General features: G+C 53.2%; 33 protein-coding genes across 33 annotated transcripts in view; 15 read left to right on the top strand and 18 right to left on the bottom strand.

Moving 5' to 3' along the window:
- KRP23_4245 (cAMP-dependent protein kinase regulatory subunit) overlaps positions 1-1,974 on the bottom strand; it is a gene marked incomplete at both ends in the record, with an annotated part of 2,109 nt that extends 135 nt beyond the window's left edge. Inside the window, one exon of the mRNA XM_067889178.1 lies at positions 1-1,974. This exon is cut by the window's left edge and continues 135 nt beyond it. Within this exon, the coding sequence (XP_067748363.1) occupies positions 1-1,974 (1,974 nt within the window).
- Positions 1,975-2,476: 502 nt separating this feature from the next.
- On the bottom strand, positions 2,477-3,277 carry KRP23_4244 (uncharacterized protein; the record flags this gene model as incomplete). Its single annotated transcript, XM_067889177.1, has 1 exon — positions 2,477-3,277. The coding sequence occupies one exon, from the start codon at positions 3,275-3,277 to the stop codon at positions 2,477-2,479; it is 801 nt and encodes a 266-aa protein (XP_067748362.1).
- Positions 3,278-3,547: 270 nt separating this feature from the next.
- On the top strand, positions 3,548-5,239 carry KRP23_4243 (uncharacterized protein; the record flags this gene model as incomplete). Its single annotated transcript, XM_067889176.1, has 2 exons — positions 3,548-3,892; positions 4,892-5,239. 2 exons carry the CDS (start codon positions 3,548-3,550, stop codon positions 5,237-5,239), a joined length of 693 nt encoding a protein of 230 aa, XP_067748361.1.
- Positions 5,240-5,343: 104 nt separating this feature from the next.
- Positions 5,344-6,641, bottom strand: KRP23_4242 (uncharacterized protein; the record flags this gene model as incomplete). The annotated part of the gene is made up of 2 exons (XM_067889175.1): positions 5,344-6,237; positions 6,375-6,641. 2 exons carry the CDS (start codon positions 6,639-6,641, stop codon positions 5,344-5,346), a joined length of 1,161 nt encoding a protein of 386 aa, XP_067748360.1.
- A 779-nt stretch (positions 6,642-7,420) lies between these two features.
- KRP23_4241 (General transcriptional corepressor tupA) lies at positions 7,421-10,728 on the bottom strand (the record flags this gene model as incomplete). Its single annotated transcript, XM_067889173.1, has 5 exons — positions 7,421-7,613; positions 7,687-9,680; positions 9,748-9,812; positions 10,626-10,646; positions 10,713-10,728. 5 exons carry the CDS (start codon positions 10,726-10,728, stop codon positions 7,421-7,423), a joined length of 2,289 nt encoding a protein of 762 aa, XP_067748359.1.
- A 113-nt stretch (positions 10,729-10,841) lies between these two features.
- Positions 10,842-12,884, top strand: KRP23_4240 (FYVE, RhoGEF and PH domain-containing protein 4; the record flags this gene model as incomplete). Its single annotated transcript, XM_067889172.1, has 1 exon — positions 10,842-12,884. One exon carries the CDS (start codon positions 10,842-10,844, stop codon positions 12,882-12,884), a length of 2,043 nt encoding a protein of 680 aa, XP_067748358.1.
- Positions 12,885-16,978: 4,094 nt separating this feature from the next.
- KRP23_4239 (uncharacterized protein) lies at positions 16,979-18,580 on the bottom strand (the record flags this gene model as incomplete). The annotated part of the gene is made up of 1 exon (XM_067889171.1): positions 16,979-18,580. The coding sequence occupies one exon, from the start codon at positions 18,578-18,580 to the stop codon at positions 16,979-16,981; it is 1,602 nt and encodes a 533-aa protein (XP_067748357.1).
- Positions 18,581-19,704: 1,124 nt separating this feature from the next.
- Positions 19,705-22,109, bottom strand: KRP23_4238 (uncharacterized protein; the record flags this gene model as incomplete). Its single annotated transcript, XM_067889170.1, has 2 exons — positions 19,705-19,893; positions 20,868-22,109. 2 exons carry the CDS (start codon positions 22,107-22,109, stop codon positions 19,705-19,707), a joined length of 1,431 nt encoding a protein of 476 aa, XP_067748356.1.
- Positions 22,110-31,411: 9,302 nt separating this feature from the next.
- On the bottom strand, positions 31,412-32,905 carry KRP23_4237 (uncharacterized protein; the record flags this gene model as incomplete). Its single annotated transcript, XM_067889169.1, has 1 exon — positions 31,412-32,905. One exon carries the CDS (start codon positions 32,903-32,905, stop codon positions 31,412-31,414), a length of 1,494 nt encoding a protein of 497 aa, XP_067748355.1.
- A 935-nt stretch (positions 32,906-33,840) lies between these two features.
- Positions 33,841-37,576, top strand: KRP23_4236 (Leucine-rich repeat protein SHOC-2; the record flags this gene model as incomplete). Its single annotated transcript, XM_067889168.1, has 3 exons — positions 33,841-33,905; positions 33,974-36,203; positions 36,272-37,576. 3 exons carry the CDS (start codon positions 33,841-33,843, stop codon positions 37,574-37,576), a joined length of 3,600 nt encoding a protein of 1,199 aa, XP_067748354.1.
- A 157-nt stretch (positions 37,577-37,733) lies between these two features.
- KRP23_4235 (tri-snRNP-associated protein 3-like protein) lies at positions 37,734-38,377 on the bottom strand (the record flags this gene model as incomplete). Its single annotated transcript, XM_067889167.1, has 2 exons — positions 37,734-37,971; positions 38,067-38,377. 2 exons carry the CDS (start codon positions 38,375-38,377, stop codon positions 37,734-37,736), a joined length of 549 nt encoding a protein of 182 aa, XP_067748353.1.
- Positions 38,378-55,326: 16,949 nt separating this feature from the next.
- KRP23_4234 (uncharacterized protein) lies at positions 55,327-56,013 on the top strand (the record flags this gene model as incomplete). The annotated part of the gene is made up of 1 exon (XM_067889166.1): positions 55,327-56,013. The coding sequence occupies one exon, from the start codon at positions 55,327-55,329 to the stop codon at positions 56,011-56,013; it is 687 nt and encodes a 228-aa protein (XP_067748352.1).
- Positions 56,014-56,068: 55 nt separating this feature from the next.
- Positions 56,069-58,459, bottom strand: KRP23_4233 (uncharacterized protein; the record flags this gene model as incomplete). The annotated part of the gene is made up of 1 exon (XM_067889165.1): positions 56,069-58,459. The coding sequence occupies one exon, from the start codon at positions 58,457-58,459 to the stop codon at positions 56,069-56,071; it is 2,391 nt and encodes a 796-aa protein (XP_067748351.1).
- Positions 58,460-59,940: 1,481 nt separating this feature from the next.
- On the top strand, positions 59,941-60,370 carry KRP23_4232 (uncharacterized protein; the record flags this gene model as incomplete). Its single annotated transcript, XM_067889164.1, has 3 exons — positions 59,941-60,021; positions 60,086-60,271; positions 60,341-60,370. The coding sequence occupies 3 exons, from the start codon at positions 59,941-59,943 to the stop codon at positions 60,368-60,370; spliced, it is 297 nt and encodes a 98-aa protein (XP_067748350.1).
- Positions 60,371-60,692: 322 nt separating this feature from the next.
- Positions 60,693-62,822, bottom strand: KRP23_4231 (uncharacterized protein; the record flags this gene model as incomplete). Its single annotated transcript, XM_067889162.1, has 3 exons — positions 60,693-61,074; positions 61,143-62,482; positions 62,556-62,822. 3 exons carry the CDS (start codon positions 62,820-62,822, stop codon positions 60,693-60,695), a joined length of 1,989 nt encoding a protein of 662 aa, XP_067748349.1.
- A 680-nt stretch (positions 62,823-63,502) lies between these two features.
- Positions 63,503-64,535, top strand: KRP23_4230 (Glutathione S-transferase A; the record flags this gene model as incomplete). The annotated part of the gene is made up of 3 exons (XM_067889161.1): positions 63,503-63,641; positions 63,706-64,232; positions 64,299-64,535. 3 exons carry the CDS (start codon positions 63,503-63,505, stop codon positions 64,533-64,535), a joined length of 903 nt encoding a protein of 300 aa, XP_067748348.1.
- Positions 64,536-64,736: 201 nt separating this feature from the next.
- KRP23_4229 (uncharacterized protein) lies at positions 64,737-66,518 on the bottom strand (the record flags this gene model as incomplete). The annotated part of the gene is made up of 1 exon (XM_067889160.1): positions 64,737-66,518. The coding sequence occupies one exon, from the start codon at positions 66,516-66,518 to the stop codon at positions 64,737-64,739; it is 1,782 nt and encodes a 593-aa protein (XP_067748347.1).
- Positions 66,519-68,126: 1,608 nt separating this feature from the next.
- Positions 68,127-68,987, top strand: KRP23_4228 (uncharacterized protein; the record flags this gene model as incomplete). The annotated part of the gene is made up of 1 exon (XM_067889159.1): positions 68,127-68,987. The coding sequence occupies one exon, from the start codon at positions 68,127-68,129 to the stop codon at positions 68,985-68,987; it is 861 nt and encodes a 286-aa protein (XP_067748346.1).
- A 403-nt stretch (positions 68,988-69,390) lies between these two features.
- KRP23_4227 (POC1 centriolar protein-like protein A) lies at positions 69,391-70,887 on the bottom strand (the record flags this gene model as incomplete). The annotated part of the gene is made up of 1 exon (XM_067889158.1): positions 69,391-70,887. The coding sequence occupies one exon, from the start codon at positions 70,885-70,887 to the stop codon at positions 69,391-69,393; it is 1,497 nt and encodes a 498-aa protein (XP_067748345.1).
- An 8,080-nt stretch (positions 70,888-78,967) lies between these two features.
- KRP23_4226 (Lipase) lies at positions 78,968-80,500 on the top strand (the record flags this gene model as incomplete). The annotated part of the gene is made up of 1 exon (XM_067889157.1): positions 78,968-80,500. The coding sequence occupies one exon, from the start codon at positions 78,968-78,970 to the stop codon at positions 80,498-80,500; it is 1,533 nt and encodes a 510-aa protein (XP_067748344.1).
- A 300-nt stretch (positions 80,501-80,800) lies between these two features.
- KRP23_4225 (Lipase) lies at positions 80,801-82,486 on the bottom strand (the record flags this gene model as incomplete). The annotated part of the gene is made up of 1 exon (XM_067889156.1): positions 80,801-82,486. One exon carries the CDS (start codon positions 82,484-82,486, stop codon positions 80,801-80,803), a length of 1,686 nt encoding a protein of 561 aa, XP_067748343.1.
- An 880-nt stretch (positions 82,487-83,366) lies between these two features.
- KRP23_4224 (Lipase) lies at positions 83,367-84,806 on the bottom strand (the record flags this gene model as incomplete). Its single annotated transcript, XM_067889155.1, has 1 exon — positions 83,367-84,806. The coding sequence occupies one exon, from the start codon at positions 84,804-84,806 to the stop codon at positions 83,367-83,369; it is 1,440 nt and encodes a 479-aa protein (XP_067748342.1).
- Positions 84,807-85,678: 872 nt separating this feature from the next.
- KRP23_4223 (Lipase) lies at positions 85,679-88,856 on the top strand (the record flags this gene model as incomplete). Its single annotated transcript, XM_067889154.1, has 4 exons — positions 85,679-87,039; positions 87,281-87,590; positions 87,675-88,627; positions 88,769-88,856. The coding sequence occupies 4 exons, from the start codon at positions 85,679-85,681 to the stop codon at positions 88,854-88,856; spliced, it is 2,712 nt and encodes a 903-aa protein (XP_067748341.1).
- A 6,705-nt stretch (positions 88,857-95,561) lies between these two features.
- Positions 95,562-96,371, top strand: KRP23_4222 (uncharacterized protein; the record flags this gene model as incomplete). The annotated part of the gene is made up of 1 exon (XM_067889153.1): positions 95,562-96,371. One exon carries the CDS (start codon positions 95,562-95,564, stop codon positions 96,369-96,371), a length of 810 nt encoding a protein of 269 aa, XP_067748340.1.
- Positions 96,372-96,637: 266 nt separating this feature from the next.
- KRP23_4221 (DNA-directed RNA polymerase I subunit RPA49) lies at positions 96,638-98,070 on the bottom strand (the record flags this gene model as incomplete). Its single annotated transcript, XM_067889151.1, has 3 exons — positions 96,638-97,266; positions 97,344-97,937; positions 98,004-98,070. 3 exons carry the CDS (start codon positions 98,068-98,070, stop codon positions 96,638-96,640), a joined length of 1,290 nt encoding a protein of 429 aa, XP_067748339.1.
- Positions 98,071-98,254: 184 nt separating this feature from the next.
- KRP23_4220 (F-actin-capping protein subunit beta) lies at positions 98,255-99,109 on the top strand (the record flags this gene model as incomplete). Its single annotated transcript, XM_067889150.1, has 1 exon — positions 98,255-99,109. The coding sequence occupies one exon, from the start codon at positions 98,255-98,257 to the stop codon at positions 99,107-99,109; it is 855 nt and encodes a 284-aa protein (XP_067748338.1).
- Positions 99,110-100,248: 1,139 nt separating this feature from the next.
- Positions 100,249-101,176, top strand: KRP23_4219 (uncharacterized protein; the record flags this gene model as incomplete). Its single annotated transcript, XM_067889149.1, has 3 exons — positions 100,249-100,598; positions 100,678-100,791; positions 100,843-101,176. The coding sequence occupies 3 exons, from the start codon at positions 100,249-100,251 to the stop codon at positions 101,174-101,176; spliced, it is 798 nt and encodes a 265-aa protein (XP_067748337.1).
- Positions 101,177-107,084: 5,908 nt separating this feature from the next.
- On the bottom strand, positions 107,085-107,927 carry KRP23_4218 (uncharacterized protein; the record flags this gene model as incomplete). Its single annotated transcript, XM_067889148.1, has 1 exon — positions 107,085-107,927. The coding sequence occupies one exon, from the start codon at positions 107,925-107,927 to the stop codon at positions 107,085-107,087; it is 843 nt and encodes a 280-aa protein (XP_067748336.1).
- Positions 107,928-111,090: 3,163 nt separating this feature from the next.
- On the top strand, positions 111,091-113,313 carry KRP23_4217 (Eukaryotic translation initiation factor 4G; the record flags this gene model as incomplete). The annotated part of the gene is made up of 10 exons (XM_067889147.1): positions 111,091-111,131; positions 111,196-111,391; positions 111,469-111,525; positions 111,590-111,658; positions 111,718-111,774; positions 111,841-112,163; positions 112,238-112,375; positions 112,434-112,797; positions 112,867-112,992; positions 113,077-113,313. 10 exons carry the CDS (start codon positions 111,091-111,093, stop codon positions 113,311-113,313), a joined length of 1,608 nt encoding a protein of 535 aa, XP_067748335.1.
- A 179-nt stretch (positions 113,314-113,492) lies between these two features.
- On the bottom strand, positions 113,493-114,420 carry KRP23_4216 (uncharacterized protein; the record flags this gene model as incomplete). The annotated part of the gene is made up of 3 exons (XM_067889146.1): positions 113,493-113,826; positions 113,878-113,991; positions 114,071-114,420. The coding sequence occupies 3 exons, from the start codon at positions 114,418-114,420 to the stop codon at positions 113,493-113,495; spliced, it is 798 nt and encodes a 265-aa protein (XP_067748334.1).
- Positions 114,421-116,319: 1,899 nt separating this feature from the next.
- Positions 116,320-118,314, top strand: KRP23_4215 (uncharacterized protein; the record flags this gene model as incomplete). Its single annotated transcript, XM_067889145.1, has 2 exons — positions 116,320-116,347; positions 116,522-118,314. 2 exons carry the CDS (start codon positions 116,320-116,322, stop codon positions 118,312-118,314), a joined length of 1,821 nt encoding a protein of 606 aa, XP_067748333.1.
- A 157-nt stretch (positions 118,315-118,471) lies between these two features.
- KRP23_4214 (Malignant T-cell-amplified sequence 1-like protein) lies at positions 118,472-119,296 on the bottom strand (the record flags this gene model as incomplete). Its single annotated transcript, XM_067889144.1, has 5 exons — positions 118,472-118,553; positions 118,620-118,687; positions 118,752-118,888; positions 118,955-119,052; positions 119,133-119,296. 5 exons carry the CDS (start codon positions 119,294-119,296, stop codon positions 118,472-118,474), a joined length of 549 nt encoding a protein of 182 aa, XP_067748332.1.
- A 6,385-nt stretch (positions 119,297-125,681) lies between these two features.
- Positions 125,682-126,953, top strand: KRP23_4213 (uncharacterized protein; the record flags this gene model as incomplete). Its single annotated transcript, XM_067889143.1, has 1 exon — positions 125,682-126,953. One exon carries the CDS (start codon positions 125,682-125,684, stop codon positions 126,951-126,953), a length of 1,272 nt encoding a protein of 423 aa, XP_067748331.1.
- Between the last annotated feature and the right edge of the window lie 10,379 nt (positions 126,954-137,332).

Genomic DNA, 137,332 nt, shown 5'->3' with positions numbered 1-137,332 from the left:
CGAGCCCTCGAGGCCGTCTTCGTCAGGAGGGCGGTTCATGGACTCTTTCTGGTGTTGCTGTTCGACCGAGGCATACAGATGTTGTTCCTGAAGACCAATGATTCCGCTGAAGGGAAGGACTCGGCTCAAGTACTGAGCTTCGAGCTCTGCACAGGATGGAGATCTTGCTGGTTTTGGCTGCGAGACAGGACGTTGACGGGGTGAATTCTGTCGTGGACTTCTTCGTCGCTGCCGTAATTCTCGATCGTCTGTGGTCACGGGTCTTGCAAGTTCATCAAGACGAGATGCTGCTGGAATGCCTTGCACGTTTTCTTCTTTCACGAGGATATGTGGGAAGATGATACTTCTGTTTCTTGAATGCCTAGGGGGGATGTCGCCGAAGTCTATGGGGACGTCATCGAGATGAACGGAAGCATTCCTGGATGAACTCACTTGGTGAAGTGAAGAGTTATGGTCGTCGGGATAGAAGCGGTGGGTGAAGTCTCGAAGACGCTGATAGTGCTCCCCCATGAGAGCTCGCACTACGTCCTGAAGCGGGGAGAGGAAAGACGCGATGGTATCTTTTCGTAGACAAAGCAGCGAGCAAGTATCGAGAGCGACAATCTCCCAGGGAGCAGGGGACGTTGTCGTTGCAAGCGCTCCTTCTTGTCCGAAGACGGCAGGTGCTTGGACAACAGCGACGATAGGCTGTCCGCGCAGTGGCGGCTTGGAAACTTTGACGGAGCCTCGAACCAGCAGCACAAGCACGTTGATTTCTTCTCCCCGACAGATAATGTGTCGGCCTTCTCGTGCTGTGAGCGATCTGGCAGCGTACGCGAGGTGAGTGATAACGTGTGGCGGGAGTGCGTGCATCCGCGGGATCGATCCGATGGCTTGCTCAGTGGCACGCAGCACAACCTGCTTGTACGGCTTGATGGCTCGGCGGTAGAGATCTCCAGAGACGACGGCCAACTCAGCCCACGCTGTTGCGAAGGTGACGCAAGCGCTTGCAGTGCGCAGACCCTGTGGTTCGATCAGACTGATCTCACCGAAGCATGCTCCAGGAGTGAGAGTTCGGAAGAAACCTGTGCTGTAGGCTGCCAAGGACACGCAACCAGTGATGAGTACGTAGAAGCAGTCGCCCGTTTCGCCTTGGCGGAATACGAACGCTCCGGAGCTCACGCGCATGTAAGTGCTAGTACGCGCGAGCTCTTGAAAAACGGGGTCTGGAAGCCGAGCGTCGGCGAAATATTTGAGACTCGCAAGCCATTTCTTGAGATGGCGGATGTCTGCTGAAGAGCGATTAGCTGGAGGACGCTCGAGTCTTGGTTGAACGCCATGCGTATTGGCAAGAGCCAAGATGGATGCAACGCGCTCTGTGCTGTTCGTTTGCAAAACGTACGAGGCAGCTCGCTTCAGTTCGGAAGGCATTGTGACCTGCTCTTGCATCACGGAGCGACGTGGACGCCTGTAGCTGTAGTTCAGGCGACTTGGAGCTGGAGCCGATGGTGTTGGCGCTGTCGGTTCATCCCAAAACGTGACGTGCTGGCGCCAGACGCGACGATATGTTCGTTGCGCCTGCATCCGGTCCAGCATTGTCAGGTATGTGATGGCATGCACAATCCGCTGGAAAACTACGCGGAGAGGCGGCAGTCCTGCAGGCACCTCCACGATGTGGTAATCCTCCACGCGCGACGTCGGGCTCGAAAAGTGAATTGTACGAATCGTGGAGAAGACGTCGCCGATCCGGCGAAAGCGCGGTGACACCCGCATAACCACTACGCTTCTCTCTTGCAGACCGTAGTCGCACAATTCGTCGTCGCCTTCAAGTTCTTCACCGTGGAGATACAGTCGCTGCTGCTCGAAGGGGATGCCGAATTGGCGTTGAAGTGCCGCCTGCATGCATACCAGCGTCTGGGACCGATGGACAGATACCCGCTCCAGCTCCGAGCGTCCAGGTAGATGGAAATACACGTCGAAGCGGAAATCGCGCATGCGAATGCTGGAAGGTTGGTGCCAAAGCGACGTTGGCTTGGACCTTGTGGACATTTTCCTTCGTTGGGCAGCTCCAGCCATGGCAGCTACGGAAGCATGGTGAGCAAGGCGCGGATTGTGTGCGGACGCGGGTAGCATCAGCTGAGACACCGTCCGACGGCCTTGATACGTCATGTTGACTCCTTTTTTGGCAGTGACTGGCCTGGAACCAAGTTTGATGCGTTGAGCTTGCTGCCATTCTGTTGTGGAGCTGCAAACGTGGAGGGCGTATTTTTAGTGGTGATCTGGTCGAACGCAATGCAGGTGACGAGCGCGTCCCTTTTAGTAGTCGAAGAAGGATTTCCATTGTCATCAAGTCAAACATGAGTTTCAGGAAAACGTTGAGGTCGATGCATTTGGGGGATATTCAAAGTATTCTCACTTGTGCAAAAATAAAATAACTGCACGTGGTAGTGATTCACTATCAGGGAATGAGCAAAACGACGACGGGCCGCTCTCTTCTTCAGTTCACAGCTTCGTCCTCGCTTGGAGTAGCACCATCCGCGGCATCTTCAGCCTCACGAATCTTCTTGATCCTCTGCTTGAGCCACATGTCCCGCACTTGACCAGGCGCGATAACAAGAAACACTCGAGCCACGACGGGGTCGGCCATAATATCAAAGGCATCCACCATATCTTCCGCCCCCAGCTGCGTCGCGTAGCAGCTCTGCAGCACTTGAACTGCACGTTGCGATGGCGTCAACATGACTTCTTCCTCCTTCTCTTCTTGCACCTCTTGTTCCTGTTCACCGCTTTTCTCCTCTTCCTCACCCAAAAGTTCCTGCATCAAATTCTCCTCCAGCACCAAATTGGTGCCAGTTCCAGAAACTTGTGGATGTCTCTCTCTAAACCGTTGAAACCAATGAATCCCGCACTCTGCTTCCTCCGGGTCCCTCAACTCGTTGGCCTTGTTTAGCACGTCCCGACGTCGAATAGTGATCTCCACTTTTTGCATTTTTGCCATCACTTTCAGAATTTCCATCTCGTCCACTTCTGGAACTTGTAAAGCAGCAGGACGCGTTGTCGCTTTATGTCCGCCCTCAACGGGGACCAACAGCTCCGACATTTGCCTTTTCCTCGAAGTTGGCTCATAACCTTTTTTCTTCCAGCTGACGCGACCTAGCAAAGTGGTATACGGAATATTCGACTCCTTGCTCACGACGGTAGCGCTCTCTCCAGCCAACACTCGAGCCACACATTGAGCCAGTAGGTCCTCATCGTGGCGCTTGCGCTTGAAAGTCTCGTGGAGTTGCCTCAGCGCCATCGCCAGCAAGTCTGCAAGTGACTGGTCTGTTACGGAGGGGGTCTCAGCTTGGATTTTGTATCCACCTCAAGTTTACACCAAACAGAGAAACGTAGAGAGTCAGTCCCTTGCTGAACTGTAGCCATTTTCTCACTTCAAGTCGGACACGGCTACTTTTAGCGGGCGTTGCACTGGTGGCGTTGGTATTTATACGAGCTGAGACGCTGTCTGCTGCTCTCCAGCTCCATTTTTGCAGACGCGTTGCTCTTGTGCAGATTGCAATCGATTGTGATGGCCGAGAACTTAGGCGTCAGACTCAAGAGGAAGGTGCGCAGTGCCGAGACGAAACTTTTCGAGTGGCGGCCGTGCAGCTGTACAATCGTAGCACGCAACGGGAAGCTGTTGCTGCAATTGCAGACTCCTCCGCCGGACGAAGACGGCCAGGAAGAGCAGGACAGCGACACGGAGATTGTCATCATCGACTTGGCCACGCAACTTCTGAATGTCGTGCCCAAGAAGAACCGGGCGCGGTGTGACGTGGAGTACTACGCGCCGGTAGCTACGATGAGTGGAGACATCTTGAAAGAGGAGCTCATGGCGCCGTCGGCAGCTCATTGTCAGCAGTGGATCGCGCAGGTCCGACGGGTTCAGCAGCAAGCTCATCAGCAACGAAGACCGAGCTCCAGCACCTCCACGAGACCAACACCGTCGCCTGTTGCACCTCTACCCTCACCGCTTACAAGTTACGCTGAGCTGAACGGCAGTAGGAGTAACAGATCATCCACCACGAATGGTGTAGATGCAATAGCTTCCGCAGTTTCTGTGAGAGAACCGTCACCATTGAGGAGGCAGCACTCGAGCGCAATGTCGGAATCGGAGCTTGGACAGCCGGAAACAATCGCTTCTCCGAAGCGACAAAGTCCACCGAAGCAACGGCCCAGTTCCTCGTCGTTGTCATCCTCTGTGATCTCCTTCACTCTACCAGACAACCTGGCAGCAGTTGCGACCGCAGCCTCCTGCAGAGTTCATGAACCTTGTGATACCAACATCGACGACAGCGAGATGGAGTGCACCATAGATTCATCGAGTGGTTTGCCAGCCACAGCGTTCGAGCCGGCAGCTCGCTCAGACACACCTCCATCGCTTTTATCCTCAATCTCCTCCGCGTCGACAATGGTTCCGCCGACCTCTGCTTGGAGGAGAGGGAGCGCGGTCCGTGTGCCCAGTCCCCATTATTCTTCATCTTCCTCATCAGAGAGTGAAATGCTACATTCTTCACACCGCCGATCTCGTCGAAGCAGGCCTGCCTCACACGATAGAAGAGACTACGGTGTTAACGAAAACAATGGACACGGCAGCGATGACGAGCCCGAACCTACCCGATACCGAAGTCAAAGCTACCGACGAGGCTTTGATATTTCAGATGAAAGCCGCATAGCCACCTCACGGGCACCACCACAACTGGCTGCTGGTCTTAAACTCGGTACGTCGTCTTCACCGCACGGATCGCCTCTCTATCGGTCGTCAGCAAGAGCACGGCATTCTTCAGGCTTGTATTCGGCCTCACCTCGACATGGCAGCGACTCGTACGAGGAAGACGGTGAGTCCTCGCAAGCTGAATTACACATCCTGCAGCGAGTCGAGGCGGCCTTGCGTGCACTTGAGCTGGAAAATGCTCAGGCCAAAGCACGCGAGCGCGAGCTTGCTCAGGAGGTACACACGCTACGTGACGCAGCACGAGTGGCTGCTGCAGAGCGCAAACACATCGAGCATGAGTATCGCCATACACGACGCGAAGTCGACTCGTGGAGACGTGCTGCACAAGGAGCTGAGGCTGCGGCAGCACAACTGCAAGAGCAACTAGGTATCGCGCATGAAGAGAACCAACTTCTCGCTGGCGAGAAATTGCGACTCAAACGCCAGAACAGCGAACTGCTCACGCAAGTGCATCGACTTGACTCACTCGTCTATGGTCGATTCTAGTTCACAGGTCAGCATAATAGAGGCATTAGTCAGGGTTATCATAAGCCACCGGAGTACAGCGTCCAGTGATTGATTTGTTGAGAAGTCTTAAGCTAGCGAGGCAGTCAGATGAAGCCACTGCCAGAACCGCTCCAATGGCGGTCTTCAAACCGTTCAGCGAAATCTGCGTGTGATGACGCGGTCTTCGAGGTCGTATCATGAGGAGTGGACATCCGCTTTGTTTTCGTTCTTGTCGCCGACACTTTACCGACGCTTGAGTTCTGGGAAGTAGCTTGGGTATCGTGCGTATCAGCGCCTTTGCTTCTCGAATGCATCTTCCTAAGTGTTGATGTGCTCTTCAGCGCGTCATTTGTCTCGACAGAGGAAACCTTCGCACCGTCCTTCTTGTCAGCTTCCTCCTTCAGTTTTTGCCTCTCCTTGTCGAGTTCATTTTTCGCGGCTGTAGCAGCTACCATGGCCTTTGCAGCCTCCTGTGCTGGAGTCGTCGGCACACCCACCTTGGCCAACTCGTCAGGGTTCTCCCATATCCATGAGAGCCAACTGGGCGTCAGCGCGTACATGAACGTCCCCCAGATTGCCTGGCCACCTTGCGCCTGCACCGTTTGGTCACGCACCACGCCACTCACAAACTCCTTGGCGTGATTTTGAATGTCTCCACGACTCAACACGTCGTGCACAGAATCGCCCAGTGTTTTGCCCACATTCTGCTTCACCGCATCTTGCAAGAACGTGTGCGCCAGCAACTGCGTGAGGTTTGCTCGCGTCTTGTCGTCGCGCATAATCTGTTCCAACAGCAGCAGCAAGGCCTCCTTAGCCCGCGGGTCGACGACAGTAGACCGCAGCAAGTCCACAATCTGCCGCAGTGTCTTCGGGTCTTCCATCAGCGCCGCCAACGTGTGCTTCGTAAGATCCGCCACCTGCTCCCGAGTCATCGGGTCATTCAGTGTATGGATCACCAACGCCCGCAGCGCTTCCCGTGTCGAATCCATCACCACAAGCTGCACAAAATAGCCCAAAACCCATGTCAGCACCAAACCTATACATCTAAATGATTGCAATATTTGCTGATTTATCATCAAGCAACATACTGCAATCATGTCAGCACAAGCACCGTCAACTTCAAGCTGCTTCTCACCCTCTGCAGGAACCGGGAGGCTTGATCCAGCACCTTGGGATCGTTCAGCACCGTCTGAACTATCTGAGAGGCCAGCTCCCTTGAGTTATCGCGAAGTGTCTCGTTCTGCAGAGAGCGCGACGCCACCTCTGCTGTGTGTTTGCTCATGCCGAGCTTAAGCTCCGGACCGAAGGCCACGAGCCCCACGCCGCCCAGCACCAGCGAGCCCATCCACCACCACACGCGCTGGCTGCGCATGAGGCGTCGTACCATCTCCGGTTCGCTCATATTGGCGGCCTGAGGTGTCGCTTTGTGACCTGAGGGGGGACGCGCAGGCTCCGAGCTGTAGAGACGCCTACGCACGCTCAGCGTCCGCGAGTTCCATGTGGGAGGTAGTGCGCGACGTGGGGAAGCTGTCGAGCCCCTCAGAAGCGACGCCAGAGCTCTAGCTCGACCGTTAGACGCCATCACACGCATCATCCCCAGCCCAATTCCGCCCACTTGTGCTGTGTATGTGCGCACTTTAGAGGGTGTCCGGGTATTTTGAGGACAACGAGTGGAAAGTTGCCAGGGAATGTGTGGGATTGGCGACGGAATAGGACTCATGATGACGGACAAGGGACTAAAAATGTATCTATGCATGGCTCAATAGTAGGGCTATGCAACGCAACTCCACAGTGCGCTCGTTCGAAATCCATTCCATTGCACACGCACTATCCACCCTCTCAAATCACTTCAGGTAAACGCACCGCCAATGCCGCCGCAGCACCTCCACAACTGCACTGGCCTGCGAGGTGCTGCGTCTCCTTGCTCTGCCTAATGTCTGTCGGCCATCGCACAAAAGTTGTCTTTTTCTGTCTTGGTTCGTTCCGATGCCTCCTTTTCTCCTGCTGCCAGCCTCGCGCTCGCTAATAATCACACACCACCCGCAGCCAGCCCAGCACATCCGCGCGCTTGCCGCTAGCGTCAGGTTGCCTTCCACTGCGCTTCGCTTGGTAGCACTGGGTCGCTTGCTGTGGCGAATGCTTCACTGCGTCGCGTCGACTCGACCGTCCTCCCTGTATAGTTTAAAAAGTCTGGCACTGGTACTTCCAGATGACGGCAAAGCAGTCACCGCTTCCCGTTGCGAAGTAGGGGGACGCTGGGGAAGATGCCACACTTATCACCGAATTCCGGTAGCCCGTCAAGGTCAGCACAGAGCGCGATGAACGCGGGTCCCAGAACACCACAGATCGATCTTTTGATCCGGACATTAACCACCTAAATGACCACAGAAACAACAATTAGTCCTTTGCACAATACCAGAGACAACAACATCTCGCAGGAGACGCACCTTCCATCAGGCGTGTAGGCAACAGACAGCACAAAGTCCTTGTGGCCCTGGAAAAGCATGCGAGGCCGTGTGGTTGTGCGGCCCTGTGCGCATACGTCCCACAGCATGATGTTGCGGTCAAGCGAGCCAGAAATCACGTTCTTGCCATCGGGCGAAAACGCAATCGAGTATACCGAGTCGCTGTGGCCCTCCAGCCGGTCCAGCAGTTGTGCCGTCTCCGTGTCCCAAATCCGTACAACCTTGTCCAGTGAAGCCGCAGCAAGAAGGCGACCATCGGGAGACAGTGCCACAGACGTCACGCCGTCTGACGGACCACCGCTCTCATTACCGAAAATCTTCTTGCACTGACCATTGCGAGCGTCCCAAAGGCGCACCTTGCGGTCACCCGATCCGGACACAATCAGGTCATTCACATAGTCCAGCGAGTAAATTTCTGACTCGTGGCCAGTCATGGCCGGGCCTTCCTCGTTGGAGGCAATATCCCACACACGGATGGTATTTTGCGGCATACCTGCAACCAGCTTTGTACAATCCGGCGAGAAGCAGACCGCGCGGACATACGCGTCATCAGCCTCGTTAGCCGCAGCATTGGCCGCAGACGTAGGAGTCTGTCCGTTGGAACCAGCAGGACGAGACACCAGGAACTTGCGGTCTCCAGTCTTGACGTCGAAAACCTGGGCCGTCTTGTGGCATCCCGAAGCCATCATCGTACCGTCTGACGAAAAGCGGACGCAGCAGACAACGCTCTGATGGTCCATGGACTGATGCATCTCAGCCGCGGGGCGCTCCGACTCTTGGTATGACATGCTCGTCTTAGACGAGTACACGCAGCTCCAGTTAAGGCGGCTAGCCTTCGTGTTCGAGCTTTTCTGCGTCGTGTTGTTGCCCGAAGCCGCTGACAGCGTGGTCGTGGAGCTCGAAGCGGGACGACTGCTCTCCACATTCTCCCCCTCGGTCTTTGTGGTACTAGAAGCGGCACTCTGAGCCTGGTTCGCGCTGGCGGCGCTGGGGCTGGAGTTCGTGCTCGTCGATCCCTGTTCACGGTTCATCTTAGATACTTGTGGGAGCATCCCACTCGACGTGGAGGCACTGCTACCAGCAGAACTGACCGAAGGGAGGGTACCCTTGCCATTCGCGTTCAAACTGGGGATGCTAGGCTCCGAGCCGTTGAGCTTGGACTTCTTGAGGGCCGGGGGCGAGCTGGCGGCGCGATCCTTGCCGTTCACTTCGCTGCTAATGCTGGGCATGCGGCGAGATGACGGGGTCGTGTTGGCGTTGTTAGTGTCGAGCGGGCTGAGCTGCGGGGGCGGGTTGCTGCTGCCACCCTGGGGCGGGGGCGGCAGCTGCGGGGGTTGCTGGCCGAGCTGCTGCAGACTACGCGAGGCCGGCTGCACGGGCACCACGCGAACGGGGGAGCTGCCGCTACCCCGCTGCTGGCTGTTGGTTGGCCCTGCGCGGCCTGAAGACGTGGCGGCCGCCACGAGGTTTGACATGAGCGAGGACGAGTCGTCCTGCATGCTACCGCTGGTGGGCGGGGCGCGAGAGCGCTTGGCCGGCAGCTTGGCCGGCACGGGCTGTTGCTGCACCTGCTGCTGCGGCACCTGGCCCGTCTCGAGTTGCCTGCGCATGCGTAGCATGTCCTCCTCGTACTGCTGGCGGATGCGGCGGTGGTTGGCCTCGAGCGCCTTGAGCGACTGCTGGATCTGGTCCATCTCCACGACCTGCGACTGGATCTTGCGCTCCATCTCGAGCTGCTCCATCTTGGCCATGTTCAGCTGCTGGATGGCAGCCTCGTACTCGGCCTTGACCTGGTCCAGCATCTCGCCCACACGACTTGTGGCCGCCGTGGCCAGCTGCGGGGGCGCGCCCGGGTTGCCCGAGGACGGGCCGCGGAGCTGCGGCTGCGGTTGCGGGGGCGGCACCGCGTTTGGGTTTCCGCCGCGTCCGCGGGCCGGGCCGGGGGCGGACGAAGTGTACATGTCACTAAAGAGTGGCTGGACAGGAGGAAGGTAAGTGAGTATTTTGTAGAGGGGGAGGAAGGCGGAGGGATGGCGCACGGACCTGCTGCGGAGTCACGGGCCTGCGGTGCTCGTGGCTGAGGCGGCTGTCTCCTGCTGGGCGCTGGGCTGCTCGCTTTCGCGCCGGACGCTAGGGTTTCTTCGCCTCGCGGGTGGCTTTAGGACTGCCGGCAGAATTATCGCGGGCGAAAAGGGGGGAGGGCGGGAGCGAGAGGGGGGGCTGCGTGGATGGGGGACTCCCAGGAGTGATGGTCGCTTGGACAGTCTCGTCTCTGTTACGCAAGGCCCGACTGTGCGCATGCAGGGCTAGAACTGTAATAAACGAGAAAGAATTACGCACATAGCCAAAGGGTGCATGACAGCGAAATGGGCCCTTTCGCTTCGCCCGATTCAAGGCATTTCCCAGAGCAGTCCAATATCAAGTGCTGGTCGACGAGCCTCCTGGTAGTCACTGCCCGTTTGTAGAATCGAATCAGCGGCTCAGTCACTCAAATGGTTTTTGATATACTTCGCCACCACTTACGGATATCTTTCGAATATCGAAATGGGACCATTTTGTGTCCCGTTTGTATCAAACTGCCCAATTCGTTGCACCCAAATTCGGTGGCGACATCTTTTTGCTCGGCCTTTTGCTGGTGCCTCCGCCCTTGGCGGCGGTGGCGCGTCCAGCAGACTTGCCCCACGCACCGACTTCCAGTCGACAGCCGCCCCACAAGCGTTACTGCCGACCAACCTCAGGTGGCTACAGTCCGTTGACTCGCGCCTTGAAGTTGTTCAGTGGTGATCCGACCGACTGAGATTGCTGTGACGCGTCTCGTCGCTCGTCGCTTTGGCCGCCGCGTGGCGGGAGGGATGACCTCCCACTCGCCCAGCCTCCTGTTCCAACGTGTGGCATTTTCCCGCGGCCACTTGCGAATGTACCGGCTGGCGGCGCGGCGACGTCTGCGCATTCGCAATGATTTGTAAGTAACGATGCCCGTTGCTGTGCTTCCCTTCCAAACCCGATACCTGCACCAGCTATCATCTTGGCGCGCTCGCAACCAAACAACAATAGGGCCAGTCGCCTTCGCTATACCCGTCCTCGGCCCATTTCCCGCTTCGAGCACGAGCGCGCACTCGTCTACACGTACGTGCAATATGGTGCGGTCGCTGCCGCTGCGCAGCGGCTTCTTCAAGTCGCCGGCGCTCTCGGACGCCGACCAGGCCGAGCTGCTGGCCTGGGGCCGCTCACTCGTGCCGGACCTGGTGCGCCAGCCCGACGTCGAGTGGACGCTACTGCACGAGCGCAAGGGCGTGCAGCTGTGCGAGGACCGGCAGAAGGGCGGGCTGACGTACTCGATTCGGGCCGTGGCCACGGTACGCGCGGGGCTGGACGACGTCATGGACATCTTCCTATCGCAGAACACGGTGGACTACCGCTCGCTCATGCAGCTGCAGCTGCGCGAGTTCTTCGCGGACGCGGCTGTGCTCTTCCACAAGGAGCAGAACGAGAGCGAGGCGCTGAGCGTCAAGTGGACGGCGGCCAGGACCAAGAAGAGCATGGCCAGCCTCGGCGGACAGGTGGGCGTCGACTTTTGCCTTCTCGAGTACGCTGGCGTCGTGCCGGCCGAACTCGTGGACGGCCCGCGACCCAACACGGGTCTGAGCGGGTCCGCGTCCTCCGCCAGCAAGGCGCCGCCCGTGGGCGTGTGTCTCTACGAGTCCATCGACCAGGCCGAGTGCCCGTCGCTCTACGAGTCGCACAAACTGGAGCGGGTCTCTGTGTCCAAGTGCGGCTTCATCTTCCGGCCACACGTGGACGAGGGCGTGGTGGAGGCCACGTTCGTCTGCAGCATCCGCCAGCCGCCTGGAGCGCGCAACAAACGCCGCTGGAACCGCGCGCTGCTGGCCCATTGGGCCCAGTCCGTGGCCGGCATCGATGAGGCCATCAGTCGACGGCGGATCTCCAAGGAGCTCACCAAGCGCCGAGTGCCCACGTGGGTGAATGACAAGGACCGCGCGTGCTGCCACTTGTGTCTCAAGACGTTCACCAACACGCGGCGCAAACATCACTGCCGCGCCTGCGGAGAGATCATCTGCCGCGCATGCTCCGTGTACAAAAGCGTCGACTTGCAGTCCGTGGGGCTCACCACGCTCCGAGTGTGCAAAGCTTGTATGGACGGCACGTCAGCCACTGCGGCGGACCGCGAGAAGGAGGAGGCTAACCTGACGGCGGCTGCGGTTGTGGCCGCAGCTGCGAACGGAGTGACAGCCGACGGCGTCGCGTTGCCTGAAGGCGTAGACAACAGTGTGCTCAGAGATGCGGTGGAGGAGTACGCGCTGGCGCTACCCGGGGCTCAAGTGTCTACGGTGCCGGACCTTGTGGGCATCGCCTGGCTGCAGCAGCTTGCATCAAGAGACCAAGAGAGCAAGGACATGGTGAATGCTTTGATGGAGCGGCTACGGCTAGACAGTCACCAGAAGGACGCTGGCGGCACCACAGAGGAGCAGGTGGACATCTACGACACTCTGTGCGATCTGGCCGCGCAGACTCTGGCTTGCAAGTACGCTGTCGTGAGTCTGGTGGATGAGAACCGCCAGTGGTTCAAGAGCGCTGTCAACGTCAAGGAGTCTGAGGTGCCTCGTGACTTTAGCTTCTGTGAGTACCCCGTGCGTGACCAGCGCCCGCTCGTGGTCATGGACGCGTTACGGGACCCACGCTTCAAGACGAACCCTTTTGTGACGGGTCCGCTTGGCGTCCGCTTTCTGGCTGGAGCGCCGCTTTTCACGGTGGATAACGAGTGTGTAGGCGCGGTGTGCGTGCTGGACACGGCCCCTCGTGAGTCCCTGCAGGAGTCGCAGATCGCGACCATGCAGAATCTGGCACACCTGGCCATGGTCATGGTCCAGGAGCGACGAGAGGCACAGAGTAAGGTTGAGCGCGCAATGGCGTCATCACAGCTGGTTCCGGTCCGTCAGAACGGTGGCCAGCTCACGAACACGCCCGGTTCCTCTGATCTCGTGCCGCTCAGCAGCTACTCCGAGACGTCCATGGTTGTACAAGGGCGCGAGCGACCGAAGGAAGACCCGGTGCTCAAGGAACAGATGATTCAGCTACTGCACAAGGCCTCGCAAGTGCGCGACCAGGTGAACCAGCAGACACACAAGCAGCAAGCAGGACTCCAGAGCTCCGCCGAGTAGACCAACCGCCTCGGTGATGCCACCACAACAACCAGCACATTACGCTCCGCCTAGGACGGCGCGACGTACAGTTAGAAAGAAATACAAGGCGCAGGAAGGAGAAAAATGAAAGCATCGCAAACACGAGAAACATGAAGCGCTGCAGCGCATGTCAGGGCAAGCCGCGCAGACGCGAGTAGCTTGTCGTCGGGGACCCTTTTCTTTGTCGGTAATGGGTCACGTCCTGTTTGCTCCCGCGCCAAGCAAGAACGAGGATCCGAACACCTGCGATGGAAGCGAACCCCAGCTATGTCTGCCGTGGAAAAGTGTTAGCGGGCCGGAGACAAGAATGTCCTCGTTTTCGTAAACGTCCATGCATGGAGGGTGGGTGACGCCAAGTGCTGCTTAAGATGAAATGGAGCGTGTAGAGTGGACTTGATTTTAGCATCTTCCTTGTGGCTTGAGTGATCTGCCGCATATATAAATTCTCCGCTCGTGTGCTCTTCAGTCGGCAGAACATCGCCAACACTTTCTCGGCTGTCACCCTCCCGGCCCTTTATGAGTCGAATAGCTTTCTCGAAACCACACCAAGTTGTCCGTCAAAGGGAACTTGATCCTATGCAGCTCATCTATCAAGCCCCCCAACCGGACCAAGTCTGCCTGGCACTCGCTCTCACTGGCCAGCAGATCCGTCTTGTGTGACGTCTCCAGGTTGATGAGCCACCAACATTTTGAAGAATACGCCAACCCCCATCGCCGTGGCCACTAGCATGCCAAGACTTCAACCCATTGAGCATTGAATACAACCAAGTGTTCACTTCGTCCACATTTTCAGGCAACCGAACCTCCACGAATACAACTGCACCATGATCTTCTGCGAGAAAAAGTTGACGACCTTCAGCTTTCCCACGTATTGCAGACCTTTGCCGACGTGATTAACCTTAGTTTCTCCAGGTTCATGTAGATATCTGCGATTCGCTTAAATTCTTGGCCGTAGGCACAGCGATCACGCCTGATAGTCAGCTGGACCCTATCGTCTCCAAGTTCGACCGTCCCCGTCTTGGTTTCCCATGATTCGAACGGTGGCAGCCGAGCGAGTTGGAACTGTCAGGTTAGACCACGTAGCCATGGAGCAAATAATGAAAGCCAGGCTGTAAAAAATTCGGATAGCACCCGTCGACTGGTAAAACCGAGCTGACACGAGCGCTTCGTAGCTCCATCATCTATCCCAGCTACGTGAACCATCGCAATGACGTCGATCAGCGACGACAGTTCATCACAGCGAAGCTCGAGACCATTTTCGTGACAGCAATTTTTTCATCAGTCGGAACGGTAGGCGGCGCAGGACAGTTTGGTGGGGAAGAAACAGGGTGTGGAAGCTCCGACAATCGTAGCCCCGAATACTGCCACCGTTCACCGAGACCAATATCTTCCTCGTTACTTGCTGCTGCTGCTACGACACTTAACTCAGTCAGTTTGGTGCGACTGGTTTTTCACCAGAATATCGACGTGGTTGCATCGCGGAGTAACTAGTTCGTAGTAGTGCACAGGTGGCGACGTCTCCAGTACCGCTAGGTCACCCTTACACACTGCTGCGTGTAGAAAATCATCCGCCGCGCAGTTCTTCTTGATATGCGTGAGGTCACCACCTCTCACACGATAAGCGTCAACTGGCTGGGCTGGACATTGACTTGTCGCGTGTTAGCAATGACCTTGTTTAGTTCTGCTACACTGTCTTCGATTCCAATCCCGACCACGAACTCGTGTGCCTCTAGGATTAACAACAACGTAGCTCCATCTTATCTGCTAGAAAGTGAAAGTGCGGGAGAACTTTCTTAACCCCGTTGCAACTTTCATCTTGTGGATTTCCAAGCATTCCCCCATCGAAATACCAACGTTAGCGTAAGGTGTAGCAGTTCTAAAAGTTGACGCCCGCTACGATCGAGCGTCATCATACAGCAGTCTGCAGCATTTCCTCTTCATTACCGAATTTGACTCAGAACTGCTTCTATTACTACAAGATTTCTCCCGGAAGTGATATGACCAAGTCGACTACGTGGTATTAGCGACACTATTCTTGTTGATGATTGCTCTGTCTCCTGGTGCAGTTGACTTGACTCCACCAAGTTACAGGAAGTAGACACCAAGAGCGCCCACGACCATCGCGACGGTGGCAATAGACGCCGTGACGTGTTGCGTGGCGTCCGAACTCGACAGCGCCGAGCCCGAACGAGCTGCAATGGCGCCCCCAGAGTTGCCTGTGATGCCCGATGACGACTCGGACGAGCCGGAGCTGCTCTGGGCCGTGGCCGACGCCTCCGAACTGCTCGAGTCCGAAGCGGAACTCGAGACACTGGCCGACAAGTCCGACGAAGCGGATTCGGACGCCGATGATGTGGCGTTCGAAGATCCTGAAGAGGAGTCCGACACTGCGGCGCTGGTGCTGGAGCTTCCAGACGAAACTTGCGACGACAAAGCGGAGGACGAGGACGAACCCACGGCGGTGGATGAAGAGCTGGACGTTGTAGAGCCAGAGACGCTGGAGACGGCCAACACGGCGACGAGCACCAACTGCAGCACTTTCATGGTTTTAACTACGTGCTTGATGAGCTTTTCAAGACTGACGAGCAAAATGCTGCGGCCTTTTGTTGGTTGGATCGCTCAAGAGCCGAGACACGCGGAGAGTCCTACAGCAGAGTTTACAAGTGACTGGAGTTTGTATGCACGGCGATGTGCCAGGATTGTCAGCTTGAGGAGGCACGTAGTGTCCACTTTGGCCCACTGGATTCTGGCCGCACCTTCGTTATGACCGATTGCATTGCCACTTGCGGCTTGTTTGTCATACATCGAGCCCACGACTCAATAATTGAGCTGGCCAATCAAATCCAGGTATGAATGAGGTTGAATCATCCTGAGTGCACCGAGGTTGGAGTCGCTTGGGGCAACGTGCGGCTGCCACCGAATGCAAACACGTGTAGCGAGGTCCATGGCCTCGCTGCATTCGAGGAGTTGCGCTGATAATGATAAATATTGATCAAAGGAGACCTGGGATCGGTAAAACTAACTTCTTGCGAGCAACCCCTTTGATATTGGTCAGCATGAAGGTCGCAGTCGAGAAATTTACACTTCGCTGAGATTCTTTTCCAACGATACCGCTACGTTTACCTGCCTGCGTCTCATGTGGGACGTTTGCAACTCAAAAAGTCACTTCGTTTGAGCTATGCGAGTTAATTAATGTATTTTGCACTATTTGATTCTACCTCTGCAAGAAGCGCTCAACGTCTAATCCAGCTTGCTCACGCGCGACCGCGGTTCATCCAGTCAACAAGTACGGTATTTGCTTTTTATCGAGCAGTAACTTAACCAACGCAGCATGTCCATTCGACGAGCGGAGTGCAGCCCTTTGTCGTAATAATTGTGAATTGTGGTGCTGCTCAATGGACCCCTTTGGTCCTCTGGGATACTCTAACGTCGTCCATTTCGATGGTGATCATACCAATGCGATGCATTCCTGACAGCGGTTTGGTACACGCGGTTGGCCATTGCTCGTCGGTGGAGGAGCGACTTCCGAATTGATTCCGTCAATGTTGCTGACTCTTTTTCAAGCCGAGTTTGAACTGTTCACATTCAACGCCTGCATTTATCGAGCTCAACTATTCAACCTCCCTGAATGACAGTGGACATAGCACTAGGAACTGCGTGCGAAGAAGACAATTAGGAATCTTTCAGAAATTATCGCTGGAACAACTTGCTTGGCTTTTCGAGAATGGAGAAGAAGTAGTCAGCGGGTGCCTCTCGCAATAGCAAGCAAAACTGCATGTTGTGAAAGTAGTTCCAGGAATGGACAAAGCAATGAAGGCTAAACTCTGCAAACCGAAGTGACGTGTTACTACGCAGTAGCTCTTTGGAAAAAAGTGCAGAAAACTAGAGAAGCAGTTTGTCAAGTATTTTACAAGGACAGGTTGGGACTGCCAGTCCAGCATTCAAGATAGTAGCTAACGCGTAACCAGCCGATCAAGTGCTGCCGATTGGTTGGCGTGGTAATTCGCCACTTGATCAACTGCAATCACTACGGGGAATATGTGGTGAATCTTGCTACGTTCGTAAGATTCACACTACCGGCAGTACTCGCCTGTTTGAAATTCATAGTCATCCAGGAACTCGTGTACAGCCTTGTTATTTGCACGAGGCCTGAAGCTGTGCAAACCCTGAATTTCCTCCGGGGCCTCAACACGTGACACCAGAGGTTTCCCACCAGGAACAGGCAGCGATTGGTTTGCCTTGGCTTGGAATTCGCTGCACTCTGACACGGTCGCCCGCTCAGGGTACTTGGAGCGGGCGAAATTTATGCGTTGATGGACGCGCGTTCGTGCAGGCTGATACTCTGAATGCGGGTCGTCAGTCCATTCGTCTAGAGACGTCTGCGGCAACGATATCAATCGAGCCTGGGAGGGTGCTGGGAATTGAGATCTTGACGGCGTTCCAGTTCCACTGAACACCATTTCCGAAGAGGACCGCTGCTTCGCACTGACTAGGCAGCACAAGCAAAAACGAAGAGAGCATCGCTGGGCTGCTCCTGTGTCCGAGATGTCCACAGTCATTTTCTTGACCACGCTGCACTTTGCACAAACCACGAGGTGGCAGATCTGACAGGACCCATTCGATCCTGACAGCGAGAACTTGGTCAAATTTTTGCCGCAGGCTTGACAGTAACAAGCGACCGAGTCGGCTTGTCCAGACTGTTTCCCCTTGCGGCTCATTAACCACATGAGCTTCTTGGTATACGCGTAGTCTACGACGGTTGCCAAGCCGATAATTCCGTCTGCGGCACCTGCAATTGCCATTCGACCTGGCATGCCGCCGCGAGTGTCGAAGAAGCCGAGACTGTGCAGTGAGACTTGGCCGGGTCTGGTCTGGCGGAAGATGCAGCAGAAGCTCATGGTCGCTCGAACAAACCCCATGTCGGACAGCTCAGGAACATCACGCAACTTGACGGAGTGCATCAAAAAGTAGGCAACTTTTGCACCTTCCGAGTCGCGTGTCAGGCCCGAGGACTCCATGATGAGATAGTCTCTCTGCTGCATGATACCTGAAAGCATCGCGGGGTTCTCCTGAGTAAACCACTTGACACCAAGATATCGAAAGGGCTCTTGTCGTGTTGGCCCTTTGATGGTAGCTAGAATTTTAGCGTCATCGATGCGGCCCTGGATGTGGGAGCTGCGTAACCTCCAGGCATCGTCGGTCGAGGCCAGGCACCCAAACATACAGTCGTCCAGCGTTCCATCCATAGTCCCGTGCAAGGCCATGAGAGGCACATTCGTCGGCCTCATCTTCTCCATGATACTGTTTTCAGCAAAGGCGGAGTACGTCGACATTGATGACTCGATGCCTGTGCTGCTTTCTTCAAACCCGCGGTATCTCGAGCTGGACTTGGAGGCTCTTCGGGTAACAGACAAAAAGGGATCCTGTTTCAATTGGTCGCTCGTCGCTTTCGAGGTCCTTCTGTTCTTGCGGCGTTGGCAATACACACGTAGGCCTTCCTTTTCGCGAACAGTTTTCCACTGCGGGTCCTGGAATGTAGCATCGATGTCGAGAAACGCTTCGTTCGCTGCAATGGTCTCCCTCACCACGGTCTCCGCTTCCTGGACCAATGCGTTTTGCTCTTCCTGGGAGAGTTTCACAGCGCGGAACGCGTCTTTCGGCAGCCTGGACTTCATCTCGCCGCTCTCTTTGAGCACTCAAAAGAACTTGTGCTGCCGTGGTCGTGGTGAATGAGGATACAATTGGCGTTCCCAATCCTAAGATTGTGCGCGAAGAAGTACCTCTGAGAGCCGTTTGCGCTGCAAGAACTACAAATTACAGTTCATCCTGCATTTCACTGCCTCGATACATGTATCGCAGCAAACCTCGAAGTACTCGTGTTCAATGTGCACGTTCCGACAGTTTAGGGAGAAGTACGTGTACTGGTACCATCGGCGGGGAGTGGGTTGGCGGGACGAAGCACAAACTTCGATCCTGACGATTGTGTATCCAAGTGCGTTGTGCACCGCCATGGAGAAAAGGCAAAGAGTCCTCAACAACGTTCAGCGATAACACTGGAAAATGGCCATCCGTACCTGCAGAGAGCACCCGTGCAATCGTACGAAAAAATCAACACATGTACGATTAGGTAAGCCTACCAGCGGAAGTCTCGACGCGGAAGCGATTTCGAGCATCGTCTCCAAATGAAAAGAGAGATGAGCGGAGACTGAAAGTCATTAAAGGCACAGTGGACAACGAGAGAAAGAGAGAGCCCTATTATAGCGTAGTGTATTTGAAAACGTCTTTACGAATGTACATACATGTAACACCGTGACGAATTTTGACAATTTACCACGGCCGTCGCTGGGCCGTCACGTTCAACCGACTGCTAATCTTACGCGCTCACACCAGCACGTCTTAACGTCAATCGTTCAGTACACGCCGTTCAGTTTTCAAAACAACCTCTTTGGAGAAGGGAAATGGGCAATGATACTATCGTTGTGTATAACGAAAGGACCGGTTCATACAGCCTCGTCTCGAATACCCGCAGAATCGGCAAAAGATTGTTGCCAAATACATGATCCTGTCGCTCGAGATCCAGGAATGCCTGTCGCCTCGGTTTAGAGCGCTGGTTTCACCGACTGGGCACTGCCCACACATATTCGCAGGAGCTGTAAGATGGCTACAAATGAGCATGACCGTTCTCGGTCTTGATGTTGCCTTGCTCAGAGCCGTCACTCGACGACAACTCTCGCGACAGGCATTGTACAGCCAAATTGCCGTCGCTCGCAGCGCGCCAGCATAACAGCAGAGCGAGGCCTCAGCTTGAACCCCGGGCGGCCTGGTCTTCTGCTGCCATGCGGCAGAATACGTCGACACAGTCTAACTCAAGTGTAGGGCACGACAGCAGCAGTAGCGAGGACGACGCCCTCTCGACTGTCGCCAGTGGTACTGGCAGGTCGGAGTGGTAGCGATAGGAGCACGGGCGGTTCATGTTGGCGCTGGAGGTCTACGGCTTGATACGACGTGTGGGAACACATAACGGACTATGTGGGTACACGCACCATTGAGGAAGTGCGTTTGCACGGACGTCAATACCTGCAGCGACTAGTTTAGTAGCTAGTAATACCATGGCGGTGATGTGGGGGTATTCGGACGAAGCAAACGGAGCGCAGCAAAGAGAAGTGGGCTTAAAAGGATAGCCCGGTTTCCTGATACAAGACAAAATGCAAGAGTTTCAAGTCAAGGCCAACTATTGATACAACGACCAAGACCAGACAGGTATTGCAGTTCATAATACCAGATTGAAAGTAGGATCTGCGATGGCTCGTCGTAGAAATCTAGTCGGCGAGAGCTCAAATGAAGTGAGCCCTCTCTGCTTTTACGTTGGTGTGGCAAAGTGAAGGCAGGCGACAAAGTAAAGTTAGTTACCGGCGTACGTCTGATCTCATAGGTTACGGGTACTCGGGATGGAAGATTGGCATTGCCTCATAACAGCTCCCCAAATTCAGCAAGTGCCAAAGAACAACTGCAGTGCATCTTAGTGTGCAAAAGCATGAGAAAGCAGCGATACGATCTATATATTCCATGCAGGTATCAGCTCTAAGACCCTCATTGTTTCAGGGGTACTTCCTAGTTATATACACGGAGTCGGACACCGCGCGTAGTATTTGATTTTTCAGATATTTCGACCCGTGGTGCTCTTGGTCTTCCGCCGGTAAAAGACAGCGATCGTACTGCTCTCGACTGGATGTCGCTCGTGTTCCCTCGACCAACATAGTTGGTGCGACTGAAATCCACAGCTGCGTTGCCCCGTTGGGCACGAGTGCTTGTATGTCGATAGTTTGAGTACGATTGACTTGCCCAGTTCTGTTGGGGCTGCTGCAGCGTCGATCGGACTCCAGAGTAGGAGGCTGCTAGTTGTGCTCTGGATGTATGTGAGGATTCTGATAATCCTGATGAACCCTCAGGTCCACTTCGCACCATATCCCAGACAGACTGCTTCTTTGCCGTGAGCAGACAGCCCAGGCAAAACCGAAACGAGCACTGCTTGGCAGTGCTAGTGTCCGACACGTGCACAGTCATCTTCTTCACCACACTGCACTTTGCACAGAAGACTTGGCGACAAATCCTGCAAGCCCCACCTGATCGTGAGGCAGAAAGCGAGAACTTCCTGAAGCTCTTGTCGCACGCCGCACAGCAAGACGCGAGGGTGCTGTTCTTCCCAGACTGCTCGCCCTTGCTTCTCATGAGCCACGCGAGCTTCTTGATGTAGGCATAGTCAACGACATTCACAAAGCTGATAGCCCCTTCAGCAGCAAGTGCAACCGACACTCGGCTCGGTATCCCACCGCACGTATCGAAGAAGCCAAGACTGTGCACTGTGAGTTGTCCAGGCCTGCTCTGGCGGAAAATGCTGCAGAAGCTCATTTTTCCACGCACAATGCCCATACCGGAAAGCTCCGGCACATCCAGCACTGTCACCGAGTGCATCAAAAAGTACCCAACTCTCTCACCCTTCGAGTCGCGCGTGAGTCCGGAAGACTCCACGATGAGAAAATCTCGCTGCTGGACGATGCTTGAAAGCACAGCCGAGTTCTCCTTCGTGAACCACTTGATGCCAAGAAATCGAAACGGATCTTCTTGCGTTGGTCCGTGGATAGTAGATATGATTCTGGAATCGTCAAGGCGATCGTTGATATGCAAACTTCGTAATTTCCAGGCCTCGTCAGTGGGTGCAAAGCACCCGAACATGCAGTCGTCCAGCGTGCCATCCATCGTTCCGTGTAGCGCCATAAGATGGACTCCCGACGGCTTCATCCTTTCCATGATGGTGTTCTCAGCAAACGCAGACTTGGACGACAACGCCGTCTCCCGCTCGGTGCCTATTTCACATCCCTTGACACTTTCTCCACCACCTCGATATCTTGGATTGGCCCACGATGAGCTTTGGGAAGCAGGCAGAAGCGATTCCTGTCGCCATTGATCGCCGTGTGTCCTGGAGCCTCTTCTCGACTTTCGGCGTTGGCAATACACACGCAGCCCTTCCTTCTCGCGGACAAGTCTCCAGCTTGGATTCTGAAACGTAGATTCGCTATCCAGAAAAGCTTCATTCGCTTCAATGGTCTCTCTCACCACGGTCTCGGCTTCCTGGACCAACGCGTCTTGGTGTTCCTGAGGCAGCCACGCTGCGCGAAAGGCGTCTTTCGGCAGTCTGTACTTCATAGCTTTCGTGTAGCCGTCAAAAGTACTTGTGCAGCCGACGTTGTGGTGATCGCTTCCCCAATCCGACGATCCTGTATCCGAGAAAGTACCTTTGAGAGAGCCGTTTACACTTCATCACGCATTTTCATTCTCGTGATTCGAGAATAAATGGCGCCGTCCGGTACATTCGAAAGCCATGCATCATCATACCGGTACATACTCACATGTAGATAACCACGCAAAAGCCTTTTGTCCGGAAGCTCTTCCCTCCAATGTGAACGGCTCTCCGACTCCGAGAGCCGTTTACAGTTGTCCCGCACTTCGTTATTTTGCGTCGTTGATTTGAGATTAGATGGCAGCGAGCTAATGGCCACCACGTTTGTGTGATGTGGAGGACAACGCCGTGTCAATTGAAGTCCGACAGGTATGCTAGGGTGGACAGTAAAAATAAGCTCTGCTCAAGTTCTCAATGGAATTGAGTGACTCAACTCCACCGAGAAAAAAGAATGCGAGCAAGCACGATGTGGGGGATCTTGCGGATCGGATCAGCACAGCGTACATTACCTACCATTGTCCACTTGTCATTCGAGTCGACACCCTTTCTTGCTGGCTAACTTTGCCTTCAACTGCAGGAACAGGCATACGGTTGTCGTATCCAGAGGCGGAGGCATCGCTGGTGGTGGTGCACCAGATCCAGACAGGGCTATGGATGGCGTGTCGAGGCAGCCCAGAGCCCGCAGTCATCTTCGTCACCGCTTTTCATTTACCACACATAGCTCCCGTACAGGACGCCACCGGCAATCAGATAACATAATCGTTGAGCCGCTTTCGTCGTGTTGTGGGGTCCATTATTGGCCCGAGATGCCACACAATACGACTCTCCCATTGGATGAAATTATGTGAAATATCGCACTTTCCGGTACTCACATTGGCTAAAACAAACAGAACCGGCTCCGTTCAGCTACCGTCTTACCCCGCATATTAGACATGTGTGCTCTAAACGAATACAACCCTGCTCGTGTGTTCTATTCGTTTATAACGCCTACATGTATGTGCTTTTCATCGAGCAAATTGCTGAAGTCTGAAGAAATGCCTGTGTCCGGTCCCTTTTCTCTTATTTTGGTAGCCTACATGCTTCTCGTTCACACTGTAGCTACGTCACTGCTCAGATGTAGAATGGCAATCGAAGTACGAGCAAACCTAGAGCTTAAGAAGCTCAAGTGAATGACTCTGATCTTTTGGAGTTGTTGACTGGTGATAATTGCCCCCTACATTCTGAAGCCTGTGTTCTATTAAGTAGGTGTTCAAAACGAGGTTTGAACATCAATGTGAGTGAAAAGCGTTGTCTCTTTTCAACACATATATCTAATATTGCGGAGTAAGACGGTTGTGAAGACGCAAAGCAGTGTCGTATCAAAAGCTTGTTATAATAAAAGCTTGTTATAATAATAATGCAACACCGCCAGTAGACTTGCAGACGATGGGAAGTTACTGGTAAATGTCACTCGTCTGCGATGCCAACTGGTGAAGGAGTAATGTATGCTTAATGAAACTAGCTGTAACGGGCTAACAGAACCCGTTACCGACGTACACTGTAGTTGCGAGGAAGTAGGTAAAATGAACTCTGGTTGATTGATGTGGACATGCAGTAGTCGAGACTCGAGACCGTCCCAACCAACGGTTGTACGCTCGACTCTGATTGGCCACCGCGCACACGCGGTGGCACCCGTATGACAGAGGCCTGTCACACCATTCCCCATTCAGGCTAAGAAACACGCAGAGAAGGCGAAGCTTGGATCTTCGTCAGTCGAGAATTGGAGCTGCGATGGACACTGGAGACCTCACGTACGAAGAGACACTGGAGCGGTGGGCGCTGCACGATTGCAGCGCCGTGCAAGGTGATCGGAGTGCGGACGAGATGATCGCGTTGTTCAACCGATGGAGATCGACTCGCAGTAAGCCCGTCGCGGCGAGAGGCACCGTGACCTATCGGTCCATGGACCGATCGTGGACGTCCTTCGTGGAGCGCTGGAACATTGAGGGTGAGGAGATCTTCACGCAGAGACTCGAGCAGCGCGAGGCCACGCACTCGCGCTTGTCCGTCAGTGCTCTGGCCCTCGAAATCTGTGAGACGTCGTACGACGCCGACCGCAAATCCTGCTTCGTGCACTTCAAGACAGGATGTCCACGATGTCGCGGGTTCGATCTCCCGCGACCGAGTGCAGAAGAGTGGCAGCGCCAGGTTGAGGAGTATCCGCTCACCGAGTCCGAGCGTCGACTGATAGGAAGATTCGAAGCTTCGCTTCATGCGTCTAGGCGCGGCGTGGCGCCGCGCCGTCCGGAGGACTTGCCCCCTCTCCAAGGCTTGCCTCGTACGCCGCCACGCAGTCCGGAATGTCGGCAAGAAGGATCGCACGGGGCTCCCAGCTATCCGGCATGGGGCCAAGCCAGCGAACAAGATACTGGCGGTGACTGGGGACGGGGTCGTCGCGGTGACGACCACCGCGACTCCGACGGCCGGAACGAGGGGCAGCACGGGCATCATCGTGCTGGAGAATGGCCTCGACCACGTGGCGAATATTACCAGCACCATCGACGAGAGGAGCGGGGCCGTCCCGCTCAAACGGAGAATCGCGGACAGGACGCTGCGATCGCGCAGCGTCTGGATCGGATGGCGCGTCGTCTGGACGTGCTGGAGAATGAGAACCAGGAGCTGCGTCGCCGAGTGCCGCGGCGCCAATCGCCGCAGCGGGGCCAAGACCGGAACGCTGGGGAGTGGCAGCGTCGTCGCTGGGGATAAGCGCGGGATGGTATCGCCGCAGCCGACCGACGTAGAAAGTAGGATGAAGCCGGAGCGCTGTAGGTAGCTGTAGCGTGTAGGCATCTCCTAACACTTTCAACACTTGAAATGGTCCAATATACCTTGGCGCGAGCTTGTTCGCGCCCAAATTGGTAACCAAAATGGGTTGAATGCCGGACGTCGATAGCAAGACGCGGTCGCCGACGGCGAACTTCTCCATGTTCTTGCGGCCGCGTCGATCAGCGTTTTCCTTCTGACGATCGACTGCCACTGCAATCGCGTCACGAACATAGCGCGCCACACTCTGGCGTCGCTGCAAGAACTTGCTGACAGCCGCTGTGTCGCGCGGTTGTGGGGACGGAATGGGGTCAAAGTTTGCTGGAGGCGGCGCGGGCGGGGTCGCCGCGCCGGACGTGTCTTCATATGCAATTGCACGAGGACGCTGACGTGGGTTGATCAGCGTCCGACGTGTCCAAGATGCGATGTCGGATGGTGCCGCCCTCGTGGCGGCACGCGTACGCATGCCTCGAGTTGAGGGTCGGGCACCGTGCCGAGTCGTGACACCGTTCATCAAGGCGGAGGTAGCGCCGTCAGCGGCCTCAGTGCCGCTGGGCACTTGGTCGGCATTGGAAAGGTGCGCCGAGTCGTTCTCGTCGTCAGCGCCGCCTTGGGGAATCGAGCGCTCCATGCCGAGGAGCGCTGGAACGCGGGGATGGCGACCGTAGTTGACGTAAAATGGCGTGAGACCGGTCGACGCGTGAACGGCGTTGTTGAGAGCGAACTCAACCATAGGCAGGAACGAGCTCCACGACTCGAACGACGTGGCGAAGCTTCTCAGCACGTCCTCGACGACCCTGTTTGCGCGTTCGGTCTGGCCGTCCGCCTCTGGGTGTGACGCGGTGGACATCTTCAACCGCGTCCCCACTAGCTTGAAGAGCTCGGTCCAGAATGCGGCGGTGAAGCGGGGATCGCGATCGGAGATGATCGAGGTCGGCAGTCCATGGTGCCTGTAGACGATGTCGAGAAAGATCGCCGCGGACTGCGCCGCGGTGATGGTGACAGCGACCGGAGCAAGATGAAGCATCTTGCTGAAACGATCTACGAAGACGAGAATCCCAGTGCGGCCTTGAGCATCTCGAGGCAGCCCGAAGACAAAGTCCATACTCACGGAAGACCACGGATCCGCCGCAACTGGGAGGGGTCGAAGCGGGGCCTGCTTCGACTGCGACGGCTTGACTCGTTGGCACGCTTCGCAGGAGCGTACCCACTTCCGCACCCACTTGTACATGTGCGGCCAATAGAAGTCTCGCGAGAGCGACGCGAAAGTCTTCTCGCGTCCGAGGTGGCCGCCGCTGGGAGCGTCATGGAACTCGTGAATCAGCCGAGCCCGAAGGTCATCGTCCAGCGGGACGACGATGCGCGGCGGATCGGCGCGATCGACGCTGTATGTCAGCAGGCCTCCTTCCAGTTGGTATCGATCAATGCGGGCACGGCTCCGTGCGGACAATCGGCGCCGCGCCGTGTCGGACGGGTCTCCCAAGTACTTGATCATCTCGGAGCACGCCGCGTCCGCCTCGTACGCGGCCGATATCAGGTCTCGGAGTGGAGTAGTCGCTGCGACTTCCACTGCAGCGACCTCTTCAGCAACACACACAGCGCACTCGTCGTCATCCTCGTCGCCAACTGCGTGTCGACTCGACTGCACGTAGTCTGGCCGACGCGAGAGCGCGTCGGCGAGGATGTTGGCCTTGCCCGGCTTGTAGTGGACGACGAAGTTGTACTCGGAGAATAGCGAGAGCCAGCGCGCCATGCGCTGGGACAAGTGAGGGCTCTTCGTCGCTGTTCTCAACGACGCGTGGTCGGTGTAGATCGCGAAGGTCTGCTCGCCGAGGAGATATACGCGGAACTTGATGAGGGCGTACCGCATGGCCAGCAGCTCCTTATCATGGACCGGATAATTCCGCTCTGCCGGCTTCAGCTGGCGCGACTGGTAACTGATGATCCGCTCGCGCCCTTCGTCATCGAACTGCATCAAGGCGCAGCCGATCGCGAAGTCGCTCGCGTCGCACACGACATGGAAGGGCTTCGAGTGGTCTGGAAGCATGAGTACGGGCGCGGTGGACAAGCTCGTCTTCACCGCGTCAAAAGCCGACTGGTGCTCAGGACGCCACGACCACGCGGCATCTGCCTTCAGAAGCTGCGACAACGGACGGATCATTGCCGCGAAGTTCTTCGAGTAGTGGTGGAGGTACGTCGCGAGACCAAGCCACTGCCGGAGCTGCTTCTGATCCTGAGGAGCGGGCCAAGCGCAGATGGCTTCGATCTTCTCCGGGTCAGCACGGACACCTTCCGTGCTGACGTAGCTCCCGAGCACTGGGATCTCGGGAGCGCAGAAGATGCACTTCTTCAAGTTGGCATACAGCTTGTTCTCCCTCATCACTGCGAACACCTGCCTCAGGTGTTGAAGGTGCATCTCGACGTCCGTCATGCCGCCCGCGGCACGACTGTGAATGAAGATGTCGTCGAAGTAGCTGGGCGCAAAGTCGCGGAACGGCCGGAGCAGATTTGACACCATGCGATTGAAGGTGGCAGGGGCGTTCTTGAGCCCCTGCGGCATCACGAGCCATTCCCAGAGCATTCCACTGGGCGTGCTGACGGCAGTCAACGGCACGTCGGCTTCGCGCATCAAGATCTGGTAGAAGCCATCCATCAGGTCGATGGCGCTGAACTTGGTGCTGCCGGACATGGTGTCGAGCACCATGTCTTTCCTCGGAATCGGCGTCTGCGCCGGGATGGTGGCGTCGTTGAGCTTGTTGAAGGCGTGGACGATCCGCCATCCGCCGGTGGCTTTCTTCACGCAGAACGTCGGGCTGGAATGCGGGGACAGACTCTCGCGGACGTGGCCGGCTTGCCGGCGACCTTCGAAGAAAGCGTCGATCGCTTCGACTTGATCTCGGGGAAGCGGCCACTGCCGCGTCACACAGTACTTCGCGCCTGGCACGAGGTCGATCTCGTGCCGAACGCCACGATCGGGTGGAAGGGCGGCTGGAACCTTGTCCGGAAAGATGTCGCTGAACTCGCGTACAAGAGGAGCGACTGGGTTGCCGGCAGCCTCTAGAGCCGGCAACGACTGGGCAGCGTATCGTGCTGCGCGGGCGTTCTTCGGCTCAGCACCTTTCGGACGTGTGCGAGCGTCGGACGTTGAGTCCGATGCGTGGGTCTCGACGGATGCGATGGATGCGGCGTCTTCGGCGACGATCATGCACACTTGTTCGATCTCGCCCTTCTTCAAGTCGCGAAGGAAATGTTTCCACGAGAGGCCAGGCAGTCGAGTGATCTCGGCAGCGTCGCATGGAGGACGTGCGACCTCGACGTTGCACGCACGCGGAGGTTCGTCCGCGTCATTCCCCACCAGGACTGAGATCATCTCGGTCTCAGCTTCGACTGGATCCCGCGACGGCGCACGAGGTCGTCGCGGTTTACGACGACCGCGACGACGAACCGGGCGTGGAGAGTCTTCCACAGCTGACAGTGAGAACCCATGCTCGATCACGTCAGCAGACTCGGGGTGCCGGAACTCGACATCGGCACCAAGACGCGGAGCCAGTTGTTCGGCCGCGTCAACTTCTTCGGGGAGCTCTCGCTCGACCACCCGCGGGAATCCATGCTCGACCGCAAGTGGGAGGCCACGCTCAACCACATCATCGCTCGGACGTGGGAACCCATGCTCGACCACGTCATCTTCTTCTTCGGGGGAGAGCCACTGCTCATCCGGACGTGGGAAACCATGCTCGACCACGTCATCATCGTCTTCATCCGAGAACCACTGCTCATCGGGACGTGGGAACCCATGCTCGACCACGTCGGGGGCGTCCTGAGACTCCTGCTCAGGACCGGCGCAGGTTGCGTTTTCGCATACTGCACATGAAGGGCCATCGCTCGCTTCGGGTGCAGCATGGGCCATGGATTCGGGGTCCATGACTGTAACATGCGGCCATTGGTTTGGCGTTCCGCACAGGAACGCTTCGACGGCATTCACGTCGATATCGCGGGGGCGGACTGTACCAGCGAGCCAATCGATGGCAGGCTGGTGGCGAGCGAGCCACGGGATTCCGAAGACGCAGTCGAAGGAGCCACTCAGCTCGATCACCAAGAACTCCTCCGAGCCGCGGAACCCGTCAAACTCGTACGCGAAGGTGGCAGATCGCCGTGGCGTACGCCGCGGCTTCCCGTCAGCATACTTTACGATCATCTCACCGCCGCTCTCGCGGATGCTCATGTCCGCCGGCAATGCCGACAAACTCGCGGCGCGAACGAAGTTGTTCGTCGCGCCGGAATCCAGCAGGGCGCGTATTGGGCGCTGTGCACCTTGAACGTGGAGACTGAGTACGATCAGTCTCGAGTCGCTGCCAGATGTGGTGGCTGATAGGCGTGCGTGAAGCACGGGAGGGCTAGGAGGAGGTTCTGCCACCAGAGAACCATCGCTCCGTACACACCCAGTAGGGCGCCCCGCACCTACTGGGTGTGTCCGTTTTTTTGGAGCGGCGACGTCGTTCGCAGTCGTAGCGTTCGCCGCCATGGGCGACGGAGCACGACACACCGCCGCGCGATGGCCAGGTTTGCCACATCGAAAACCCTTCATAGGACGCGACCCCCGAGTGGAGGATTGGCGTGAAGGCGACGTCGGCTCCCGACGTCCGCGATAGGACTGGATAGCATCCACCTCCATGGGTTCGGGCTCTGGGTCAGGGACAAGAGACCGTGATACATCGAAAGCTTGCGATGCCGACACACTATAGTCTTCACGCAAAGCGACAGTGAAGGCTTCCTCCAGCGTCGGTGGCGTCTTGCGGGTCAAGTAGAAGCGCTGGTAGCCAGCATTCATACCGGAGACAAAGACGTGGACTTGTGTGGCCATGTCGACTGGCTGCGTCGTGATACACGAGGCGAGATGGCGCGCGCGTTGAATGTACTCGAGCATGGTCAGACGTCCCTGCTTTAGCGAAAGGAATGCCGACCGTTGAACGCTTTCATCTTGGGGCGGCTCGAACGCGAGTCGCAGGTCAGCCTGCATAGCTGCCATCGTCGGGAAGCAGGAGGCGTCGGCCACGAGTCGGCCGAGCGCCCACTCCTTCGCCTTCCCGGACAACTTGGAAAGCAGGAAGCGCGTGCGCGCGAGCTCGGTAGACAATTGCCGAGCTTCGATCGCTATGTCCACCTCGCAGAACCAGCGGTTCAGGTGAAGGCGGGTCTTGCCTTCGCCGCTGTATGTGGAGACATCGAGCTTGACGATGTCGGTCTTGTTCTTGGACGGCGTGGGAGTCGTCGCACGCCGACGTAGATCAGCGAGCTCACGCGTTAAGAACTCTTGAGCACACAAGCGTTGTTCGTGTTCCGTTCCAGTCGACAGGAGCGTCTTGACGACCGTGTCGCCTGACACCGCTGCCAGGCGGTGGAGTGCTTCCCACTCCATCAGCGTCAGGTGCGGGAAGTTCTCGTGCTCCAACGACATACTCGAGATGTCGTTCATCTTGATCTTGGGCGTTGAACGGACGACGAAGTGCTACCAGGTGTAACGGGCTAACAGAACCCGTTACCGACGTACACTGTAGTTGCGAGGAAGTAGGTAAAATGAACTCTGGTTGATTGATGTGGACATGCAGTAGTCGAGACTCGAGACCGTCCCAACCAACGGTTGTACGCTCGACTCTGATTGGCCACCGCGCACACGCGGTGGCACCCGTATGACAGAGGCCTGTCACACTAGCATCCTACTACCTGTAGGCATTTTCTTCTAGCACCGATGCCAATTTTTGCAGAGAGTTATCATCTAGCACATCACAAACACACCGTTTTTATGTGGGTGTGCTCGATGGTAACTCTTTGCATTGCTTTGGTCATGCCACGTCCTGCACGCTCATACCGAGTCCTGCGTAAATGGAACGCTTGGGCTAATTGTTTCTGATCGAAGGATCTTAAGCAGTTCCAGAATCACCGCAACGAGTGCGATACCCTTGGTTTTACCACGAGAACCAACCTCCAACTCTTAATCCAAAGACTACACTAGAATCGGAAGCAGCGATCCGTGAGGAGATTGTCGTCATACATCCCTTCACCACAATCCGTAGACGCTGCCTTTTCAGTGAGACTGCATCTGAGCGATTGTCGGCATCCATTAGCTATAATAGAACCAGATTTCCGGAGCTTGAACGATGATCGCGCTGATTGATCCATAGTCGTTCGATCTCGCCAGTACCTCCAAAGACAGAGCGACTCCGTCTTGTCGTAAACCTTGAGGTGGTCGTGTTTGGCGCCATTGATTTCTTTCGGCAGCCAGGGCGCGCGGAGGACCTACACTTTTCAAACTGCTTCAAGTAGATATAATACCATCACTTTGACCATCATATCACAAATTTGCAGAGCAAATCGTACTGCGCTCGCCGATTTTGATTCAATTTCTGACGGACTTCCGTTTGTTAATTTTTAGGTCGCAGTTGACGAGCTCAAGCGTGCTAATGACTATTTAGTTTTCGGTACGAAGTCGTACACCCCGTAAACTCTTCGGCTCTCGCGAAGCTTCACTGGGTAATGATGACCAAGCTTGAAACCTTGCGTCAGTGACAGGCGGCCGCTGTGTCGCTCTAGCATCACGTGATGCTAGGACTGGACCGCTGCGGCTAAGGTTGCTTCGTTGATAGGCACGAGTATCGGCATGTTGGTACTCTGAGTAGGATCGCCCTCCCCGACCATTTAACGGAGTGCGGATGGGTGGAAACAGAGACTGAGGCGTTGCTGGTGGCAGGGTGTTGGATGCCCTGTCGAGGCTACTGAGAGCCATGTCCCAGGCAGACTGTTTCTTTGCCTCAAACAGACACACCAGGCAGAAGCGAAAAGAGCACTGCTGGACTGACCCCGTGTCCGACACGTCCACGGTCATCTTCTTCACCACGCTGCATTTCCCACACGTCGCTCGACGGCAGATTCGACAGGCCCCACCCGATCCTGATGAAGACAGCGAGAACTTGGTCAAACTTTTGTGGCAGGATTCGCAACTACGCGACGCAGTCTCCGTGCGACCGGAGCGATCGCCCTTGCGCCCCATGAGCCACGCGAGTTTCTTGATGTACGCGTAGTCAACGACGCCCCCGCAGCAGATGGCAGCCTCTGCGGCGATGGCAACCGATACGCGGCCCGGCATGTCACCACGCGAGTCAAAGTAGCCGAGAGTGTATACCTGGACTTTGCCAGGCCCGCCCTGACGAAAAATGTAGCAGAAACTCATCTTCCCGCGCACGATACCCATTTCAGTAAGCTCAGGAATGGCCCGCAAAGTGACCGAGTGCATCAAGAAGTACCCAACGCGTTGGCCCTTAGAATCAAGCGTGAGCCCCGAAGCCTCCATGATGAGGAAATCTCGCTGCTGCACAATAGTTGACAGCACCACCGGATGCTCCTTCGCAAACCATTTGATGCCAAGAAACCGAAACGGGTCTCGTTGAGTTGGTCCTCGGATGGTCGCTAGGATCCGAGCATCATCGAGTCGGTCATTGATGTGCGAGCTGCGCAACTTCCAGGCCTCGTCGGTCGATGCAAAACATCCGAACATACAGTCGTCCAAATTGCCATCCACGATGCCGTGCAATGCCATGAGAGAGACGCCCGCCGGCTTCATCCTTTCCATGATGCTGTTCTCACCAAAAGCGGACGATGAAGACAACGACGTCTCCCTGTTGGCTATTGGCCCCCTCTCGCCGGAGGAGGATGATCCGCCGCTTGACCAGGAGCCCCCTTGCGTTTTGGAGCTCCCACAGGACCGTTGGCGAAACACGTGCAATCCATCCTTTGCTCGGATGTGGCTCCACTGAGAGTCTCTAAACGTAGCTCCGTCAGCGAGAAAAGCGTCATTGGCTGCTACAATTTCCTTCACAACGCTGTCTGCTTCCTCGGCCAGCGCGTCTTGTTGCTGGTGGGACAGCTCCACGTCAGGAAACGCATTTTGGGGCAGCGTGAACTTCATCGTCTTGTTCCCACAAGTCAAAAGCCTTTGTGCTTTCTTGCAGTGGCCACCCATGGCTCCCCAGCCCTGCCAAGTGCTTGGTGTCTCAGGATGTAGCTGCTCTTGAACTACAGGATAATCCACAGTAATCACCATCCAAAGCACCCCAAAGCATTACACCTCTCTCTTGGGATCCAGAGGAAGAGGCTTCGTAAAGCGTTCATCATTGTGTTTATGATCCAGTTGGAACCCCATCGCTTCAGTGTCTGTATCGGGTATCCATGAGCATTCATCGCGTTGGGGAAAAGTGGTGGAGAGGAAGGAGCACCATCGCCGTGAATTTTGGGTTGGTGGAACGAACAAGCAAAGCTCCCGGGATCTTGAACTTTGCGGCGATGCGCTAGGAACGTAAACGTACCGGCAGAGCTTCTCGGTGAATCGGACGACCTCAACTCATTTCTCATTGACCCTCGGCACGTGCACACAATCGCAGCTCGCGCTTGAACACGCAAAAAGCGCCAGACGAGACTTCCGCAACTGCAGATACTTTCTCACCAGGAAGAGGGTCGGCTCCACCGAGACTGGCATGAAAAAGCGTGGCATCTTCAAGCCACCGAGTGAGCGGGCCTGCAAGTTGACGGCTCAAGAGTTTGAGGATGTGCACTTCTCTGCAAAAATACTGGCTCTGCCCCCATGTTATCAAGCACATCGACACTCTGGTCATGGAGCCTCAAGGCGCGAATAAAGAAGCAGCGAGAACGGGTCAAGTACAATGGCTGGACGAGCTGCTGTCCCTTCGAGTTCTGGGTCCGTTCCCACCTCAAACTCGGCTTGCCCAAATGAAAACTCGATTGCACCTCAATGTCATGGGCGCACTGAATGCTCTGCAATTAGCGCTGGGGGGAGGTAGCGTCTAGTCCGGAGAGACGCATGATCTGCCATTTTGTGAGTGAACCATGAGCTCCGTGTGGGAAGAAGCGTACGACGAGGCCTCAGGACGCGCCTACTACTTCAATCGGCTGTACGTAAGATCATATCTCGGTGCACGAGTGGAGCCGGTAAGCTCACCATGCTTCTCGAGAAAACCAGCACAGGAGACACGTCGTGGACACTGCCAGGAGAAGCCACGACAGAAGCTGGATCCTCCACCACGGAAAGTGCTTGGCAGCAGAGCTTCGATGAAGCCTCGCAGACGACTTACTACTACAATATCCATACTGGCGAGACCTCTTGGACACGTCCCGAACAAGCCGAAGATGAAGAAGTGGACCTCTTGTACCTGACCTTCGCCGTCGTGCGCTTGCAGTCCATGTTCCGAGGTGCTAAGGACCGCAAGCGAGCTCGTCGTCTTGTGAAAGCTCAGTACCAATGCACCACGGACCCAGACTCGGGGAAGACGCTGTACACCCATCTGAGCACGAACAGATCGTCCTGGACGAAACCTGCGCTGTTCGGCTCACTTCGGATCCCTGTCGATGGCGGTGGGGAAGACGAAGTGGACGAGGATGAAGAGGACGACGATGATGACGACTTCGAGGGATTCCAGCAGGATGCTGCACGAGACGTCGAAGAGGAAGAAATTGCAACCGCGCTCGCTGTGAATGAAGGCGAAGAGGTCGAACTGGATGAAGCGACCAAGAGGAAGCTGCGTCGAAAGTATCCCCGATCCACAGCTCAACAGATCGTAGATGACGCCGAGGATGCTGGTGAACAGGCTCAGCTACTGGATATGAGCGGTCTTGACGCGTGGAAGCTGTCGTCTCGCATTTGGAACTTGCTGTTCCTCAAAAAGGTCGTGCTTTCGCACAACTGCTTGACGCGAATTCCATCAGGCATCCAGGACCTGATTCACTTGGAGGAGCTTGATGTGAGTTACAACCAACTCACTCGACTCCCATCCTGCCTCCAAACAACGACGACACTCACGGCGATTCGTGCGTCACATAACCTTATCCAGTCATTCTCGCCGAAGTTGTGGAAGCTGCGGGAGGTCCGCTATTTAGACCTCTCACACAACCGCCTCAAGGAGGTGCCGTACGTCGAAGGAGACCTGAAGCTCCTTCGAGAGACGCGAGAATGGCAGGTTGGCGTCGGGCTCCTGGTTGAGCTCCAAGTGCTGCTTTTGAATGACAATCGGCTTGTCGAAGTGCCGAAGTCGATTGAAAAGTGTGGGAGTCTCACGCTGCTGGACTTGTCCAACAACCAGCTCACTTCGCTTGGCGACGAAGTCCCAGCGCTGACCTCGCTGCAGAAAATGGTGCTACACCATAACGATCTGCGGGCGCTACCTGAAGCTATTGGCAGTCTATCCAACTTACAAGAGCTGGACGCAGCGCACAATCGCTTGATGACACTTCCGGAAAGCATCGGAGCCCTGGTCAATCTAGAGAAGCTCCTACTCTTTTCCAACCATCTGAGGCAGCTCCCCATAGAGTTCGGAGCGCTGAGTCAACTGCGTCATCTGGACCTCGACCAGAACCCCAAACTCATCAATCTCGAAGACTTCTTCCGCCATCTCCCCAGCGTCTCCTTCTTCTCTGCATCGTCATGTGGGATTGTCGCCTTCGAGTCCCTGGACTTCCTAAAAGATTCACCAGTCCAAACCATGCGCCTGCAACAGAACGCGCTGTTAGAGTTCCCGCTGCTTATTGGACACGCTGCAATGCAGGACACGCTTCGAGAACTCGTCTTGGCTGGTAACGACCTCACTCAAGTGCCTTTAGCGGTGTTGCTGTACTGCAGCCACCTGCAGCATTTGGATCTCTCGAACAACTCGTTACGCGTTCTCCCCACTGAAATCGCCCACCTTCGAAGGCTCGAAGTTTTGAATCTTGGCACGAATGCGCTCCCAGAGCTCCCTGATGAGCTGACACAGCTGCCGCGACTGCGAGAGCTGAAGTGCGATCACAACGAGCTGCAACGTTTACCACTGCGCATCGGGAACCTGACTGAGCTGACCAAACTGAGCGTGTCGTTCAACCGACTCGAATCCCTCCCAACGTCTCTGATGGAACTAACAAAGCTCCGATCTTTGTATGCTAGTGACAACCTGCTGTCCGCTCCACCTCCAGTGATATCCCGCATCAAATGCTTTTGTGAGTTCTCCAACAACCCGTTCACTGCTCAGCAATTCCGTCAACGCCAGGACCGACGAGAACGTCTTGGCCTTGCGTCAAAGCTTGTTGACGCTGGAGATTTCGACAGAGCAGAAGAGCTCTTGTCAAGGTTGATAGACGACGTCCAGACGCTTCCTTTCGTCGAGCAGGACAATGAGAGTCCGCAACTGCATTACAAGCGTGGACTGTGCCGCTTCATGCTGGTACACACTCGCAATGTGGGAGCACTGCATGCCGGACAGCCTTCTAACCCAGTTGTCTTGATGCACAGCTGAAGAGAGCAAGGCAGGTGATCGATGAAGCTTCGGTTGAGATCAGCACGTGCGAACAAGACATGCATGGAGCGGAACTGATCCACGCTCACCAACTTCGACTGAAGGCAAAGCAGCAACAAGTCCACGAGGAACGACCGGAGTCACCAACACACCAGTCGGAAAACAATAATGACCAGCCTCAAGACTCGACGAAGGAATCGTACACACAGGCGGTAAATCGGCGCTCGCAAGCAAGGCAAACTCACCAGACGCTTGCCAACGAGGCGCTCAAAGACCTGCAAGTGGCGACCGAGTTCGATTGCACTGAGCTCACATCAGCATTCCTTCTCAAGGGTCTTGTGCATATGGCGCTGCTTCAATACCCCGATGCCGTCGAGAGCTTGACCAAGGCGCTAAAAGCTGTCCACTCTCCACTTCCAGACCCTGAGAACACGGGCAACCAGCAAGATGCCATCGCTGGAGATGAAATTGAGCATCCACCAGCCATTCCCGAGTCTAGCATCCACCTTTTCTTGTGTCGAGCAGAAGCGTACCGCGGACTTGGACAGCTACCATCAGCCATTGCCGACTTGAGGCACGTCATATCCAGACACCCAATTCAGCGCGACAGCACGGCTGTTGCAACACTGGAGAGTGAATACTTGCGGGCTTGGGAAGCTGAGCAAGCTGGCTACGCAGTGGACGACGCTGCACTTTTCCGCGCCTTCAACATTGAAGCTAGTTCGGGGCTTGCTCGGCGACCTGAAGTAGTTGATATTCACGATGAAGCCCTCGCCACAGCTACTGCCAAAAAGAAAGCAGGCAGTCGGAAGAGCTCCATCGTCACCAAGCGTCTCCCACCAGCCGAACGGTTCCGGCTTGACTGTGCAGCGCACAGCGAGGAAATTGCAGCTAAACGAAATCAAGCCCGAGCCCCGTTCGAAGAGTTCAGCGCTCGCAGTCGCGCTTTCCTGGCTCGAGCACGCGACTTCAAGCGCGAAATTCGCGCCAACCTGCACATGGAGAGGGAAGAGACTCGGCAACGCCACGTAGAGAGAGAAATCGCTCGCGAAAACGAGAGAAGACGCCTCGAGCAACAGCGTGAGGTCGACGAGCGGATGGTCATGAAGTACGAAGACGAGTGGATGCACTGGTTCGTGGGGGAAGAACTGCGGCTTGAAATCGAGCGCCAGCGGCGCGCGGAGGAGGCTCAGAGACGCGCCGACGCTAAAGCCGCGTACGCTGCTAGACTCACAAAACGCGGCGGCAAGCGACAATCAGCGGTGGGTCAGCGCGGAAAAGACAACGCGAGGCGCAGCTGAGGAAATCAATCACATGAAGCACCACTAGGAAGAGGTTAGAAACTACACAAAAACTAGCACAAGTATCTTGTGGAGCCCAGTGTATTGCATCACTATCTCACACGTGACAACCAACCAACCAGTTTAGTCGTCGCAGGCCTCAGAGACGCACCCACCTCTATGCCTTGTCCAGCGGGCGGTTGAAACCTCCTCTACGGTTCATATACTGGCGGTAGTCTCTCTTGGTCTCGCGCCGTGCAGTGCCCACGGCCGCCGTCTTGTGGTTCTCCTCTACCTCCTTCCCCTTGGTGGTCTCGAAGCCCCCGAAGCCCAGCAATAGCTTCATTTGCTCCTCCTCACTTAAGTGCGACAAGGCATTCACCTCCTGTTTGGGCTGCTCCAAGTCCTTCTTCACCCTACACATATGCCACCACAAGGTAGAACCATTCTACGTTAGAATTCTACCCGACATACCTTATCCGTTCTACCACTCTAACCACATGTGTTCTACCTGTCAGTTTCAGGTGCCCTACGTGAGGTAGAGCGGGATGTAGAGCGTCGTCGAGGCACCGGAGAGCGGGTCTTGGACCTACTGCGGCTGTAGGAGGGACGGCGACTGCGGCGCCTGCTCCTGCTCCTGCTGCGGCGGTCCCTGCGACGCCCGCGAGACGGCGAACGGGAGCGCGAACGGGAGCGCGAACGGGAGCGCGAACGGGACGCGGAGGTAGAACGACGGCGTCTGCGCACGTGGGTCGAAGTGTCGCGGCGCCGGCGCCGGCCCAAGCTGTCTAGGGAGCTGCTGCGGCTTCGGCTGGGCGACATTTTGGACGTTGAAATGTGATATTTGAAAAGGGCTTTGGAGATTATTGGGTTGAGCGTTACTGTTATATTTTAGAAATCGGTGGACGCCCGGACTCAATTTTTTTAATTCAAAAAGTAGAGAAAAACCTGCTACGGGGCCGTATTTTAAAAGAGTTCTGTTTCGGGGCTGGTTGAAAACCCCAGTTGACAAAAGGTAGCATAGAAACTCGCTGGTTGGTGAAGAGCCCTTCCAGCATGGGATCTGGCATTTTTTGATGAAACCACAACTACGAAGAGATTTTAAACAATATTAGTAGCAGAACAAATAGCAACTGGGATAAGAGAATAATAGGCTTTAGGATAGGACACTAGTTGGCCCCAGCGCATCCGTAAAAGCAAACAGCTCAATCGTAATCACTTCTTAATTTGCTCTAAATAGCAACAACATCTCTGCCAACACCGTCACCTGCCAACTCAAGGACCACACGCCGGACACGCCTGTTGTCATACCCGCGTCTGGCTGCTTAGCAAGCAGGCCAGAGCGCATGGGCACAAGGACTCTGGCATGCTTGCTAAGCAGCCAGAAACACTTGCCATTGTGACGGCTGCCTTGACGAACCAACATTCACAGTGACCATGCATATAGTAACAATGAACATGCATTTATATAGATAAACAAGAAGTGCCACAGAAAAAGAGAAAAAACATGCAGGGTAGCAGCAAAGGCACGAAAAGAAATAGAAACAAGCAAAAAGAAGCTAGGACGCCTCTGTAGCACAGGAAGGCTTGCATGTTTAGGAGGACCAACGTAATTCATTATCAAATACACACACTACCCCGCAGATCGACATAATGTGACGCAGTCGCCGTCAATGGCAGGTATTGCCGCAACTGCAACCAATATGGTTGAACAATAAATTTTCGGGTGCATGCCTACCAATATCTGAATGGCGCAAGATATCCAAGGATAAGAGCAAGAATCTGATACGTCCGATAATCATTAATTTGATTGGTCTAAATCATCAAGAGAGCTGGATGTTTGATGAAACTACAACTACGTGGATATTTTAGACAAGATCATTGGTAGAACAGATAGCAACCGAGATTAGAGAAGGATAGGCTTTAGGGTAGGACACTAGTGGTCTCCAGGGCATCCGTAAAAGCAAACAGCTCAATCTCAATCACTTCTCAATTTGCTTTCAATAGCAACAACCCCTCCACCAAATGCCTACTCAACGACTGCACGCCGGGCAAGCCTTTCAAGACCTTCCTCGGCGCAAGACTGTTACATAGTAGCACTTGCCGTGTCAAGCTTCGATTCAAGCTTCGGTTCAAGTTCAAGGGTTCAAGGCTAGGGTACTTGTGGCCACATAGTGGGAAGCGAGTAACATGTGATTATTGGTGCGAGTCACCTCGTGCGAAACACTTGATCGCGAAGTGATTGTCTTAATAACACGAAATGTTACTCTCAGTGGCTAGTAGATGTACTGTGAATCAGTGTGGGCCACTCGTCTGGAACGAAGAAGTGACAGCGATCAGAATCGATTATAGCGATCTTGTGGCCGACACATGAGTGTGCGATACAATTGCAACTGGGGGCGGTTTTTTTTTTCATGCTTCCATCGGCTATTTTTTATTGCGTGCATTTTCGGTTTCTTTTTATTCCCCGCCAGCTATTTTCCATGCGGAGGGTGATATTGTATCCCGCCGGTGTTATTGTATGCCACCGGCTAAATTCTATGTCAGATTTTAACACAAGATTTTTTGGAGAGGTGAGTGGAACCACTCCTTTTCTCTAGTATTTTCTGTTTTATCTTCTTTTTCTGAGTTTCTTGCTTTGAATAAAATGCAGGTATACAAATGTAGACGCGGTAGTGCACTCACTACTTACCGATCAGCTTCGAACAATGATGTGCCCCATCCGAAACGAGTAGTTGATCAAAGTGGCAAGCTCTTCAGCCTCATATTCGTCCTCTTTCTCAATTTCGTGAAATCCACATCCCAGTGACGTTTACCACCGCGCTAAAACGATGGTTTGATTGTTCCGACGAAGTCCCGACTGATTTCAACACCATCGTCACCTGTGTTGGTCCAGGTTCCCAGAACACTCCAGTTGATAACACTCGCGGGCTTATCGACTAATCTCTTAATCAGTGCGGTCATACTATATTGTGGCCTCCTGAGACCGTCGCGTTCCAGACACTTAGCTTTCTTTCGAGGACGCCCAGGCGGTCTACGAGTTGGCAAACCCCGGAGCATTGCGCTCAAATCCACTGCGTCCACTAGCTGTAAACAAGCTAGTACGTGTGCGCACAGCCATCCAGATTGGTAAAACGACTTGCAGTCGCATTTGAACTTTTGGCGAATTGTCTTGATTTCATCCACACACCAAGACGGAGAATCCCAGTTATGCTCAAACGACACTCGCTCGAGAATTGTCACGCGGTGGAGAGATAGATATCGAAGCTGAACGTTCTCAATCTTCTCGTGTGCTCTCATAGTTCCGCTGAGAGAACGCTTATACAGCTTTGTTCGTGCTGTATCGACGTTAAGACCGTGCACGTTGTCATCTTAAACGAAGTAATCAGCGTTGAAGTAGTACTCACTTATGCAAAGGATTGCTCGTTTCGATTTTCCTCGGTGCTTCGGGTAGTGGTTCGCATGAGCGCAAAGGTTCATTGCGGCTTGGAGTGTCTCTGCTCCGACCGGGCCACTTGCGTAGTGACATATGATTTCCGAGCCAAAGTCCATGGCGCATTGCGTTAGAATTCATGGCAACGTCCCGGCTAATACATGGTCAGTAGCAGCGCGAAGGTGCATGACACTACTTGCTTTGATGGCGTGATGATGGGACTCTATTGGGTTTTGGTTGGGCACGATCCCAGGCTCGTCGCTGGCTGTATAGAACCACAGATCCCACGGATCAACGAGGAATTGGTCCTCTAATCAATGAGCGTATTCCGTTTCCCCTAGATGCAGCGGGGCTGCCGTAGCTTGCGTCAGAGGAAGACGTAGACTCTCAGAGTCTTAGTTCGGTTGTAAACCTAGGTTCTATACCAGAACCAAGTACAGTCTGTAGATATGCGATCTACAGACTCCTAGAGTTATTAATACCTTAAATAAGGCTAATGGACACTAGACTTCAAAACGTGAACTGATTTTTATTGTTGTTATTCGCGGCAGGGCCACCAGTGGGGTAAATGTATAACACTCACTATCTACCATAGTGGAGCCTAGTAATATGCATGACGGGTGGCTGTGAGGCCACCAACCTAAGTCTCGTGTACACACACCAACTTGGGTGTGCACACCATTTGTGTGAAACACACTATTCGTGTACGATACACTAACGGGTACGTGTAACCCCGATACACTAGAGCAGCCCAATTCGATGTTACCAGGTTAGATAGTGCTTCAAATTGGTCGAACGACCGCGACAGACTCAGATAGTCGAGCTGCGGCTTGATGATGTTCTCGTAGCGGTCAGAGTCTGTTAGAAGGCTCTTCTTTCGTCGAGCATTTCGATCCAAATGTGGCCAACAGTTCAACAACTTAATGTCCGGCCACACATGGCGGAATGCATTTGCAATCTCCGAAGAATGATCCATTGATCCAAACTGTACGTCCAGGATTCCCCCGAAAAATTCCTTGGTGCGATCCTTGACGACTGTAAAAAGTCAAACGTATGCGTACGCGGTCTCAGTCCAAACGAACATGAACGCAGCCGGGTAAAACTTTTGCTGATATTGGTGTGTTGCAGTATATCTCACTCCATATGTTCCGAAGGAGACAAGGGTCTAACCGCCAAAATGAAGCTTGTACGTTCCATCGGTGGCCATGAGTACTTCTTTCCGTTGGCCCAACAACATGCGAGTAACCGTTCGAAATAATCGCGTCGATGTGAAGATAATCCCCACGGAAGTCTGTCCAATCTCCAATGTGTATGTAAAGATGTCTAAAACGAGCAGGTCGTTCTGGTATTGCAAGGGCTGGTGGCTAACCCGGAGCGCGTCATCCTCCACAAAGTACCTCATATCCTTGAAAAATGTGGTCTTGGTAAAGCACATTCTTGGCGATGCCCACTTCATGATGTCTGCATATGTCGTAATGTCAAAATCACCTCGCTTTCTGAGTTTATGCGCTCGGTTTTTCAGTTGTGTAACTGAAGGCAGCAAAGTCAATGTATCTTCATTGTCGATGTACTTGTTTGCAGTGTGATCAAGCACCCTGACCACCAAGAAGTAGGTTGTCAATCTCCGAAAAGAACGGCTTGTGGATGCCAGTGCGCTGCGCCATCTCAGCCACGTTTGCGGTAGTGTGAATCCCACTTCGAAAAAGGCGGAACTATCCGTTGCGCTCTTTCTTAATTCGAGCTTCTGCAGTGCAATCAACATGGGTTGTACACGACAATCGCGTGGAGAAGCGACTGTTGCCGGTTACAAAAAATCGAGCGTTCTCCAACCCGTCGAGCTGCGCCCGGGCTTCAGCCTTCGTTATGAATGTGACTGGGTGAACAAACTCTTCTCCACTGTGAGGTATGCCGGATCCGGATTTCAAGCTCGCTACCAGAGATACACCTTCGTGTTCTTCACCACCACTCGCGTACGAATAATTGCTGTCACTAGCCGATAGTTCAGCGCATGGATGGCTCTGCAACAGTTCATTGCCGCTGCCACTGCTTCCAATTTATGCAGGTGGTTGTCGTCGCGGGATACTTCACATGCAAAGTCCTCGCTTTCGCTGGATGACGAAGCTATCACAGGTTGGCTAGTCGGAGTCGGTGTACTACCATCTTCACTCGCACTTTGGAGCAATGGCGAGGGTACAGTGGTAGAAGGTTGAGTCGTGGGAATGTCGCTGCTGCTTGACGACAGTGACCGCCGTGAACTACTTTGAGCATCACTGACACGGGGCGGTGATGGCGAGGGTACGGCCGTCGCCGGTTGAGTGTTGGGGACGTCGCTGCTGATAGCTGACAGCAACCGGCGGGAGTGCCTTCTTCGAGCTCTACGCGAGCGCATGGAGCCTAGCGGGTCACAACAAGCGGGGCAACTTGACAGCAAGGGAAGAAGCGGGAAGCTGATGTGGTGGGAGGCTTCTGTTGTGGCTGGATCGGTTGGAACTTGAGCGGTTAGTCTATAGGTAGACTGCTTTGAGGCTAATTTGAAAGTGAGCAAGCCTCCAACGAGAGAACACAAACGCATGTTAACGAGCGTGAGCAGCCGACGGAGACGTCAGCTGCAAAGGCGCTCTATATTGGAAGGATAGCGCACGAATGTCATTTGTTTTCAGTTATTGAGCTTCATAAAATTCTTTACGGTATATTATCCAGATTTAGTAGAAACCGCATTGTAAGCAGCACAGATAATTTTTTAACTCCAGAAAGAAATTTGACTTAAACGTTACTACCCTACAATGTACTGAAAAGAACAAAATGAAATTTGCAATGAATGAAATTTTCTGGCTACAACCCAATCAGAATCAATCGCTATCCTCAGATTCGTCGTCGCTTGATTGGCTATAATAGCCTGCAAGATTTGGGCTTGGCGTGGTGGAGTTGAAGTTGTCGACGAATTCCGGTGTCCTTGGTCGGCGCGGCGATGGAAAGCCCCACATCTCTTCGTCCTCCGTGTCCGAAGCGGATTCAGAGACCAGCTCGCGGCCCTGTCTGATCCGGCGCAGCGAGGTCGTTAGCATATCGATCTCGCGCGCTTAGCGTTGGATCGTCTCTTCAGCGTCGCGAAGTTGTTGCCGAAGGCGCCGGATGCCGTCGTAGGCATCGTTGACGGCGGAGCGAATGTGCCTGAGAGCGCTCATGGCAAATGCGAAGTAAACATCGCCTCTGCTCCGCCGAGCAGACATTTCATAGAGAACATATCGTCAGATAAAGTATGATATTATCAAGTAATTTCTATGTAAAATTCCAATCAGTTTCCAAAACGTGCACTTCTTGCCCTTTCGTCTCTGTGCACCCTCATTTGAACGCTACATCAATTTCGTACAGCTACGAAATCAATAATAGCCATCGAAATACAATGTAACTGCACTCATGGAAAAAAGCCACCGGTAATAGAAAGTAGCCGGTGGCTACATGAAAAGAAGCATTTCCCATGGCAATTGCCCACATAGTGTCCAGGTCTCTGCCCAACAATCAGCAAAGCCGGTTTTCGGCAGCGAATGGCACCAGCAGGGCGCGTATTACGGCTCTTAAATCCTGACTTGGAATTCGTGAGTAGCAGCTGTTTGCCACACTTTTGCAAACCCTTCTACAAAACGTCGATTGTGTAGGCCTCATTGTGTGCATCGCCGTAGTCTTCCTTGGACCTTACTTGGCTCACAACGCTTGGGCACCCATTTCATTGTCACGGACAACGTGAAATCTCGCTGCTTGATCGCGTTGTTAACCGAGAAAAGGCCGCACGTTTACACATCTATCTGATAGCTTCTTTTGGCATTGGCACAAGATCGAAATGCGACGACTAACATGCATCTACTCACAAAACGTATACATGAAACAGTGTCAGCAATGAGACCCCCGAACAGCGAATGTCTGGCGAGTCAAATCACCAGGATTCTGTTTTAGCTGGAGAAGAGTGTTTGTCGTTGAAGTTGCTCTTGCTTAGAAGCCTTGGTCGTTTAGTCGAGGTGCGGGGTAGTGTGTGTATTTGATAATGAATTACGTTGGTGCTCCTAAACATGCAAGCCTTCCTGTGCTACAGAGGTGTCCTAGCTTCTTTTTGCTTGTTTCTGTTTCTTTTCGTGCCTTTGCTGCTACCCTGCATGTTTTTCTCTTTTTTCTGTGGCACTTCTTGTTTATCTATATAAATGCATGTTCATTGTTTCTATTTGCATGTTCGCTGTTACTATATGCATGTTCGCTGTTACTATATGCATGTTCGCTGTTACTATGTGCATGGTCACTGTGACTGCTGGTCCGTCAAGGCAGCCGTCACACTGACAAGTGCTTCTGGCTGCTTAGCAAGCATGCCAGAGTCCTTGTGCCCATGCGCTGTGGCCTACTTGTTGAGCAGCCAGACGCGGGCATGACATTCTGAGAATGGTCAATGCCGCTTTGTGTACCGAATAAAACAAGTATACTTGGAGCTAGCTCCGATTACGACGTCAGGCGTGGATTTGAAATCACACACATAAATCCTGGAAACCAGAATAGTTGGGCTGCATTGATGAATAGTTGGCAAACAACATGAAATCATCTAGTCTGGGACCTTGGAGGATTGCAATGAAACTGATGGAATGACATCGATGTATAACTAGTCTCTACAGACTAAACCAGTCCACTATACTGAACACCGTCCTCGCAGTTCTTATTTGGTAGGATTGGAGCAAAAAGCATCATACAAAACCGATTTTCATGTTTGCCAAAAATGTCAAAGCATTATACTAATCTATATGACTGGTAGAGAAAAGCCATCATCTCTGTCTGGAGAGGCTGTTATGATCAGAGCCCAACCGACATCAGCACAAACAATACACCATTTAGTGTTACGTACATATCGTGTGTTCCACACATAACACCAACCAATGTAAAGCATTCAAGCTGCATTCTGCTACAACAGTTATATGCTTGCTACGCGAAACTCACCAAAACTAAAGTCCTTAATCACAACTCACTGTCCTTTCTTTTACACATGCTCTTCCTCTCTATATGGCCACGCAGGCCACCCTTTGACAGATTATGAGCCCAACCCGACACCTATGTGTCGATGAGTGAGTATTTCCACGCCTTTACGGCCGGAACTTCGTGATCTGGGATACCTACTGTGCGAACGACTACGACATCCACATGGATTAAGAACTCAACCCAGCACTATTCGACATGAAAGATATGGCGGTCGCGTTAGACGCTGCTGGTACGCCTAAGACCGATGATATGGGGGATATCTCGTCGAGTGAATCCTCCTCCGACGAGAGTTTGGAGGCCGCCACCACTGGAGACGTCGGCGACGGGATATGGGGCACCATTCTTCATCCTTAATTCGGCCATTCGCCGCCTAAACTCGTGATGAACCGAAGCGAGTTGAGAAGCTGAAGACCAAGAGCCATAGACTAAGCTCCAAGAAGCTACGTCTGGATGAAGCGAAGGCGAAGGGTTTTGTGATCAAGACCATCGACGACCAACACGTCTTCATTACTATTAAGCTCTTTAGTTTAAGCCGTCAGTTTGGAAGTGAGAAGGACATCCAAGGCGGGCACTTTGCCACTCTACTAGCATCCCTCGGCAGGTTTTGTGGCTTACGTAGTAAGTACACTTACAAAGTAAGATGTCTTGTGCTTTTCCATTGGATATATACGTGGACAATCATACAGCCTCATAACACTCTCACAAAAAGTTCAAACACATCCCCTATCCTTTCAGTGATCACATGTGAAATGTCCCTTATTCTGTAATATTTCCAGAATACCATACGACCTTTCGTATTGCGACTTTTCGACCAAATACTGTGGCCCTTACTGTAAGCACATCCTTCCTATCGCATGTGCCTCGGCCTATCCTAAACCAGGCTGCGATCCTGCAAAAATACCATGCGAGTTTTCGTGTCGCGACTATTCGTGGATCAGGCGATCCAAAATTTGTGGCCCCAACTTTAATTTGCACCACTAAATTATGAGACGGAACATTACTTTGACCTATTCTCTAAATTTGAGACACCACAAATTTTGACACCCATCACATACTCATTTCTTTATAACCTCATGACTTCTGTCTGTATTGCCCCGTTTCTTTACGCCCCTAGCTAGCGGCGCTTGCCCACAGCTCATTCACTTTCACTGTTGCCACCTACTGTTCCGGTTCGACTTAGCGCCTTTGGCCGCTTTCAATCCCTCGTGGGGTCTACGGCAAACGCAGTTACAACGCCCAGGCTAGTCCTCCGGTACTACCATCCAGAGCTTGGGGAGCGCTAGAGTATAGATCTTCAAGGCATGGTTGGGGCTTGTCCCTCTCTTCCCATATGCGGTCAACGGTGGCTCTTGCTGTGTTTGCACCATATTATCGTAGTGTGCGAGTGCGACATCGAGATCAAAAACGCGCTGTACGTGCCGAGCGTGAACAAGAATGTGCTCTCGGTGTCACAGATCAATAAGAGTGGTCTGTCCCAAGTCGTGTTCGACGACACCGAGATGCGCGTTGCGCACAAGGCCTCCAAGCAAGTGGTGGCGGCAGCGAGTCTCGTGGATGAACTCTACTGGCTCCAGACGCCTCAACGACGAATGCGGTGGCCAGTGGAAAGACTGTCAACCTGCACGCGCGTATGGGTCACGCTCCGGTGGAGGTGCTTTGCACGATGGTCGACAACAACATGATCAAGGACGCGAAGGCATTTTTCAAGTCGAGCGGACCAAACGTGTGTCGCGGCTGCCAGCAAGGCAAAATGGCCCGAAAGCCGTTCCCGTGACAAACGTCGCAACGACTCGTTCGAGCTTCTCCACTTCGATACCTGCGGCCCCATAGAAGAAGAGTCACTGGATGACAGCAAATATTTGCCGCTGATCGTCGACGAAGCCAGCGGATGCATCAAGGGGTTTTGTTAGGGATATGCGAGGGACTATCCCATTTTCCTTGTACATCACAAAAACCTTTTGTAGAGCATGATATGATATTACCTAGTCATACGTGTGTGTTCTCTACGTAATATATTTATTCAGTACTTTGAATGGAGACCAGACTCCACTACATCCCGACACTTTAATATCTCAATCACAGCTCAATTTACCTGGTCTTACCCAAGCTCCCTTGCCTCCGCTCCTTCCCTTTCAACGACCTTCGACAGGTTCTGCCTGCATGCCAAGTCGGAGAGCGAAGACTGCATCAAGACGTACGTCATGAACGTGCAGACGCAGTTCGGCAAGAAGGTCAAGTTTGTGCGGCACGACGGAGCTCGTGAGTTCGCGACCAACGCGCTCAAGGCCTTCTACAAAGACGAAGGCATCGAGCAGCAAACCACGGTTCCGTACGCGCACCAGACCAACGTAATGGCAGAACGCGCCATCCGGACCATCGTCATGATCGGCCACAGCATGCTGCATTACGCCAAGTTGGACAAGTGTTTTTGGGCTGAGGCGGCCATGACGGTCATCTTCGTGAAGAACCGCCTGTCGTCACCTACGGTGGAGCACAAGACTCCATTCGAGATCGTGTACAAGTCCAAGCCAAGTGTGAAACACATGCATGTGTTCGGATGCCAGACGTACATCCTGACGCCGAAGGAAAAGAGGCGCAAGCGGGACCCCAAGGCTCGCGCCGGACGGTTACTCGGCTACGAAGAAGTGCCCAAGGCGTATCGACTTCATGACATCGAGGCGGGGCAGGTGGATGTCAGTCGCGATGTCAACTTCGATGAGTCGACCTTTGGACTTTCGACGCACACTTCAGATGAAGACGTCGATGATGCTGCGCTGGACCACGACCCTCTGGACCTGGACGACAACGATGGACCGCGCCAAACGAGCTTCAAGCAGGTGGGGAAGCGCAAAAACAGCCCGAGTGGCGAGGACGACATTCCCAGTAGAACGCGCCCCGTTCGCCACCGAGCTGTCTTAAAAGAAGCAAGTACTCCGGACGTATCCTCTTCACACCGAGCCGAACCCGACGAAGAAGAAAAGTCTGGGGACCAAGATGAAGACGACGACTCGACGCCTCCAGTGTTTTGGCGTGCCAGTGCCAACGCTGTGGTAGCAGTAGCCGATCTATCGGAACCGATGACGTTCCAAAAGGCTATGAACGGCCCTGATCACGTGTACTGGCGCAAGGCGATTCGCGCGGAGCTCAAGTCTATGTGACTGCGTGCTGTGTTTCGAGCTGCCAAGTTGCCCAGCGACCAGCGCGCTATCAGCACCAAGTGGGTGTTCAATATCAAGCGCAAAACGGATGATTTGATCGAGAAGTACAAGGCGCGCCTCGTGGCCAAGGGCTTCAAACAGAAGTACGGCGTTGACTACGCGAAGACGTTCTCGACCATGATCGAGTACGTGACGCTGTGCATGATCATTGCGATGGTGAGTACTTCGACTGGCCCCTTGATCACCTCAATGTGGTGACAGTGTTCCTGTACGAGATAATGAACGAGCTGGTGTTCTGCGTGGTTCCTGAAGATGTCGAACTGGATGATGACATCGACTGCCTGGAATTGGTGAAGGCGATCTACGGTCTCAAGCAAGCTTCACGCGTGTGGAACGAGACCTTCAACGAGTTCATGTGCTCTATCGACTTCCAAGTGTCGGCCTTCGACCCGTGCCTCTACAGCAAGGTGGTGGACGGTCACTGCGTGCTCGTGCTGGTGTACGTGGACGACGTGTTGATTACAGGGAGCTCGCCCGAGCTGATCGCACCCACGAAGAAGGACCTCAAGACGCGCTTTGGACGGAGGAAGTAAGCCGTAAGGTAAAATCAACTTGACAACAGATAATAAAAGTGAAATTATATGCGCAACGGATATGAAAGGATATTGCCAGTTGTAGTGTTTTAAGGCGCAAACAGCTCGCGCCAAAAAACCGATGACCACCATTAACGACACTAACGAGACGTTCGGTGTGCGCGGATCTCAATCTCATTTTGCAATTTCCAACGCACACGGCACACATCTCTCTCTCTCTCTCCCCCACTATGCTGTGCGACGAAGCTACAATCCAACGCGTTCTTCGTGTCGCACGAGCCGATCAATACAGGCGCGACATCACGTCCAAGAACGACGTCAATCTGCGCACAGCGTACCGCTAGATGGCTGTCGACCTACTCGATAACGAAGCTATAACTCCGTATCTGTGCCACAAGTGCGCGTTGCACACCGTTAAGCTTCATGATTTAGCTATTCAGAAGAAAGACATGCCAGTGCAGACAACGACCGGCAGATCCCCCCGACAGCAAAAAACGCCACAAAAGACTTGTGTCAAGAAACAAAACATAACATTTTAGTCAATCAAACACCTTTAAAAGGGCATGTTTTTACATGAAAATGGATGGCTGCCACAGCGTTTGTTTTGTCAAGGAAGACATGCCCGTTCATAAACGGAAGATGCCCAACGCGAAGAAGTCATACACGATCGCTAAGAAGCGAGAAGCGCTAGATCTAGTTGCTATCAGCAGAGTGTCCCCGATCAGGGTTTAATCTGCATCAAGCGAACGATCGCTGCATGGAAGCTGCTGGGTGAAGAAGACGTCAAGAAAGCCTTCCCCAAAGCTATTCCTCGCTACCCTACAATTGAAGTTTAACTCAGAAATCAATTGCTTTGATTTGTAAACTTTGGTTATGGTTATGTGCATTACTGCCTTTCGCAGGTTGGAAGATCCACATTTCGATCACACAAACTCTCTTTATAGCCAATTATATCACATGATTTGACGCTTGCGTGTTTGGTAGTCGTTCCCAAAAAGAGACCTTAACAATAGATGATGGCATTCAGCGGGTGGCGCATTTGCCGGTCGTTGTCTGTAGGCAAATAAGCATAATATAAAAATCTGCGTCAGTCACTTCTCTATTCGCGTCAAATTGATTTTACCTTATGATCCATTGAATTTGCTTTTTGCCATTTTGAAGTTGAAAATGTGTAGTAAAGGTGGACCCGGTGCCTATTTGATACAAAGTGCTGGTGGTGGGTGGAAGCCGATGGCTTACGCGAGCAAGGTGAACAGTTCGGGGGAGGCTAACTACTCGATAACGGAACTAGGGTGTTTAGTGGTGATCTGGTCGGTGAATCTATTCAGGCCTTATTTGTACGGCAGAGTCTTCACTAGAGTTACGGACCACTCGGCGTTGCGATGACTGATGACAAGACCAAGTCCAGTAGGTAGACTGTATAGGTGATCGCTGACTCTTCAGGAGTACGAGTTCGAAATTGTTTATGGACCAGGCAGAACAAATGTAGTGGCAGGCAGATGCGCTATCGCGTTCGCCAGCAGCAGTATTGGCGACGGTGGGCAAAACGTCGAGAGCCACCAGGCAGAGAGCAAAGTCTGACCGCGATGATGAGTCACCACCAGCTCCTCACGCGACAAAGTGAGGTCCACCTTGATGCGTGCCTTGAGCACGCTGAAGCAACCCTCTATGGAGTTGCACATGGGCGTCAGGCGGAGCAGTTCGAGGTCGTCGAGCTCGACAACACGATCTTCCGTTTGGTTCCGGGGGGGGGGGTCCCTTCGCATACAAGGTGGATGTAGATAATACTCTAGGAGGAATACATGTTCATGTGCATTGATGGTTTCTTATGCCTAGTCTGGGTATGATTTAGTGATACTTTTTAGTTGAAAGTTTCCACTAAAAGAATGCATTTGGTACACATCCTGACTTGGTGTACAGCTGGAAACGCAGCTGAATAGAAGTCAAGAACGTCATCGCCACAAGCAGTGCAAATCTTGGATTGAAGTACATGTAACGTGTTTGTTACCAATTTGCGAGCAACCTGCTCCATGTACATGAAGCAGGTTGCTGCGTACCTTTGGGTAAGCAATTCAAAGGTAATGTATTTATCAAATGTCAATAGTTCATCTGAGCGAAGTGTATCGCACTTGTTAAATTTAACATAATTGACTAGCGTAGAACGCCCTCGATACATCAATGATACCCTTCCTCACTTTTGCTTTTGCGCTCACTCCGCCGGCGTTCTGCTAGCAATATTGAGTCAGTGTAAAGTAAAAGTGGGGAGGTTTATTGGTGCGTGTCTTTCTCTACGTCCGGCAATTTGGTAGACAACTCCGGTACTTTCCAGCAGATAGAGATGTAATCCATTGTGGGTAGACGGACGAGGGGCAGTCTGATCTGTGAGAATCAGAGCGGTACATCCGAGAGATACTCTCTTTGCGGAATGTACTCGGTCAACAATGCGGTACAAACCCGCGGTTTTTTAACCGGCGAGGATTTGGCGCCGATCGTGAGGCGCCTTAATGCGGCTGCATCCGAGGAAGAAGGGCCAGACCCCCACGGCAATGTGACGTACGGGGCGTATTCAATGCAGGCGCCACATGAAGGACTTCGCGCCAAGGGCTATCAACTACGGTATCTAAACAGTACCAGTACGTTCAACTGCAAGCGGAACAACTGGTTTAGGAATATAGCGAGATCTAGGTTCAGGCACCTAGTGATTATAGGCAGACCCATGGGCCAAGAAGAGAGCACATGGCAGTGCATCGCTCGCGCAGCAGTCGGCGAGAAGCACTACTTCATCGACTCTGATAAGCTCGTCTACAAGCCCAATACCGAGGAAGGATTACGCCACTTCTTTGTGAAGTTAAAGCTGCGTTTATGCCATCGAAACGATTAACAGTCAAGGATAAAAACCTTATTTTACTCAAAACCGTTGTTTTACTGGTAGCATCTGTTTTATCTTAAAATATTCCTTTGAACAGGCTTACCCTCTTTTTTTACGGTCGAAAGTGGCTATAGTAAAGATTGAGAGCAGTGACTTATTATTTAGGCAGCAATGAGAATTGTTGAGAATGCACCAGCTGACGGACGATCGTTTGTTACGGTGATATCCATGCAGCTACTAGGTCAAGCCACACGTGTTGTGAATGATAGTTGTCAGTTAATGAAGCAACAAGCCACTGTGAAGTGATGCTGGAAAGTAATTATAATGCCACAGAACAATCAATATAGCAGCTACTCCTGTGTAAATAGCTCTTGACTCCCACGTAAAGCTGGGTCCATTACGCCGTCCAGAGCGACAAGAGCGCGGTACGCGTCTACAAGATGGTTGAGCTTGCTCTCACGATAGAGCCATCGCAGTTGCTTGAGTACAGCCGGTCCGCTCTTGCTCTTGACCCTGTGCTCTTCGAAAAACTTGTACAATCCAGCTTCAGCCTCAACTCCGGTACGTATAACTTGGTCGCAATAGTCAGGAGCCGACGGGTCCAATTTGAAACCATTTGGTGAGAGGAGTTTCATGTAGTTGACGATGTGCTTGTACGCTGACTTCTTCTGTCGACCTGAGCACACGTCCCACATACGGTTTTTTTTTTGCATACCACTCAAATCTAATTGCCGCAGGGCCCTTTGGGAGAGCATTGCTCCCGCACGACTTCGGCGCGAAAAATGTGTCAGGGCATTGTGCTTGTGAAGTCACCGCTGGTACCGGCACGCTTGAAACTGTATCACCCGAACCAAGTGGCCTTGACGATCCAGTTGGTTTACTCGTTCGGTCAAGGCGCGATTCATGGCTATAAGCTCCCCGATGATACAATTTCGGTGATTGATCAGCTTCTCTTCTCTCGTAAATACCTCCGCGTTGTTTTGAGTTTCCTCCAGATCTTTTTGTGTTACGTTGTCTTGTAGTTCAGACCTCCACACTAACACTTGCAATTTTGATAACCCCAACGTCGTCAGACATTCACGCATCCTTGAAGCATACGGGCACATCGGGTAGCGCTGCAGTACCTCAGGAAAATGCAGGTCCAAGGAAGCGATGGGGACTTCGGCGACGCGCGCATTCAACTTATTCTTAGGATCTTGGGTGAAGACACTGGGGTGGAATAACAGATTGCCTAATTTTAATGCTTGCTGTCGGCTTGCCGAGTCAAACCAGGAGAGCGTAGAAACCGGTGGTTTCTTGCTGGAGTCCCACCCACTGAGTACACGCGCTATTTTCTGGTCTTCACTGGTGGTGTTGAAAACGTACGCGAACGCCTTGTTAGTTGCCGTCATGTTCCATGAACCACGATCGAAAACCCACTGAGCGCTGACCAGCGGGTCATTGTTCGCGTGCTGAGCTCTGCCGCGTTGGAACGAGTGAGAAGTCAGGTCTGCTGTTGGCTTCGCTTTAGCTTGAGCTGCTGATGAAGGCTTGACCACGCGGTTCACATTGGCGTGGATCTTCAGGTTATCTTCAGGTGGCTTGCGCTTCTTCTGAGGCGGTTCGCTTGGCGTATCCGTGTTCTCGCATGCAACAAGAGCTTCGGCTAGTGTAATGTCGACGGGGGCGCCCATACACTCGTCACTGCTCGCAGCTAGATGCGGATGGTCTAGCAGCTGAGCGCATGGAGCATCTTGCATCACTAATGCCATCGCAACTGCATGTAGGGGACACGTGATAAAGTTGTTCTTGTCTGGAAAGAGGGAGATGCCTTGTTCTTCAGCAGTCTTCACGCGGATGAGCCAAACGAACACGACCCCGTCTGCACTGACAGATAGGTTTCCCTCCACGACGAATCCCAGATCGGACGCGCGGCCAAACGCGTATCACATCATCGCTAGCAACGCAGCATATTGATAGTCCTTTGGGGTGGCGGCATCATAGTAGAGTCCGTCCATGAGAATACTCAGATCATCCTTGGTGCATGCAGGTGCCTTCTTTACCATTCCGCCCTCCACTCGTTTCAGGCAGTGGCCATCGAGCGACTGCCCCATCTTCAGCAGCTTCTTCTCGATAGTAGCTCGGTGCCCCGGATAGGTGTCGAGCAGCCAGTTCTTCACATGCTGGAAGTAGCTCATAACAGAGTTCCTGGCCAGCGGCTTCCCCCTCGTCCCTCAACGAAGGCCAAGTGAACACCGAAGCGATCCATGATCTTCACGAACACAGCCCCGCTCGCATCTCCGACGAGAGAGGCAACGATGAAGACCATGGAAACGCCTTCCGCCGCAACGAACCGTCCAAATGTGTTGATAGCGGTTTGGCGGGCACGCTGGGAGTTGACTGGCGCAAGGTCTTGGAGGCTCATACTGATTTCGAGTGGTCTGAAGTGAACTGGTAGTTCGTATTGGCGCTCAGCATATTTTCCCCATTATACGTCAGCACGGCGTCGGCATCGTTTTAACCTACACCTAATTATTCTCATTGGTCGGCTCCTAGTGTCTCTCGATGTCATTGGTCAATAAGCAATCATCACAGCCATTCTGTCAATACTTTAACAAAGTAAAAAATATATGTCGGCACGGTGATGATATCCATCCATATTGCGCTGAACCAGCACCACTTTGGACCGGCAAAGGTGTAGTTTCCCTTTATTTAACTCCAAGCTGCAGATGTCCCGCAAGCAGTACAGCGATGCCGCCTTGGTTCGAGCCGTGGAGCGCGTCGTGATTAACGGTGAGCGTGCCACGCTCGTCGGCGAGGAGCAGCACATCCCGTACCGCACGCTGCTCATGTATGTGGCGCGTCGCCGCCGAGGAGAGCCCATCGCCAGCAAGCGCCGCGGACCTCCTCCAGCCTTGACGCAAGCTGGAGAGCAGCAATTGTTGCATTGGATGCACGAGTTGCAAGCTGCGGGGCTACCCGTGAGGAGACGCGAGTTGATCGTGAAGGCCAACGAGGTTCTCAGCCTCAGCGGGTCGGGGACGCAGGTTTCCTCAGGCTGGTACACCAGATTCAGAGACAGACACCCAGAGATTTCCGGTCCAGGGACGCACATGGTCATTGCAGAAGAAACAGAAGAAAAAGAGGGGAAAAAGGAAGTACGTGTGGAAGGAAAGACCCGTGAGCAGTTGGAGAGAGAGGGCCTGCTGCGCACGCCCGTTGAGAAGGCGGTGTTTAGTGTTCAAGAGAGCTACGCGGACTCGTGGCCTGCACAGGACGTGGTGGATGCATTTGATTTGATGCTGGATGCAGGGAAAGCTGACATGTTCCTGGTCATGGCGCCAGGTGATCTACGGGATATGTGGATCAGGAAGCAGTTGAAGCAGATGCAAAGAGCTTCGACGGCGAGACACTGAGATTTGGGACTACAGAATGAGTTTCTTATTTGCATCAATTGACTGGAGAAATGGTCTAGGCACCGAAGTTGAAGGCGAAACTAGTTTTCTTGGAGGTCTTGGCAGGCTGAGGCTCCTCGTCCGAGTCTTCCTCTTCGGCGTCATCGTCTTCGTCTTGGCTCTCGTCGTTGGAATCTGTGTCATCGCTCGGCTCTTCTCCCTTCGTCAGCGCGTTCCAGTTGCTCTTGACAGCTACAACGGTCTCGTCCACGTCAGGCTCCTGTAGCTCGCGGAAGTAGGCCTCGTTCTCAAAAACGCGGTCGTACGCCGAGTCGGAGGTGAGCTCTTCCAAGAATACCAGACGTGCTGCGTGCTCAGCGGCGTGGCCAACTGCATCTTGTTGTGCGCACATGGCCGAACAGTACACGTTAGTCTTGCAGATCACGCAGCGTCGCAGTGGCTCGTCCTCCTCAGAGGCCTCAGCCAGAGTCTTGTCGCAGTAAAAGCAGCTCATCGCGCGCCATGCCGGAGGTTCAGCGTCATTTGCCTTGCGTCGCCACACTGTGAGTCCATAAGCCGAGTTGCCCCAATTGGGCAGTGGAATCTCCTGCTCCAGTACAAAACGGCGCTGGAGCTCGCTCTCGAAGCGACGGTCGCCCGTATCACCCTGCCACTCACCAACGTGGAGAATCACGTCGCCCTGGAACAACTGAACACTGCGGACGGCCATGGCATCACCCGGTGGTGGGTAGCACAGGAACAGGCTGCGCCCCGCCATGGCATCCTGGCCAAGAACTTCGGGTCCTCCACGACCCACAGAGCAGAATGGCGGCACATTGCCGTGGTAAGCGTTCCCGTCCGCACCCTCGGCGCTCGGCGGGCATTTATCGTAAGCAACGACGTCCACGTCAGCACGCTGCAGCAGCGAGCTCCAATAGCCGGTACCGGCACCCACTTCGACGATAGGCGCGTGCTTCGCCATAACACCCAGTGCCTCCTGCGTAGGAGTTGCGTACGCGTACAAATGGCAGCACCAGTCACGGCAGTTGTTGCGCCACTGTGCCAAAAGCGGGTAGCTGGGCATTTCGGCCAACGTTGACGACGCGTCTCCCTCAGCAATATCTCCTGCACCAGGACGAGCACTGTTATTTCTCTCGCGACGGTAGTTCTTCTTCTGCGGCTTCTTCTTGCTGCTCTTGGCTTTCTTGCTGGCAACCGGTTCACTCCCCTTAGGTGCCGCGAGAACAGCATCCATCTCGCCATCCATACCAACACCTTCCTCGTAAAAGAGACGCACGCCCTCACGCAGTCTGGAGTGATAGATAGCAAGCAGCGGGTTCTCGCCTTCTTGCTCAGCAGCGCGCAGTCGCTCGCGAACAATTTCATCTTGTGAGGTCGATGATTCAATTGGAAGCGCCAGCGCCTTGATCAATCGAGACGGAACATCTGCTCCAGACAGCTCACGGTTCAGGAATCCTTCCAGCTGCGACGTGCTCTCCGGTGTAAACCGTTCAAGCTCTTTCAAGTACTTTTCCGGTGACGGCACAGCACCATTTGCACGTCCATACAACACCAGCGCAGCGTAGTACGTCTGGAAGTACATCTGGTCGCACACACAGGCCAACGAAATCGGCAGCTCGTCTCGTGACGCAGTGCCCACCGCCTGCTGAGCCTTGCGTAGCTGTGCCTGCAAGTCTGTAAGCAGTTGCATCTCTTGCCGCACTTCGTCCTTCGACTTCTGTCCATTCTGAGTGCCTCCGGCAGCAAACTGTCGCTTGAGGTGCAGCAGCACCGCCTCCAGTCGTTCCAGCGTCGACTTAGTCCACACGCGGCTCTTGAAGATGCTCGCTCCGATCCTGCCGAGTCGAATGATCTGGAACAGCGTCTGCAGCAGCCTCTGACCTCCACTGGGCAGTGCCGCAGCACTGTCGACGTCCTCTCGCAGCACCACGGCATGCTGCAGCACTCCGTGCTGGCACTTGTGGCACTGGGCGTGCTCGATCAAGTCCTTCTTGGTTCTGTCTCTCTCGTCTCTCTCCTGTAGTCCTAGAGACCGCGATCCATTGACACACGTGCAGCCAGGCACGGCACAGGCTCGAAGCGCGCAGGTGTCCGGCAACACATCCGCCAGGCGCTTGAGCACGAGCTTCTGGGCGTCCACCGGGTCCTCGGGTTCGAATTGCTGGGGGTCCACGTCCAACAACTTAACACGCGCCGAAGTTTCGCTTGATTTGCTGCTGGAAAGTTGCGCGCGGCCACTCTTGGCGCCCGGGAGCTGCCGCCGCCGCGTCTTCTTGCTCCGCTTGCGCTGCTGCACGTGCGAGGCCACATCTCCGTCTACTTCCAGTCCGTACTCGGCCGCCAGCGCCGCCATCTCGTCCTCGATGAAGGCGATCTCGCCCGCCTGGAAGCCCAAGTGCCCAGCCTTGCGCTTGCGGCTGCTGCCTGCTCTACTCTTCTTGCCCATGATGCCGATTGAACAATGCACTGGTTGGCGATGGATGCAATGTGGTACCGTTATTGCGGTACATACATCGGATTGTGTACGAAACACCATGTAGTGGTGAAGTTGGCTTGAGTTCGTCGGGCGATTGAAGAAGGCCGCTGACAGTGCCCAACAAGAAAAATGTGCGAAACCATTCAGCGAACAGCTCTCGTTCTTAATCTCAGTCCCCTTCGATGCTTTATTGTGTGGAAGATTTGTGTCGAGCGTTTACATCCTGAAGTACCCAGCGAATAGATCGGCTTCGTGTCGTGTCTCGCCGGATCGTTTCTATTAGCGCGATGCTCGGAGTAGAATCGCGACGATGCTCATCCCAATAGTCAAGATTTCAAGGGACGAATTCAAGTTATTTTCCAACGGCTTTGAGACTACGATTTCTCTCGTCGCAGATTCCAACGCTCGAAGCACGAATCCCTTCTGTATCCGATTCCATCAGTCATTTCCTACCTTTCTTGAGGAGTTTACCATGTGGAGGCAACCGAGGGACTTATTTGGCTCAAATATGGATGATGAGGCCATGATGCAGGAGATTTTGGAGTTACTGGCGTCGGATTGCTCGAGTCCCGACCACGTTAGAGTTGATTCTACTTCTTCGGGCCGCACTAATGACAATCAGTGTCCGTTGGGAGAAAAGAATCCCGGCGGCAGCCACGACTGTGAAGCCATGAAAACCGATTTATCAGATTGTCCTGGAGACGAGGTGGTTGGTGATTTGAGAGCGAGCAGCCTGCCAAGAGCGTCTATCCCGTCGACAGATGACGATTGGGATCTGGAGGAAAAGCAGGCGCCAAGTTATGGTGAAGCACCAGGAGTACAAGAGAAGGAAGTGCTAGGCGTCGCTCAGCAGAATCCAATGTATGCAGCCCCTGTTCCCTACACTAGTGTTGTGTGCGCTAACGTGATCGTATTTGATTTTAAGTGGTCATCATATCAATCTACCAAAACCAACTAATGTGCAGTCTGGAACTTGTTCTTAACTTGTGTTGATTTCATTGTTTTATTCTTCATGTCATTGGAAGCAGGCCCAACGTTTTCGAGCCACTTGCTCAGTCGGAGCCAACAAGACCTACACAGCCCAGGTAATAGCCAAACGCTGATTACTCCTCCTCCTCCTCCTCTCCCCAGTACTATCAGTTCATGTACGTGCAAGTTTCACTCGGGCTTCTGAGGTTCCTATACTCTAACTGCCAGTACATTTCAATATTTTGCCCTTTACGTATCCCGTGTGGCTTTAGATTTGTTTTTGCTGGAGATTCGGGATTGATTATCTCTGACGCTGTGGTGCCCTACCTACAAGGTTTTCATCGCCTACAGAACCATCTTCAGGGGTGGAGCAGACACGTGGACGACCACGTCCCGCCTCCACCCAAAATCAACGAAAACGGGATACTCCGAGTAAAGTGTCAGCCGCAAGTGTCCTACCGACAGGTCAACCGATTCACGTGATGAATCCCGAAGAGTTTGACGAGCTTCGCCGCAAACTACGGATGCAGACAGCGTCGCGGCGATATCGTAAGCGCAAAAAGGTACTTTAAGCGCGATACCTTAGATACCGCCAGCTATCCATCCCACAGTTTCCTAACTGTCTAGGAGGAAGCTCGAAAGCAGAAAATGCAGATGCAAGAACTCCAGGCGGAGCTAGTGAGCTTACAAGAGCTCGAGGCGTATCGGCAGCGCTCTGTCGAATCGATGGAAGAAGAACTCAAGATACACAAAGCGGAAGTTGCTGATCTCTCTGGGAAAATTCAAGATGCAGCCAAAGAGGAACTTCACTGGGTATGACGATCGTTGTTGGTGGTATGTCTATTCTGTCACTGATAGTGTTTCTTTTGGCGGTTTGTTTAGATGACCATAATGAGGAGTCTGCGAAAGTGAAACTACAGCTTGGAGCACCTTCATAGCGAAAAGGAGTCGCTAAACCTTTTTTCCCCGTTCAATTCAGCAAGTGAAATTCAGCTTTCGTAGTAACGTTAGGCTTAAGCTTACTCGAGGCCTTGCGTCTGGGCTACCATCATGAATCTTGGCGCAACCTCCAAACACAATCGTCAACGTGGGCGGTACGTAAGGATAATTGGCACAGAAAAAATGGTGAATGATATCAATTGTCTCGTTGCTTCACTGACCATCACGCAATAAGGCACACTCACTACTATCAACGATTGTAGCGATTCTCTCATGAGCCGCCCAGACGTCAGCCTTAGAGCAACTGTACCATGTGCTTCAGCATCGAGGAGTTGACGGCCTTGTGCGTGCCTGGGGGGCAGAGCATTTCGTCTTGGGCGTCCATCCACTGTTTACTACCGTCCACGTCCACCTCGATCCGAAGTCGGCCATCGACCTCGCACGCTTCGCAAGCCGTAACAATGGCGTTGCGCCACTCGGGATATCTCTTCGTAGCGACATTCCGACCAACCATCACAGTATTGCCCGCCTTGAGGTCGCGCCAGTTCCGCACCTTGGTGTGCAGCGGTGCAATTCGTGTTGATGTGCGCTCGATCCACTCGTCCCACTTGGACGTCCAACCACGATAGTGCAGCTTCACCAGCGTTGAGCTCAGTGCCACCACGCGCGATTCGTACCTACATAATAGCAAAAGTTAGTGTTTGGTTGACCATAGTTGCATGGAGGGTTATCATTCCAAACGCACCAAACGTTATCCGTGTCACGAGCATCAATTAGCTGGTCGATCTGAAGCTGATAGCGCCAAGCATCCTGCTCGCTGATGGTTGAATCCATTTGGCCATCTAGTACCTCTGTCGTCGTTGCAAACATTTGATCGATTGTCGGTGGCACGACGATTTGGTTATTCACTGCAGGATCAGCACTGGCACTACTCGCATCACTTATTTGAGATGCAGTCGCTGCGCTCTCTGCGACTGTAGTATCAGCTTCATTATTGCCCTCTGTAGTCGCTGCGTCTTCCTCTTCGCAGTCATCATCAACCACACACCACTCGTCACCATCGGCATCACTGCTTGCTAAATCCACGGCATGTGTGGCTTCGCGCAGAGAGTCCACTTGGCTTACAGCCTCATCTTCTTGGGGACGTGGGGACGGCAAGTGCTCGGGTCGCTCAAAGTAGTTAGAAAGTAAAGAAGGAGGCACCACTAGCATCTTTGTGGCCCCTTTCTCACCGGCGTTGACGGCTTTGTGCGTACCCTTTGGACAAATTAGCTCATCCTGCGCATCCAGCCACTTCTTCTTACCATCAACTTCCACCTCAATCTGAAGCAAGCCGTCTTCCTTATCACAAGCCGTCACGCAAGCATCCCGCCACTCGGGGTACTTTTTTCCAGGTACCTCAGAGCCCACCATAACTTCATCGCCGGCCTGAAAGGCTCGCCAGTTGGGCACTTTTGTATGCTGAGGCGCTAGACGCCCTGAAGTCCGGCGCATCCATTCATCCCACTTTGAAGTCCACCCACGGTAGTGCACTTTCACGTACACAGCGTCCATATCCACGACACGAGACTCGTACCAGCGTCTATCCGTATCCAGAGCATCGACCAGTTGGCCGATCTGGAGATGGAAGCGCCAGGCAACCTCCTGGATGTTGCTGTAAAACCTCCCACGGCGCCAATCCGTCAGCTCTCCGCCGCGAGGGACTTCAAACTTACTCTCCACAAGCAGTTGGCCCAACTCCTGGTTACCATGTAGCTCCATCTGCGACGTAAGCTGTAGCCTGGCCGCACTGTCGTCATCAACCTTCTCCGTCTTGTAGAGCTCTTGGGTCTCTGTGACGCTTGCAAGAGGCATCCACGGCATGCTCTCGCCCGAGCGTTCACACACTTGCACGACGTCACTGACGTTCTCTCGGGTCACTTGTGGGAAGACCCCACGGAGCTGAGGCTGCGAGATGATCATCTCGTGGAGCATCCGCTGCAGATCCTGCAGGAAGCAGCCGCTGTCTGCAGACACCACCAGGGGCTTGTGGTGCTCGTCCACGAGCTCAATTGGCTCTTTCAGCCCACTGTGCCACACCAGCAGCTTCATCACAGAAAATGGAGTCAACAAGAGACCAGCTAAAAGTTAACTACGTACAAAGACCCTAGTTGGCTACCTGGAAGCGGCTCCAGTGCTGTTGCTGTAGCGTCGTCTGATTCGAATCTGATTCTTCCTCGCTCAACAGCTCTTGAGCCTCCTCCTCCGAGCTGGTGGCGCCTTCTTCTTCGGTCCCGTTGCTGTCCAGAATCTGATTCTGCACTTCAAGACGCTGTTTCTCTTGGACCCCCTCGCAGGCGTCCTCCGGCTGCACGTGGCTGCCGTCGTCGCAGCCCACCACGAGCCAGTCGTCGCCTTCGCAGCTTGCCGTCTCCTTCTTGGCCATGGATCCCCCCAAGTCTCTCCCAACGCAGCTCTTCGTGAATGGACGACGTTGAACTTGGAAGGAAAGGCGTGTGTGGAACATTAATGTGGTGTGGCAACACTATATTCAGTGGTGTACATGAATAAACTTCAAAACAGACTTCAACAACATGTTGTATATGAACAGACTTCAAAATAGACTTCAACAACAAGTTGCCGTCAATCTACACATTTGAAGCTTGGTTGATGTCGTGCAGAGACACTGATTAAGAACTTGCACCGCATGATTGATGCAGCAGTATTTCGTTTTGTATTTTATTGTTCTTCCTACATCAAGCGAACGGAACTGCACCAGCACCAGTACAACATGCTACGATTATTTTCAGCCTGACCACGGGAACGCTGACTGGCAGCCTGCTGTGCATACGCCCCCAGTCCAAACCGCACTCGCTCCCGTGCGTCGTCAAAGAGTTGAGCACGCTTTGCCCGATTTTCCAGCGCGATCCTGAGGCCAGCGGTGATTGGTCCATTCAACTTTTTGACACATTGCCATTGGTCGAAACAACCATCTGTCAAATCGCATATTCGCTCACAACGGCTCGTTTCTACACGTCGTCATCAATTCCTGCAGGTGCACACCCATCCTGCGCGACGTGTTTATCGGCCAATTGAACATTGTGCGCCAGCCGAGCAGGAAGCAGGATGCAGCGTCCGCAGCAAGTGGCTGCAACAGCGCCCGGGTCGGACCCGAACCGCCTGGTGGCCAGCGAAGAGGAGATGCTGCGTCTGGCGCCGATGCCGCACGAGCGCGTGGTGTACTGGGGATCCGGCAGTCCGCAGGGTACGCGCTCCACTCCGCCTGAGACGTTGCTGTGCTGTGCTCACTCTCTTTGTTGTCTATGCAGCATGGCGCATCCTGATCGCGCTGGAGGAGAAGAATCTGCCGTACCGCAGCGTGTGTGTGAGCTTCTCGAGCGGCGTGCTGAAGTCGCCCTTCTTCCGGGCGCTCAACCCGCGCATGCGCATCCCCGTGCTCGTGGAGCCCGTGGAGCTGGGAGAAGACGAGGACGACAAGGACACGACACCCAAGAGCAAAGTGGCCGAGGCAGCCATGGGCATCTCCAAGCTCATGACTCAGCAGTACCGCACCATCGTGTACGAGTCCGGCGCCATCCTCGAGTATCTAGAGAAAAAGTACGTCGACGCGCCGTGCATGCCGGCCTCGCCGGCGCTGTACGCTATGGCGCAGTCGCGGCTGCATGAAGCCAACGAGATTTTGTCGGTCGTGGGCGACCTCGTGGTCTACTTGCGTCGCTTCCCGCAGGACAAGCGCAACCCGGCCGTGGTGAACGCCAAGTGGGCGTCCGTGGAGAACGAGCTGAGTCTGTGGGAAGCCTACTTGGACGGACACCAGTTCCTCGTGGACCCGGAGGTGCCGTATCTATGCGATTTTACGCTCTTCACTAACGTCGCTTACGCCGTGCGGTGTGGCCTGCAGCTCGACGGACTCTACCCGCGGCTGGCAATGTTCTACGTGCGTCTGTGTGCGCGAGCGTCGATTGAGACGACGTGGCCGCCGCACTGGAGAACCACTTTCGGATCCAAAGTGCTCACTAAGACATGTTGTTACTGCGGAGGCCGCGCAGAGCAGCCGTGCGTGTGCAAACAGCGGCAGGTGGGGCCCCCGACCATGGTGGCCCCGCATCCAGTGCGCGCTACCCAACAGTCATCGTAATACTACTGTAGGAAAACTGCTCATCGAATCCAATGATCTGCGTTTACCTACGAAACGTGACGCGGAAATACAGTGCAGATTCCCATCAACGTCCGCTCACTCTGACCTGCAAATTGGCGGTTGTCATTTCAGATTGATCCAGTAACATTGCTCATCATTTTTTTTTCTCGCTGCCCGTGGTTCCTGCTTGTTGTCCTATCATCATAGCAACCCAGTCTTGCGCAAAAACAGTTGAGCGCGACGCAGAGTCAGCTCTTTTTCCTTCTCCGTGTTCACCACGCTGCACTCAACCATCGTATCGCGCTCGGGAAAGTGCCACGCTTTCTCCATGGACTCGTACACTTCCCACGTTGCGTCCGAGATATCGTTCTTTCGCGCTAGCATGCGTCCTTTGATGATCTCACGATCACATTCGCACATGATAAAAGCAAAGAGCGCACCTTCAGTACGAGCGGCGGCAATAAATCTCTGACGCTGGATGGGATCGCGGAAAGTGGCGTCGACAACCACCCGTTCCCCTTGGCGCAAATGCTTTACACATAGCTTCAAAATCTCGTCGTATGTGCTCTGGGTCATTTCCGGAGAGTAGAGTCCTTCTTCAAAGTTGCCTTCACCTGTCGCTGCAGAGTCACCGGCTTCGTCATTTTTGTTTGCTGGGGCATGTTGCTCTGCGATTTCCTTGCGGATAGCATCCGAGCGCAGCCAAACCAATGCATTGTCGGCTTCTGCTAGCATTTTCGCCAAATTCGATTTACCGCTTGCTGGTAGACCTCCGACAAGAATCATACATGGTCGCTGCGGTGCAGGACTCAGCAGTTCCAGAGCCACCAGCCAGTAGCAATGAGCACGCTGAATCTCCTCCACACGGGTGACCGCCGACAGCGTGGGGTCCATCGCTCGGAATCCACACACCTTGGCGCGCACGACTGCGCGGTACGCAGTGTAGAAAACGTATAAATTCGCATTATCAGGCGAGTTTTGCACTGCCTTGAGGAGATACTGCTGCTGCAGAAAGCGAGCGAGGTCGGGGCGGCCCTTGCTCCAAATGTCCATTGACAGGAACGCTACATCAGACAGCGGATCTCCAAAGCGGAACTGCTCGTTGAACTCGATGCAATCCAAAATCACAAGCTTGGCCTCCTTGCTGCTAGCTCGTGGCAGCCTGTAGACATGTTCAAGCCGCAGATCTCCGTGGGTATCACAAATGTAGCCATTCTCAACGCGCGACGCGAAAGTGCGCTTGAGCTTCTTCAGCCAAGTGTATGACAGCTCCTTCACTCGACGGTACACCGGCTCACTAACCGTCATACCCGTGTGTGCAGCCGTTTGGTGGAAGTTCTCGTCGATATTGTGTCGGATCACTGGTTCTTTCCCAAAGTGATCAATCTTCGGCCCGCGGCGCGCATCCGCGTGGAATTCCACGAGTTTGTCCGCCACTTGGTCCAGAATACTCTCCGTCAGCTCGCCGTGGTCCATGTGATGCAGTAGCGTGCAGTCGTCCGACAGACGCACCATGTGCACTGCCCACTCGACAATCTCTCCAAACTGGTCGTTTAGCCACCAGTCCAAATTGCTACTCTTCTCCGGCGTCCAGAAGTCGTCACAGCGCACACACATCTCCCTCGTATCTCTCTTCATGGAGACGGGCACCACGCCCACGTACACGTCCGGCGCGAGGCGCTGGTTCAGCTGCACCTCGGCAAAGCACGCCTGGAACCTCTTGTACAGCGTTGAGAAGTCTACAAAGCCGAAATCCACCTGCTTCTTCACTTTGTACACACGATTTGGCAGCAGAAAAACCATGGACATGTGCGTGTGCACCACACGTAGACTGTTGTCCTCCCGCCCGTCAGGAAACGCAGCTCGCTCAGCTTCCGCGCTCGAGAACACATACGTCCGCTGGTCCTTCAGCGCTCTCTCCAATTCTCGCTGCGAAACCTCCAACGGCGGCGCTTGCTTGTGCTTGGGACGTCGCGGCTCCATACTTGACGTCTTCCGACCCAAAAACGGCAACTGCCACTTCAACTTGTGTTGTTTCTCCCTCATTTCAGTGTCATATATATATAAATCGTCCTCTCACTCAGCACTCTCCCTCATTTCAGTGCCATCTACATGTCTTCGATTACGAGATGCTGGCTGTGGTAACGGCGCCTACGCGGCGGCCTCGAGCGCGCTGGCCGTGACGCCTCCGTCGCCGGAAGACGACCCGCCTTCCTCCCCCGAAGTAGAGACCTCGTCTGATCTTAAAACGGCCGAGATCAAGACGCTGGCGGATCTTGCGCAGGAAATGCTCTTCATCGCAGGGATCCCTGCCAACGAGTCTTCGCTGGTTTTGATGCTAAGACACGGAAATCTGCCAGCTCGGCGAACATTCACGGCATTGCAACTGGCATTGCAAGCCCCAAAGACAATGTGTAAATGAAACTTATAAGACGGCTGCGCTTTGGTTTTGAAAGTCCTGGTAAAAACGTCTTAGATTCGCGCACCTTGAGGTGCTTGAGGTGATGCAGTAATACCAATCAGTATATGGAGTTGCAGATCCTTATTCTTGCCGACGCAGTTATTTTAATAACGTATTAGCTAATAGCTCGGGAACTGGGAATGACTTTGAAGCAGTTTGATGCCCCCCCCCCCTGCCTGCTTGGGTACTGAGGTCCACCTGTCGAAGTAACGGGGGTCACTCACCACGGATATCGAGTCTACAGTGCCGACGTTGGGCTCCCAATCGGTTGTAAAAGCCTTTGTTGCGTTGCTCAAGAGATGGAGGTGACGTCTATGGAGCATCATCGTCCCAGAAGATTCGGCGCCCGAAGCAGCTCGAATACGTGTCGATATTGGTGTAGTTGTAGTGCTGGATGTTTGACAGTGGTTACCCACGCGTCCTCCTCTGCGGCGCATTTCGTAGACAAACTACTTGAACCTGACTTGAAAGATGCTGCTGGGAACACATGCAGGAGTACTTCGGTAGCGTTTTATTGTGTTTTCATGGTGATACGCTGCATTTTACGAAAAGTTGACTGCGGACCACATGTAGATATGATTGCAATGAAACGCGTCGCCGGAGGACAGATATGCGCACTTTCGGCAGCAGAACCATCACAGGCATTGTGCCCAAACGGCTCATTGAAGCTGGACGATGACTTGCGCCAAGTCGGTACTGAAGAATCGATTTTATAGTCATCCGATCCGTGTAGACGACTATGCTACCTGTAAGTTGGCGGCTTGAGTATTGGCCATTTGTGCGCCCCGTCAACTAGAAATTCTACATGCAGTAGAATAGCGTATGTCATTGAAGCCGCTGGACGATCCCAATCTAATTTACGATGATCCCCCAAGTCATGTGTACAGATGTAATCACGATGCCTCGTCGCAGTGAGTGACGCGGCATTTTTTTGCTTCGAGTAAAGCAAACCAGTAAAAACAGGCAAGGGTCTCACCAACACGCTGCAGAATTCCGCGAGCGACGCTATCCAACGGCTGCTAGTGAGTTGTCTGAAGAGTTCGGGCCAGTGATTTGTGTGGAGAGGACCAATCTGCCCATGTCCATTCCTGATTTCTCAACCCTCGTCCGACATCGTCTCTTCGGCAGCAATGAAGATTACGGAGTTGCTCTGCTCGTCTCCTGAAAGTCAGGAAGAAGCACCGACAGCTTCATCGGCACCATCCGACACAGCAGCAGCTCAACTCGAAGCCCCAAGTTTTCCGCAAGCTTCGAGTGGAAGGGAGTTTGTTCTGGTTCCAGACAACCAACGCAAACGGACCCATCGATTGAGTCTCGCTCAGAGACAGCAACGTCGCCAGAATGAAGCCTACGAGTCCCGAGTGTACAACTTGATGTTGGACGCCAACGAGCTTCGACAGCAAATCCACCAATTGATGGAGCGCCGTGACCTGCACATTACCCGTTTGCTGCTAAGTGGGCAACATTTCCAAGCTGACGTGCTGAAGTTGTCGTGGACATTACTTGATGGTTTGCGGGATGGCAAATTTGGACTAAGTCCCAGTGCCGGCAGTGTCTTCCTTCGCGATAGGCAAGAGAACCCTGAGGCAAGTGGTGGCGTGCGCCAGTTTGTCATGCATCAAGGACGCCCAACGTTCGGTCAGCGTACATTTGTTGTGAATTCGATCCGAGTGTTGGCGTTGGTGGACGGCGAATCCACGGGCAATAGTGCTTGCGAGATCAGACGCGTATGCGGCAATGCTGGGGGTTGTGTGGTGGAAGTGGTCGCTGGCGTTACTGGCCAAGTCACTCGAGACACGCTTGCAGCTTTGTTCCCGCACGTGCTGAATGATGAAGTGCTGGAATCGCGGGTACTTGGACAGAGCATTTCGTTTTCGTCTCGATTGCTGCTCTACTTCAATGCTCAGCGAAGATTGGTGCAGCCGATTGCAGAAGCTGATGTTGTGGGGGCATTCAATGCGCTACACCTCGATGGAGACGACACCGGCTGACGGGACTTGACTTGGAGATCGACTTAGGGTTGTGCAGGGGGGAAGCTTAAAATCGTGAGAGACACCAGCATAAACATGAGATTATTGGCCACAGGAAAAGATATCGAATTAATTCATCAGCACCCAAGCTAAAGCAAGTCGCTGTGGAAGTCAGGTTCATTGTTCGGGAATCGTTACTGCAATCCACGGTCGATCAGCATCCAGTATCCACATACAATATATTCCTGGTTAGCATCGCCGTTTCCAGTGCAGACAGCATGTTATCTGCCGATACCGTGCGAAAATGAATTAGTACTTCGTACGAAGTAATCGTTTGGAAAATGAACCAGAAGAATTGGCATTTCATTGCAAGCCCCAGTTTGATTTCGTCAGCTGGCATCCCTGCAAAGCTATGGCGCCGAACTCAAGATTCCGCTCGCCGTGCCGCCGGCTTCTGCCGCTCTAGCAGCTCCTTCTGCACCCTCGCCATTTCACCGATTCGGTCCTCATTGATGGAGATCCGCTTCTCGAGTACGGACAGCGTCCGTGTAACGATCTCCAGCTGGCCCACAATGTGCTGCAGCGTATTGTTCATGTCCATCGAGTACCGTTCTCCAGTCACACGGTTCGTTGGCGTTCCATCTCGACTTGTAGGCGATTTTGTCTCGCTTCCAGGTGACCTAGGCGTCTGAAGTGGTGGCGGTGGAGGAGGAGGGGGCATCGACATTGCTGGATTACTGGGCACCGCCGCTTTCTTCGGCGAATTCATCGGTCTCACTTCATACTTCGACGCTGAATACGGATGTCTTGGCTTCTGCTGCGGCGCCGGTACAGGTGTCGTAATGGGCGTCGGTGGAGGCGACCCTGCCGGCACCTCCACCGCCGGAGGTCGAGCCTGACTGCCGTCTCCATCGCTGCCACTCGGACTGCCTGTCTTCTCTCTCTTGCTTCCACTGCGTCGTTCGTGCACGGCATTCGTAGCCTCCACTTTCGGCACCGGTCGTTCCACCTGCAGACACTTGTCCAGATCTGCGTCCCACACTAAGACACAGGAATCCACCGCCCCAGAGGCCAGCAACCTGCAGTCTTGCGAGAACTCGGCGCAGTTGACAGCGCCATCATGCCCCTGCAACGTATACAGTACCTGCCCTTCCCTCACGTCCCACAACTTGACAGACCCATCGTGCGACGTCGAGGCCAGATAATTCCCCGTCGGGTGGAACGTCACCCACGTAACACTAGCGTCGTGCGTTTTATAGTGGTGCACCAATCTCCCCACCCTAGTGTCCCATAAATTCACACTTTTATCGTAGCTGCACGACGCCAACGTATTGCCATTGTCTGTCGGGTGGAAGGCCACACAGTTGACCACCCCCGCGTGCTCGTAGAAGGTGTTCAAACACCGTTTGGTCTCCGAATCCCACAGCTTGACGGTTTTGTCGTCGCTGCCCGACGCAATGCGCCGCGTATCGGCACTGAACCGGGCGCTTCTCACCCAGTTGCTGTGGCCAGTCAGGCTACAGCGGAAGCGGCGCGATGGCAGCGTCCAGACCTTGAGCGACATGTCGTCGGACGCCGTGAGCAGCTCGCGCCCTGAGCTCGAGAAGCTCACGCTGCGCACGGCGCCCGCATGCGCCTTGATGACCACCGACTGACCGCGCACTGTGGGCGTCCAGAGCCGTACAGTACGGTCCTGCGAGGCCGATGCCAGCGTGTCCCCCGTGGGAGAAAAGTTCACGGAATGCACAGGCCCTGCATGCCCCTGGAAGCGGAAGGCGCGCAGCTGCGGCTTGGAGTTCCACACCATCACGACCCCGTCCAAAGACGATGATGCCACCTGCTGCCCATTCGGGTGCACGCTCACACCCGTGACGGACGACTTGTGTCCGCGGAACGTCCGCTCCAGCGAAGGGTTCTCCATTGTTGGATTGGATCTGGGAGATATGGCTACATGCTGGCAGCCATGGCTACATTTTACATTTTTAACAATTTTTTTTATCGAAATACAGAACCTTGGGTTATACTGTATCTATCACTTCCAAATCTGCCGGCGACTGCTCAACCGAGAGGGTGACCAAGACCGGAGATACCAGCAAACATCGGGGGGGGGGGGGGGGGGGGGGGGGGGGGGGGCGTGGAAGTGCGTTGAAACCCCCGAGACATACAATCTTCAAAACAACTGAAGAGACGCTTCAAGAACGAGGCACGAGGAGGCAGCACGAGCCGCGCGGCCCGCACAGGGCAGCTAAGGACGCGAGACATTAGAACAGACGTCAAGGATTGGGCTGCTAGGATGACGAGCAGGAATAACGACGCAACAGAATGGAAGAAGGTCGGAGGGACCAGTGGACTTTCAAGGTGCAGCGAGTTGGATCGAAGAGGGAGGGAGAAGTATCCACAAGCAAACAGGCAAAGCGCGAGAAAGAGATCTCCGCTGAAGCTAAAGGGGCAAGAAGCAAGGCTCAGCAGCATTGACCAAGGAGACGGCAGGGTAGTGTACAAGCAATTGTACAACTACCTCATTAACAAGGCACCACCAGAGTAAGTATGGGATACCATCGTGAGATTGAACGAAAAGGCACGAGAGCGCAGATTCCACGCGCACTGGAGAAAGAAGATGCTGACAGGAGACACGGAGACCACGGAGGCGCATGAAAGGGCAAAATGGACGGACGATATTCCGGTGGCCACGAGCACGCAGTACGAGCAACTGAGGAGCTACTGGCACAGCAACAATGCAGAGCACGTAAAGAGGCTGACACAGATGATGAATAAGTGGGTTCTGGAGGAAAAATGCAAGCAAGGGGAGCTGGAAATGAGAATAAGATATTTCACCTTTATCGCTACAGCGACAAGTGAAGCCACGGAAGCCAGATTGGAGCAGCGAAGCAAACCCACTTCTTATTTGAGAGCAGTAGCAGCAGGGGTGCAGGGTCAGGAAACGAGCGAGTCAAAGGAGCTGGCGAGGATGTACGAGCTCTGCACAAAGCCCATGGAGACTTTAGCAGTACCGAGGTCGACCACGGAGGACGAGGATAAGGCGTTATTGCTCATTCTGAAGCACGAGTTAGAAGTCCCATATCCGCCAAAGTTTCTCGTACAGACAATGACGGGAGGACAGATTACGAGGTTCATCGACATATTCAAGGCTATTGAGTATCCTCTATACGCTCACTTGGCCCCTGGACAGAGGTTCGGCGAAAACCTACCCAAACAAGTCATCCTAGCTCAGATACACATGGGAGCAGAGGCAGCCGCTTCACAGAAGCAATCCATCGCAGAATTTAAAGAGGACGTGTCTCGAATTTCTCTGGATGTGGGTACCCGAGTACTTACGGTGTATTTCAAGGGAAAAAAGACAGCCCGGAAGTGGAAGGGATGGCAGTTGCCACTGGCCATGAAAATGCTGACGCTCATTGACTACGACAGTCAGAGAGAGGAAGCCAAGATAACGAAGGCGGCAGTACAGTTAGATTACTATCAGTTCACAGCAGTACTACGGAAAGGGGCGATGGCATCTGCAGATCTCCACTGGTTGCTCACCACCAAGCTGGGATTAAGGGTGCATACGATGGCGCACACGGAGACAAAGGATATGGGAATGAACGATAAGCAGTGGATTATTACGATCAAGGCGGCAGCATGCCCATCAAAGCTACGAAAGATAGGCTACATTCAGATCAGCGACGTCGAGATAACAGTGTACCACCAAGGGGTACACATTAATTGGCCGTGCGCGATATGCGGGAACCCAGAACACCCATCGAGGTATTGTCGGACACCAGATGAAGAAAAGGAGACAAGCAAAGCACAGCACTATTGGAGAGTAGCAGGCCAGCTCCCATCGGGACACTGGAAGAACAAAGCCGAAGACGGAAAGATCAAATCCCCCACGACGTTAGAAGAGCTGCGAGCAATGCTCAAGGGGGATGATATGTACAAGAGGCATCCCAACAATCAATCACGGCCGCTCAAGCAGCCAGGAAGCAACTCGACATCGCCAGTGCGTACGGAGAACGAACAAGCAGTAGGATGGACGGCATTATCGCGGGAGTGGGAGCAGCATCGGCCAATGAGGGATACGAGCGCAAAAGAGGAGGCCCGGAACGAGGACACGAGAGAGGAGTCACAAGTGAAGCAAGACACGGAATTGAAATCGGACGATGACAACACCCAGAATAGGAATGCCCTGCACCTGGATTCGACTGCGGTGAAATCGGGGACTCATGAAATGCTAGCGGACGAAAAAGCAAAGAAACATAACGCGGGACTGACAAATGTGGAGATAACGCATCCGAACGATGATGTTTCCATGGAGCAGACGATAAGGGAGTCGAGGCAGCAAACTGAGATAAAGCTAGAGCCAGTCAGAGCTCCAACTCGAGGAAGGTCGCCCTCAAGGAAATCAACAATACCCAAGGAACGCAAAGGATGGAGCGGAAGGCATTACAGGCGCGGTATCGCTCGAGAGGGGGGAATAGACGGCAGAGACTCCAAGACAATCGGTACCACCAGTGTCAGCAGTGAAGGAAAGAGTGGTGAAATCGAGAGATGCGATCGATCAACCAGACCGGTATCCTCCTCACCTAAGCGTAGAGCGCCAGACACGTGGACATCGGGCAGAGAGCTGGTCAACCATTCGGATTCAGGACAGGACGGACAGAAGTCGCAGAAGAGAGCAGGAAAGGCGCGGTCGATGTCACCTCTCAAGTCCGTAACCAAGAGAGCGGAGAACGGAGGCAGAAATGCAATGCAGAGCTACATGCATCATTTCTTGCAAAAAGTGAGCGTCAACAACAAAGGAGCTGGCGGAGGAACGGAGAAGGACGACGACGACGACATCACAATGGAAGAGGTTGCAACAACTACGCCAGACAGCATGGAGAATCACTACAACAAGCAAAAGGACGACACGGACGAGGAAGGCTCGCAATATTGCAAGTACGTGAAGTCGGAGCCATCAACGGACTCGGGGGTAGAGCTGGGGGAATTAGTTGACCTTCTGGGAGGGGTTGTGACAGATGTCGTAGCCAATGGACAATGCGGATGGCTCACTTTTCAGGCAGCATACACCAACCAGAGACAAGGGCACATGCCGCTCAAGGCGCCAACAGTGAAAGCGTCAAATGAGCTCAAGAAGGACATTATGAACGGGATAATTGCCAATTTGCGAGACGAACTCCAGCTACACCCACATGAATTGAACACATAATTGGAGGGAAGTGCCAACGCTGACGCAAAACTGTTGAATATCGAGACGCAAGTACAAGTACTGGCAACGCACTACGTGGAGCAGAGAAGAAGATCAGTGCGAGTGGAAGCAACGCCGGAGATGTGGGTGCGACCAGCGCACATCAAAGGCATGGCCATGCACGCCAGAGAGGAGGTCTATGTATTGGACGTGGGGTCTGACGGCAGAGCTCATGTACAGGTATACGCGTACCAGGAAGAAGAATCGACAAACGGGGAAAAGGTGGAGACCGGGACAGTACATGCTCTAGAGACACAGGCGGCATTGGCAAGATTCGCAGCGCTCGTGAACACGGGGTGGTGTCCAATCGTAATGATCTTGCAATGGAAGGCGGAGGGTAATCACTTCCAAGCGCTGACTTACCCGGCGGAGCGCTATCAAATGTGTAAAGATTCGAAGCCGGAGAGCTACAGCAAAATTGATCAGATCCTGCTGCAACATGGGGGATGGGCGTTGGATAGAATCCCATACGACAGCGACAAGAATGCGAATGCGACCAAGAATGAGCTCTCTGCGATCACCAAAGCGGCACGAAAGGAGTTCACCGACCAGGAGAGAGGTGCAACGTATATCTGCAAGATAACCAGTGCCGCATGCATAACTGACGAGGACGACAGCGACGAGAGAGCAGAACGAATCACTGAGGCAGTGACTACAGACCGCACGGACTCGGTGGCGTTAGCATACGGCAACGCGGGGTCTGCATTCGACACGGAGACACTGATTGAACCAAGTCAGAGTGAGGATGTAGGAGGGAGTATACGCGCAGATCCGCAGCGACGAGGTGGAGACGATCATACCGGAGACCCGACGCGAGCCAACGCACAAGTCAGCTCAAGGAACGGAACCCCAACTAAGGCGAACGACGTAGACGAAGAAGTCAGTCATGTTAGAAAGCTCCAAGATTAGGAGTCCACGAGCAGGTGGAGATCTCGGGAGACGCGTAGCGGAAGGACAGGCGCGGATAACGAGTCACTATGCACGGGTAGCAGACGCAGAGCATGCAATAAACAACAGAGACAACTTTCAACGATATACAAGACGAATCAGAGCGGCAAGGAAAACAAAGCAAGCAGGGCAACAGAAAACACAGACACAGCAAAACAAATTCGACAGGACCATTGGACTGGCGACTTATAACATACGAGGACTAGCGACGCACATGCAGGAGCTAGGGCACCACCTACAAAGAGTACGGGAACTGAGGGAGCGCGGGCAGCGAGACCTCATCTTTTTACAAGAAACACACTTACAGGAGTCCGAACATCAGGCAGCGGCGGTGCAATATGCGGCGCTATGGGGGTTTAAGTACACAACAGCGCATTCAATGTCATACTGGTCACCCGGCCGGCAACGGAGTGCGGGAGTAGCGATACTTGTGAATCCATATGGGGCTATAAAGCAAGCACAGCCGTGGAAGCCAGAACAATGGACAGAAAATATGATGATGATCACGGGTAACATTGGAGCGACGACCTTCCTCTACATCAATGTATATGCCCCATCGGCGAGTCCGGCGCGACTAGCATTCTTCGACAGACTCAAGAACTTAGAGTTACCGTCTAATAGGAACATTGTGTGCGGCGGCGACTTCAACTGTGTCGCCAACACGAGAATCGATCGATATGGCAGCAAGACGAGGGAAGACATAGGCGCCAAGGAACTACAACAGTTTCTCGACGCCAAGGGGCTGATTGACTCAGGATTTCAGTGCGTCCCGAACAAGTACAACCAAAGAGAGAGACGAGATTACGCGAACGCATTCCACACGTACAGACATACAGGGGCGGATGGATCGGTATCCACATCTCGGATTGATCGTATATACATATCTGCGGGAGCTCGAAAACTTATACGAGGAGTGACAGTGGAAGAGTCTCCTTGTCATTCTGATCATCGTGGGGTGGTGTTAGAGCTTCACCAGCCGGCGGGCCCAGTGAGAATGCGCAAAAGACCAAAGGTAAATGAGAGGAACCATGGTTCCAGTTCGGTTCGTCCCAGGGGTGGGTTTTCTTCGGAAATTTTCCACCGATCAAAACCCTTTTGTTTTGTGGGAAATTGGCCACTACCAAGAGAGAATATAAGGCCACAGATATACAAGCTTAAGTCGCCTCCAAGAAGTCCCAAGCAGCTCCAAACCGTGAGTCCGATACAGGGGACTCGACAATATCAACCAGAAGAAGAAAAAGAAGAGGGGAAACAGACACGGTACGAGAAACTCAAGGATGTGCAGTTTTCGGCATCAATCACGGTATTGGCTCATATGATGTTTGCGTGGCGACGTCCCGCAGCTCCGCTGAATGGTCGTCAGGCGTGCAGCCTCGCTGCCGATAAGAAAGGGATGGAGACTAGAGCTGCCAATGCAGCAATATCCTCCTCAACTAGATACATAAAAGCCTGTAGCAGAGTTCTAAGGGAGCTCAGATCTCTGAACACTATCATCAAGATAGTGCAGGCGGCAGTGGGTTTCCTGCCATCAATCATGCGATGAGGATACGAGGCAGAGGGAAGTGAAGCCGCCCGAGGACGAGGTCGGATTCGCGAGAAAAACGATCGTGTGTAGTAAATCCCGGGTTCCAAGTAACATGAGAACACACGACAATGCGAGGGCCAACCCGCACGGAAGTGTATTCGACTTGTTATATACTTGGAAGTTTCGAAAGTGAAAGAGGAGACATCATTGATCTGATGCTGATCAGCCCATACTTGCCAATACTCTGTCCTGCTGGCCAAGGCTGGCAAAGTGAACTTGAACGAAAGTGTACAATTGAGCATACTAAATCCTCATGCAACTCGGTTCGACACTTCACAGTCCAACCGGATGCGCAGCTGCGAAAATTGTGTTCTCAGCTGACACCATCAGACACTTTAGGCTGCAGTATCCGTTCAAGAAGTGTTGAGTTGTTAGGAAGCTTAGATACTTGAGGAGAAGCTGGATAAATGAGATGTGAGTAGATTGAAAGACATGTAAAACCCTCGCGAGGGACAGCTTACAGCTACAACCCTCCTGCGCTCTCACATGCCGCTACAGCGTATGCTCTTGGGTTGTGCTGGAAGCCCCGCTAGCTGAAAATCCCCAAAATACCATAAGGGGTACTCGAACCCGGTCCCCATAGGGACGGTTAGCTACTAGCACCTGCGCCAGAGGCCGGCTTACGCCCTGGTGTGCGGGCTCCGGTAGCTTAAATCTCTTGGGTTGTGCCTGATTGTGGCATCTTGAAGCCCAGAAGATGACAGATATCTGTGCCATCAAATTGATGACACGGACTCCTTTGATATAGGATGTGCCGCACTGTCAATTCGCAGTGGCACGTTTCGACAAGAAGATCACTTCTTGTCGTCCGCTTTATATTGACTGGCACATCGAGGTGATCGACTGGTTGCGGTATTTCTGTGGTGACACCAAGCTGGAACATGGAATCCACTACACCGTAATTGCTGCTAAAAGGTACATTTAGAGATGGGGAAGGTGACGATTTGTCATAGTGCATTCTTCAGGGGATAGCAACGAACTGCCAGCGACGATGAGGTTAATTTTGAAAGCGGCAGTGACGACAGGACATTTGGATGTGGTAAAGCAGATGATGAAACAACACAAGAAAATAGATATGCGAGCTGTGTGACTGTTCACTTGATGACAAGGGAGGATACACTGAAATTGCTGAGTACATTTCTGATAAGTTTGTGGGTACATCTAAGACCGACCGATGCTTGATGTTGTAAAAGTATTACATTTTTTGAAAATACTTCGAAACAGCGAAGACAGGCCTCTTGGCACTTTGTATCGACTATCAGTACAACGCAGTCGAGTATTTTTATTGCCGAGCTAATCTGCGATCAAGACATCGTCAGAAAAGAAAGTGTGAAGTTCTCTTAAAGGAATAAGAGAGGCTAAAAAATCACACTCTGCAAGAATTCAGCTGTACATCGGCGGTGTCGGAAGTACGAAGCGGTCTTTACATTGCGGAGTCCAGTCTCAAGATGCAGTTACATGTAACCAAGCCAAATTGTAGAAATCACTCGTACGTTTCGTTCACAGCTTTCGGGGCATGACTAGCCATCATGATACATAGCATCAGGCAAACGAACGATAGCTCTCGCAGATGACGCAAGTAATGTGCCGGGGTGACGAAGTGGCTACCCATTGCGCTTCTTTATAGCCTACAGTTTGGTACGCTGGCTGCGGATGGTTGACATCACGTAAATTGGCGAGCGGTGATGGCAAATCTCATTTATTAACCCCTTGGACGCGGAGGCTAAGGTGCGTAAGGCAGTGGTTACCTGTATGGTACCTGGTAGGCAGCTGGAGTTCACAAAAAATGAGCCAGATTGGCTGGATGCCAGCGAGATGTCGAAACTGAAAGCTGCAGTACAAGTGCAAAACACCATTAAAGCGGTCAATACTGTACAGGTTAATACTTCTCGAGCGGGAACCACCTGCTGCACCGAAAGAAGAGATCACCGCGCCGCTTACCTGCTGTCGTTGCACTTCACGACAGCCAGTGCGACCTTGACGTTGTGACTTTCGTGGTCCTGTAGCAGATCCCAACTATTATCCTGCTCAACTAGCAAAACGCGGCCAACATCGCTTGTTTCTGTATTTCGCTGGGGCACTACAGTTGCAGTGCACCACGACGGCTTATCCTCCCGCACCTGTCGAAACGACGACGAGGGCTATGGCCTGACATTTGAGGCCTTACGCTCCTCACCACTTTAGCTTTTGCTCAGGCGGGAAAGTTTCGTCGACACAATGGCGAGACTGCTCGCATTCCTGCTTCTAATCGTCACCTCACCCCTTGCAGTACTCGGCGGAAACTCGTACCCAATCGTGCTCGTTCACGGCTTCGGAGGCTGGGGACGCGACGAATTCTTCGGGTTCAAGTACTGGGGCGGCCTCCAGGGTGATTTCCAGGAAGACCTCGAGAAGCAAGGCTACTCAGTCTACACGGCGTCGATCGGTCCCTTTTCAAGTAACTGGGACCGTGCTTGCGAGCTGTACGCGCAAATCAAGGGTGGTCTAGTAGATTACGGAGAAAAGCACTCCGCTGCCCACGGGCACGCTCGATATGGACGCAACTACACAGCGCTCTACCCTCCATGGGGAGAGGTGAACGAGGATAGTAGTGTGAACAAGATCCACCTCGTCGGCCACAGCATGGGTGGCCAAACCGTTCGTATGCTGGCCCACATGCTTGAAAAGGGCACGACTGGAGCTCCTGATGAGGAACTTGCGACGTCACACCCTTTGTTCGAAGGTGGCAAAAGCTGGGTGCTCTCGGTGACAACTATCGCATCGCCGAATCAAGGAACGACTCTGGGTGACGGATTCTCGGTAATTGGCGATGGTATGAAGGATGCTATCGCGGGAGTTCTGAGCATCGCTGGAATTGGTGGCGACACCAGCAAGGCAATTTTTGATGCACAGCTTGACCAGTGGAATATTTCAGCTCGAGTCGACGGCGAGACCATCAGTGAGTACTTTGAGCGAGTATTTTCTAGTAAACTGTTCGATCCGTCGTTCAAAGACACCTGTCTGTGGAGTCTATCACATGCCGGTGCAATGGAAGAGAACTCGTGGGTGTCGACACTCGAGGACGTGTACTACTATAGCTATGCCACCGTGGCCACGTTTTCCGCAGTCAATTTCAAGCTCAAGAAGATCGCACTTCCGAACCCGTTAACTATGAATCCTGCTTTCGACGCACTGGCAGTGTTCATCGGTAGTCGCTACGCACCGGACACTCTTCACCTCACCACCGACTGGCAAGCCAACGATGGTGTTGTCAATACCATCTCCATGAGCCACGATGGCTTGGGCGAGCTTCTTACGTTCACTGGCACGTCGGAGATTGGTAAATGGCATCAAATGGAGCAGCTTACAGGCCTGGACCATATGGATATCACTGGTTTCTCCCTCTTTAGAGAAATCACTGATATATATGTGTCACTTGCCAAACTGTTGGCGAGCTTGCCTATCGATCCGGAGGCGCGAAGTGTCGTCTTCAGCAAGGATGTTCACGATACGGTTAACAGCTCCATTTCTAGTCTTATAACGGCGCGATCAAGTATCCGAACAACTGACGATTTGGAAAAACTGTGTGAAGATTCCACGAACGAGTATAAAGCAAGATACTGCAGTGTTTTGCTCGCAGGAGCCCGCAAAAGGAATACTACTGGGACCAGCACCAAATCTGTTCCCAGCGTAGCGATTAAAGCCTCGAAGAATGATGCTGCACGGCCGACAACCTCAAAAACTGGGTGTGCGGCTCGCGTTCGGAGGTAAACGGATTCAGCGTTGAGATAATAGCTATAGCTAGAAATAATATCTAAGCCGTAAGTAAGGATTTACAACTCAAGCAAGTTGCTAAACTGCAAAGAATGGGGCAAAGCTACGGTGGGGAGGAGAGTTGTTATCTGAGCAGTGCATATTCTAACAGCACTGGCACTCGCCCACTTGAGTGGATGTCGTAAGGTCCATGAAGAAGTAAACACAATGAAGACCATCGACGTGTTTGAAACCTAAATGTGATGTATTTACTCGTACGGCACTACTACGTCGTATAATAGTACTTCGAAGTACTAGCTACGCAGCGCCGTATCCACGGAGCATACGAGTGGAGCTCACATCTGTGTTGATGGACGTGTTCGTGGCAGCTTCCACAGTGGCGTTAGCCGTTGCGATGGTGTCGTTGACCAGCGTGGCGTTCAGCATGTTGACGCAGTAGCGTTCGGCGTAAGTGTTGATGGGGTCCTCACACAGCGCTTCGAGGTCTCCCTGAGTCTGCAGATTGGCTGTGGCGGCGTTGAGGTTTGAGATAGCGCTGTCCAGCTTGGCAGTGACGGTGCTGTTAGCCATCGCCACCAGACGACGGGACGTCGAATCGACTGGCAGACTGTAGAGCAGCTCCGCGTGTGCTTCGTAGATGGCGAAGACCTGGTAGAGTAACGTGATGCCGGTCACACCCAAGTGGTCCAAGCCTGTGAGTTGGGTCATCTGGTTCCACTTGCCGAGTACCGACGAGCCGTCAAACTCGACGAGGTCGCCAACGTAGTCCTGGTTCATGGAAATGGTGTTGACAGCGCCATCGTTGGGCTGCCAGTCCGTCGTCAGCCCGAGGGTGTCAGGAGCGTAGCGACTGCCGAGGAAGATAGAGAGCACGTCCAGAGGCAGCAGCATCGTGAGGATGTTCGGGTACGAGATCTTCTGCAGCTTCCAGTTGTACGTCGAGTACGTGTCCTTGGTGGCATAGCTGTAGTAGTAGATGTCATCCAGCGTGTCGACCCACGTGCTCTCCTCCTTGGCGCCGGCCACCGACAGACTCCAGATGGACACGTCCTTGAAACCCGAGTCGAAGATGCTGCTGGTGAACACGCGGTCTAGATAGTCCTGCAGCGTCTCGTCGTCCTGCTTGGCCGTGATCCCCCACTGGTCCAACTGAGCGTCGTAGATCAAGTCCACCGAGTCGCCGAAAATGCCGACCACGTTGATGACCGACACCAGCAGGTCCTTGATAGTGTCTCCGATCTCTGAGAACCCATCGGCCAGCGTCGTGCCTTGGTTGGGCGATGAGATAGTCGTGATGGAGTGGACCCATTCATGGCCACCTTCGAACAGGGGCGAGGTGTATGTGGTCTCTTCAATGGGGGCTCCGGTCGTGCCCTTCTCGAGCACTTGAGCCAGCATGCGGATGGTCTGGCCACCCATACTGTGCCCGACAAGATGGACCTTGTTGACCGAGCCGTCCTCGTTCTCGTCGCCCCACTGCGGGTACAGCCCCGTGTAGTTCTTGCCGTAACGGGAGTGGTCATAGTTGTCCGAGTGGGCTGCACCGTAGTCGGTCACCCCTCCCTTGATCTGCGCGTACAGCTCGCAGGCACGGTCCCAGTTGCTCGAAAACGGACCGATGGACGCCGTGTACACTGTGTAGCCCTGGGCCTCGAGCTCTTCCTGCAGGTCGCCTTGGATGCCGCCCCAGTACTTGAAACCGAGGAGTTCGTCGCGCCCCCAGCCGGCAAAGCCGTGCACCAGCACCACCGGGTACGTGTTGGTGGCACGTGCAACCGCAGCACTGAGCAGCAGCAGGACGACGCTGAAGAATGGCTGCATGCCTCTCGTTTCTGACAGGGAGTGCGCGGGTGAAGAGCAGATTCGGGAATGGCCAGAGTCTCCACTGTTTTGTGCTTCCTGGCAATGCACAGCGCTCTCGGTGGGCAAAGCTTGCACCCCTGTCCAGACGGAGATGAGCGACGTCACGGCGGAAGGGATCATGACGAAGAGGAGCGTGCGTGGCTTTTCTCCGGGAGCAGGGAAAGGTTAGGAAGACATGGAGGTGATGGCTCGGTGACAGCTTTGATACATGAGGCCAACGACCTCGTTGAGCGAGGTGATCGATGATAAGCAAATCGTTTCCACCTGTTCTCGCAGCAGACAGTGGCGACCAAAGCACGGCCCGGGGTTGAACCAGGGGACCCAACGTCACTTTTCGGTGAAACCAAGTGCCTCAAGGACGTTGCGTACATGTAGGGGAGTTTTTGAACTCGAAGAAAGCAGCGGTGACGTGGTTGGTCCCATACACGCGGGCGAAATTCCTCATCACCAGCTCGACTTTTGCATTGCAAAGTTTGCAACTGATGCTGGTCCAGCGTTGCTGGATGGCGGGCAGCGCAAGGGACGATGATCACCATCCCTTCCTGCTGTGAGAGAGAAGTGCCCGAGCGAAGCAGTGCGGCGGGGGGTGTTGTGGGACGGCGGAGCCGTTACTGCATGGGGCTCTGAGCGCCAGCCGTTTGATGTCAAACGCGAGTAGCACCACGCGAAGTTGATTATGCTTCCTCGACGTTCGTCTCGCAGTCTGGCAACGAAGAGGAAGGCTTTGAATGCTATTGCAGGTAGCGTCTCGCCGACCTCATGGTGCCACTTACATCGTTGTGGCCGAATATCTGGTCTGACTCCTTTCACTTCAACTTGGCGCCGTCAGATGCTCCGGTTGCTCTCTCAGCAGCAAGGCCCACGACTTCCACGGACCAGCAATCGCGCCGTACACGTACAGTAAATAAGCGGGGAATCTGCTGCACGTCGAATTCACCCAACAGTTCATCACATTCCTTTACACTAAAGTCTGTTCGATCCGACAGCCTGCCATTGGTTTTCATCCCCGCAGACGCCGCGTGGGAGCGGACTCGAGCATCTTGGTGCAGTAGCTCTCGGCGTACGAGTTCTTAGGGCTCACGCACAGCGTCTCCAGGTCGCTCTTGGTCTCGACACTTGTGGTGGCAGCAGTCAACTCCAAGATTGCCGTGTCGAGCTTCGCTACCGCAACCGTTGAGTCCGCTAGCCGACGAGAGCTCGAGCTCTTCGGCAGAGCAGCCAAAAGCGCAGCGTGGCCCTCGTACAGATCCAGAACTTGCGTATGCAGCGTGATACCGACCACCGCGAGGTGATCCAGTCGGTTGAGCTGCGGCATCTTGTTCCACTTGCCGAGTAGGGACGAACCTGCAAACGTGACGGCGGTGCCGACTCCGTCCGAGCCCATAGAGATGGTGTTGACGACGCCATCGTTCGGCTGCCAGTCGGTCGACAACTTGAGGGTGTCAGGGGCGTAGCGACCTCCCAAGAAGACAGCGAGCAGATCGAGCGGCAGCAACATCGTGAGCAGGTTCGGCAGCGAGATTTTGCGAAGGAGCAAGTCTCTCGTGGCGTACGTGTCGATTGTGGCGTAGCTGTAGTAGTACACATCGCTCAGCGTCTTGACCCACGTGGCCTCCTCCTTGGCGCCGCCAGTGGACAAACTCCAGAGACACACGTCCTTGAAGCTCGGGTCGAAGATGCTGCTCGCGAACACGCGGTCGAGGTACGCTTGCACCGTCTCGCCCGCTTGTTTGTTGGTGACGCCCCACTGGTCCAACTTGGCATCGTAGACCATCTTGGCGCTGTCTCCGAGGATTCCCACGACACTCAAGACGCCAGCCAGTAGGTCCTTGACCGAGTCTCCAATCGTGGAGAAGCCGTCGCCCAGAGTGGTGCCCTGGTTCGGCGACGCGATGGTCGTGATGGAGTGCACCCAGCTCTTGCTGCCCTTGAAGAGCGGGTGCGACGACGCGTCCTCCTCGATTGGTGCACCGGTGGTGCCGTGTTCGAGCAGTTGTGCCAGCATCCGGACGGTCTGACCACCCATGCTGTGGCCGACGAGGTGCACCTTGTTGATCGAGCCGTCCGAGTTGGCGGTGCCCCAGTTCGGATACAGCCCCGTGTAGTTGCGGCCGAAGCGGAGGTGGTCATGCGTGGCCGAGTGCTTCTTGCCGTAGTCTACTTGGCCGCCTTTGATGATGGCGTAGAGCTCGCAGGCGCGGTCCCAGTTGCTGGAGAACGGACCCACCGCAGCGGTGTAGACCGTGTAGCCTTGGGCCGTGAGTTCATCCTGGAAGTCACCTTGGATGCCGCCCCAGTAGCGGAAGCCCAGAAGTTCGTCCCGACCCCAACCAGAGAAGCCGTTGACGAGGATGATCGGATACGAGTTCGCAGCTTGGGTGGGTGTAGACGAGAGCGTCGCGGTCAGCACCACGAGCGCAAGGCGGAGCAGCACCGACATCCTGGAGCTTGGTCTTGAGTTCACGAGGTGCGGCGCTCGAGGCGAATTGGAAAGTGAGCTCAAGCATCGGTGACGGGATTAAAACCTTCAACGCTTCCTTGTTTCCCCCTCGGACAGCAAGAAGCGCACGAGGATGCGGCCAACGCACCGCTTTTGCAGGTTGATACTCGTCTTGCCCGCCATGGAGCGCTTCGGTCATCAATCAACGGTAGTGCCACTGCTCTGACACGTTGCAACCTGGGACACAGCTGCCTGCCAACTTGAAGGCACCGGAGCCATCTGATGCCGATCCTCCATGAAAACCAGACCCGGAAGCCGTGCCACTCTAGTCGCACCAATTGCAGTCTCCAGTGTGGAGACCACACGCACGTCCGAACGGGACTCGTCTACTTGCGTGGGTGCTTGAAGCATTCGTTGAAGTTAACTGCACGTTGATTCGGGCGCTACTGCAGACGTGAAGACTCAGTCACGCCACCTGCCGACAACCTTTTTCCGGATTCAGTTGGTCTTTTCATGCAGTTGGTACCGCAGTCTCCCTGGAAGCGTGCAATAAGGACTCGGTTACAAGATTGTGTCCAGGAGCAGGTATTGTAGTTGGGTTTCCCCCCAGAGGTGACTCGCAGCGAGTCACTCGATCCCCGGAGCAGTAGCAACTTCACAACTGTGCCGCCATCATCTTCTCAGCCTTGGTCTTGTCACTGCCGCCCCCAGAACCAGCTAGAGGGATGTAGAAACTGGTTCGCCTAAAGCCTAAAGCGCTTTGCAATGTACACGAGTCTTCGCCCTACTAGCGAGACTAAGCAGCAGTGTCGAGAAACACAAGTCATTTTTTCTTTTTCACGTGGCCTTCGCAGCCTCAAGCACCATCAGCCATGCAGCTGCACTTCCACTCGCTGCTGCTTTCCATCGCCTCGCTGCTCGTTGCAGCCAGTTTCGCCCCGACTGCAGTCCAAGCTGATAACACGTATCCAATCGTGCTGGTGCACGGCTTCTCTGGTTGGGGTCGGGACGAGCTGCTCGGCTTCAAGTACTGGGGCGGTCTGCAGGGGGATTTCCAGGAGGAACTCGAGGCACTGGGGTACACCGTTTACACGGCCGTGGTTGGGCCGTTCTCCAGTAACTGGGATCGCGCCTGCGAGCTCTACGCTCAGATCAAAGGTGGACAGGTCGACTACGGCCAGAGCCACTCCGCTTCATACGACCACCTACGATACGGCCGCAACTTCACAGGACTGTATCCCGAGTGGGGCGAGACTAACGCGGACGGTTCCATCAACAAAGTCCACCTCATCGGGCACAGCATGGGCGGCCAAACGACCAGAATGCTGACTCAACTGCTCGAACAAGGCACGAGTGGGGCGCCCGTGGAGGAGGACTCGTCGTCCCACCCGCTCTTCGAAGGTGGGCATAGCTGGGTGCACTCCATCACGACCGTATCGACTCCCAATCAAGGCACGCTGCTTGCAGACGGCATCGCTACGTTTGGTGACACGGCTTTCGACGCCCTTGCAACTGCATTTGCCCTGATCGGAATCGCCGGCGATGACTCCACCCTCATCTACGATGCCAAGCTGGACCAGTGGGGTGTCAGCGCCAAGACTGAGGACGAAACGCTCTCAGAGTATTTGACTCGAGTGTTTTCCAGCAGCGTCTTCATCGAAGGCTTTAAAGATGTTTGTCTGTGGAGCCTGTCGACGAGTGGAGCTGCGGAAGAGAACACTTGGGTCACCACCCTGTCAGACGTTTACTACTACAGCTACGCCACCATGGACTCGTATTCCACGTACGACTGGCTGCTACGCAAAATCTCACTGCCCAACTTTCTCACGATGCTGCTACCACTGGATGCCTTCGCCATTTTCTTAGGTAGTCGCTATGGCCCCAATCACGGGTTCTCGACAGACTGGCAGCCGAACGACGGACTGGTGGACACGATCTCCATGGTCTCGGATTCCACGGGCAAGGTCGTGTCGTACAGCGGATCATCCCAAATCGGCCAATGGAACCAAATGACGCAGCTCAGCAACATGGATCACGTGTCGGTAATGGGCATCACTTTGCTGACGCAGGTGCTGGAGCTGTATTCGGCCCACGCGAAGCTGCTGCTCAGTCTACCGGTTAGCTCTTCTCGCAGACAATTGACCGACGGAGCGACCGATGCAGTATCTGCGGCCATCACCTCGCTGAACGTCGCAGCGTCGAGTGTGAAGACACCCGGGAATTTGAAGAAACGGTGCGCAAGCCCCGCCAACGTCTTTGCTGAGGCGTACTGTACCAATTTGCTTGGAGCGGCCGGTTCGACTCGCTACTTACGGGGCTGAAGCCGACGCTTAGTGTAAGACAAACACAGCTGACTCCTGAAGCGCAATCGATGACCATTAAAATCGAACAGGAGTCGGTTCATCAGTAGCACGGATATAATATATCCCTCATTTCAGTGCCATCTACGTTGCCTTCAATTAGAAATTTCCAAGGAGTAATCAGAGATGCCCGAGATGCTGGCCGGGAGACGGCGCCTGCGCGGCCTCGAGCGCGCTGGTCGTGACACCTCCGCTCCCGGAAGACGACGCGCCTTCCTCCCCCGAAGGGGGGACCTCGTCTGATCTTAAAGCGGCCGAGGCCAACACGCTGGTGGATCTTGCGCTGGACGTTTCTAACTGGGCCCTGCACTCGGACCACGAGCTACACGCTTTTCTAAAGCGCTACTCGGCCGATCTGTTCGGGCGCACGAAGGAGCTGGAGGACAGCGTGCCGGACATCGCGGCGGACGCGGACTCGGCCCACGTGCGGCTCAAGAACACGTTCAACCAGTTTCTAATGCTGTCCAACAACCAGTTCATCGAGAACCGCGTGTACGACGAGTAGCAGGAAGATTTCTTCGGTGTGAAGAGCGCTCAAGTGAACGGAGAGAAGCTCGAGCCGGACAAGGACAGGGGGGCGGCGGAGAGTGCACCCGATGCAGCTGCTGAAGCTAAAGACGGAGGCGCCAAGGCCGCCGCTGAGTCCATTGTGAGCAAATACAGGGCGGCGCTGGACATGGGCCTGGAGGCCATGAAGCTCTTCGTGGTGATGGTTGAGGAAGACGATACAAGTGACACGTCGTCGCAGTTCGACACGGTGCTGGACATCTACAACGAACGCCCGCTGCCCTTTATCATCGGCACTAGGGAGTTCCTAGAGGACGAGACACTCGGACTGGGCGCTGCACCTGAAGAGTTTTCGGACAGTGACAGCGACTCAAGCTACGCCTCGTCGTACAGCAGCTCAGACTCAGCGTCCAACTCGTCGTCGGAGAGAGAGAAAAGGCATTCGTCGCGCTCTAGCTACCGGTCAAGCTCGGAAGAGTCGAGCGAATCTTCAGTCGCGGCATCACTGCCAAGAAGACGCGCAGATTCAGATGAGAGCGATATGAGCGGACTGTTTGGGCGTCCGTCAGCGCCGGAAACAGCACCGCCGCTCCTGAGAGCCTCCTCTTCGCGTAGCTCTCGGCACCGTCCTGTGTTTGACGAGGGTGAAGTGAGCGAGGACGACGACTCGAGTGACTCGGACGGTGGAGGTCTGTTTGGAGCGCCGACCCCGAAACCAGCTCCTATCGCTTCTCCTGCACTCGCGGTGGCAACTTCGGCACCGCCTGCCAGACCTTTGACTAATCGACAAATATCCTTGGACGATAATAGCGATGACTGGAGTGACGATGACGGCGGCCTCTTTGTCACAACAACGTCGAAGCCTGCCTCCGCAAAGGCTGTTACAGCACCAGCGCCAGTTGTCGCAAGTATCCCTCCCTGCTCCAACACCCTCTCAAGATGGAGTGCCGTCAGGTTCGCTGTTCGGACCATCAACAACTGCTGCACCCGTCGCTCAACCACCCATTCTCAGTGCTGCTGCTCGAATGCGTGCGGCGGAGTCATACTCGGACTCCGATTCCGACTGGGATGACGACGGTGGGCTGTTCGGCACAGCCAAAAAGTGAACATATACGAGCAACCCAAGACGGCTGCGGATGAAGAACAACTGCCACATTCCTCACTGCTTACACCCATGTCGTAGAGCGATGTGGTGACGCGAGCGATTTTATCAAGAGAAGAGCAGACGTGCAATGGTGATAAGGTCATGGGGAATCATAACAAATGACATTGCGATCAATTTCACTCGGAGAAATAACAAGACATCGGTTGAATTGGTAGAGTAAAAGTTGGTTTATTATTGAGCTCATGCATGTATGAGCATGTATGGGCATCGACTGCTGCGCTGTGCATCACAGGGTACCATGCCATGAAAAGTGTGACATGGCATGGTTAACTCTTTCACTACCAGACGTGAACTAACGGACCTACGAGGAATATAATCAACGTTAGTGAAACTCATATTTTTTGTGTAATAATTTGCCAACAGTTTGAGCTAGAAAAAAAATGTATTAGTCGAGTGTGACACCGCTTCATACTCCAAAATGAACCTGCCACTTGTTTATTCGTTTCTTGAAGTGTACTTGGCTCTTCATTCCAATCTGCCATGCTATTGACCATCGTATTAAGACACCTGGCTTCCTTTGGGGGGAGGGGGAAAGACCGCAGGTTATCTCTCTGATGGAATTTCTGATAACGCAGTAGGATGCAACAGTGTCAGCCTCCTTTACTATGTTGAACGATCAGTCCTCGCGTTTAGTAGACGCAGGGATGCCATCTTTTCGCATACACAAACGACCTGTTCTTGAATTCACATGGCACATACTCCTCTGTAGATAATAAATTAGTAACGAGCTCCATCATGCCAGACATTTCAGCGATAGCTGCTTTCGTAAAAGCTTGCAAGAACCGCCTCTGGATACACACGCTGCTCATCGGACAGATAATCCGTCAACTGGATATCTCCCCTCTCGGCTGCCCGCACAAAAGCCGCACAAATTGTCTCTGAAGAAATGCGAGTATCGTCGAGCAATTATTTCACAATATCTTCGCGATAACTGCCAGCAGCAGCCACAAAAGCCTCGCCAAACGTATCGGAGGGATGCATTCCTTCTTGTACAGTAGTTTTACGATTCTGGAGGAATTTTCACTGTATGAGTGCGAATTACTGCCGCAACCAGAAGCTTTTTTGAAAGCAGCAATGATCGAATTGTCACGGATACACTCGTTGTGGATAAATGCTCGATCACGACGACGCTATCCGTAGTCTCAAACACTTTGTCAATGGACTGTGGAGAAATACGCCGCGTGCTGTAGAGGAAAATAACGCTGTCAGGAACCAAATCCAACACGATGAATACTTGCGGCGAACAAAAGCTATATTGCCCGGCAGCTCCTCAACAAGTTAGTGATCGATCCTTTGCCGTTTAGTTTGCGGAACGGAAGGTCTCTGCTCATCGCCCTCGTGACCCCCACTGTAGACAAGATAAGTGGCAACGTCGATGTTGCTGTTCGATAGTGCAACCGCTACAGGCGTCAAATTGAAATTGTCTGTCCATGTCAAGCTTGCGCCGTTTTCAACCAGAAATGCCACGGAATCTTTGTGTCCACGGTACGCCGCCAACATCAGCGGTGTACGGCCTATCCGATCAGCAGCGTCGATAAACGCACCACATCGAAGCAGCTCACGGATCACCTCGATATGACCCTCTCCTGCGGCAATATGCAGCGCTGTACGTCCATCGTTTGTTTTAGGTGTAAGAGAAGCTCGGTTGCGTATTAGAAGGATCACTATCCGCACAAAATTGCGATGAGCTGCCGCCATCAATGGCGTCCAACCACTACGGTTCTGCATATTCACATCAGCACGTGGATTTCCTTCTAAGAGCGCGCGCACTGCGTGCTCTTCCTCAGCGTAGACTGCTTCATGAAGCGCCGAGTCCCAATCTCCGTCATGAGCATCAACTTCAGCACTATTTCTCAAGAGCAGCTTGATCACTTCGACATGACCACTCTGCGCCGCTACAGCCAAGGGTGCTGTTCCCGGAGTATACCCGTTTATTCTTGCCCCATAGTCAAGCAGAATATCTACTGCCTGCAGGTGGCCGGCTTCAGCAGCAAAAGTAAGTGCTGTATTGCCGTCCCGGGTTATTGTGTCGACCGCGGCCCCATGCTTCAATAATACCGTCAAGACTTCGGCGTGGCCACTCGCCGCGGCGAGCATGAGTGGTGTCCGTCCTGCATCATTACCCAAATCTACTGACATGGATGGGGTGTCATACTCTAGAAGAAGTTGAACAGCTCGTGGATGTCGGTTCATGGCTGCGAAATGCAAAGCTGTCGAGCCATCAGGGCTTGCTGAGTTGATGCAGGCACCATTCACCAGTAGCAGCGTCATAATTTCCACGTGGTTTGCCTTTGTAGCTTCTAATAGAGCAGTCAATCCGTTGGGACCCCGGTGATTCACATCATGTCCATTCTCAATCAAGTGTCGAGCGAGGCGCAATTCGCCTGTAGAGGCAGCGGCGGGCAATTCCATAGCTATCAAGGTAGTAAAATCTCACAATAACTTGCCATTCAGCAACTCGGAAGCAGGAGCGTCCTCGGGACTGATTCGGCGCCGCTAAAAATTGTGATATAGCATTCCAAAGTGAGCTGGGGCGGTCGGGCTAAACTTGTCTTCATCAAGTCCAGGCGGGCTACAAGAGCTTCATACATCCACAATCCAATCCAAATACAGTAGAGTTCTAAAATACTTGAACACAGTTCACGCAAGTTCTTGGCAACCACATCAAGAATAATTCCGTAACACTGTAGCGGCAATAAGCAACATCACGCAGACAAAGGGATTAGAAATATGCATTCAGCTATCAGCTAGGCTTACGCGGCATTGGCACTCATATGTGAGGCTCACTAAAGCTCTCGAAGAGGTAATCATGCTTGAACAGGAAGTGTGATTTCCCAATACTCGATAAAAATGAGGCCGAAGATATTTCTGTGATCGAGACAATGTCAGCCACCGGTCTGCAGCGCACCTGCACGGCGTCGAGCACGCCTTCACTCATTCTCACCAAAACCTAGGTTGCAGACGATTGTCCTGATAAAATTCTTGACTTTGCTGTCGTCTGCTGCGTATAATGACTCTTTCAGGACGCAGAGTGGCCAGTCGGCAGTCATAATTTCTGCCAGAATCTGCAAAACTCTCTTGTGGTTGTATCGAGCTGCAGTCACACAAGCCTCATGCTTTATTTCTGCTGGCACAGTGCTCCCAGATAAATACTTCACGATATCGCACACAATCGGAAAGACCAATATGGCTCCCTTGAACGCTTTGAATAGCGCTTCAGGAGAAATCCGCTGCTCATCGTACAGTGAGTTCATCATGTCGAGATTACCTTTACTGGCTAAGTTAGCGAAAGCCTCACCAAGAGCCTCGGATGAAACTCGGGTATCTTTATGCAGGAATTTCAAGACATCCGTGCCGCGAGAGCTTTTCGATGCAATTTTGAAAGCTTCACTAATGTCTTTGGAGGGAATGCACTCGTGTTCCGCCAAAAACAGCACGATGTCGACCATCTGAGAAGTGCTGAAGCCAGATGTACTTCCGCATCTAGTAGCCTTCCTGAATGCTGCGATGATTGCCTCGTTAGGAAGTCTCTCGTTCTCGTAAAGGAGCTTGGTTATCCGAATATCCTGCGCGATCTCGAACGCTTTTGTGATCGCCTGGGGGATGCGAGCCTTTTGTTGTACAGGAATGTCACGGTGTCGATGTTGCTTCAACGAGAACCAGTGGCAGTCTCAAACCCCTTGTCAAACGCGGCAGATGGCATGCGCCCAGTATCCAGTAAGAATTTCACGACGCAGGTGTTCCCGCATTTGGCTGCACCTACAAAGGCATCACCGATCAGCAGCGCGTCGTCGTACCCACTATCATAAAGGTACTTCACGGGATCCACAGTCCCTTCACAGGCAAGGTCAACGAACAAGTTCCCGTTCTTAGTAGTCAGTGGATAGACGTCGTAAATCTTGTTTGCCAGTGCATTTTCCCCAACAGATATCGCTGCTTCAACTGCTTTCAGTAGGTCCCATTCCAAATCATCCAAATTGAACAGGAACTCCACAACGTCACAATGTCCTCCCAAAATTGCACGCGACAGTGCGTCAAAATGCTCCAAGCTGGTAACGTGCTCGCATACTCATTCGCCCTCGCGTGCTCGATATTGAATCTCACCATATCAAGATGTCCAGTTGAAGCAGCACCTTCCAGAGCCTCTTGCGCAGTGGAAAGCACCTCGTACATTTTGTTGGTCTTTTCAATCAGAAACGGAATAAGTTCTGGCAGCAAGTTCTCGACGACCTCAACGTGGCCATTCTCGGCAGCAGCTACGACTGCCATCTTCAAGGCTCCCCAGTATTCCGGATCCATTTCCTCATCATCATTTTTGAGCTCGAACACCAAAACTCTCACAATATTCAGCTGACCATTGGCAGCAGCAGCCACAAAGGGATTTGACACACAGCAGTCATATTCAACCAAGAGATCATCTAGCCAGTCCAATTGGCCCGTTCGAGCAGCTTCCTCCATTGCTTCTTCAGGTGTCATCAGTAACTCGTCAATTTGTTTGAGAATGTGGGGGACATCCAGAACTGCAACTGGGAAATGGACGTCTTTGAACCTCTCGTAGGGCCAGCAGAGCGTTTCTTCGTCTCTGTGGACGTTCGGGCACGCTTGAGGACGTGGGAACCTTGGGAGACAGCGTTCTCCCGCTCTCTCTTGCAGCATTTGGCCGGGTCGGGCATCGTGGTTCCTATGTGTCACCTCGAGCGCAAATTGCGGAATGGTTCGAAAGGAAGGCTTTCTAAAGGAAACTCAAAGATTGTCGCAGAGTACATGGGCAAAAGTTAAGTTTGACATTCTTCTGCTAATGGGTCGAATTTGCTGAAGATGTGGCGTAGGCAACAAATTGAGTACATGTACATGTATTCGCAGCGGTCTGCTCTCGTGTTTGGCTGTGCCACGAAACTGCCTTGACACGATGGCCACGAGCGTCATCCCTCGAAGATCCAAGAGCTTCGTTGCTGCATGTAGCCGTGGCTGTCACGGTCGCTCAGTATCTGCAAAGTCATTCTGCTGGGCCGCACTTACCAAAACTTGGCACTTGGGTGCACGCGTGGTTCGGATACATCTTGAACGAACTCCACAAAAACGCATAATAAAAGCGTTTGGGGAATTGCTGAACGAGTGTGTCGAGAGAATTCGGATGTCGTCCTGCATAGAGCAATTGCTGCCTGCGGCCACAGAGGTCACCCGGTGGCATAGGAGAAAGACGCGCTTCATCTTCCTGCATCTTCATAACCTCGATATCACCGTGCCGGAACTATTTCGTCCCATAGCCAGTGGCCCTTACGAAAGCTCCGATGTTTGATTCAACTGACAGGAGTCTGTAGACGGCGGTAATGCTTGCAACCATAAGAATGTTGTGTGGGGTAAAGGTCGACATGACGGACAGCATATTGTCTTTTGTCAGGGAAATTACAGATGCATGGAAGCGGATACGTCGTGCTCGCCCTGCTCACACGGGTAGCAGGCGAAAAATCGGGTGGCGCACGGATCAGGACTGCGGCTCCTGTCATAACAGCAAAACGATCCATGACTGCTGCAAGGCAGCTGACTCCGAGCAGCCGCGTCGTGCTCACTCCGCTGTAACTAGCTCACGTGGTATTAATTCATGCGCAGGTTTGCAACCAGGCTCGGGACAAAAGACATCGCTTGGTGCGTTAACCCTGCAGCCGGAGCGTAGCAAACACCATCGCAGCGTGTATTAATAATTGAATAGCGTAGAGCTGTTCCGTGTGTGCATGAATATCTGTTGCACCTTCTGAAATAGAGCGCTACGCGGTACACATGTATGCAGATAAGTCTCTTGATGTCCGTTGGTGTCCATGACTGCAATTCGCCTGCGCCGCCAGGTTTAGTCCCACAGAGCTTATCCTTCCCGCTTTCTGGCGATGTCGATCCACTACAACCTAACGCTTCCAAAGTGACCCACGGGCCACGGCCACCACGAGGGACTCGCCAAAGTCTTGAACCACCCAATCCGGAGATGGCGTCCACAACCCCGTGCAGATTGCAGGGTTATTTGCGGGGCTTGCATTGCAAGTTGCAATGCCACCTTGCATTTTCCCTACACTTGGCGCCCGGAAACCTTGAAGGACCAACTTTTCACGGTTCGTGTCCCTGTGTTCAACACAGTGTGTTGTCGCCGACAACTTGTCGGGCGAATAAGCAAGCCAAGCGGCAAGGCCGAGCCCCGATGCAATGGCTCTGGCACGCGCAGGCAACCAACCCCAAATCGCTTGCACTGAATTTGCATCCCGGGCCACCGAAAAGCGAAGGTGCACTGCACCGACTCTAAAATCGATCCGCGACGTTGAAATCGGGCTCCGATAGCTGCCAGCAACACATTGACTCGCCTGGACCCTCGATCGCGTAAGGCGATCGCCTTATACTAACGTTAGTGCGAGAGAGACAAGAGCAAGCTGCGCTGTGAGCCCTGCAGCTCACGTGCGGTGCTGAGCAGCGAAACCCTTGAAAAGGCTCTTTTCGTCGGATCGTCCCTACGTCAGCGAGCTCGAATGATGGCGCCATTAAAACGGCTGCGTGACTTGGTCTCAGTATACCGGAGACTGAACCTGTTCCGACTGTGTCAAGCTCTGCCGCTCGCGAGATTTGCGAGCGCGTTGCAGACTGTGCAAGTGCCGGCCGGACGACGGACCGTGGTTTTCAGTGGGGGGGCCACAATCGAATCCCGTCCACGGGCTCACTCTCTCTTCGTAGCAGCCGTCCAGAATGAGTGCAGGAGCCATCGTCGGGATCATCGTGGGCGTGCTCGTGGTGCTGGGCGTCGGCGGCTTCTTCGCGTACCGCTACATGGGTGCCAAGGCGCAGGACGACGAGAAGCAGTTCATGCAGGACTACCCAGTCACCAAAGTGGGCGACACCCATCAGAGCTCCGAGGTTAATACGCAGAACACCCCTACCGAGTACGACTTCACCACCCTGGACGCGCCGTCCACCAAGGCCACGCCCGACCCGTTGGCGTCGTCCATCGCCATGCTACATGCCGTGCCCGGCAGCTCCCCCAGTCCGTCGCAGGATCCCGTGCGGTACAACTTCGACCCGGCCCAGTCCACGGTGAACGGCGCCGCGCCGTCCACGTCGCCCTTCAACCGCAAGGACGCCGTGCAGGCCTCGCGCCCCAGCAACAGCAACTTCGAGGCCCACTCGATGGAGTTCAACGCCGCGCCCGGCAGCTACGCCGAGTCGTACAATGAGTCGTACGCTGGTTCGTTCACCGGCTCCATGGCCGGCTCGTACGCCAACTCGTTCTCGGGTACGTACAACGGCCAGGGCGTGCTCAACTCGTTCGATGGCAGCGTCGACGACTTCGGACGCGACACAGTGGGCACGACCGTGTCGGAGGCGCTCGAGCGACAGAGCGAGATGCCCGCCGGAGAGCAGGACTCGCACTGGATGGACGACATGCGCGGCACCAACGACAGCTACGCCATGCTCGAGTCGGGCTCGTTCGACCGGACGTCGGCGCTTTCGCGCTTCTCCACGGATTCGGACCTCACGGGCCGCCCCACGCAGACCTAAGCCAGAGAGGAGAGGAAGAGAGATGTGTATCTATAGTAACTGGTTAGGACAGGTATCGGACGCTTCAGTCGGGAGCGCGCAATGCCCAAAATGCAGCAAAAGTTTTGAGGTATCAGATCTGGGCTCTGCTTGTGTTGTGAGGAGGCAATCACGACTGCTATGAACGCCAAACTTCACACACTAATGATCATGCAGGTATGTATTTCGTCCTAGAGAAGTCTCAGTCACTCCTGTACATCTGGGGCTTCTATTTGCTTGCCAACTGCTTATCGACGAGCCGGCCCGCCACGCTTCGGGGCTGGGAAGTGCAGCGGAACGGAAAGCACCGCACGGTGAATCTGCTTCTTGGACGCCAGCGAGGAGGCACCACCGTAGATGGCGGTCTCGGCCTTGGCCTTCTCGACGATGCAACCCAGTTGGCGGGCGTACGCTTGGATGTTGGAGGAAGGACGCTTCAGATCAGACGCAATCTCCGTGAGATCCAAAGTGAAGCCGTTCACAGTCAGCGCCACCACGATAAGGTGCAGCGTCAGCTTATCCTTCATGGTCTTCGACTGGAAGTACGTCGGGTGCCCGTTGTTGCCCTCGCTGATGTCGGTAAACACCTTCAAAAAGTGGCGCACGATCACAAGCGGGATGCCCTTCTCCTCGCTGAAGTCGGCCGCCGACTTGCGCAGAGGGAAGCGCGAGTTGTGGAAATCCATCATGTAGGCAATATACACCACGAGGCACATCTTGTTGACGTCGTACGGCGCAGGCAGAGACAGCATCAGCCTGGTGGGCAGCGACGCCAGGCTCAAGCTGGACGCGTACTCGGCCACACTCGTAGACTGCAGCGCCTCAATCACCTCCTCAGCCATGATGGTCAGCGAGTCCATGACAGAGTTGTCCATAACTGTACAGCACAAGCCAATTCAACCGTCAGTCAGTTGGTCACAGTCTCCCCAGAACCCCAGTAGTCTAGGCACTTACACTTGTTGAGGTCGTACACACGGTCGGGTGTGGGGGCATCGATGTCGCAGGGCGGCAGCAGAGCGTTGCGCGTCGCCGCGAGAGCGGCAGCCTCCTTAGTGTAGCTCCCGTCCTGCGCGCGCTCCTCCTCGAGCTTGCGCTGGGCCGCCGTGATCTTTTTCTTGAGCGTCTGCGTGACGGACGCCGCGCCGCTGATGTGCTCGAGATCCACGACGTTCTCCTCGCGGTTCTTCTGCATGCGCCTGCTCTTCTTGCTGCCGAAGACCTCAACGAGGTCGCGTCTCTGCTCCATGAAGCTCTTGTCCTGCCCGCGGTTGTCGTCCACGTTCTCGGACGAGTTCTTGATGGCCTGCTGCATGACGTAGAGCTGCTCCACGTTGCACAATCGCACTTCCTTGGCCCGCTTGTCGTACACGCCGACTGCATAGTTGGAGAAGTCGTGGCTCGAGCCCAAGTAGCCGAAGTTGGCGCCCTGGTACGCCACTTTCTCGGAGCTGGCCACTACCAGTCGTTGCTTCTTGCTCGGGTTCTCGAACACCTCAAAGGCCAAATCCTTGCGCTGGTTTGGGGGCGGCGGCCCGTTCCGGAACGTGGCTGCAAACAGGGCAATAAAAGAGATGAATATTACTGCATTAAGAATCTAAATGGTAATAAACGCACCCACGACGGGGGCCGCGCTGTCGAACGCCTCCTGGTGCTGCAGATGCACCTTGACGCGCTTGCTCATGCTGCTCTAGTTGCCAATTGCTGGTGTGAAGTGGACGCAACTCTTCCAGCCAAATTGTAGACGCTATCATTGGATGAAAATGTTGTATCAAATCAAACGCTTACTGGATAAAATTTACATTTTATTTTTAACCAATGGACGTTTTTCATTTTACAATTCTGTGATCAGATTTGATCAAGGGGAAATGAGTGCGGAAGCTGGTGCTCCAGACGGCATGACGTCGTGTCTGAACCTCATGCGCCGCATGCCGCCACGCGAAGTGGAGACAGACGTGTACAACCTCGCGCGTCTGGTCCCGTCCATCGCGGACGAGCTGTACCAGCGCGTGGACCAGCCGCTCCAAGTGGCGGTGGACCCTGTCAACGGCCGCAAGTACCTCCTGTGCGACTACAACCGCGATGGAGACGCTTACCGTTCCCCATGGACCAATGAGTACGATCCTCCAGCTGCCGAAGGGGAAGGATTCTATCCGTCTGAGAACCTTCGCGAGCTCGAGGTGCAGGCCAATGAGATCTTCGACTCGTACCGGGAACTATACTACCAAGGAGGCATCTCGTCCGTTTACATGTGGGACTTGGAGCCAGGCTTTGCCGCGTGCTTTTTGGTTAAGAAGGACGTGCTGGACCAACGATTCGTGGAAAAAGGGTCCTGGAACTCGATCCACGTGATTGAGGTGCAGGAAGGCAGCGATGTGCTGGACAAAGGCAGCAAGAAGGCCACGTACCGCCTCACGACGTCTGTGCTGCTGGCCATGAAGGTGAACCGCCCGGAATTGGGCGACTTGACGCTCGACGGGACACTCACGAGGCAGGCAGAGCGCACGATGGACTTTGAAGACCAGTTCGCTCACGTGTCCAATATGGGGCGCATGGTCGAGGACATGGAGATCGAGATGCGCTCCAGTCTCGATGGACTGTACATCTCCAAGACCCGGGAGGTCATCAACGGCATGCGCAAATTGCAACAGGGACCGGCGATGGCCAACCCATTTGTGGGGGAGCTAGCTGGCGCCGTGCTCAAGCACGGACAGAAGCAGTAGTAAAAATGCAAGTTCAATGGAAATGCTGCTGAGAAGCGTAATTGGTCACCACGTCGACATGAACAGTTCTATTTGGTTTCGCTCGAGAAACGCGATACAGACTGTTTTCAGCTCGGGGTTCTTTTTGTTTGCGGCTTGATAAGAGGCAACACTCCGTGTACGGGGGTATGAAGAATTTCTTGACTCGGAGGAATCGTGATGAGCTACTACAGTATCCTGGTAATTGCAGTTCCAAAGTGTGATATGTCCAACGACAACTACGAAATAAAAGTGAGCATACGCTGCTTTGGGCTAGAAGATGGTTTGTGGTCGACTCGATTGCTATTATACTGGCGCTGCGCTGAAATTGGCCGTTTTCGTCCCGGGTTCGCAGTTGTATTTGAGGTTTTGCATTCATCGCCAACACCACCGCCATCATCACCGCCTCCCTGATCCTCTCGTACAATCCTGTCCACCACAGCTAAGAGATCAATCGTCACAGGATCGTTGAGACCTGCAGGGAGATCAGCGTCAGGAGGAAGCTCCAACAATCGATGAGCGTCAAACACCACGACAGAATTCCTGTCGATCGGTGTCACATCCATGCGAGGGGTTTCAAGCTCGCCATTCACAATCGAGTCCAAACGATACTCGCGAACTTCGAGGCACGGACTAATATGCACGCAGAGAACATATTCGACGCCGGGATATTGCCGCCACACATTTGCCTTGAAATTCAAGCTCAGGCCGTCATTGTCTGTGCCCCAGGTTTGGTGCACACCAACCTTCACTTTCAGTGTCTGGAACTCGTCCCAGTCAAATCCACGCAGCCTCATCGCTTCAACCAAGTGGTTACACGGACCTCGATGATAAAAGTCGTTCCATTGCCCCACATCAGCATCGACAGCGACAACGTTTGCTGCTCAGACTCCGCGTAGCGTCTCCAGTCATCTCGCGACGCAGCACATAGCACGAATGGAATCCCTTCGATGTCGCCAGGAGGAGCCAAACAGCTTTTGACTCCCTCCCAGTCGAGACGCCTGCTTGCAGCGCTGGTCCCGCACACCGCCATACCTTCTCCAATGCTCAAATGTTGATTTCGTCCCAGTTGAAATGTAGTCATGTTGTTACTTGTTGCCTTCTGACCATCACTCTGCCAGATGCCGCGCCTCGAGGACTTCTTCACGCACGGAGGCGGCGCCGAGTTCTGCGCGGGCTCCAGCGCCCCGGATGACTCGAAAGCCAGCGGACCAGAGGCGTCTCCACTGCGAGAGGGGGGCGTCTTGTACCTGCACGGGCCCAGGGACGCGGGCCAGACGTCGCTGCTGCTTCAGTTCGGCTTCTCGCAAGTGCACAAGGGAAAGAACGTGGTGCTCGTCATGTGCGGCGACGCGGGCGCGTCTCAGCAGCCTGCGGCGTCGGAGATCGTGCCGCTGACTGCGTGCACCAAGTGTCGGCTGCCGGTGCAGACTGGAGAGGTTCATAGCGCGTGGAGCCGCATCCGCATCAAGTAGGCGGGGGACAGATATTTTATGAGTTTTAGGATAGTTGTAGAGGAGATTTTAAGGATTGTATTGGGTAATGTGCAGATACCTTCGTAGCAGTACGGAGCTGCAGCATTTCCTGTGCTCACTCCACGTGGTGGATAAGGAGACGTCGGTGTTGCTAATCGACGGGTTCGAGAGGTTCTTCGCTGATCAGAGGTAACGTGGAAATGGAGACTAGCAATGGTTTGGGACTGACGCCTTTTGTAGTCACATGGGCAATGTGTACCAGACCCTGGCGTATTTGCTGGAAGCTCAGGACTACATGAAGACGTCGACTGGTTCTGGAGTTGCAGTGGTTGCGGGAAATACGGATGCGTTTCTACTTCGAGATCGGCCACTGCTGCGTCGATGGTGCAGGTTCTTGGAGATTGTGTCTGACGAGGAAAAACCTGGTGTGTTTACGTTGCGTGAAGAGGTGGAAAATGCAGTTGATGTCGGTGAAGATGTGGCACGAACGCAAGTGCGCTACGAGTTTTCACTTCCAGTCGACGAAGAGGGCGGAAACTTCCAGCTTCTGCTTGTCCAAACGCGCTCGGAGTAATGCGCGACGCACTGTCTGCGCCGTCCCTGAAAAGTTGGAATGCTCAGCATCAAGCATTACGTATTTTATTGTTTGTAAAGGCACAATTTCTTCTACGGCACCAGGTATTCGCCGTGCATATGCAACTTTCTCTTCATCGCAAGAAGTGGCTTTAACGCTGATTGTTTAGCGCTTCTGGCTGTTGACGAAGCGCAGACCGATGAGAGCGATCAGGCGGAAGACCACGATGAACCCAATCACTACGACGAAGTTGGTCCAAATCTCGTCGTGCTTCATGCTGAACACGTCCTCGGTGAATTGCTTGACCGTGACAGCGCCCGTGGACACTGGTGCGTTCTGCAGTGGCTGGCAACCAAGCTCAGACCCAACGCCACTCCACGTACTGGTTGTTTCGTCGTACACGGGTTCGTCTGAGCAATCAGCAAACACAAGCGCGCCGAGGATGGCCAGCGAGAAGCGCATCGGCGTGATGGTGTAGAGCCACTTGTATCCTTGAGGAATGAGGTTCGCAGGCGGGCTGAAGCCCATGAAAAGGAAGAACACCGAGTTGATGAGAATTCCAATGATGCCAGCGACCTCCTCACTGGGCAGCAGGTACACGAACATCTGCCCCATGTACGTGAGCATGAGGATCAGCAGCGACGTGTTGATCCAGTACATGACAAAGATGTAGAAGCCCGTGAACTGGACCATCGGGAAGAAGATAGCTGTGTACACCAGTGCGCCACCGAACACGTACGGAATCTCCACGATCGTCGAGCCGATAAAGTACCAGAAAGCGTTGTATGTCTGCGATGCTCGCTCACGGTAGAACGCCGGACGATCGGCTGAAGCGACCGAGAGCACGCACTGGAATGAAATCATACCGTTGAACAGCGTGGACATGAAGATCATGCCCATGCCAGAGTTGAGGCCCTGGTACGTCTCATACTGAGCCTGGGTAAAAGTCACACCGAAGAGCAGCGCCAAGAAGACCGACATACCGACACGCGTGAGGTTGTACGTGGGTGAACGCCAGTACATATCCAGGAATCGCTTGACGAGGAAGTGCATCTGCGTCATGGACGAAGCCGCACGTTTCTTGGCGAAGACCAACTCGGGGATATCCGGCGACGGCATTCCGATACCCTCGTGGGAAAGTGCGTTGTCGAGCTTCTGCTTCTGCTCGCTGGCGTCAAACGTCGAGACAAAGTCCATTCCATCGGCCGAGTTGTTGGACACACCGGCACCAATGCACTCAAGCATCCAAGTAGCGGGGTTGTACTTGGGCGGCAGCGACGAAATTCCAGGCAAAGCCTCAAAGTAGTCCACCAGGTGCTTGCACTTGTGACCCAAGTCGCCAAAGAACACAGTCTCGCCACCGCGCTTGAGAAGCAGAAGACTGTCAAAGAGGAAAAATACTTCAGAAGACGGCTGGTGGATCGTGCACACGATAGTACGTCCCGAGTCCGCGACCTTGCGGACTCCGTCCATGATAACCTTGGCAGAACGAGCATCAAGGCCACTCGTGGGTTCATCCAGGAACAGCACGCTGGGCTGCGCTGCTAGCTCCACTCCAATCGTCAAACGCTTCATCTGCTCCGTTGAGCTACCACGGATGATTTGGTCGGCAATGTCGTGCATATCGAGCAGTGTCAAACACTCCTCCACCGAATCGTATTTGGCGCTGTCCGGGACACTGCTGTCCTGGCGCAAGAATGCACTGAATGTAAGCGCCTCACGGATCGTTGACGCCTCCGAGTGAATGTCCATTTGCTCGCAGTAGCCTGTGCATCGACGGATAGCCAATTCATTAGCCTCGTAGCCGTTGAGGAGAATCTGTCCTGAGATCGTGCCGCCAGTCTTCCGGTTAGCAATCACGTCCATCAGCGTCGTCTTACCAGCACCAGAGGCGCCCATCAGTGCAGTCATCTTGCCGGGCAGAGCAAATCCGCTGATGCCCTTGAGCAGCTCAATGGACTCCTTGGGGTTCGACGGCTTGGGGACTGAGTAACGTAGGTTCTGGAACGCAATCGTCACTGGGGTGAAGGACGTATCGCGCGATGCTACATCAAGCATCACCTCGCTCGCCGTCAAAGACTTGGACACATTACTGCCAGTGGGCGTGCTTGCAAGTCTGTACGAATCTTCATCCTCGCTAGACTTGGTGGTAGCACCAACATTTTCAGGAGCCTCGTAGCGCTTGTACTCCAGCGCCAGATATCCGAGAGTCATGCACGTCACGTAGAAGACCGCCATGTAAATGACGCAGTAGAAGATCCAAATCTTCTCCGACTTGATGTCGAACAACTGCAGATAGTACTTGCCCATCGTCACGCCTTCGGTAGTGCAGTAGTCGATACCATCGTACACGCACACGTCCAAATCTGCGGAGCGATACTCGATAATGGCAAGAGCACGGAGCGTCCAGGAGACCGGTGTGATCCAGTACAGCCAGATAAAGTAACTAGGGATTTGGCTCTCCGTAATGATGAATCCTGCGAAGATGATGAAGATCAGCGTCGAGGCCATCGAAATGGGAGTCGCAATGTTGATGTCCGGAGCCGCCGCCGTGAGGACGAAGAAGAACGAGCCCAGCCCAAAGTTGGTCATGAACAGAACCAGCAGGAACAACAGGAACTCGACAATCTCCGACACAAAACCACACATCCAGTACACGAGCGTGCCGAAGATGAGGGTTTCCGTGATGCAGAGCGGTAGCTGACTCACTGAGTTTGCCACCACATAGCTGGCGGTGCGGAAGAAGTTCGCGCCTCGCTGCTTGTAGAAGACTTCGCGAGAAGCCATGAACGTGGGTAGCTGCGAAGCTTGGCCAAGCGACAGGAAGAGGGTGCCAGCGAAGATGATACCCATGACCACTTGGATTTCTTTCGGGTCGAACTGGTAGAATGTTGTAGCGTACAGCAGTCCCATGACTGTGATCATGAGCGCACGGCCGAAAATGTACGGCTTGTTGCGTCCGATGATGAACATCTGACGGCGAAGCAGCGTCAACGCACTAGCCTGGAAAGACTGGTGGAACTCTGGCATGGGCTTCATGTGCTTTTGGGCGACTTGCACCAACTTCTCGCTGGTCGGTTTCTCCAGCATCTGGAGGTTGTACTGGTAGATGTGGGACTCACGGAAGACGCGCGCAAAATCGCTCGGGTCGCGAGGGTGCGCGTAGTTGGCCACAGGAAGCTTCACTTCGTACTGGGCTTGCTGCTTCGTGCCGAGATCCATAAGGTAGTCGGCAACATCACGTCCCTGAGGACACTCGAAGCCCAGACCAGCAAAGTACGGCACCACCTCGCTCATGGGGCCATGGTACATGACCTCGCCGGCGTTCAGAATCATGAGGTCATCGAAGAGGGCCACAACTTCGGGTGCAGGCTGAAGTAGAGCAATCACCACGGTCTTGTGGTAGCGGTGGGCGATGCTACGCTGCGTGTTGACAATGTCGAAGGTGGCGGCACTGTCGAGGCCCGTACTGATCTCATCCATGAGCGTCATGTACTTCATACCAAACTCCATCTCGCCCGTCGTGACACGCTTGCGCTCACCGCCCGAGACACCACGAAGGAGAGCGTCGCCAACGATCGTCTCCTGGCAGTTGCTTAGGCCAAGCTGGTTCACCACAACCTCCGGGTAGTGCTCGAACAGCGCCTTAACAACCGCTTGTGCTTCGGCATTTTCGTCAGCGTTGCCCTGGTTCAGCAGCTCCCCAGCACGGCGTTTGAGCTCGCCGCCGCAGAACTCGTGAGCGTACTCGAGCGTCTCACGAACAGTAAGCGTAGCAAAGTGCTTGTCGTGCTGTGGCACGTACGACAGGAACTGGGGCAGCTGGTTCTTGATCTCGTCTTGCTGCAAGCCGTTGTACGTCACTTCACCCGAGATGGTCACGTTCTTGGCGACAGGGAATCGACCACTCAGCACCTTCATGAGCGACGACTTGCCCGAGCCAGGTTGCCCGAGCACAAGCGTCATCGTGCCCGGTCTAAAGGTCCCCGTGACGTTCTTGAGAATCTCCTTATGCGCTACCTGCTTCTTGCGTCCCATGCCAGCCGCCGACTTCCTCACCGTGTTCCAGAGCGTAGGAAGGTCGCTGGAGCTGCCGTCGTCCTCGACAACCGTAATGTCCGCAGACACCGACAGGTCGGTGAAGCGCACCTCCATCTGCGGGAGTTCATCTCCCAGCGCGGTCTCGAGTCGCGAAGCCACGAACTCGTGCATTGCCGCCGGGCCATTGGCCAGCAAGGCCTTGCCAGAGTCCAGGCCGATCTGTTTGTCGGTGGTGCCGTGCTCCATGTCGGCGTGCAGTGCTGAGTCCTCCGTAACAAGCCGCAGCTGAGAGGGGGTCGATCGAGTAGTTGGTTGAAGTTTTTCACTCGAGGACTCGAATGATTTTGTGTGTCGCTCAGTGAGGGAGTTTGGAAATGAGCTCTTGCAAAAGGTCAAGTCAACCGACAAGAGCCGACTGTGATTGTGTCAAATCTCAAAGTCGAGCAGCTCGATAATCAATCCAGATGCTGGGGCTAATCGTCCGTCTGAAGCTAACATGTATTGTGCCTTTCAGCCCTTTTGGCAAATCGGGCTTCAAAAAGTGCCTCCTTCGCATAGATGGTTAGGTTTATGAAGCATTTTTATGGTGTGCAAGAGCAATTTATTCATTGTGGTTACATTTTTATCCAATCAGATCGTACCAACCCAACTCCTACCAAACTCCTACGAAAGTGCTTACGAAGGTACCTCCGACTTGAAAAAGTCCGAATGGCTGAGATTTACCCAGCCATCGAGCACTTAGCAACTGGAGCAGAGTTTAGAATGACCTATTCGATAGACTTGCGTTGGAGGGGCATCGTGCTAATGTATGTGTACTCTGTTGACAACGCAACTGTAGCTAGTGTTTTAGGAGTATCTGTTCGTAGTTTAAGTCGCTGGTATACAAGGTTTCGCGCTACCGGAAACGTTTTGAAGAACCAGCCACGTGCCAGGACTTCGCGCTGGCCAAGTGAGGTGTGCGCATTCGTGCGCCAATACGTAGCAAACCACCCCTGCTTCTACTTTGAGGAGCTACGGTATAAGCTTCGAGCTATCTACAAGGACACAATTAACGTTTCGGACTCAACTATATGTCGCGCGCTACGATTCGACCTAAATTTGACGAGGAAGGTTCTAACAAAGAGGGCGCGAGAAAGCGTTCCGAGAGAGCGCCGAGAGTACGTCGGGAGGCTTCTGCCCTTTTACAGCGGCCCAGATCAACTAGTTTTTATTGACGAGACGTCAAAAGATGGAAGGTAAGGCACTTGGCTTTATTTTTTATTGCGGGTTCCTAAATGTCTAACGCACCGCAAACTGCTTTTCTGTTAGATCTGTACTACGTCGATACGGTTGGTCGGAAAGAAACACCCCAGCGCAGGTGTCCGTTCCGTTCAGCCGAGGAAAACGCGTATCTATTCTGGCAGCTATGGACGTGCAGGGCTTTTTTGGGTGGGGTGATGTGGAAGGAACTTTCACGCGTGTGGGGTTTCACAATGTGTTTAAGCAAAAAGTTCTTCCATTCCTCAACCCATGGCCTCTGCCACGATCGATTGTGATCTTGGACAATGCTAAGATCCACATGTATGAAGAGCTTCAAGAGCTTATTCACGCAACTGGAGCGTTGCTCTTCTTCTTGCCGCCTTATTCCCCGGATTTAAACCCAATAGAAGTTGGATTCTCGCTGCTTAAACGCTGGATTCAACGTCACGCAAATATGGCGTTTCGAGAGGATCCGCTAGCAGTCCTACAGGTGGCAATGTTCAAGTGCACGAGGGAAAAAGAAGAAGTTGCGGAGAACCTCTACAGTCACTGCGGGTACAAGGCAAATGAATTAGCCATCAATATCTAGCTCAAAATCAGAATAGAGTCTCACTCACAAGAATTTCTCCTAATTTTCCATTGCTTCTGCGCGCTCGTCAGTATGCTCCTCGTCTGGAATGTCCATAGCTGGACCCGGAGTCTCGATATCGGTAGGCGGGCGAAACGGCGGCCGCAAACTGTAGCTTGGAAGTCCGAGGGCAGCTCGGAGATCGACTACGTTCACCTCCAGAGGCACCGGGACGCCGTGAAGCTTCACACGCACCATGCAATACTCGCTGTCAGCCCGCTGCTGCTCTGCATCCGTCGCTCTATCTATAACAGCTTGCTGGGCGTCAATGTGCTGCAGCTGTCGAAATGTCGTGCTGTCGGGCACGGTCAATGGGGCTCCGTCTGGAAGACGAGCTTGCGTGACCGCCATGTATCGTTGCGAAGCTTCACCCGCTTCGATCTGTCGCTCGCGGACAAAGGCTGCGACGCGTGGCATTTGTTCTTGAATGCGCGCAGCAGTAGCACGCCGCAATGACGTTGCCTGCACTTCTGGTTTGGGTACGTAAACGAAGAGCTCCAGCTCAAACCCAGCTTGGCCGTTGCGCCGCAGTCTTGCCCTATGCCACACGTTTTCTAGCTGCGCAAGCAGCGCCGCATTTTCTTGGCACAGCACTTCGAAGTGCTTCTGCTTTGCGTTGTTGGCCGGCTTGAGGTAGATGTCGAAGTTGCTATTCCATTGGCCTGGTAACTTGCTTGAAAAATGCTCCTCTACCTTCGCTCTTAGTACTCGGTGGCCATCGGCGACGTCAAACACGAACGATGGAGAGGGGGGAACTTTGTCACGGCAAGCTTCTAATGGTTGTCCATTCTTAATGCTTAACCGGCAAGTTAGTGAGGCGGGCAACGGGATTGCTGAATCCATCACTATGCTGACACAACACTGTTCACGCACCAAGCACTTTAAAGAATACTCGCGCTCTTGCGATCTCGGCGGCCATAATCTCGTCAGTGCCGACCGAAATTCTCGCTCAGGCAGGGCTGCCTCTGCCTCTCGACATCTGTTGCCTCATACAGCAGCTCGATCTCCTCAGCACCACAGCGCACCGTGATATTGCTCCTCTCGCTTGGGGCTACTCGCACACTGCACCGCAAATACGTAGCCGTCATGAGCCTGCTGCATAGCATATACACACACGTTCATCCTTGGCCACTGAGCTGCGCTTGTGCTCCAACGCCACAAAGCTGTAGTACGCATGAAGTGCTGTTAGATAGATGTGCCACACACACAAGCCTACAGTACCTGCGCAGTCTATCTGCCATCACGTCGCAGCACTGCTAATCGCCTTCGTCTTCTTGCCTCCGTGGTTCTGCTAACCGTCTTCGCCTTCTTGCCGTCGCAGCTGGCTTGTCTTCTAGCTTTGGCAGCTGGCCCCAGCTTCACCATACGCCACACGCACGCACACCAAGAGATACCAACGGGGGGAATCGAACCTCCACCCCCCGCGAGCGGGACTCTGCCGATAAGCTACGCTGGTTTGGTGTGTGCGTGCCGTGCAGCACTTGGGCTGCGAGGTGATGCTAGCTTGATCCGACGAGCTTCGTCTTGGGCCGGCGAGTTTGCGAGTGAAGACCACCCGTTGTCCAGTCGATAATATTAGCCAACCAGAGTGCCGACAATTAGGGCCGGTTTTAGCAGAGAGACTGACAAATTAGGCAGATCCTTTGAGATGGGCAACTGCTTGCGTAACTACCTCCCAAGCAGAGGCAAAACGACAGAAAAGCACAATACATCTGTGTACACTCAACGTAGCTGGAAACCAAAGATTATGTGCCGCCCGAGGCATGTCCGCAGCCTTCACCTCGAGAACAATCGCTGGCTTAGAGTATCGCTTACGTACACTAGCTCGCTTCGTGGGTGCATTGGACTCTACAATTGCCAGGCTTACGCGAACCCTAGTTGCTGATTTCACAGCAGTGTGCCCAAGCTCTGCAGCACCGCACCGCAGTGCTTGAATTTCTCCGTGAATAGCAGGATGCCATCGATCATGCTCTGAATGAAGCTCATAGGCGTTATACTACCCAGGGAATCCACGCTTGGTCGTTTAATGCATCCTGACCATAATATCTAAACTTTCTATTTGAGGGAGCAATCACGCATCCTATACCGCCGCAACCACTTTCCCTTTTTCTTTTTCGTCCGCCTCTGAAACGTCATCGCAATTGCACGTTCTCGTCGGGTCGACCAGCGTTTAAGGTGGATGGTCCACCAACAATGTGGACATATAGTTTACGCTGTGGTGAGAAACTCGAAGCTTGCGCCAGTACGCCAGTAAGCTTGCAGGTATAGTACTGTGCATGTACTATTCATGATGTACATGTAGCGGGTGCTTTGGATTGTTGTGTCGCACAAGATTGATTATCGAGCAGCGCTATTATGCCACGCTAGACGACGTCTCGTTTTCGTTTTCAGTGAGGTACACGTACATTGATGTCACTTAGCTACATGAACGCTAACGGCTTCCTATGTCCGCCCTAGCTATCGTCCTTATGCCGATCGCTAGCCTTTTCTGTGCGGTCCAAGCTTGCACCTCCCCGCTCCATGCCGGGCGGCCCTATGGGCTGGCGGCCACAACATCCTCTATCCTCTCGTGTTGCGTATTCCCTGTGTTCCATCCAAAGGTCCAGGCCCTCGGTCGTGTGACGAAGTACGTGCTCCCAGTGTCTTTCTTGGGCCAATGTCCCGTCAATCGCTACCTGCTTGCTGGTGCGGCTGGCCATAGCTATGTTAGCTGCTAGGCTCGGTGTGAACTGTGTTTCGGCTTGGCTTACTCAGACCCACGATAACTGTCATAAGCCGCTTGACTGTCAGGGTACTGCAACCATGTTCACTGTTTGGCGATCGTCAGTGAAGAAAAGAGCGACAATGCCTGGGTGCTCGCGCTGTTGCAACTTGCATGCTGCCGGTAGCGTTTCAAACCAAGAACGTGATACCTCAGCGTAGAACGAACTCAACTTTTCAGTCTGGTAAAACTGGTCACGATGGATACACAATCGATACTAACGTTGAAAGGCAAGCACACGGAATTATAATAAATGCTTAGCAACTTGCAAGCCAAAAAAATCAGCCACGTTTCATTTTAACCTGCCTCTGTATCTTTTGGAGTGAGAAACTCGAAAGCTTGGCTGTATTAGCTCCAGCCGAGGAGAGTTGGTAAACCGTACAACATTTCCACGTCGACGAATATCGCGCATTAACTATTGTTTGGTGATTCTAGAAACAATTTCTATCAACGCCAATCCAATAGTGCTATGATGTCTCGAGTATTCTCTAGACGAAGCAGCATTATTCGAGTTTGAGTATCGATCAGTACCATGAACACACTAGCTATGAACGACGAATGAGCTCGCGTCTGGGGGACGTATTACTTTAGGATCCATTAGATATTGAACTTGAGAGAACAGCAAACCACGACAGGTTCTGCTAACTCACAACTTGTACGAATCCGACAATAGCTAGATTCCCTACTATAAAAGTTCCAGCACAAGCATACAATATAGCGGTCAGAAGCTCGGTAGACGACAACAATTTCATGTTGGTCTGGAGAAACAGCACTCAGCCCAGTGAAAAGACGCTCACGTCTCCACAAAATAAAATCTTTCAAAACGCTGATAACGGCATTGTAAACTGCCCACTACGTCACTGCCAAGTTGTGGTTGGAAATTGGGGTATTGGCGACAAGAATCAGTGGTTGCCAAGGATAAGATGGCAGACAAATCTTGCAGCAAAAATACCACAATACCGTAAACCCTATGTGCAAACGGACGCTCCCCATTTACGGACATCTCATACACAACCAATCAAAAGCGTCTATTTTGAGAAATATGGAATATGATTGGACGTCCACACAAACATTGCTTGTACCTTGCATATAAGTTTTACGGTAAGTTAGCATCTCTCTTATTGGCTTGCACCATTGTTTTTCAACCAATCCAATCTCCTATAACATTTGACGTCCCGTTTGTATGCTCGGCAAAGGCCGACACCACCTCCGCACCTCGACCACGAGCAGCTCCGTTCCCGCAGCATGTCCAAGCTCAACCCGAACGCGGGCGAGTGGGTCCCCACGTGCGTCTCTTTCTCTTCTTCTACTCCTCTTTCTCCCGCTTACTCTGTCCCTCGTGTGCTGCAGGTTCTCGGCGGCGTCTCCAGCCAAATCTCCAGCCGCGTCGCCCGCCAAGGAGACGGAGAATTTGCCCACCAAGTCGCCGGCCAAGAAGACGGAAGCCGCTGCAGCTGAGCCGGCTAATAGCAAGACGGCGCTGGAAAGAGCGACAGATTTCGGACACGACGTGGCGCTCAACGAGGACGGAGACCCAATTTCCTACGTAGGAAATAATTTGGTGCTGTTTTATTGGAGCAAGGGGAGAGGCTCATGGGCTGTGACTGGTGCAATTAATTGCAGGAGGGCTACTCGCCGCTGCATGACCGGTTTATCTACTCTAAGGAGTATTTGCTGGCGGTACGGAGCAGTTGATATTGGGGTTAAGTGGCGAATTGCAGTCTCATATTGATGGTGTCTACAGTTTCAGCCACTGGGAGATCATGCTATTGCGGGTGTCCCGGACGTTGTGAAAAACCCGACGCCGCTGAAAGTGAGGAACGCGTTTGCTGTCGTTATTGTGAGGGCGACTGATTGTTGTGGATTGTGCAGAAAGTTGGGGCGAAAATCAAGGGCAGACTGATGTACACTGTGGCAGAGCTTCTGCAGGTTGACGGCACTATTTTTTGTCGTTGCTTGTGCGGATCGAACTAATGGGATGCTGCTGCTTATCAGTTCCAACCGCTGTACGAAATGATGCCGGAGGATTTTACGTGGGCCGATACGATCGGTGCGGACGCCGTGATGGGCGACAACAAAAAGGCGAAGAACAAGAAGGACAAGAACCGCCTACAGCGTGGAAATGTCATGTCGTACGACGCGTCCTTGGTGTGCTACTTCAACCCGACGGAGTATGCTGCTGCTATGAACATGGGGCTGTACACGGGCCCTCCTGCTGAGGAAACTGCCAATGGTTCTGATGGAAAGAACAAGGCGCCTGCCGTTGAACCGGTGAACCCTGTCGAAGAAGCGATCAGCGCGAAGCGCCGCATTGCAACGTATGTTTGTCCTGGTCTTACAATGCTGGTTGGACGTTTGCTAACGCCATTGTGTTTCTGGTTTGCGTCACTAGGTTGCTGGATGATGTCAAACCGGATTCGGTGAACTCCATCCTGGAATCATTCATGGGTATTACGATCAGCTGCACGCATACACTGCAAGAGATCATTGACCTGCTGTTTGATCACGCAATAGCGAACCCCTCATTGAGGTAAGACTTGGATTTTGAGTTAGAAAGTCACAGACTGACAATTATTCTCTCTTCCAAGCGATACTTATGCAAGGTTGTGCACGGGTATGTCGGAACGGACACCGGAATTCAAGGACGGCGCTAAGACCATCAACTTCCGGCGGATTCTCCTCACTAAGTGCTATGAGTCTCTCATTGAGGAACCAGAAAGCCAGCCACTCCACCTGTCCAGCAAGAAGAACGGTAGCAACGGCCAAAACGGGGCCGCACAACACTCATGGCGACGGAAGTGCATGCTGCAGAATGTGGGATTTGTCGGTGAACTGTTCCGGCGGCAACTGCTTACCGAGAACATTATGCACGTCTGCGTCGCGATGATGCTCGACGATGAGGTGAATCCTCAAGTCGAAATCATCGAGGCGGCATGCAGGCTTCTTAACTTGGTGCGTGTGTTTCTGTGCGATTCACATGCTTGTGCTGTTCTCTCACCGTTTCTCGCTCTTCCTGTTTAGGTCGGTGATTTGCTTGATGGATCGAGTCCTGCCTCACGGCGAACCATGGACGAGTATTTCGCGGTCCTAGTGCGCATTCAAGAAAACTGCCCGCTTCCGGACCGCGTGAAGAAGCTAATTATTGACGTAAGTGATGCATCTGTTGTCGAAGTTGACGATGGCGACTAACGTAATCTGGAACTTGTTGATGTTGCTGATTGGTTTGTGCAGCTAAAGACTGCGCGTGCGGGTGGATGGATAAAGAATCGCCAAGATGGCTCTTCTGTATCAAGCACTCCTGTCGAATCTCCGGCAAAGCCAACGGATACTGAAAGCAATGGAACCGAAAAGTCCCCGGAAGAGGTAGTACCAGTCACCACACCAGTCATAGCAGATACGTCACCAGCTGAGAGTCAAGTCGATGATTCCACAGCAGCAGTAGTCGACTCCACTGAAGCCGAGGGGTGACTGATAGGTGATGCAATCACACATATAGTTAGAAAAACGTAAGGATAACGCGAGGAAGTGGCAGCGAGTAAACGTCAGACAATTGACGTAGAAATCTCAACAAGATAGTTAGCCACGCCAGTACCCGCACATTTAAAAGCATCGATCAAACGGGAAACAGCAGCATAAAGCATCGTGCATTACTCCGAGCGCGTTTGGACAAGCAGAAGCTGGAAGTTTCCGCCCTCTTCGTCGACTGGAAGTGAAAACTCGTAGCGCACTTGCGTTCGTGCCACATCTTCACCGACATCAACTGCATTTTCCACCTCTTCACGCAACGTAAACACACCAGGTTTTTCCTCGTCAGACACAATCTCCAAGAACCTGCACCATCGACGCAGCAGTGGCCGATCTCGAAGTAGAAACGCATCCGTATTTCCCGCAACCACTGCAACTCCAGAACCAGTCGCCGTCTTCATATAGTCCTGAGCTTCCAGCAAATACGCCAGGGTCTGGTACACATTGCCCATGTGACTACAAAAGGCGTCAGTCCCAAACCATTGCTAGTCTCCATTTCCACGTTACCTCTGATCAGCGAAGAACCTCTCGAACCCGTCGATTAGCAACACCGACGTCTCCTTATCCACCACGTGGAGTGAGCACAGGAAATGCTGCAGCTCCGTACTGCTACGAAGGTATCTGCACATTACCCAATACAATCCTTAAAATCTCCTCTACAACTATCCTAAAACTCATAAAATATCTGTCCCCCGCCTACTTGATGCGGATGCGGCTCCACGCGCTATGAACCTCTCCAGTCTGCACCGGCAGCCGACACTTGGTGCACGCAGTCAGCGGCACGATCTCCGACGCCGCAGGCTGCTGAGACGCGCCCGCGTCGCCGCACATGACGAGCACCACGTTCTTTCCCTTGTGCACTTGCGAGAAGCCGAACTGAAGCAGCAGCGACGTCTGGCCCGCGTCCCTGGGCCCGTGCAGGTACAAGACGCCCCCCTCTCGCAGTGGAGACGCCTCTGGTCCGCTGGCTTTCGAGTCATCCGGGGCGCTGGAGCCCGCGCAGAACTCGGCGCCGCCTCCGTGCGTGAAGAAGTCCTCGAGGCGCGGCATCTGGCAGAGTGATGGTCAGAAGGCAACAAGTAACAACATGACTACATTTCAACTGGGACGAAATCAACATTTGAGCATTGGAGAAGGTATGGCGGTGTGCGGGACCAGCGCTGCAAGCAGGCGTCTCGACTGGGAGGGAGTCAAAAGCTGTTTGGCTCCTCCTGGCGACGTCGAAGGGATTCCATTCGTGCTATGTGCTGCGTCGCGAGATGACTGGAGACGCTACGCGGAGTCTGAGCAGCAAACGTTGTCGCTGTCGATGCCGATGTGGGGCAATGGAACGACTTTATCATCGAGGTCCGTGTAACCACTTGGTTGAAGCGATGAGGCTGCGTGGATTTGACTGGGACGAGTTCCAGACACTGAAAGTGAAGGTTGGTGTGCACCAAACCTGGGGCACAGACAATGACGGCCTGAGCTTGAATTTCAAGGCAAATGTGTGGCGGCAATATCCCGGCGTCGAATATGTTCTCTGCGTGCATATCAGTCCGAGCCTCGAAGTTCTCGTCGAAGAGTATCGTTTGTATCGTTTGGACTCGATTGTGAATGGCGAGCTTGGAACCCCTCGCATGGATGTGACACCGATCGACAGGAATTCTGTCGTGGTGTTTGACGCTCATCGATTGTTGGAGCTTCCTCCTGACGCTGATCTCCCTGCAGGTCTCAACGATCCTGTGACGATTGATCTGGTGGAACTAGTCCGAGGTGAGTTCAAACATATACGAGGAGTGAACGAACGAGCAGAAAGACCGGGGACGACGGTGGTGGCGACGGTGGTAGGATGAGATGACGAGAATAGTGACAATGCAATATTCCACGGTCCCATTGTTTTGCTCCTCAGATTGCTTTTTCGTTACTGCGATTTTGAATACTGCTGTTGTAATTCAGATTGATGCGAACTCGAAATGAATTATTGCCGCCACCGTGTGATGGAATTTGCCCGCATTCACCTAACATTTTTCATTAAGGCTTGTAGTTAGGAGCGTGCCTCCACAGAGGACCGCCGTCACATTTTAACAGCTCAAGCACACTACCATACAATGTAAACACCGGGTAAAACCAGCGCGAGTAGTCGCCATATTTCTCGATGAAATGAGCCACGAAGCGGAACGAGACGAACGCACCGGCAGCATGTAGAAACTGCCGAGGGTGAGCAAAATCTCACCGACATTGTACACAACAAGACCGGGAATGTAGACCGCCACGTTGTCACCGCCATTAGCAAGGGTCACTGCCGTCAAATTCAGCGAATGAATACTGAAAATCGACGACCACCACGTTTTTCGAGTGCTCTCCTCGACATCAGCCACCAACTTTCCCTTTTCACCTGAAGTTTCACCACGTGCTGGATTGCCGTCTTCTGCACCGTTGACATTATCTTGGACATTGCTGGCCGTGATATCGCTTTTCTCCATCTCCAGATCTGTACCCTCCAAAGTTAATTTATCCTCTGGCTGGTGCTGTTGAGAGTCACCGCTCGCACTCTCAAGCCCTTTAGTGTCCATTCCATTATACCCGCTTGCAGATGAATGCTGCAGCTCCTTACTGAGTGTCGACCTAGATTGCGAGTGCCTGAAACCCAAAAGCCCGGAGTTGCGAGGCGGCAAGAAACGACCCGACGAAAGTCCCAACTAAACTCAGGACCATGATGATGGAGAACACAAGAAACTGGCCGATCCAAACGCGGCGAGGTTGAGTCCGTCTTTGTTCTCGGCAGCAGTGGTGAAATATACAAGGCGTCGCTGATGTGGCCCAGACTCAGGCCATCAATTTGTTAGGAGAATAATTCTGAATGCAATACCGTACCGTCATTTTCACATTGCAATCGAAAAAAGTGGCGTTACGAAAGCGAGTGTATTGCACACAAAACGAGGTCTACCATCATTCCGGTAAAAAAAAATGGCCGATATGGAGCGCGCCGGCACCGGTACGTTTCTCTCTGCTGCTTCGTATGCGTTGGATCCTTGTGTGCTTCCACCTACGTCTTCTTCCTCTCGGTTTCCTCTTTCTTCACGTCCCAGTTGCACGCACCTCCAGTGCGAACGGACTGCGTACTGTCGTGAACACGCAACTCACTCACGACTATCGATACAATGTGCAGGCGGCACGAAGCGCAAGCACAAGGAAAACGCCTTCACGGCCAAGGCGGAAAGTGGAACGCTCAAGGTGAAGATCCTGCGACGAGACCAGAAGCCTGGGGAACGTGTGGGGGTTACCGCCTCCACCTCCAGCATCAGGACGAGGCCTGGACGCGCCCCCAAGCAGCCGCCGCCACCTTCAGACTCGCCACCCAAGCCCCGACCCAACAGGAAACACGTGCCCATTTTCTATGAGCCGCAGTTCCGCCAGCCCATCAAACGCGGAGGCAGCCACAGCAGCTCCACGGACGAGTCGGTGACCCATTCCACGTCATCCACGGGCGTGCCAGGCATTCACTCGACGTCGTCTACGGATGTCGCTGAAAGTTCTGCGACTTCATCGTCATCGAGTTTTGTGGCGCAGCTGTCGGATGTGAGGCTGCAGTCGGCGAGTACCAGTGGAGGGGACATTGGGCCGCCACCAAGGACGAACCCGCTGTTTGAACGAAACGACAGTGATGGATTGGGGACGCTTGGAGATCTGCTAGGACCGTACTTCCCGTCCCGAAGTGGACTACAACCGAGGTTTCCGCTGGATGGATCGCAACCGCGAACGACATCGTCTGCAGGACTGCTGGCAGACCAACCGGGATTGACATCGGCACTGCACCAGCTAGCGTCGTCGTCGGCGTCCTATCGCACAGCATTAGATGCGCTTTCAGCGCGGGAGTCGTCAACTTCCGCTGCTGAAGTACCTCCCACAGACACGACTGGTGCTATACCTTCGGCTGCTTCCACCACATCTGATGTGAAACATAATGGCGCAACTGGGGGCCTGGAAACGTATCGGTTTGATCCGTTTACTGCATTGCAGACAGCAATCGATCATGCACGCCGATCCTCGTCAACTAATGTATCAGCGGGTGGAGGCAACGACAAGCATCGTGAAATTGGTAGCCCCAACAGCAATGCCCGATTTTACAGGCTTGAACGTTCAGGGTCCAGTGCAGTAACTCCAAACAGAGGAAACTCCTCGGCGTCGGATACTACGGGGCCTCCCCCAGAGCGCCCACCAGCGTTTACATTGCAGAACTCCCTCATGGGAGGTGGGATCCATAGCTTCATCTCGTCGAAGTTACCTGTCGAGGCCAACAACGCCAAGGGTTCCATTTCAAGTGACGAAATCGATGGTAAGAGCGCAACTTCCATGACTGGACCGCCATCAGAGGCCCCCCCGTCGTTCTTTCTCCAGAATTTACTCATGGGTGGTGACATTTCAATGTCAAAACTACCAAAAGCTCATCTCAGTCTCGACAGGCTCGGCTCGTTGACGAGTCTCATCAGCCAGGCCAACGAGGCTACCAAAGACCTGCACACCTCACTGGAATCTCCACCAAAGGCGCATCTAAGCCTGGAGAGACTAGTGTCGTTAACAAGTGTTACCAGTGAGGACGGTGAGATCGGTAAGGCTGGTATGAAGTCAACAGTATCTGCACGGGACATGGCATGTAGTTCTGCTCCTTCGAGCGCTGCTGACGGTGCACAGAGCGATAACGTGGCGGACCTCGGACCGCCGCCTTGTGGTCCTCCTGCGTTCACAATTGGAAACTCGCTTATGGGAGGAGGCATTGATCTACAACCTGCGGCAGCGAATGTCAACACACAAGATTTCGACTGGAAGCTGCACAGGAGCGCGTCATCCAGCGGCGGGGACGCAAATTCGACTGCAGGTGGGATCAGTCACGGATTGCGAGCGCGGCTTGAGCGGAAGCTGGCTTCGTCGGGTAAGTCAGAGCAACTTCGCCAAGATAAATAGTTTTTCGATAAGCAGCGTTCAAGTCCGTGAAGGAGAATTTGCACCAGTAACTGCGGATGAACATGATTTAAGATCACATCATAATATGATTGTGCTGCCATCTTCGCTTTTGGCCCACGAGTGTTCTCTACTGCGTAGTCCAGACGATGCTCAGGCCCTAATCAATATGCGCGCACGTCCAGAGGTCGTCGCCCAGGAAGTGTACCATCTCGATAGCCACGCCCTTGTTCTTGTTTCGGCTGCAACCCAACAATCACAAGTAAGTTCAGTCCACGCCCAGCATCGCTACCAAATCCACCACGTACATGTCATCGGTGGACATGGTCAGGATGCCAATAGCCATAGCGTACTCCTTGCCCTCCGCCATAATCGCCTGCATACCACGAGTATGAGTCCACTGGTCACAATATTGTCACTACTCAATCCGCTGCACGTACTACGGGGGTACCGGCCTCCAGAGCCTCGGGCATGTCGCCGCCCGCCGACGTGAGGCCCGGGCACATGACGTTGGCGCCCGACAGCACGAACGGGATCGCGCCCTTGTCTGCGCGCACCTGCTTCATTACGTGGGGCACTGCAGCATCAAGTAGTCAGTCTCTATTACTCCCAGAAAAGAACTCCGCAGAGACAGTTTCTGTACCCTTGTGCAGCAACTTGAGCGTGGGCATGAACGGCCCGTCACGCTGGTTGAAGAAGACGGGCTCGCCCTCGTGTAGCACAATCTGGATGTGGTTGTGACTGTCATAGATGACATATCATATTAGTATTTTCAGTATTAATAGGAGGTGATGCCACATATCAGACACGCGACTACGAACCACTTGGCCACCACCATCGGCGCCTTCTTGGGCATGAGCATCTCCGCGTAGGGCTCTAGCTGCGGGTACTGCTCCACCACTTTGGAGCGCACGCTGCGCTGCTGCGAGGACTTGACCTTACTGCTCGTGCTCACGTGCTCGTCGACGCTGAAGCGCTTGAACATGGCGACGGGGATGTTTGGACTGAGGAAATCGTACCCAGCCAAAAAAACGACCTATGATATCGCATAGTACATGCGTTTATATGGGCTTCATGCTTGGATCATAAAACTAGACCCAGGACAAACAGCATGTTTGGCTCGACCAACTTGCACAATACAGTTCAAAATGCTGATGAACGTCACAGCATTTGACAATTGCCTACTCAGCATCACCATGAGCTGCAGCCAACCAGGATAACAGGACGGATTGCAAACAAAGAGCCACTCAAACTCCACCGCGCAACCGTCAGATTCAAGAGCTGCAAGTAAAAATTGCCGCCTATCACTTCCTTGTCAGCTCAGCTCACTGGACTTTGATTCTTCCACGCAGGAACTTTTCAGTTTGTTATGGCTTGTCACCTTGAGCGCCTCTTTCAATGTGTTGTGAGACCAGGCATCAAAATTTCCCATGAGCTGGACAAGAGTGTTGTGAGACCAGGCATCAAAATTTCCCATGAGCTGGACAAGAGTGTTGTGATTGTTCCGAGCCGAAAGCCACTTGCTTGGCCACTTGCGATATCTCGGGTTTGCCCATAAGAAATCTCACGATCTTGACATGACCCACATTTGCCGCGTTCTGCAAAGCTGCACATACTACTTCAGCAAGAACACGCTGCTCTCCGTACAAAGCTTCTATCATGTCAATCATGTCGTGCGTAGTCATCGCGAAAGCTGTGCAGATCACATCGGGCGGGATACATTTCTCCTTGTACAAGATTGAAGCGATAGCTCCGCGATCCTTCCTCGGTATATTAGTCTCACATCCGAATCCGGTTACGTTCTCGAAGGCAGCGGCGATGGATTCAGCGAGAATGCTATACAGCTCGTAGCAGCCGGACATAAATTGAAATGCGCATTTTGATACCAGATCGAAACGCAGAAGGAGAGCCTTCGTGGAGTGTCTTGCTCTGAACACTTGTTGCAAAAGCTATTGATGATGAATGGTTCGTCTTGGTCGCCTTCTACGCTATCGAATCATACTGAATAGTCATCTCAGAACACAGCCTCGACGATGTTGAGCTCCGGGTTCTGGCAAGCACCAATCTTCAGCTCACAGGGGCTCGAGTGTCGTTGACAACTAGATTTTGCGCCAAACCATGAATACACGTTTACGATTTCTTGCCAGCACCGAGGGACAGATGTCGGGGCAGAGCGAATCAAACAAAGCGGGATTCTGTTGATGCGCTGGAAAAAAAATGTTCCTCGGTAAGATAACCAGTATTGACTGAAACAGCAAGCACGACGTTGGCATCGATCTTCGTAGACTGCGTAGCGGACACTAGAGTCCAGCGACTACTGTAAGTTGAGTTCTCTCGATCATCCTCGAGTACCATCGGAGTAATTTACAAATTCACCTCCATCCCGAGCAAGAAGACGCACCCGAGTCCGGTGATTATTGACCTCACGGGAGAGGACTCGGACTCTTTCCAGGGCACCAAGTGTCCGTGTACGGCAGAAATCGACACGACTGCTGGCAATTACAGCTCAAGACTTGGGCCCAACGCTACCAAGAATACCCACCATCTACAAATCCAACAGGCTGTCGTCCAAGCAGCTGCACGGGTCAACATGGAAGACTGCAAGAACTGCTGGACGAGTTTGACGGCGACTTGGCTGAGGCGACGATGGCTGCAGCTAGCAATGGCCATTTTGGATGCATTGTTACAATTTCTGTAAGCCTCGTGATGACGAATACTATATGAGTATTGAAGGGCCTGCAGCGAGAAGTGGACATGCGGAGGTCATCCAGCGACGTCAATCGCTTTTCGTGAAGCTGTTAGGAATGGTCATATTGACGTGGTTAAAGTCGTTGCTAACTTTCTCCATCCGTATCTTACGGGTTTTGACGAAGAGTGTGAGTTCATACTGTCCACTGCGATTTCTGGTGAATACGTGGATATGGTGGTATTTTTGCTCGCTTGGGAAGAATTCAACAGCGATATTTACAGTGTGTTCGAAGAAGCCATGAACAAGGGTAACACGATGTTGCAGAGAGAATTTAATTACGCCAAGCTGAACAACGGCAAGAACTTGTTCGTGGAGGTGGCTGGAAAGGGACAGATGCAGTCAAGTATATGTGTGATCGTGACAACATCGACGCGAAGCTGCTTCGCGAAGCATTTACCCGTGCTACTGCCACTAGTTGTGCTGCTGTCATCGAGTTCATACAAGAAGGTGGCCACGTTGCATGAGAGCATCGATGTAAAACTTGGCAATTCTTATCAAGCTTCTGGGAAGCTGCAGCAATATCAAATGCATTCATAACACGCATCGTAAACTGAACGGTTTCTACATTCAAGTCATGTGATCATATTGATTGTCGTAGTGGCTGAGGGGCTAGGAAAAGCTGCGTTCCTACTTGCTGCTAAGTTCCGTTCAAAGAAATCGCTTCGGTATCTGGTTCCTAGTAGCTCGATAGCACTGTTCACTATACATTCAGTGGCCAGGTTCGACGCCACCCCACGAGTCCACAACACCAAACTTTTGTCGCTTCAAACAGAAAGATCACAATGCACAATCCGCGACCCGCTGCTCTCTTAAATGCTGCGCCTACTGCTCCGGAGGAAACGTGTACCCCATCGTACAAACACTAATTAGTCTGTGTCCTCTGGGAAATCAGCTCGGTGATGTCATGTTGCTTTTCACCCACCGCTTGCTCAAACGCGCCACGTATGTCCCAGTGAAGGTGCTCACACTCAAGTAATAACTTCACAACACCAGCGTATCCACCAGAAATCGCACATGACAAGGCATTACTTCGTTCACCGGCAGGCATATACTCGTCGTCGCTGACACTACCCACCGCTAAGTTTACGATATCGACATGCCCGTGTTCAGTTGCCACATCCAGAACATGCCACGCTGCGTCGTTTTGACTTTCTTCATGGTCTCGTTCATATCCGTAGTACACAAATTTTCCCTCTTGGAGGCGTTCCATCTGAACTTCAGACAAAAGCTGTCCGACAACCTCAAAGTGGCCATTACCTGCAGCAATCACAGCCATACTATCCAAATCACTCAGCACGTCATCGTCCAAGTAATACTCTCCATCACCGATAAATTCGGGTAGAAGAGTTTCTACAGCCTCGGAAAAGCCATGCTCGACAGCATATTGAAGTGCATCTGACACAGTGCACCCTAACTCGTCGATCAGATCCTCCAATGACTCGTAGTCTCCCGCTTTTATTGCTTCGATTAGAGCTTCTTCGGGGTCCATAGCAAGTTGGTCAATTGTATTGAGCACGTGAGGCAACGCGAGGATTTCGAGGGGGAAGTGCGCGCTCTCCAGTCTTTTGTACTGGGGGCCAACTGGTCCTCGGGCTTTCTCTTCTTGGGCTTGGCATCGGCTCCTGGTTAGCTTCGAATTGTCTTTCTCAGTAATTTTTCTCTTGCGGGGACGCTGGGTGTGGAGTTCGCGCGGTTGGTTTGCTTGCCAGCACGTGTAGTCACTGGCATCGCTTTCGGGTTTTGGTGCGAAGGGACTATCGTACCAACCGAGATAAATACGATGTGGAAAACCTTCAACAGCAATACAGGTGACTCAATCGGTGATTGCACGTGTATTGACTGGGCAGTGTTCACATGCAGCGATTTGTGACATAAAATACTATCTGTAAGGTTGTTTTCCCGATGATGCTGGTTGTCTGTCACCTCACGTTCCAAGAACATGGCAACTTCAAGATTTCCGTCGATATTCCTTCCGTTATCTTCACTGGTGCGGTCAAATCAATGACCGATCTCGCACCGGTAAGGTCAAACCTGGGTCGAATTGGCGATCTTGAAACCTTTATCAAGTTTGGTAGAGGTACGATTCGTGTGGATTAACGTATACGCAAACTGATAAAAAACAACTCAGTGATGGCCAAAAATGTACGCGATGGCATTGCGCACAACGCGGTGAGTAGAAATATGTATTGGAATATTGGATTAGCGTCCAATAATACCTGCAATGCCAGCAATAGTTACTGCAATACTACTAAACACCACTCGTTGAGGATCAACTGGATAAAAGTCAACTAACTGATTAGGGGTAGGGAACAATAAAAGTTGCAATGTTGACGGGCGCGCCAATATGTAGTGAAATACCGGGCGAGCTTGTGGTATGGCACTGCGAGTAGTATTGATTAATGCCAATACTTGCAATACATTTTTGGCCATCACTGATAAAATCTACAACCCCGTCGAAGAAACTGCGCTCGGCTGGTCTTAGGTGCATGTTAGTGGTGATAGTTTGGTTGGCGTCTAACGGACGTGTCTGGACCAAACATTGCAGCGCTTCCAGGGGAACGTGGCCGATGCAGTTGTGGCTGCAGCTACGACTAGTTATCGGGATTGTATCGTGGCACTACGAGATCATATCTGTGATCTTGATGATGAAGAACACTACCTCGATACCAGAAATGGGGGATACTCAAGTTGTCGAATTCGTGCTGGGGGCATTGTCGTCTGATGGAGAAATCAACGAAGAAACAACATGGACAGCTTTCCATGAAGCTGCGAAGCGTAGATATCTCGATATCGTAAAAATACTTCCCAAGATTTGTCGTGGCTTGACGAATTTGACCGTGAGTGCAGTCCTGCAATTATAAACTGGTGGTGGCACTTCTGCTGGATTTGGGGATTGTAACTACGATATTGGTAACGCATTTGTGGAGGCTATCATTAAGGGACAGCACAACGTGGCCAGAACAATTTTCACTATCTATATATACAAGCTAACAACGGAAAGAACCTGTCCGCGGAAATGGCAGGACGTGGATGCACGGATGTTGTCATACATTTGCTAGCACCTCCTGACAGTGACTCGAATAGGTTCTGAATCAAGGTGAAGCAGCTCAGCGTCGTTAGCTTCCTCTATTGAGTGCGGCTGGAGGTATTGTTCGGCGTGGTGAGCATCTGGGGGAGCAACGTACATGTACCGGTCGCGGAGACCAGCAAGGGGATAGCGAGCTTTGACAAAGGATTTCTGACCAGGCGTATACACGCGTGTATACGCCGCAGGATGGTACAGTAATCAAATGCAAGTGCGCTTGGTTGCTCCAACACTGTGGCCATAGATCTCCATCTGTTGGTCTGACGGACCATCAGGAAAAGCTTTGAAAACCAACACCGGTACATGTATCATGCTATCTGCTACCATAAAACGGTTCCTTGGATCCTTGTGGTCTTATCCCCACCCGGCAATACGGTAAGTCTCTGTTGGTATTGCTCGTGAGGCCCGAATTGCCCCCGAGCGTGATGTGGAAATACCTTCACAAAACCAGACAGCCATGGCCCATGACTCACGGGGCAGATTCAGTGAGTCGACTTGTGACGTGACCGATGGCGCTAAGATGTTGTGTACGTACGTGTTTGTTCATGTAGTCTGGCTCGAGCCAGAGACAATTTCAGGGCGACTGTACTGTCCGTGTGGTTATTGCTCTTCACGCAGCCGGATCAGGCCAGTCTTTCTCGAGCTTCGGGCTGCTGTCTATAAAAGGGGGAAATACCATTTTGAGGCTCCGCAGAGTGCCCATTTTGCAGCAAGAAAAACGGCGAGATTGGGCCAAATGCTATCTAGTATACCTTGCTTTATTCAACATCAACACCCAATGTGTTGCCGCAAGAGTTCACAGAAGCTTATCCACGTAGGAAACGAGGAGTAGAACGACAAAGACGACGAGATGCCGACAGTGGGCTACAAGGAGATTCCTGCGCATTTTGAAGGTGGCCGTTTAAGTCAATAATGCGTCTTTGTTGCCTTGAATATCTAGGGACAAACGCTTCGCAGAAGACAACGAGGGGATATTCTGAGTTTAACAAGTGCGAGGTTGATCTAGATTCCGACACTAGTGTGCATTTTATAGAGGATACCTCGAATTCGGCGCAACAGCGCCGAGGATATCTGAACTCAGTCTATAGACCCACTCACCTTTGCACACGCACATCTACGGCCAAGCCGCCGTGATGACCCTACTGCTGGACTCCATGGTGTTCCACGACTGTATGGCCAAGCGCGGCCGCTTTGAGAACGACGCCCGAGATCCAGGAGTTCAAAGCCTAAAGCCTTGTCGATCTCCCACTTCAAGGCAGTACCCTTTTGTAGTCTCCCAGACTACCCATTTCAATTCAAGGCGGTACGGTTTTCAGAATGCCCCATTGGTCACACCCATGTTGCATGACATGAGCGGCATACTGGATGTTGAGCAAGTCCATATGATGCTGTACGTTGGGATCTGCTCGGTGCGAGAGACCTGTCGGACACCTGTGGGGCAAAGGCTGTGTCTGCTCGCTTCCTTTAATAGCTGCAACACTTGTGTTTTTGCTTTCTCTCAGTCTTGAGTTATCGTGCCAGAGCCTCACATCACCAATGCCAACGTCAGTATCCGTCGATAACGCCCCCAGTGCCGGTACCAGTTGTGATTGGGAAGACATGAGTGTGTCGGCCATGGAGCTCGGCCTCTACGCACCGTCACGCGCTGCGGTGAGAAAATGGCCGCAAGAACTGAAGGACAAACGCAAGACAGAGCTGCATAACCACCGGGCGTCGCGATTCCGGAACAAGAAGGCAAGCGAGAACGTCGCCATGCAGCAGGAGCGTCGTTGCCTCGAGCGCGAGCTGGAGAATCGCATCGGCGAGTTGCGTCACACAGACGTAGGTCGGGACATTGAAGGGGTTCCACAAGTCCAGCGTGAATTGCAGCGACTTGTCCTGGAGCGCGAAGACCTACGAGAGGAGAGTGTGGCACTTCGACAAGAAATCACTCAGCGTTTGAAGTTCCGGGAAGTTGTTCAAAGCGCCACTAACAAGCTCGCAGTCGAGAACTTCTCTCCTGACGGTAGTGAGCAGGCGAGTGACGTCACCGTGCGCTATGTCGATTCGACATGGCTACCAGTTCAGGAGCAAGCTGGCCGGTGGGTGCACTTCACGAATGAAAAGCCGTCTTTCTTCTTCTTCCCCTTCTCGGGACACGAGATTGACACCGTGCTTCGCCTTCACGACAGCAAGGCGTCCACTGTTTCGGAGAAATTGATTTTGTTTGGCAAGTTCCTTGGGTGGAGTGTGCACCATGGGACTTTACTGCAAGATAAAAAATGGCATCTCGACCGCTTCAGTAAACGTGTGGAACGCTCCTTCGATTCGTTGCTTAACGGAATGTACCATAACGATGGCACCTGCATATGGCCCATTATGCCAACGGCTAGGGATTTAGGAGTGACTGCAGAGTTTGACTTTCAGACCACCCAGAAGCTTGACGACAGTTCATCCGTGATCATGCGCAGCGTTTCAGGAAACCTCCATTTTCGATACATGGGCGTGATACATCGAGCACAAATTCAGCTACAGGACGACGGCAAACGTGCGCTCAAGTTTTACTACGTCGTCGGAGATTCAAAAGCCAATGCACGAAGCCGCGCAGCTGACACGACGTCCCAAGGTGATGTCTGCTGGATTACTGATGAACGAGGCTTCTCGCTAACGCTTGCCGAGGTCGATGGCGCATCAGTGGACGTCAGCTTTGATAGCTTGACATGCCTGAACAGCGAGCAGAACGCTTTTACTAACTTTATCATGCTTGGTCATATGGCCACTCGCTGGGAGCAGCTGGTAATGCTTTCAAATTTGCTGAAGTTTGAATGAACGTGTGCTGAGCACACGGATCTTACAGTGTAGGCGTTGTTTCGGCGTGCTAGGGGGATGATGAGGTTTTGTACCTCAATACTAGTAATACCGCCATAATACTTTGATGTACTCGACGATCATTGTCGTCATTCTTCAATTGCAGTTCGTCCCGGGCTCTACCTCGTCAAGCACAGTAGGCTACTCTGTGAACATCTTGACGACGTATTGCCTTCTATCCTACAAACACACACCCAGCCCCAGGGTATAGCACGATCTGTGATTCACAAATCGCGCAAGTTGCTACCATATATAATAGTTCAAGTTTTGGTGTGCTCGCGTGATGTGACATCCGTTGAGCAGCTCTCGAGTTGACGCAGCATTCTCCTTGAGCCTTACATCTGCGCTAGGAGGTCTACCAAGAAGAGCATTTTTGGATGTTGTAGTGAAGAGTAGCAGGTTACGCACTGTGTTTTTTCTTCTTTGCTTTATTTTAGAAGAAGAATAGGTTTAGAGCTTCTTCAGCGCCAGACGATGGTTTCAACAACACGACCGCTTGACAAGCTGACAGCTAGAACTGTCACCATAGTTATTAATAAGCTTAACCTGCTGAACAACAACTTTTTCGAGCAACCTGCGCGGACCTCCAAGCCTGCGTTAACCTCCAGCTAACCTCCATACAAAAACCAAATAGAATTTTTTTTGGATCCTTTGAATCCAAGGCTCCAAGCAATAGAATCGCGATCAAAGACAATGGAAGAGCTCCGGTCTCAAGACTGGACGTCGCGCTCACCACGCACTCTGGGGCGTATTCGCCCCATGCGCGACAGCATCAGCCGTAGTAACTCTATAAAGGCCAGTTAAACTCTAGATCCCCGTTCGGAGTCTAGGCCACGCCTGGGAGATTCGCCTGGAGCTTCAAGCCTGACTCCGACCTCTGATCGCTACCCGCTACGCAGCCGTTCCAGCACACCTCAAGCCAACGATTACGGTACAGCCCCCAATACTCCAATTTCTCAGAGCAAACGACAGCGGCATCCTCCGTCCGGCTCTTCCCCTTGCCAGCAAAAGAAACAACAAACAGGTGCTAGAGGTGTTGTCATCGCCAGCGAATCAAGCAGCAGACCCGCAGCCATTCTTCCGGAGGATGCAGCCGCACCCGAACAAGATCCGAAATCAAATCTAGCCGTATGCTTCCGAAGTATTCCTAAGCTCGGGACTCGGCTTCACAGTGACCCCACGCGGTTATTTACTGCACGACGCTAGCACAAGTATCAACTGTGGCTATTTGTTCAACTGTTTCATCATCCTAACGGCTGGTATCTCTCCGACGAAGAGTTTGACAACGACTACTTTACGCGTATTGCAAGCGGTGCAATATGACGATTGCTATCGTGATTCGGAACTATATAGTGACGGACCACATGAATCTTTTTCACACTACTTGTGCTCTCCACGTCTTCGGTCCATATTGCCATCAATACTACCTTGATAGCAAGTCGTGCTGATGTCGAGCAATAGGATCCGCTTCGAACAACCACCGCGTTCGCATCCATACTCTGGGGTTGTGAGCTCGACTTTTGGGTTCCCTTCGTCATGCATCCCTGTGAGTTGAGATCACCCGTATCACCCGATAGCAGAGGTCGGAATTAAATATGGATGAATATCATCACGGTGCTGACATATTATTTTTACTAGTTTTAGTAAAGGCAGTGTGGACGTGATAACAGCTTATTGACCAATGACATCTAGAGACACTCAACGTCGACCAATGAGGGTAATTAGGTGTAGGATAACACGACGCCGACGCCGTGCCCGACATATAATGTAGAAAATATGCTGACCGCCAATACGAATCACCGTTTCATTTCATATCTCTCGAATATTCGCGCTCCTGCCGACAGAACACTCCAACTCAGTGTGAGCCTCCAAGACCTTGCGCCAGTCAACTCCCAGCGCGCTCTACAAACCGCAATCAACGCATTTGGGTGCTTTCTTGCGGCAGAAGGCGTCTCCATGGGCTTCATCGCTGCCTCTCTCATCGGAGATGCGAGTGGGGCTGTGTTCGTGAAGCCCATGGATCGCTTCGGTGTTCACTTGGCCTTCGTTGAGGGACGCGTGGGGAAGACGCTGGCTAAGAACTCCGTCATGAGCTACTTCCGCCATGGCTGCTCGACACTTACCCGACACACCGAGCTACCATCGAGAAGAAGCTGCTCAAGATGGGGCAGACGCTCGAGCGCCACTGCCTGAAGCGAGCGGAGGGAGTTATGATCAAGAAGGCACCGGCGTGCACGAAGGAGGATCTACGGATTGTTATGGACTGAATCTACTATGATGCCGCCAGCTCCAAGGACTACCAAGATGCTGCGTTACTGACTCTGATGTGGTACGCATTTGGCCGCGCGTCCGATCTGGGATTCGTCGTGGAGGGAAACTTATCTGTCAGTGCAGACGAGGTCGTGTTCGTTTGGCTCATCCGCGTAAAGACGGCTGAAGAACAAGGCATCTCCCTCTTCCCCGACAAGGACAACTTCATCACGTGCCCCCTTCATGTTATTGCGATGGCACTGGCGATGCAAGATGCCCCATGCCCTCAGTTGTTTGATCATCCGCATCTTGCCGCAAGCAGCTACGAGAATATGACCAACCCCGTGGAGATTCCCCTAGCCGAAGCTCTCGTTGCATGTGAGAACTTCGATGAACCAAGCGAGCCGTCTAAGAAGAAGCAAAAGCAACCTGAAGACAACATGAAGATCCACGCCTACGTGAACCGGGTGGTCAAGACTGCCTCAGCCGCTCAAGCAAAAGCGAAGCCAACAGCAAACATGACATCTCACTCGTTCCGACGCGGTGGAGCTCAACACGCGAACAGTGACCCTCTACGAAGTGCTCAGTGGATTTTCGATCGTGGCTCGTGGAACATGACGGCTACTAACACGGCTTTCGCTTACGTTTTCAACACTACCAGTGAAGACCAGAAAGTGGCGCGTGTTCTTAGCGGCTGGGATTCCAGCAAGAAACCGCCGGTCCCTATGCTCTCCTGGTTTGATTCCGCCAGACACCAGCACGCACTGGAATTGGGAAATCTTCTATTCCAGACCAGTGTCGCCACCCAAGACCCCGAGAAAAAGTTGAATGCTCGCGTTGCTGAAGTCCTCACTGCTTCCGCGATCCAGCATTTTCCAGAGGTACTGGAGCGCTACCCGATGTGCCCGGATGCGTGAATGTCTGATGACGTTGGGGATATCGAAAGCGCAAATTTTAGCGTGGAGCTCTGAACTACAAGGCAAGGTCACACAAAAAGATCTAGAGGAGGCTCAAGGCGACGGGGAGGCGTTTACAAGAGAAGAGAAGAAAAGCTGATCAATCACCAAAATGGTATTATCGGGGAGCTGATAGCTATGAACCAGGCCTTAACCGAGCGGGTAGGCCAACTGGAGCGTCAGGGCGACGTGGGTCAGGGGCAAGCAGCCATAAGTTCTTCAGGTTCAGCGGTGACTCAACAAGGAGCTTGTACCGATACACCTCCCGCGCCAAGATCGTGTGGGAGCAAGGCTCTTCCCAAGGTACCTGCGGCGATTTGGTTTGAGTGGTACGCAAAAACGCCACGAATGTGGGCCGCGTGCTCGGATCGGCAGAAGAAGTCGGCGTACAAACAAACCGTCAACTTCATGAAGCTCTTCTTACCTAATGGATTTGAGTTGGACACGGTGGCACCTGACTACTGCGATCAAGTTATACGTACCGGGACGGAAGCTGAAGCTGGGCTGTACACGTTTTTCAAAGAGAATGGAGTCAAAAGCAAGCACGGATCGTCTGTACTCAAGCAACTGCGCAAGCTCTACCGAGAGAGTAAACTCGACCCTCTTGTAGACGCGTACCGCGCTCGTGTTGCTCTGAACAGCATCACGGACCCAGCCCCAGGAGAGACTCAGGAGTTGTTTACACGGAAGTAGGCACTATATGAATTGAGCTGGGTAGCTATGATTAATACATTTATTCGGTTACAGTCATTTTTGTAGCTGACCACTTTACTCCAGTAAATACAGATTAGATGCACTCTCATCCACTCCTTGTTTGTCACTTTGATTTTCGCCTCCAAGATCAGAAGTGACCAAGTCAAGAATGTCCACTATAAACGCCATCGTAACGTACAAGGAATTCAAGCATCTGTGTAGTACGTTCGCCAAAGCTTTCAAGCTCCGTATAATGGACGTGTCCATTCGAATGCTACGCAACTCTCTGGTGCAGACGGTTGGCTCGAAAGAGCGTATTCCTGAAGGGCTACGCGTAATCTTCATGAGCTTACGAGACAAATGCAAGGACAAGAACGACATCAAGAAACGCGGACTAGTTGAGATTGATGACATCAACGAATGGCTCACCGGACCATCAGATGGAGCACACGCTCAGATCAATGGCGTTTACGGTGTGAAGCGCCTTCTTCAGCGTGTAGTCATTGGAAGGAAGGCGTACTATTTGGTGGACTGGGAGCCAACCTTGGAACCGCGGGAGAACATCTCAAAGGAGCTCATCGCTGTCTTCAACCGTGAACGTCGCGCTCTGGTACGTAAAACGTATATTGAGGACGAGGCTGAAGAAGACAATAGCTTTAACAACTCAGCTGACGCATAAGCTGTTAATAAAACAAGATCATTGGCGAATTCAACCTTTATTACATGCGGTAACATCTGATCACTCGTACAGCATACTTAACGGCAAGTGTGAACACTGCACTACAGTAAGCTTAGCTGAGCTTTCAGTGCCTTCACAGCAACAAAGGTATCATCACAGAAATACCCACGGCTGGAATCGAACCAGCTCCTCCAGCCTATTGGCTGGGCTCAACCATCAGAGCTTCGTGGGTGTGGGCAAACAAATTGCGTAATGGCGAGCAGGAAGGTCTGCGCGTCCACTCAATTGTAAAACCTCAGTGATAGGTAAAAACTCAGTTGTGGACACGTGGCTTTACCTGTGATATACTGGGGAAGTACCGGTATCGTCATGATTGGGCGGTTTTCACTCTAATAGTGGACCCCGTTTTTTTATTTGCGTGCTCATTGTTCAATTTGCCGTCAAGTGAGCACATCGTTGGGAGAGGTGTTTTTTCTACCAAAACAGTTTTTTTTTGCCTTTTTCTCTATAACCAGGGGGTTTCAGGCCCTGATATTATTACCATATCATTGCTTCTCAATTTGGATCATTTACTTCTATATCCGATCGGGCATCCAATCGGATGGGTAATTGTTGTGCTGTTGTATAGGCTTATTTTTCTGTGTTCTAATACATAAATCTGCTACTACCTGATTGGGTGTTATTCGACAATTTTGACCAATAATTTGAGTGTCGGCAGCTGTCGACCGATGTCGGCACCGTCACGGAATGGCAATACAGTAATAAATTGGGTTTTACAATGAAAATATTTATTATTTGGTTAGGCCGACTCCAATACAAAATTATATTGGGCCAATATTGGCAATAAATATGACAAAAGTAAGCCGGACATGTGAGGCAAAAGTAGCTTGCTTTCGTCCACCTCTTGAGCTCCACCAAGTAATGGTGGCATTCGTTTGAGCCAATTACATCAGCGGTGAAGTGCTCCACACCACAGCCACGTCCTTTACGATCAGTTGGCTGGCAGTGGATTGATCCAAGGGTGATTTGTAAAGCCCACACGCCTTCGAGAGCTCATAAATCCTTCTTCCGTGAGCTACAACGATCTCCAACAAGCAGATCACCTCCTTCTTCTTCGCTCCGTTAAGCCAAGGTCTATTTCGCTGCAACCTGTGCCGCGCCGATCGAAAGCAAGTTCCGGGCTCCGGATACTCCAACCTGCTCACCCAGCTCTCCAGCAGCAAACCCGACCTGTGACTCTAGCGGAGCTCGTTGGGGTCCTAACGCCTTTGGAAATAGGAAGGACCTCCTCGTCACTTGTTGAGGTGCATGACAGCACCTCATCCGGAAGTGACGGGTCCGACTTCGAGGGGCCCAACCTCTTTACTGTGGAGTATATCTACGCAAAGAAAATCAACGTGTCTGGCGACGCCTTCTACTTCGTTGGCTGGCTTGGCTACCCGCGCCCAACCTGGCAACCAGCTGCCGACTTACCACAAGACATTATCGCAGCGTATGAGCGGGAGGAGCTGGGCACTATTTGGCCCATCGATCGACGAGCGTTTATACCAACAGGATTTCCTACCAGAACGAGCGGAAGAGGAAGGACAGGAAGACGAGGATAGATAAATACAATAAAAATTGCGGCAATATTTATTATTGGTTGTCTCCATATTGCAATCTTTACTATTGACCACTCCCGTCGCCAATACAATATGATACTGTATTGGCGGACCTCTGCCCGATAGGCAAGACTTGATCGATTACGACGGTGTGAGTGTGTTGATTCACGTTAGGAATTGGAGGAAGTTGATGCCATGGTTATAGTGTAGAAATACTTGGTCAATACGTGTTGTCGCCCGCAACGATGTTGAAGGTCGCTTCACTGCGCATTTTCAAACTCGTCGCTCTCATCGGTACGACAGTTTTTTTGTTTTTAGCTGAAGTATATTGTGTTACTGAATTGAACTCTAATAACCGTTCCAGTCAGGCATTTCGATCCTAACTAGTTGCAAGTGACGCACAGTCTCTTCATCTCGCTTTTTCACGTTTCCGCTCCCCTCTCCTTCATCGAACAGACACCCACTGGTATCTACTAAACATGCTGTCCGCCTACCTATATCTTCTTTCGTCGTCGGTTCTGGCTGGGGTGAGGCCCGACTGGGACGTCTCTTGATCCCTTTCTCTCCTCGTCTTCTTGTCCACGTAGAAACCCCACTGGTGTCCACTTCACATGCAGCATCAACTGCTACCTCTTGTGCTGTTTTTCGGAGGTTGAAGCAACGCCAAACGCAAAGCAAGAATGGTGGCGATACTGCTGGAAACTTGTAACCTAGGGTGTTGGTAGATTGAGATGTAACTAGCAAATTGAAGAATGAGAGATTTGGACAGTCGTCACCATCCATCTTTCTCAATAAAAGTATGAAGCCTTCATCCTGATGGCAGCATGAAAGGGAGCATGTAAGGCAGCCTGAGATTCCACTTGGATCACTGGCGGCCTGTTCTCCAAGATCCATGAAAGTTTGGTCAGATCCAGATGTCTGGCTCTGCCATCGCCAATGGAGCACGCTGACGTAGATTCACCAGGGTCAGGCGTAGCTTCTTTTGTGATTGACTTGGTTGCACCAGGTCGCTCACTGTCTGTTCGTCGAGTCTTGAAGTTCACGTCTGTCGGCGGAAGCTGGCTTGACCCAGAATCCACCACACAGCCTCCAAAGCTGGATTCCACCCCTTCGTCACCTTCTCCATTTGCAGCCATGACAGTCAGATCCATGCCTGGCCACGACCATGCCTGAAGGGTATTCAGCATTTGACGCACGATCGCTTCTCGCTCACCAGTCGGTCGGCTCTAGCGGTCTGTGAACGCGAACGACGACTTACACCTTGATCCTCTTTTCGTACCTGTATTAGGCGCTTCGGGGTGTTCGCGTCGGGATGGTTGTCCTCAAGTCCAGGTCGACCACTCGACGTCTGCAGCGACGGTGTCACCTTTGTCGGACGCTTGAGTAGTTGTAGTTTAACGCGGTTGCTGCCGTCAACGACTGGACCTCCGGTGACTCATGTCCGGTGGCCTTATCATCGCAGTTGCAACTGTCAGTTCTTGTAGTTGTTGATCTCCAGTCGTAGTCATGCACTATCAGTGTACTTTAAGCTCTTGATCCGCGTCCGCCACGTACTGGTTCACAAGTTTTGGAACGCCTCGAGACAGGGTCGTCAGTAGTTCGTAAGAGTCCTCGATCGCTTTGAGTCCCTTCCACTGCACCAAAATCTCGTAGCCCTTGATGTTGTCGTTCCACTAATGCTCCTTGAGCTACTTCACCGCCAAGATGATTCCTTGCGACGAGATGTACTCGAGCAGTTCTTCGGTCACGTCCAAGCTGGAGTCCGCATAGAGTTTTAGTTTAGATGCATGCAAGTCCAACTCAGCACTTGCGATGAGGTGTTGAACCACGAAAGAGTGTGCATCACGCGATACGGTCCTACCCAGGTGACGAGCAACTTGTTGCCGCTCTTTTCATCCACTCGTGAGCGTAACACATAATCACCTTCCATGAAGCTCACCATATTCTCTCCTCGCTCCCGCTTCTTGTTCAGCAGTCTTTGCTTCAGTCGTTGACCTTGTGCATGTCTTGAATACTGCTTCGCAGGTTGACGAGAAAGTTATCAATCTTGTCCCTCGCTGGCACCTCCTTGAACTCCCCCGAACCAGGCAGGTAGAATTCTTTGAGAGGTGTCGGGCACGGTATCCCAGTAAACAGCTCCACTGGCGTTTTGTGGCCGAGTGAAGGCAATGCAGTGTGATTGAGGCTGGACTGTATCATGGGCACCAGGTATAACCAGTCGCTGTGGTTGTTCTTGTACTCCAGTATCATTGTCCTATTCACCTGGGGTATATCCCGATTCACGCGCTCGACTGAGCCGTTTATCTACCGGCAATAGGCGAGGGTGAACTGCTGCTGCGTTCGCAGCTCACTCACCACTTCGTTCTTGAAATGAGATCCTTGGTCCGAGATCCACACTGGTGGCAGGCCAAAACGAGAGTGTCAGGCGAGGAACGCCTCCACGGTCACCGTACTGTCGGCTGTATCCGCCACGACAAGCTCGCAGAAATGCGAGGCATGATCTTTTAGCACTAGGATATACTTGAAGTTGCCAAAACTCTCACTCATGTACAGGAAATCGAAATGTATAACTCCATTGCGTTCATAACAATCAATTGTTTCATCCCAAGGTCTGGGGATGATGCCCCCTTTTTTTTGAATGCAGGTACAGCCGGCACTGGCGGACAAAGGTGGGCGCTAGGGTGTTAGGATTCTCAATCGCAAACAATCGTCGGAGGTGCTCCACCATGGCAGCGTGACCACGGTGGCCTTGAGCTCCACAGTGTGCAATGATAAATAGTCGTAAGATGAGGCCACTAGCTTCAGAACGGATCCAAATCCGGTCGCGGAGCGTGAATACGTCGCCGTCGGTAAGCACAACTCCTGCTGACGGTTCATACCGTGAGTGCACCAGCATAGTCTCCACAAAAGTCGGCCAAAGGAAATTTTCGTCATCAAGAGGGTGAAGCGTCGAGATGATCGGCCCCGTCACCTCCCTGGCTGGTTCTAGTTGAGATCCAACGCTTGGCGCCGCTGGTGCGTCAGCTTGAATCCTGCAGGTGGCTGGAACGTGGTTGTCAGCCCACCTGCTGATCGTGTCGGCCCAGACGTTGTTCGGGCTGGCGATATGTTCGATCACACTATTGTAGTTCATCAACTTTATGGACCACCGCAACAACTTGCCTTTCACGTGCTTTTTGACATGCTCATCAGGAGCGAACACGTGAATTAATTTTCTATGATCGCAGAATATCCTGAATCCTTGCGGCCGATGCAGCAAATAATCCAGTTTGTCACAGGTCAGTGCGATAGGGAAAGCTTCCTTTTCGATCACTGTCGAATTGAGTTGGCTACCCGTGAAGGTGCCACTTAAAACCTCACCGAGTTGGTGTTGGTCCTGGACGGGCACTTTGATGTAAAAGTCCTTTACTTGCGTCACGATGACGGCCACCCAATATCTGAAGCATCGGTTAGAAGGCACGTTGTCGCCGAGTCGTCCGGGAAGGCAAGCGTAGCAGCCGCGGCTAGCATGACTTTCACATTGTCGAATGCATCTTTCTCTACTGCGCTAAACTCGGTCAAAATTCCAGCAGCCACATGCTTCGTGCGTCGTGTCTTGGTCAGAGCTTCATCTGATCGGTGTTTGAGCGGAGAGACTTGACGGGCATAGTCGATGAGACTCTCGCATCCAATTAATCGCACACAGGAACTGCAGGAACTCCCCTGCTGTAGTAGGGTACGACATTGTACGGAGTGAATTGATCCTGGCGGGGTCATGGCGCACACCATTGACATCGATGATTTTGCCACACCACTTCACTTCCTGTTGATACAGGCTGGACTTCTTCACGCTGAGCTTGACGCCAAAATCATCCAGCAACGAAAATAACGCAGCGAGTTTGTCTAGGCAAGTGTCTATATCGTCCGTGTAGAGCAACAGATCGTCGATCCACACGAGGAGGTGCTTGTTCAGTAGCGTCGCAAAGCACGTCTCCATAGTTGTTTTTAACAGATAGCGGCGTCGCCACAACCGTGTTGTACGCGGCATGGAGTATACATCTTCTCTTCAGTCATGTAGAATAACCACTCCAGGCAGAACTCAGCTAAAGGAGCTGCCAGTAGCCCTTAATGAAGTCGAAAAGTCCAAAGTGTTGTTTCCACGTTCATATTCAATTACCAAGG

Source organism: Phytophthora ramorum (assembly GCF_020800215.1).
Source record: "Phytophthora ramorum isolate Pr-102 chromosome Unknown Phyram_PR-102_s0003, whole genome shotgun sequence".
NCBI lineage: Eukaryota > Oomycota > Peronosporomycetes > Peronosporales > Peronosporaceae > Phytophthora > Phytophthora ramorum.
This window is presented reverse-complemented; position numbering and strand designations above follow the sequence as displayed.